At 38.4% G+C, this 139,893-nt stretch overlaps 6 protein-coding genes across 10 annotated transcripts; 3 read left to right on the top strand and 3 right to left on the bottom strand.

Moving 5' to 3' along the window:
• The first annotated feature begins 834 nt into the window (after positions 1-834).
• rab3ab (RAB3A, member RAS oncogene family, b) lies at positions 835-23,350 on the top strand. The gene is made up of 5 exons (XM_079598472.1): positions 835-937; positions 9,170-9,397; positions 19,309-19,427; positions 19,522-19,646; positions 21,011-23,350. The coding sequence occupies exons 2-5, from the start codon at positions 9,170-9,172 to the stop codon at positions 21,199-21,201; spliced, it is 663 nt and encodes a 220-aa protein (XP_079454598.1). The 5' UTR covers positions 835-937; the 3' UTR covers positions 21,202-23,350.
• Positions 23,351-28,822: 5,472 nt separating this feature from the next.
• Positions 28,823-40,845, bottom strand: lsm4 (LSM4 homolog, U6 small nuclear RNA and mRNA degradation associated). Of its 3 annotated transcripts, XM_079596763.1 has the most exons (6): positions 40,529-40,845; positions 39,042-39,083; positions 38,272-38,370; positions 37,938-38,139; positions 29,331-29,411; positions 28,823-29,078 (listed from the first exon to the last, which is right to left on the bottom strand). In XM_079596763.1, exons 1-6 carry the CDS (start codon positions 40,529-40,531, stop codon positions 29,074-29,076), a joined length of 432 nt encoding a protein of 143 aa, XP_079452889.1. In that variant the 5' UTR covers positions 40,532-40,845; the 3' UTR covers positions 28,823-29,073. The 3 variants fall into 3 exon arrangements, with proteins under 3 accessions (XP_079452889.1, XP_079452887.1, XP_079452888.1); XM_079596761.1 differs by lacking the exon at positions 28,823-29,078 and having other exon boundaries at positions 29,302-29,411; positions 40,529-40,685; XM_079596762.1 differs by lacking the exons at positions 28,823-29,078; positions 29,331-29,411 and adding an exon at positions 31,534-31,568 and having other exon boundaries at positions 37,866-38,139; positions 40,529-40,668.
• A 445-nt stretch (positions 40,846-41,290) lies between these two features.
• Positions 41,291-49,894, bottom strand: ddx49 (DEAD (Asp-Glu-Ala-Asp) box polypeptide 49). The gene is made up of 13 exons (XM_079596769.1): positions 49,595-49,894; positions 48,708-48,831; positions 48,250-48,335; positions 47,280-47,401; positions 46,988-47,175; positions 45,137-45,277; positions 44,507-44,582; positions 44,346-44,422; positions 44,137-44,234; positions 42,157-42,231; positions 41,907-41,995; positions 41,756-41,827; positions 41,291-41,542 (listed from the first exon to the last, which is right to left on the bottom strand). Exons 1-13 carry the CDS (start codon positions 49,707-49,709, stop codon positions 41,396-41,398), a joined length of 1,410 nt encoding a protein of 469 aa, XP_079452895.1. The 5' UTR covers positions 49,710-49,894; the 3' UTR covers positions 41,291-41,395.
• A 2-nt stretch (positions 49,895-49,896) lies between these two features.
• On the top strand, positions 49,897-66,230 carry klhl26 (kelch-like family member 26). 3 transcript variants are annotated; one of them, XM_079596765.1, is made up of 4 exons: positions 49,897-50,129; positions 50,308-50,427; positions 54,543-54,728; positions 61,399-66,230. In XM_079596765.1, exons 2-4 carry the CDS (start codon positions 50,378-50,380, stop codon positions 62,978-62,980), a joined length of 1,818 nt encoding a protein of 605 aa, XP_079452891.1. In that variant the 5' UTR covers positions 49,897-50,129; positions 50,308-50,377; the 3' UTR covers positions 62,981-66,230. The 3 variants fall into 3 exon arrangements, with proteins under 3 accessions (XP_079452891.1, XP_079452892.1, XP_079452893.1); XM_079596766.1 differs by lacking the exon at positions 49,897-50,129 and having other exon boundaries at positions 50,142-50,427; XM_079596767.1 differs by lacking the exons at positions 49,897-50,129; positions 50,308-50,427 and adding an exon at positions 61,249-61,293 and having other exon boundaries at positions 54,637-54,728.
• A 408-nt stretch (positions 66,231-66,638) lies between these two features.
• On the top strand, positions 66,639-97,229 carry crtc1b (CREB regulated transcription coactivator 1b). Its single transcript, XM_079596768.1, has 12 exons — positions 66,639-66,856; positions 68,468-68,584; positions 80,514-80,639; positions 80,731-80,792; positions 80,880-80,983; positions 81,670-81,775; positions 82,327-82,663; positions 91,419-91,631; positions 91,734-91,820; positions 92,108-92,194; positions 94,109-94,283; positions 97,016-97,229. Exons 1-12 carry the CDS (start codon positions 66,731-66,733, stop codon positions 97,225-97,227), a joined length of 1,752 nt encoding a protein of 583 aa, XP_079452894.1. The 5' UTR covers positions 66,639-66,730; the 3' UTR covers positions 97,228-97,229.
• Positions 97,230-97,273: 44 nt separating this feature from the next.
• comp (cartilage oligomeric matrix protein) lies at positions 97,274-112,772 on the bottom strand. Its single transcript, XM_079596764.1, has 19 exons — positions 112,661-112,772; positions 111,214-111,287; positions 110,126-110,177; positions 109,886-110,034; positions 108,212-108,349; positions 108,057-108,131; positions 106,152-106,304; positions 105,956-106,060; positions 105,723-105,830; positions 104,576-104,735; positions 104,380-104,498; positions 104,033-104,085; positions 103,754-103,947; positions 103,211-103,389; positions 103,073-103,121; positions 102,791-102,987; positions 102,533-102,705; positions 102,289-102,428; positions 97,274-101,731 (listed from the first exon to the last, which is right to left on the bottom strand). Exons 1-19 carry the CDS (start codon positions 112,734-112,736, stop codon positions 101,676-101,678), a joined length of 2,250 nt encoding a protein of 749 aa, XP_079452890.1. The 5' UTR covers positions 112,737-112,772; the 3' UTR covers positions 97,274-101,675.
• Positions 112,773-139,893: the final 27,121 nt, after the last annotated feature.

A 139,893-nucleotide genomic window follows, 5' to 3' on the forward strand; every position in this document is an offset into this window, starting at 1 on the left:
ACCATTATAATCCTCTGGTGGTAAGCAGTATTAGAAAGACAGATTCTCATTCTAGAAAGCATTTGATTGGCCAAAATATTGCATGTGCCCTTGAATGCATAATGAGGCAAGGTGAGTTTTTGCTCTGTTTTTGTGGGAAATTAAGAATCCAGGTACAATTTCACATTTTAAAATATTAATAAAACGCATATATGAATACTTCATATGAACTTCAGCAATACACTCGCATATAGATGACCTCAAAGCGAACGGGCATGCCACACATCTCATTTTAATTTTATGGGGTTCTGTAATGCTCCATAAAGACTTCTCATAATTTGAGTAAACATGAATTTGAACACTGGATGGCGCTAAAATAACATAAATGATTGAATAAATACAACACAATAATAGAATAATATTAATATAGTTATATTATGTTGTTATTATAATAATATAATATGCCCTACATATATAATAGCTAGCCTACTATTATCAGGAGGAAATAATATTATTATAATGCTTTTGTCAAGAAAATCACCATGCTAACCACTGTTATGGTCAAAATAGAATAGTTACCACAGTTATTGTTACTACAACATGAGAGTCAAACATTGGTTACATATTAGTTTAATGAAAAGGACACTGACCTGCACCGCTAATGTAAACAAATCCCTGTGTCAGCTGCTCGTTTTCTACGACCATTTTAATTGATTAATTATGGAAAGGCCAAAGCCAAGTTCCTAAATAATGAATGATGCAGGTTTTAAAGAGTCTTGAATATTTTACGTCCTGTGGGTGGGATTGCATTGTTATTATTAGCTCTCGGCGCCGTCAATCAAAAGCTCTGACCCCGCCCCCTCCTGGCGTCACACGTCTTTCAAGTGACGTCAAATTGTCTGCAGGTGTTGGAAAAGGCGCAGTATTGGCGTAAGTGACGCTTGAAACGGCTTTTACGGTAAGAGAACGGCAGTAATGTGCGTTTTAAATATTTGACGCTAAATATACCGTAATATTTGTTTATGTGTGTGTTTGTCACTGGGAAACTGCGAAAAATGTGCTGGTTGCAAGGATAATAACCTTCATTTGACATGAACATCGCGCATCCTATGCTTCTATTTATACTCCCCATGAAAGACAGATCTACCACATAGCATTTGAAGCGTTGGCATTACATTGCACGGATTCGATTGATTGTTTGCCTTTTCGTTTTTTATATCTAAACGACAATAATGAATGATCGTTGTGTTCTTTAGCATCATCCCAGAAGATGGTGAAAAGATCCTCCGCAGCAGTGTTGCATGTGCTGTTTCCTATTATGTAAGGATGCTCAGATTTTTTTTGTTAGTTATAATTTCCTTTTATAATATAGGGCTATACTTTATAATAGGTTATACTGTATTATGTAATATTCTATAACATTGGGCTACTGATAAAATTATGGCATATCTCATAGAACCATTCAAGAAAATACTCATGTGTTTGTGGCTCTAGTCTAGGATATTTACCTCCATAATTCAGCAAAACCAAAGTTATTAGTGGTTCTGTCCTTGTTCTGGACAAATGGCTCACATTTGGCAGTCTATGTATGTTAGGTTGCTTCGTTTAGGCCTATTCTTTGCTAAAAAAAAAAAAAAAGAAGAAAAAAAAAGGTTTTAAACCAGCCGAAACTGGCTGATGGTCTCCCAAGCTGGTCTTTTGGCTGGTTCAGAGGTGTTTTTGTGCACTTCCCAGCTGGTCACCAGCTAGACCTGCTTAACCATTTTAGGCTGGTTTAAGATCTTCTTCTTCTTCTTCTTCTTCAGCAGTGTTATCTGACTAGTATCTTGAATGATGATTTTTAAGAAGCAGATCAGTTTGATGGTTCTTGGACAGAGCAGTTCTAACCACACAGTGTCCACTAGTGCTGTCAGTCTCAATTTCTTTTGCATTATTGAGGATTTGAGTCTAAAGAAAGAGAAAAGTAGTCTCTAGAACATTTCCTAGAACATTTCCTGTAGTGTAATTGCTGTTGAAAACATTTTTTTCCCCAACAATATATAGCCATAAAAATTAGCTGGCGGTCTGCTTTTGTTGGGCTGAAAGAGCATCTGAGATCTAAAAGTTAGCCTCTATTTTTAGTCTGCTCGAGCCCTCTGTTATCAGGAGAGATGCTGATAGGATGCTTTGGTGTTCTGCGAATCTTCCCGACACACCAGACGTGGAGTGCTGAATCACAGATCAGCTTCCTGGTTCTCTGCATGGAGGAGAAGCCTTTTTGTTGAGTTTGTGCTGTGTCTGGTGGAAATCATTTTGATTGTGATGAACATCCAAATATCCGGGTCACACATGTATATGAAATAAATGAAACTTGTATTAGAGTTTCCTGTGGTGTTTTTGACAGGTCAGAAATAGAATAGGAACATTGTTTTCTCTTTAACCACCCTTGAGTTCTCTATCTAAAGATCATGTTGCCCTGAAGTGGAATACGATGCCAATCCCAATGAGCTTCTTGCCACAGAATTCCAAATGTCTCTGTTCGGAGTGAATTACTGGTTACTAAGTACTGCACAGAATATATATATATATATATATATATATATATATATATATATATATATATATATATATATATAGGCCTATATATATAAAGATACTTTATACCTAATATGTGCCATTTAGTACCATCCTATTAATGCAGTGGAATCCAGTGCAAATCGTAAATAAAAAGGCTTTTTAAAAATGTTGTGTAATAGTAAATAATAATTTACTCATCCTCATGTTGTTCCATACTTGGTAACTTTTTCCATGGAGCATTCCTGTTTCATTGCAATTGCATATAAATGAGCAACCTGCAGTCTTTAAAACTTTTCCTTTTGGGTTCCACAGACGATGACATGAAGGTGAGGAAAGGAAAAAATAACTCTTATTTTTGGGTAAACTCTAACTTTAACTCTCTAAGTGGCTTATTGAAATAATGACTGAGGACTTGTTGAATTCTGTTTCACTGTGGAAATAATATATAAGGTCAAGTGCTTTGCATTGTGGGATATACAGTAATGGACATTGGCTGTGTTTGAAATCGCCCCCTATACCATCATTCACGTTTCCCTACATTAGTCCACTATAATAGTTCACTTGAAGGAGTGAGTGAATTCCGACAGAGTTCGCTGGAAGGACTGCCGCTTTTGCATAGTTTTAATAATCATTTGAAACTTAGCAAACTGGCAGCTCCAGTAGTAATGATTTATCTTGAAATCTGTCATGGAAACTACCATGTAAACCTTAATTAAAAAAAATAATAATCAATTAAAAAGGAATTTATACCTGCTGTATGATATTATGCTGTAGCTACATTGAACCAGCGGTTTGGAAAAAGGATGGGTGGTCAAACACGGGAATTCATTCGGTGCGACCGTCACAGTGCATTATGGGTATACTCTAGCCATTGAACGTATATCGGTTGTACACTCGTTATTGCAATGTATTGTGGGAATAAGTAAGTGCACTCAATAACGTCCACTATGGTTTCAGACACCAAATGACTGTCCCCTCAACTAGTGCCCCATTTTGGACACAGCCATAGTCTGCTCTGTTGTATAGGCCTACTGTACACAGTATGCATGCATACTATACTGTAGTAGAAATAGTAAGCGTATAGTAGTATGAAGTTAGCCTCTGTCTGTGATGGAAGCCTTTAACCATGTGATGAACAAATTTATTCAAGGGTTTATTTAATGGAATGTTTTAAGGTGAAATGTCAGCCCTGAATCTCTTTTTCTTTTTCAGTGTGTTTGAATAAGAGAGAGGCTATATTGTGAATGCCTACTAGCTATGTACTGTCTACTATCTGTTTATATCTGGACTCATCAGAATACACATTATCCAATGGTAAACGTTGCAGAATACAGACAAATGTATGCTATTTGTTGTCACATGACCTCGTAACAATGCATATGAGTGGTGTCCAGGTGTCGTCTTGGAATAAAACATCAAATTCAGCAAGGAAGGACACATTAAATTGTCACAGTAAAGTCATATACTGTTACAAAAGATGATTATTTCTAATACATTATTTTGAACTTTCTATTCATAATAGAATCCTGAAAAACAAATGATCGCAGTTTCCAAAAAAATATTAAGCAGCACAACTGTTTAACATGATAATAAGAAAGGTTATTTGAGCAGCAAATCACCATATTAGAATGATATATGAAGGATCATGTGACACTGAAAACTGGAGGAATGATGCTGAAAAGTTATTTTCAAGTTGCAATAATATTTCACAATATTACTGTTTTTCCTGTATTTTTGATCAAATTAATATTGTATATATTATAATATATGGTGAGCATAACACAAAATCTTACCAACCCTTAACTTTTGAAAGGTAGTGTGGCTACAGATCTTTACTAAACTATAGAACGGAAAAAGGAAAACAATAAAAAATAAAACGATTAATATCCCACTTTTCCTCTATTCTGCATATATTAAGTCAAACAGCCCATTTGAAATGGCGCTTACCGGTGTGTTTCTAATCTACTAAAGCACAATTTATTGTATTCATAAACACTGAAAAAAATAACGAAGTAGGCATTACTTTTTTTTTTTTTTTTAAACATGAGAAGGAGAAGGAGACACCAAGTTGGAAAAACATGAAAAAGTAGCTAATTTAAAGTTTATATTTTGAAGGTCTCTGTTGATGTACAACATTCAGCTGCCCATCCAAAGCCAAGACTGCAACATTGCTAATATTGTACATACAGTACAAACTCTCTTTCGCATTCAACGCAATACATAAACCTGTACACCTGAATGGTTGCAGACAGGTTTGTTGAATAGATAGAATAGAAATCATGTATACAGCTGTAGCTTGCATAAAATCCAATGCTTTTACTACAACAGCACATCTGCGATTTGGGCATGTGATCTGTACCGTAGGGTGTTTTCAAGAACGAAGGAGAGAGGATCCATATGCAGTGAGTTTATTGACAGATTAAACAAATCTAACATGTAGACCAGAGAACCAGGAAACAGAATCATTTAAATACACAAGGGGTAATTGGCAAATAAGACACACCTGGGAACACACATTAGTCCACACAAGATCAGTCGAAAACAAGACAGGAATCATGACACAATCCTTTTCAACCATCTACTATTCTTAAAGGCTTGTAAAGATGATAAAATAATGTATCAGGGTTGAAGACAAATACATGTGTCTAGCATTATCTGTGGTTAATCGCAATGAAAATGGAAAGTCACTTGCATTGTTTTATTTGATACAGTTAAGTACACTACACAGTGTGTTTCATTGTGAACCGCAATTGTTTGTAAATACATTCTGCAGAAATAGTAGTGATATGCTGTTCCGAATATATTCCAGCATCTGTATGTGTGTATGGCACGACTGATTTGAAACGAACATTAGTCTAACTTGACGTTTTTCAGAACTAGTTTAATTTAATGATATAAAACATTGAACGGCTGATTAGTCCTTATTTAAAATAAACCCTTCCTGAGACAGCTTGATGAGAAGGAATAAAACATCTGTCCTTGTCAATGTGAAAGGCTTACACAGTGTTTCAGCATTTTCTTTCTTTTATGTGTCTGTCAGACATCCATACGATCTGATTATTGTTTTCACTTGATCCCAATCTGATCTTCCAAACATTGTTGAGTCATTGCGATAGGTACGGTGTGTAAGCCCATGTGACATTTGCCCTCTTTCATTTTCTTCTCTGCTCACCTTCAATATCCATCCTGGTACTTGTTTTACAGAAAAGAGTAATCAGTTAATAATTCAAAGTTAACATGTTAACATTAATTAAACGTGTTTAATGCCATTACAGTTTATTTTAAGGTGACGTTACAGTGAAATTAAACAAAAAAGTACTGAGTGATTTATTAATTAACTACATAGTACTTACTATAGGGTTAAAATTCAACTTGATTTCTAATTTTCTTATTCAGATTTTTTAGTTTTCTCATTAAGATATTATAATGATTTAATATAGTTAAGCCATTTACAGCCGTAAGCAGCTCATGTAAACTTCAGATGGACAGTAGATCGAGTCGCCTTTGTCACATTCTGATGGAGGTGTATTCAGAAGGTCCTGTGCCAAATATTGATGACACCAAAAGAAAATGTCAGATTAATGCCAAGGCATGGCAGCCGCTCAGACATTTCTTTTTGTCCCGGGACTCTTGCCTGACTGATTTTCAGTAGCTGGTGACTCTACCGCTGCTGTTTGGACACAGGTCTCAAGGGATGAGTGTCAGACAGTACATAGTGAATCCAAATAAAGCCATTTTGAAGTTGAGCTTTTGCTTGTTCGGCTGTCTTCAGCAAGGTCCTAAATGTACTAAATCACAATGGCTCGGTTGCAAAACTGTTAGCTGCCTTTCTGTCAGCTCACTACATAGGGAGCAACTGTAAATGTTGCATACACATCATGCATCATACAAATAGTGCTCCTTATGTAATATATCTTTTTTTGCAACAGTTTGCATGTTGCTAAGCTAACAGCATAATACCAAAAGCCATATTAGGGGTGGGTGATATGCCGATGGACCAGTGGCATAGCCAGAATTGTATTTTTTTGATAAAATACCAAAATGTGTTTTGTTCAGTTTTACATGCACAAACATGAGGATTCATAAATCATATAAATAACAATAACAAATATATATATATATATATACACAAAATATATTTCACAAATTTAAAAAAAACTATGCGACAAGTAGTAGCAGGGCTGGACGATTTTTCTTTTTTCTTGTGATTAATTCGAATTTAATGTCTTGCCACAATTTTATTATTTTTAAATCAATAAATCAAGGTTTTGAATAAAAATGTTAGTAAACGTTACACATAGACATGTTGACAATAAAGCAATGATAAGAATTAAGAGAAGAAAATAGCGCGCCCGCTTAACATGTGACGGGCTCTTTGACCGTAGAACACATCGCTAGTCTTAGCTAGCCTGGACCTACCAGACTCTCGTACATTTCATTTGTACAGAGAGTCTGGTCACTCTCCATTGACAAGCGTTAACTTCCTTGAAATTGGCGGGTACTCTGTTGAACTTTAAAACTATTGGATCTCCATCACTAACGTTTGGTCGTGACGAAACAACAACTCTACAAACTACAACACAGAAAGTGGCATTCTGTTTGTTTTCTTTATTTTACAAAAGCACAATGTTTTGTGTTTACTTGGAGTGTACTAGGGCTGATCTGTGCTGCAACTCTCGTTTGGCTTGAATTGAGCTGACGTGTTCAGTTTTGAATTGTAGTGTCTGTTCTATAACTGAACTAAATTGATTTTATTACTATAAAATTTCAAAGCGAAGGTGCCGCAGTGGGCAAGTGAACACCTCATAAGAAAATGACAGCGTAGTACGCACAACACGTTAATCAAACCCAGTTTGAAAACAGTTGTTGCATTTTACCGCGCACCATTGGTCAATCTATCAATTAGCTTTAGTAACAAAATGAACAATTCCTTAATTTTTTCTTTTATTTAAAGCAATCAGGAATCTGGGGGGCTTTACTCATATTGTAATATTACATTTTGGTCATATTGCCCACCCCAAAAACTGTGTGTACCAAGATGGTTCACTCCTATTACAATGAATGGGAGTAGTCACAGTATGGCAGTAAATACTACCTTCTAAATAAATAAGCCAGTCGCCAGTTGGTAAAGTCATTGCATCACTGCAATGAAACAGTTACTTATTTGAGTGTAAGAACCGGTTTATGAGACTTTATTGCTAATTTGAAATATTTTATTGAAGTGTGAGTTTAACAGTTTTTGGTATTTCCCCATTCAAGCAGATACAAGTTGCTATTTCCTGCCCAAAATATCTGTCCTGTAGTCGTTGCCAATATGACTGCGTAGTGATTTGGTTATAGTCAAATAAACTCAACACTTTCCGTGCCAGTGTTTTTTTCAAAAGTTGCTCTCCGGCGTTTTTGATCATTTTTACAAAACTTTCATGGCCCGCACAATATTTTGTTGTATAAATGATTGAACAGAGGACAGAGCCTCTGCTTTAAAAAAAGTTTTTTTTTTATTAACACTTGAATGTGTTTAAGTTTAAAACAAAAACACGGAAAGACGAAAAATTCCTTTAATGGCAGAGAAGCGTTGTCTCATAAATGACAGAAAATTCTGTTAATGGTGTTGAAAGAGTTAGAGGTAGTACACAAATATTGCATGAACAATTGATTTTAATTAGATTAAACAATTTTTATTATTAAGTTTCAGTATTGAATGATTTAAGTATGATCATTTATATTGGTTCATAAATGTTTTGCACTGATCTCATTGCATTCTGGGATTGCCATTTCTGCAAAGCATACAAGCAAGGGCCTAAAATGAACACTTACCAATCGCCAAATGCTTGTAAAAACTGCAGTTGGTGAGCATATTAAATTGTGTCACTCACCAGTTGGTTGGTAACTTTTATGAATTCTAATTGAATTATCAAATCGCAAAGGCAGCGATTAGGTTATAGAATATTTAGTCTGATGCTCTGTGTGTTTCAGAGTGAAAGGGTGTGTTATTTTACAACTGAGCAACTCATGATCTTTGGGTTTTCAGCTTCTCAGAATGGCTCGGTACGCAGTCAATTCTCCTCACACAAGTGCTGAGAGTTTGGGTCGCTTATACGTGCATTTGAAAATGTATTAAATACTAAATTTGTTAACAATTCTTTTTACATTACAATAGTATTACTACTATGGTAACTGGTTAAACTGGTTAAACTGTGCTGACCCAGACCCACTCACAAGCACAATTTTAACTAGACAAATCACATCTAGATTTGTTTCCCCAAATCATTCAGCCAGTAGTAGTAGTAATAGCAACTGCTTGTTTTTTAATGAAATAAAGTTTCGAGGGGCAGGACATTTTCTCAAGGCACTGGCCATTGGCAGGTGTGGCAAAAATAGTTCTGGATACAAGCTTTGCTGCTTTATGATTAAATAGAATCCAGAGGAAGGAATCATAGAAGGCAGCATAACGTTAGTGATTTACAATGTTACAATGCCCAAGGAGTACATGCTAACTATTTGCATTTTTCTTTCAGTATTCATTCAATGTGTTTTGGAGCTTAACATAATGGTTATACACTGATGCCGCTATAGCCTGAATGCTGTTACGCAAATGTATAAATATCTTATTTTTCTTTTCTACATCCTATAGATGGCTTCAGCTACAGATAATCGTTATGGACAAAAGGAGTCTTCCGACCAGAACTTTGATTACATGTTCAAAATCCTGATCATCGGGAACAGCAGCGTTGGGAAGACAAGCTTTCTGTTTCGTTATGCTGATGACTCCTTCACCCCAGCATTTGTAAGCACGGTGGGCATAGACTTCAAGGTGAAGACCATCTACAGGAACGACAAGAGGATAAAGCTCCAGATCTGGGTGAGATATTGTTTCCCATCAGCACTGAGAGCTTTGATTATGTCCTGATGTAGATAAATGGAACATATCTGTACCAGTTTAAGGGCTTGTTGTGGTAGAAAAGAGATTGATGTTTTATTTATGTATTAAAAAATGAATAATGAATCAATAAATATCATAGCAGATTTTTGCATTCTAGATATTTTCTTACTGGAAAGAATAAATATCAGAGCAGATTTTTGCATTCTAGATATTTTCTTACTGGAAAGAATAAATATCAGAGCAGCTTTTTGCATTCTAGATATTTTCTTACTGGAAAGTCCATAGTAGGTGATCCATTATTATACTGGGGTTAAAGTCACTGTTTATTGATTGGTTGAGTGTTTTATTTCAGACCCATTATTTTATTTAAATCTCTGGAACAGAGCTGTGGTTAGCTAGAGTAAAACAAAACAAAACAAAAAAACATGCATTTAACAGGACGCATAATAAAAAAAATGAAATACAGTTGTGATAGTAATGTCATAAACCTAAATATGTAAAATCAACCAATGGAATCAATTAAGCCATTGTGGTTTAAAGAAATGTTGTGTTCTGCAGAAAAACACACAGAGAGAGAGCGAGAGAGATGGTCAGTAGCTAGTATAGTTGGGGAGGTTTGCTGATGCGCTAGATGGGTAACCAATCAGAATCTCTTGTTATGTATCAGGACCCCTCCCCCAATGCCTCAAATTTCCCTCTGGTGAAGACGACCCTCCCCCACCTCACAGACCGCAGCAAAGACCTGAGCAGCTTCACACACGCTAGAGAAAAGCTTGCTCTCGCCATCTTACCATGGATAAAATATAGTGTTGTGTGGCATACAGTATATGGTCTAAAAAGACATGGAAATTTGGCTATATTCCGAATTGAATACTTGTTTGCTATTTATTGAATACTGCACAAAATGTACTGTATATGCTCAACCTTCTTCTTCATTTATTCAAAGTATTATGCAACGATAAACATGTCAGACAGTACTATGCTACATTGTTGTCACATGACCTCAAGCATGATTCATAGAGTGGTGCCCAGTTGTCACCTTGGAAATTTAGGGGGTTATTTTTCATTTAAATCCTTGTTTTGTGTAAGAATATCTGAACGTTATGTCCCAAGACATGTTAGGTATTGCAGTTGTTAATGCTTCCAGTTCATTCGTCACACTAGAAATGGAAAGTCTATTCAAGCGCATTATACACCATGCTGTGTGCTCTTTTGTAGTCTGCATACTATTTGGTTTTTGCTTAGCATGGATGGATGCAGAATTTAATTGGCACATTACAGTGCTTGTTTGCCCTGATGCTCTGTACTCTTTGAAAATGGTTCGGGGTCAGTTATAATAGAAAACAAACACTTGCTGGATTGCAGCATATTGTTGAAAAGATGCTGATGTATTACTGAGGTATCAGAGTCAAGAGCCAAAAATAGGCTTTCGGTCTCACAGATATTTTGGTATATTAATAGGTCCATCAGTGCTGCTCAGTAGACTCCATTTTGACCTCGTGATGTCTCTATAGGAATGAGAGGTTACATTGTCGGTGAGGATTTATTCTATTGATTTGATACACTAGGCTGATGTCCCCATAGTTCTTTCATCTTAATGTTTCTCTTAGAAAGTCTTTGATAGTTGAATCAACTGTAGTTTATCTTCATCTTCGAAACACAACATAATCAGATTCCAGAAATTAAGTGCCTGTAATTAGATTACGTTTAAAAAATACTAGTAAGTAGTGCGTATATATATATATATATGGACAAAACATATCCTACATACAAAAGCCCTATTTATGTAAAAGATAGAAAGTTACATCTAAAGGAAATCTGAATACTCAAGACATTCATTTATTTTATTTTTTTAAATACAATGTTATAAATACTTGCTCTACTTGGAAAATACTTGTAATTGAACCTGTCCGGATGAGGTCACAATGTATAACTGCCAAACAAAAGCCCCTTTCACACAGAGATTCCGGAAAATACACGGATAATGTGACACAGGATTTGTCCCGGGATCGTTTGATTTTGGTTCATTCACACTGCCAGTGATTTTCCGGGATCTGTGAGTGCGTTCAAACACATCCCGTAAAGATCCCGTAAAGACAGGTGACGTCAGGATGAGACATGTAACGTACGCGCCGAAAACATGTCTAACTTCAGCGCGGATAGTAAGGAGCTCCTGGTCTCTGCTTCGTTCCAATTTTGCAGCCATTTTTTCGTTCTTTCTTTGTTGATGACGAACACAAACTTTCTAGAGTCGCGCGATGGCACAGTTGGATGCTATTAGTCTATCCAACGTCAAGACTGGAGTTCGGAACTCAACCATCACACACTGAACACGGCGGATCAAAAGCAGCTCGACTGAACTGATGGGCATCAATGAAGAAAAAAAAGCATTTATAGAGATAATGAATGTAAATCATTGTGACTTTGTTTGCAGAATTGTAAATATTTTAGCTCTGCTTTTTTATAGTTCACTACGACACACCCCTTACGGCATTGATCATGGCTTTTGTTCACACAGGGCGCGTTCCGGGACTGATCCCGGCAATGTTACTAGGTCCCCAACCCGGGATCGATGCCGGCATCAATCCCGGGACGTGTTTGCGTTCACACAGAAGGCACTCAGGGAAGGCATTTCGCGGGAATTTCACGGGATCAATGCGCTGTGTGAAAGGGGCTAAAGTGTTTAAAAATGCAACAAATTAAAAAATATACATTTTTGAAAAGCAGAGATCTTTAATATATCAAACAATACAAAAAAGTAAATATTGATTTATATTTTCTTAAAAAAAATGCTTATCAAAGTTGTGTCCTTCCTTTGTCAACTCCGTCAGGATTTTTTTTATAATTCTGAATAAATCAGGCAATGTCATGGTCATCTTTAACTCTAAGGACCCCTTTCCTATTTCCTGCTCATTGTGGATCTCACAGTAGGATACATAGTCCTGAAAGTGTTTAATATTTTTTTTTTATGTTTTATACAAACAATGTTGAAGTCCCTGCAGTCATAGCTTAACCTATAACATGTCAACTCTGTCATCCCTTTGTAATAGTTTTTGTAAATAGTTGTGGGATAAATCTTGGCATTTTTGATATGTTTATTAAGGCAGCTACAACTGAGGCAAAAAAAATTGTTCCACTCTACAACAATATTCAGTTTTTTCAACACCGTCAGACGTAAACTCCAGCAGGTTTTATGTCTGACAGAGTTGACTTGTAAGCTAATGGAGTTGACAAGTGCTCACAAAACTCTTTATATCTTACAGTAGCAGAGAGAGCTCAATGCGCTTTTTACAACACATGTGTGCTCCAAATACTCACAACACAACCAAATACAGAAACGTGCTGCAAAAGTTCACAACACAACCAAATACAGTCAGAGATGCGACGCACAAGTTCACAACACAACCAAATACAGAAACGTGCTGCAAATAGAACACAACGGAAATGTTTCCAGAGGACCCCAATAAGTGACGAACCCGACTGGGACGTGCTTACTACTTACTGATCATCCCTTTAACGAGAGCTGTCTCTGTACTATGGTACGGTCTAAATCCAGACTAGAAATCCTCGCAGATATAATTTCTTTCTAGAAAGGAACACAGTTGTGAGGATACTGCTTTTTCTTATATCTTTGACAGAAATGGGAGATTAGAGATCGGCCTGTAATTGACTAATTCTGTAGGATCAAGTTGCGTTTTTTTAACAAGTGGTTTAATCATAGCCAGCTTAAAGGTTTTTGGTACGTATCCTAGAGACAAAGATGAATTAATGATATTAAGAAGAGGATCTATGACATCTGGAAGCATCTCTTTCAGCAGCTTAGCCGGCAGGGTCTAACATACATGTTGTCGATTTAGATGAATTAACGAGTTTGCAAAATTCTTCCTCTCCTATAGCAATAAATTAATCCAATTTTTCCTCAGAGAGACTACAATGCTCTCGCTGATGCGATACTGTAGTAGACGGTTGCATAGTTATAATTTTGTCCCTGATATTATCAATCTTATGAGTGAAGAAGTTCATAAAGTCATTACTGCTGTGTTGCTTGGAAACTTCTGGGCTTGAAGCTTTCTTTTTCGTTAGTTTAGCCACTGTTTCAAATAAATATCTAGGATTGAGTTTATTTTCTTCTAATAGGGTTGAAAAATAAGCAGATCTAGCAGCTTTTAAAGCCTCTCTGTAAGCAATCGAGCTCTCCTTCCATGAAATCCGAAATACCTCTAGTTTTGTTTTCTTCCAGTTGCGCTCCATTTTTCTGGCTGCTCTCTTAAGGGCCTGAGTGTGCTCGTTGTACCACGGCATTGGACTATTTTCTTTAATCTTCTTTAAGCGCAACGGAGAAACTGTGTCTAAAGTGCTGGAAAAGAGAGAGTTAAAAGTTTCTGTTGCAATATCAAGTTCTTCTAAGTTATCTGGGATGCTGAGATGATGAAACTGATTAGGAAGATTATTGATAAAGCAATCTTTAGTGGCAGAAGTTATAGGTCTAACATATTTATAACACGGAGTCGGCTTTGCAGCCTTGGCTAAATGTAATTTACACGAGACTAGATAGTGATCTGAGATGTCATCGCTCTGCTGCAGTATTTCAACAGCATCAACATCTATTCCATGTGATAGTATTAGATCTAGAGTATGATTACGGCAATGAGTAGGTCCTGACACGTGTTGTCTAACTCCAATTGAGTTTATAATTTCTTTAAATACCAATCCCAATGCATCTTTTTCATTATCTATGTGTATATTAAAATCACCAACAATTAGTACTTTATCTGCAGCCAATATTAATTCTGATAGAAAGTCTGCAAAATCTTTGCTAAAATCTTTATGGTGCCCTGGTGGCCTGTATACAGTAGCCAGCAGAATTATCAAACGTGATTTATCGTTTACACTATATATTTTTACATTAAGCACCAACACTTCAAAAGAAGTATATTTAAAACTAGATTTCTTAGTGGTTTTGAAAATATTACTATAAATTACATCATTACACTCAGCCTAACCCAACATAAGTTCATTGTATTCTGTGAGCTACTGGAGACCCAGAATAAGACGTACTGTACCCCTAAATGGAGAAAAAACAAACTAATTGCAGGATTGTTGTATTAAATATTAGCTTAAGTTACTTGTCAGATGGTTTCTGTTCATTTTGAAATAAATTGAATTAAATTATATTAATAATATTAATACTGAAACATCATCTACATGATGATATGTCTGATTTGCCTAACATTTGTTATATATGTATAATATTATAAGGAGGGTAGAGAGTTAAGGAATTTAGGAACTGGATTGTCTGATAAGAACAATTACCCTAACCCAGGATTTTTTTAATTTTTTGAGAATGTATTTTTCACTTAGCTCCTTTACTGCACACTATCATCACATAATTAAACACTGTTGTTAGATTCATCCATTTAAAATAGCATGCTTTTACATGTGTCTGACGGAGTTGACACAAATTAAGTTATGAAGTGAAAAATAATTAAATTTTTAGAAAAACAATTCCAAAAAAACCCTGTTCCCTTATGGTTCATTAGCTGAGACCTTTGTCTACAGATATATCAGTTTATAAGAATGTATTATGGCGAGACACTACAGGTGAATAGGGTAACATTTTTAAATAATAGATATCACCATGAAACTTCCTCAGTTGATTACTTACACAAGTATATATATAAAAAAAATGTATTACAAGTTTTAGAAATGTGTATGTTTAATTATGCAAATTAGTCATTTATCTCATTAAATATGCACAATTTTGCATATATTTGTAGATAGATCTGAACATATGATAAAGCCAGGTGCAAAATTATTTTTTCATTTTGTTTACACACAAGATGAAAAAAGAATTTCAGAGGGATTTCAGGATATATACCTAGGAAATCAAAATATACTGTCCATAGCCTTAAAAAAGAAATTTGCGCCATTTTTTCTCTCTATTAAAATGTCACATAAATCAGGCCAGGAATGATTTATTAACAAATCCCTCTGAAAATATCTTCAGAATACTGCTAAGTGTATAACTGGAAAGTTTGGTGCGTCATAGGCTGAGATGTTTGTACTGGAGAATGACAAAAAACTAATTTTGAGAAAACGGCATTTAAAGATTTGTAATGTAAAAATGTATATTTTTTTTTTAGTGGAAACAACTATTTACAGACACAATATCTTATCAAATCATTAGCAACAACAATACAAACCACCTAAATCACATCAAAACTTATAACACAGCATTTATGGCCTTCAACTGAACAGAAAACCAGAGCACAATCTAAATTGTCAGAGCACATCACGTGATGCATCTGAACGAATCACGTTGTCAGAAATTGACATCAGCCAATGAGATTTCGCTCTTAGAGTTAAATGCCCATTGTACTTTCACGATTTGTTGCTGATAAAAAGGAAATGACATATTTGGATCTGACACCAATGTACAGGAGAGAGAGAGAGAGCTTTCCAACGGTATATGTATGACAGGGTGCAGACAGAGATCGCGGAGCAGCGCGTTGATTTAGAACGCCAACTTTTGTTGAATTTAGGAGAAATCTACAGACACAAATAGACAAAGTGTAAAGTGACCTAAATGTGTATTTCTGGCTTTTTTTCACCACAAGTCTGAAAGAAGACATCTTATTGAAGACAAATAGCCCAAAATATCAAAATTGACCAGTAAAAACAACAACAATGTTTTTGCCTGCCGTGTCTCGCCTTAAATAATACAAACTAACTTTTAAAACAAGTTTGTCCCTCATCTCAAGAATCAGTGATACGTATGTATATATATATATATACGTTTTTTTTTTAATGGACAAACTGAAATTATTTGTGGTAATCAACAGCATGTTGTCGATTTTACAAGTTGTACTTAATCTCTGAATATTCCTTCAATGAGCCTTTGTACTTTTTTTTCCCACATAGACCAGAAATACAGAATTTAGCCATGGTTTTGGTTTTTACATGTAGCTCCTCCTATCAAGAAATATGAGATCAAGTATAACAAAAAGCATCCACCATGCCTAAGGAGCTGATCTCTGCATCACTGCACCTGAGAAATGAGCCTGTTAATTATAAACTCACTCAGTTCAGTCAATAGAGGCTTGACTTATGCAGGAGGCCAAACAAAAGCTTGTCTCGGGAATAACAACTACATCTTTTCAAGAAAATTCTATAATTTTCCTCCTCCACCTCGGCCCACCCAACATTCTCTGTAATACAGAAATGGACATTGTTTTTGCGGTTAAAAAAAGAAATAAACGAAAAAAAGTGCAAGGTCTTGAGATGCGTTTTTGAAAAGTTGAACTTCTTTTAACTTGAGCACCACGTTTTTAGAATGCCGTGTCATGAGGGAGAAGCTGCAAAAGACATGAGAAAATATGAGAGCGCAACAGTTAAAAAAGTCAGTCTAGCGCGTTTCTCAACCCTGTCCTGAAGGACCCCCAACACTGCACGTTTTCTTTGTATCCCTAATCAAACACGCCTGATTCAACTCATCAGCTCATTAACCCATGTGACAATGAGCTGAGGAGTTGAATCAGGTGTGTTTGATTAGGGAGACAAAGAAAACGTGCAGTGTTGGGGGTCCTTCAGGACAGGGTTGAGAAACACTGGTCTAGCGTGTATTTACATTAAAAAACTATGGAAAAGTAGCGCAGTGGAATGGAAAAATGTGGTCTGTGTAAAAGACCCCTAAGGTTTGAGGCAGACTTTAATCAGCGCAGATGTCCATTTATCTTGTAGAATGAACAAAGCGCAGTTATAAGACCTTGTCTCCTTGCAATCAGCAATTCCTTCTCTAAAATCCACTCCACCCTCCAAGGCATCTAACAAAGCAAGCAATAACCGTAGGGCCCTGAATTCACATTCCCAAAAAAACACAGTCTCCTCCCTTGCTAGACCGGGCCTTCTTCGTGTGTCGGGCTGTGGCAGTAGGCCCTCAGCAAGTCTGGGCCGTACCCCAGATTCCGCCGCTGCCAGACCCCACTCTCCTCTTCCCTCCGCCCAGCTACACACTGCGGCTTTCCCCTGCGTTGCACCTCATTTCGCAGTACCTTGTGGTACGCCACACTGAACTTGTGATTGATAAGACATCTCTTCATTTACTGCTACAAACTGATAACGGTCAGATAAGTATGATTTAAACCATGCTAGTGCAATTCCACTAATGCCAACATAAATTTTGAGTCTATTTAAAAGGATGTTGTGGTCAATAGTGTCAAATGCAGCACTAAGATCAAGTCCTCCTTTGCCTTTCAGATGAGGTTCATGTTTATAACCGTAATCTTGGGGGGGTGGACTCATTTAAAGTAATGCAATTGTTTGGTTTTAGCCAGGTTTCTGTCAAACACCGCACATCTAGGTTATAATCTGTAATCATATCATTAACAATAAGTGCTTTTGATGTGAGAGATCAAATATTCAGCAACCCGAGTTTTATCATTTGGTCATTTGTATTATATCTGTTTTTTATTTGTTGAATATCAATTAAATCTTTACCCTTAGATGGGTTTGGAAATGTTTTGTATTTCCTAATTCGAGGAACAGACACAGTCTCTATATGATGATACCTAGGTGAAAGAGTCTCTATGTGATGGGATTTATCTGACCTGGGTGACGTTAGACAGCTAGCAGACGGTCGGTTAAGCCAGTCTGTCTGCTTCCTGACCTGAGCCCCAGATTGTCAATATTCAATATTATTGTTGAATATTAAATTAAATGTTAAATTTAATGTCCCCAACTAAGCAAGCCAATGGCAAATTCAGGCTCTGGGGGCCAGTTCTCCTCTGGCCAACGAAGGAACAGTGTATGATTATGATTCAAGCAGCATTATAGGTCAGAAGTCATATTGGATTGGAACAATCAGAATATCATCCAGTTCCATCTGGTTGAAGATCAGAGTCATCACGCCGGTTTGGGGACGGGTTTGTTGAGGATCAGTGCCGATGGCTGTCGTGTCGATGAGGCCTAAACAGTCTAGTTGACACAACCTCTGCTGACACATGTGTTGTGGTCGTGTCTAGGCGCAGGTCCTCCATCTGATCTGGATACGGCCCGTGAAGAACTATAATGCGTTAAGAGCTCGCTCAAGTACTGGGGAGCTAAACCATTAAGTTCGTTGTAAATAATCAGCATTATTTTAGAATTTATACAATGTTTAATAGGGAGCCAATTCAGTCTTGACAGAACCGGGATAATATGGTCATACTTCCTGGTTCTGGTAAGAACTCGAGCTGCTGTGTTTTGAACAAGCTTTGTTTATTATGCGTGCAGGACAACCTCCCAGTAGAGCATTACAATAATCTAGCCTTGAGGTCATGAACACATGACCTAACTGTTCTGCATTTTTCATTGAAAGCATGTGTCGTAATTTAGATATATTTTTAAGATTGAAGAATACAGATGCTAGAAACGTGGCTTTAAAATGAAAGATTGGTATTAAAGAGCACATCCAGGTTCCTAACCGACGACTTGAAGACTTGACAGAGCAGCCATCAATTGTTAGATGGTAAATTTGGAATCATAGGTCGCTGGCTATATGTTAATTGCCCAAATGTCAAAATATTGATAATTGATAGTAAGTGGCAAAAAAAAGCAAACAAAGTTGTCCATGGGTCATTTTTTATTTTCTCATAAATATAAATGTCTATAACTCTAAAACAAAATTGGGTATGGGTGTGCTGATGTCAACAAATGCATAGTCTGTATATTTTAAATGAATGAATGAGGCATTTATACAGCGCTTTCATATGTACTACTGTACACCCAAAGCCCTTTACAATCATATCAGGGATTCTCTCCTCTACCACCACCAGTGGTATGTAAAAATGTAAAAATTAGGTTTTGCATTTGTTCCTATTATATATTGTGAATTACTGACTATTCCTTTACAGGACACAGCAGGACAGGAACGCTACAGAACCATCACCACTGCCTACTACCGCGGAGCCATGGGCTTCATCCTCATGTACGACATAACCAACGAGGAGTCTTTCTCCGCAGTGCAAGACTGGTGAATTAACTAAACATGCGAAACATTCTGCCTCAAATATAACAGATGTGTTTAACAAGCTAAGATTTAATCATGTGTAACTGGTCTCCCGCAGGTCCACACAGATTAAGACATACTCATGGGATAACGCTCAGGTGCTTCTAGTGGGCAACAAGTGTGACATGGAGGATGAGAGGGTGGTGGCCGCTGATAGGGGCCGACAGCTATCCGAGCATCTCGGTAAGTCATGTTTGGTGGTTGACACAGCTGTGTTATTTCAAATATTCTTTCAGGGAGAAATGTATTTGCTGAAATATATCATATTTTCCGGAACATACGTTCATCTTTATATCAAGTTTATTTTTATAACGCATTTCCCACATGCCGGTAGTTTTTATTTCGCATTAGTTAAATTGATTTAGACTTAATGTAAAAATAAAATGTGACTTTTATACACCGATATGAATTATTGGTGTTTTTTATTTTCTCTAATCAATGCAATTTTGACCCGATGTGACTAGTCAGGTGCGACTTATTTTCTGGAAATTACGGTATCCATTTTTTCATGGCTTGATATTTGTATTAGCTATATTGGGTTGGGTTCCAAAACCTAGTAAGCTGTCTTGCTGTCTACTGGTCAAGTTTTTCAGGTTCGAAAACGCGAGGTGCACAGCACTGCTAAAAAAATACCCGATCACACCTGAAATAGCAGTTCGCTGCGGTTTTTATGTTGCTAAGCAACCACCGAGTCAGCTTGTCAGTCTAATAGCGAGCGTGCTCAAAAAAAAAAAAAACTTTGGTTTGTTGTCAAGTAAACTGTCACATTGTAAACTTAACAAAAAAAAATGGACAAGCAGAGGGCGCCTGCCCTGGCTTTAATCGAGGTTGAGAGGTGTATAAACACTCAGGAGACAGGGAAAAAGAGATACAGTCTGTGGACGTTGAAGCAACTGTAAACTTCCGTCACGACCACAACGGAAGGCCCGCCTCTCCATTAATTCGATTGGACAGTGGAAAAAAAACGCGATGACGTCGGGCGCTTTTTTGACCTCGGAGTTGATTTTTTTTCAACTTAAAAAACGCGAGGCGCAGCAGGCGCATAAACAGCGCGCAGAACGCTCACTGCCATAGAAAAATAATAGAAAAAAGGCGCCCCTCACTGCAAAAAACGCGTTAGGTGTGATCCGGGCCTAAAGCAGCATACTAACTACAAAAAAACCCTCTGTGCGTCATACAAATCACAATTGATTTCAGTTAGAGTTTGCCTTCATGTAGCTAAGCTAAGGACAATACTCTAAAAAGCACATATAGTCCATTTTTTTTTTTTTTCTGGAAGTTTCCTTCACCAGAAGGAATTACAGTAGACATGGCTTTTGTTTCCAAAACCGGCTCTACTAAGATACTATTTTACTACCTCATCTCAATGTTGTAAAACTTGTCAAAGGCAACTGTAGCAAAATAAAAACTATGGTAAAAATGATAAATTCTCAACTTACAACTGCCGAATATGGCGCTTAAATTGAAATGGTGCTTTTGTCAGTGGCAGCTCACTGGGTTTTAGAACAGGGCCTTATTGTTGACTTGGTTTCTTCTTTTATCCTCAGGTTTTGAGTATTTTGAGGCCAGTGCCAAGGACAACATTAATGTTAAACAAACCTTCGAGCGGCTGGTAGACATAATCTGTGAGAAGATGTCAGAGAGCCTGGATGCTGCTGATCCTGCAGTGACGGGAGCCAAACAGGGGCCGCAGCTCACAGAGCAACCCGCTGCCCCGCACCAGGACTGCGCCTGCTGAAAACCCCACGGCTCTTTCTGCACTGCCTTGCACCAACACACACACACACACACACACACACACAAACAAACAAGTTTAGGTATTTAAAAAGATCAAGAAACATAAAACCTTCAGTTCCCCATACTGCCTCCTCTGGCCACACCCTCTCCTCTCTGATGTCTCACTTTAACACCTCAAGCTTTGACATGGTTTTATTCAACCTGCAATCTATTACATTTTAAAAGGAAAGCCATAGCACCCTTTACAAATCCGAGTAGGCTTGATTAAGCCTGTGTTATGTTTTAAAGACTTAATGAAGTTAAAATGTTAGGGGTGTGTTATTAGGACCAAGTTTGGTGTAGCACACAGAATCAGTAATCTTTTAAGTTTTCGATGCCTTCATTTCACTTCATATTCTTTTCTTGTACTCTCCCATAACCTTATTTATGAACAAATATAAAAAAAGAGGAATGGGGAGAGATTTCTGTATATTTATTCCAAAAGTGTACATAATGAATACAGTTCAGTATTTAAATTATAAAGTTAGAGATACATATCTAAAATGTTTTCTTTATTTTTTATTATTATTATTCTTTTTTTGAAAATGACCAATTCAGTCAAATATAAAGAAAGTTATAGAAGTCAATAAATGCTGTTTTCATGGTAATTCTTTGCAGTGCGAGTCACCAACCTTGCTTATTTGTATCTGTGACATTGTATCTTGTTTACTGCCTTGCCTCATGTAATTTCAGTCCCGGGACTGAAAGCCAGATATCATACACAAACATTCCTTGATGTAAATTTGCATGGAAGGAAATAAAGCCATTTAGGCAAATAGTGGTAGGATTCCATTCTAAATGCTTCATTAGGTCTGGTCAAGTATATTTCTAGTCAAAAACAGAGTCTGATTTGCAGCCATGTTGTAATTTAATTATAGCAGCAGAGCCGTAAGCTCAACCTACTTGCTATCAATAACACTCTTATACGCTCACGAAGTTTAGCAAATGTCTGAGATTTGACTGGAATTTCCCTTAAAGACTTTCTAGACTGGCGTCTCCTGTGAAATATTGTATGTGGCTCTGTATAATATCAAACCTGCAACTATAATGAAAAATCCGTTTGCAAAAAAAGAAAAAAAAGTCCATGACAAGTATTAACGTTTACATGTGTACATCCCTCCCTGATTATTCCTGCATCTTTCCTTTGCTATTCTGTCTTCCTTTAGTGAAAACTTATTGTACATACATTTGAGTCTTTGGTTTTATGTGTGAACTGTGTTGTATCAATTCTAGGCTTTAAAAAAAATCTAGGTGATATTAAGAAGAAAAAATACTAAAAAGAGGATATAAAGGGTGTTCTTTACCTGCTGTTGTGTATGCCTGCTTGTGAATGAATGTCACTTTATTACAGAGCAATATTGAAGAAAATACCTGTTCATGTCTTGGAGATTATTTATCATTCTGTTAACATAAACAGACCATTATTTGTAGGATGTGATGGAAATGTGATAAGTGGTTTAAATCCTAGTTGAAACGTACTGTTGTAAACCAAAGCAGGCGGATAGACTGACTGTCACGTCTACCGTGGAGCTGGTTTGCTGAAATTTGACAGCTCGACTGTATTTGTGGCAAATGCTGTTGATTCTTTAAAACCTCAAATCATGTTGGAAAAAATGTAGATATCTGCCAGAGGCACTGCTAAAATCCATGGGACCCAGGACAAAATGTTTGTAGGTGGGTCCCTCTCCTCCAGGACTAATGAGAAGACGATACAATAGATGGAGGATCTTAGTGAGCCCCTTCCATGGCTCTGGAAATCAGAAGTGAGAAGATATGACTGAATCTTTATTAACATCACAGCTCACCATATACAGTAGTCACTCCACGTTCAGATCAGTTTATCATCATGAGTTTGTTCTCCATTTCCTACATTATTATCTAGAATTGTTTTTATTCATGCTTTCCATTGTGCTTTTTCTTTTCTTTTTTCTGATAATTGGAGTGTAATGTACAAGGAAAAAAACACTAATATGCAGTAGTAAATGTACTGTTCTTACAATAAGGGGTTTGGTGTTAAAGTGTCCAGTGGTGAAATTTACCAAATCAACTGTCTATGTTGTGAAAATGACTGAACTTATAAAAATAAAGGTTTGTGCTGTTTACTTGAGACTATGTTGTATCTTTGCATGTTTTTATTTACATGTTGGGTCGGGCCTATCGCCTAAATCAGGGGTGTCACTCAGTTCCTGGAGGGTAACAGTCCAGCAGAGTTTAGGACCAACCCTTATTAAACGCAGCTGAACCAGAAACCTCCAGACAGGTGTTTTGGAGCTACACTGCTGGACAGTGGCCCTCTAGGAGTGGAGTTTGACATGCGGCCTAAATTAAATGACTTCCAATGTGGTTTCATTTAAAAACAATCGCTAGATGGAACTAAAGATTCAACTATTGATGTTGACCTAAAAATAGCAGCACTCCGCTGACTCAGCTGTTGTCATAGGGAGCTTCTCAAATGAAAGGATGTGTCCTAAGGCCAGATATCTCAGCTGCCACGTCATCAAACGGCTCTGAAGACCCTCAATTTAAAGGGGTGTCCTTTTCACAAGATGTAAAATATGTCTTTGATGTCCCCCGAGGGTGTATGTGAAGTTTTAGCTCAAAATACCCCACATATATTTTTATATAGCATTTTAAAATTGTCAAAAACACACCTTTTTGTGTCTGTCCCTTTAAATGCAAATGAGCTGCTGCTCCCGCACAGAGGGCGGAGCTTCAACAGCTTGTGTCCTTTTACCTCACACAGACATGCACTGGAAATTTCAAAAACTTTTAGCCTTTTATGTTCAAACCGGAGTCAGATGATGTCAATGGAGTCAATGATGGAGAGACCCAAGAAGAAGTGACAACAGGACATTTCTGAATGGTTAGTTTATGTAGCTTATGTGTAGTTATCTTCTAGGCATTGATTAGCATATTCTGTCTTGATGATCTATAAATCGTGTTCAGGGGGCGGGGTTTATATAAAATCTAGGGTTGGTGATCACTGATGTCACTAACCCGGGAGGAATGTCGTGTAGTTCCTACCAGCTTCTGGTCCTTAAACAGAAATTTATTTAAAAGCAAATATCACCCTTTGCTTTGAACTTTGAGCATCATAACTTTGCAGATGTTGTTTATGCTTAAACAGCAACATTACACACTAACTAAAGACAGAAAAGTAAAATCATAATCAACCACCCCTTTAAAGGATCCTTGAAAGCAGCCTTACTTTTGCATCCCTACTCAGCTCGTTTTGCAGGATGCATCAAGTGTATCCTTCGTTTCAAGACTGTATACAACAATATAGACTGTATAGACTGCCTCTACAGCAGCTCTAGAATAAAGTTATTGTCCAGCTAAAGTTAGTTTTGATTGATTCACTTCTGTCGCAGCGATCATTAGTTATTAACTTAGGGGCCGCTAACACGACAGCGTTCTAACAGAAAACCTTTAATGCGATCCGGCCGCTCATTTGCATAAAACAGTGCCTGGTGGCTCGAGAACGCAAACCATGAAATAGATTCCAAGGTACAAGCCTTGAAAAATGTATAATACAGAATTATCCCGGCAACGTTTTATCTGTACAGAGGGAAGGGAAGGGAAGGGAAGGGAAGGGAAGGGAAGGGAAGGGAAGGGAAGGGAAGGGAAGGGAAGCCTTCACAGGGGAGAGACTAGTTGACACTCCAGGACTGCGTTGTCGTCGTGTCCAGGCGCAGGTCTTTCATCAGATCCGGATACGGCATGGATCAGGCGGACTGCGGTAAACCTCAGGATAAACAGATATACTAATATTAGCGTAGACGCCATTCTTCTTATGATGTACCAAGTACATCAGGATTTATGGGAAGTGTTCCCGGTTCCGGCTGACCTAATCTATGCAGCCTAGCATTGAGTTATAGAAGTCTATAATGTTTTATGTGTATGCTAGGCCAAAGAGATGTGTCTTTAGTCTAGATTAGTATAAGTGTCCTTAAATCACCCACAATCCTTTGCACACATTTCACGAAAAAGAACAGACGGAAAATGAATTGGCTGTGGGCTTGTCTGAATTCATTATATGTTAGACAAAAATAATGTTTTTGGAGTTCAAGGCATACATGTTATCCTTTGTTTTAGTTTAAATTAATCACTTAACACTAAACTGCAAGTAATGTAAGCCACTGAGACCACAGACGATTGTCACTCACTGTATTGCATTAATATAACGCCAATTAGGCTAATATGAAGATATTTAAGTATTTTCCCAAAATTTAGTTTTAGTTGTATTTTTGTGCTGTGACTGTGGGGGCGGGAACATGTGTGACAGCCATAAGCACTTAGACTGTCTCATTCTAACATTTAATGCTGAGGAGGACATACTATATGCAGCCTTTTGTTTGAGAAGCACTCATTGTGCCTTAGAGCCGCGTCAAACCAAGCTGACGGTTGTGCATCTGTTAGGCTAGCTTTTGTATTGTGTTCCACATGTTGTCATGTGGAATCGGCTTTAGGCCCATTGGTGAGAGAGATTTGCTGTTCAGCTCTGATTGGGTGATTGGCTGTTCAGCTTAGAAGGAGTCAATGCATTTGTTCCAGGTGTAAGACTCCAGAAGTGTCTGATCAGCTGTGTGTCCTGAATCGACTGTCTCTCCATCATCCGCTTTAGCCTCTTGCATCTTGGCTTGAAGCAGCAACATTAGCATCTGACGCTATTGCTTTCAGAAGGATGTGAAAATAAATAATTGTACTTTTGTAAATAATTTGAGAGTTGATTAGTTCCTCAGAACAGCTGATAAAAATAAAATAGAAAAAATCATCAGACATGATGTTACCATACTGTGCCTTCAACTATATATATATATATATATATATAATTTTATTTTTTAACTAAACAGCTTTATAATATGTATTAAAGCAAGGGATCCATGGCATGGAGCAGATACAATAGAAACAGAAGCTCAAATGTGCTAGCTTGACGTGCGGAACCAATGCATTTTTTCAAGTCATGCAAGCACTTTTGATCTTCTGTTTACCATATTTTGTGTGCTCTGTTTCCCTTTACAGTTTTTTACTATAGGCTCTATGCACGAACGCTGCTGATGTATTTCCGGTAGAATCTCGGCCAGCACCTTTACTTCCACATAGCGCGTTCTATAGCGAAGTGTAGCTACTAGTGGCAAAACTTTAATAAAATTCATTTTCTCAGAAACGGAGACAATGATTTTATAAACTGATTCGCTAGCCGGATTTTGCATGATATGAGAGAATACTCATATAAATAATTTCCATAAAAGTTGTCAATGTAGCTCAAAATATATAATTTAAAGCCCCTCTCTTTCTTACTCTTTGGTGTGACAGCTAACTGCCTCATAATGTTGTTAACATCATTCACGTTAACCGCTGGAAGTTTTTGTAAACAGCGAGTGCCATTTGCCATTATCTCCACCTAATGCAAAAACGGCTTCTGACGCAGCACTGTGACCGGATGTAACTGGGCGGGCTGAGACAAAACGCGGAAGCGATCGTGACGTGCATAGAGCCTATTATGAAAGAAGTGTTTGCCATTTGAAACAAATGCTTCATTCTGACATGTGTTTATGGCATTTTGAATGCAGTGTTACATTTTGAAGGAGATGTGAGGCATTTTGTGTGTGCAATTTTGGGAATTGTGTGTAGTTTTGATAAAAGGTGACATAGTTTTGAAAATGCGTGTAAGCAGTTGGAAAAAACTGTAATACTAATAATACACAAACCAGTGAGGTTTATTCTTGCACTTCAAGCAAGTATGAGTTGCCATTGACCAATGTGCATTGATCAAAGTTTAATATGAATAAAAGCATAAATTAAACCCGTTTATCATATAAACTGATCATTTGCACTGATTACTTTTACAATGGAAGTTCTGATGGAATGAACTTTCAGAGATTTTTACAGAAATCTCTCAGGTTTCATTAAAAATATATGTTTTTGTGTTTAGAAGATGTAAACAGGTTAGTTCACCCAAAAATGAAAACCCATAGGAGATATTGGGGGAAATGCCTCCCTAGATTCTCCGTGACCCCCCACCACAGTGACATGATAGCATACAATGTTTGTTTTTTAAATTATAAAAAGCTCACATTCATCTGCCTCCACTTTTTGATATCCGCCCATATCTCAAAACCAAATCAACAACCGATTCATAGAATGCAAGAAGTCCCTACATTTTTGTTTTCCGATAAACCATTTCACTCAAATTAACATCAAAATACGGAAAATATCTGTCACTGCTTTTGTTTTCATCCTGACGAAGGATTATATGCATTTCTGCATAATTTTTGCCTCCATTGAGATCAGATCTGAATCCAAGTCTAACAATAAAACAAAGAGATACTAATAAAATGTTACACACAGCTTGTATATTTTCACTAATTTAAGCCTTATTTTTATTTTGCCTTGATTGAATAGGACAGTATAGGCTACTGCTACAACTAACAATTATTTTGACTAACCATTAATCTGTTGATTGTTTCAATTAATTGAAAGAAAAACTAGGAAAAAAATATAATACAAATAATTGAATTCAGTTATTTAAAAAGGGTGGCATGTTGGCTCAGTGGGAAGCACTGCACAGATCGAATCCCGTCTGAGCCAGGAGGCCTTTTTGTGTGGAGTTTGCATGTTCTCTGTGTTACCATGGGTTTCATCTGAGATCTCCAGTTTTCTCCATAATCCAGACTTACGTGAATTATAGACTAAATTGTCTATAGGTGTGAATGTGTGAGCCCTGTGATGGAATGCCGTCTGTCCAAGTTCATTGTTCCGCCTGTGGCTTGAGAAGCTTGGATAGGCTTCAGCAACTCCAGTGACCATACAGAAGATAAACGGTTTGGAGACTGGATGGATGGATTATAATAATGCTTAAGAGTCATGTGCTTCTTTCAACAATGATATTAGGTGTGTTCAACTTGAAGCAGCACTTTTCATTTAAATGGGATTCCTATGGAGCACAACCATTCTGTGCATTCAAACATTTGCGTACTGACAAACCGGAGCAAGGACTGCCATTATAATAATGTCATAATCGCAAGGAGCGGTATCATTTTTATGCTTTAGTCTAAAATATTGCTTGTTTAAAGTCAATCTTGTGAGTCATGGCAATGTCATATCAGTGAGCCATATAGTATCTGACTCAGATTTGTAAATGTATTCAGTTAAAAATTAAGTGATTCACAAATCGGTCTGAATAGTTCAATATCAAATGTGAAAATCATCTTTAACAATCCTTATCTTTTAAATCACAAGTGAATGGAAATGTCATAGGGATTCATTATTCAAAGTGTTGTAACTGGTACCCCTAAAAAAAATAAAAATCCATTCTACTTATCTCAGTTTAATCTCAAAGAGACAACTCTTGGCAAGACAATTTCATGTTGGCTTCCCAAAAATAATGTGTCTTTACCAATCTAGAGATCTCCCAAACTAAGGCAGAGAAACATTAAAGACTATTTTTGGAAAGCCAACATGAAAATGGCTTGCCAAGAGTTTTTCAGCAGTTACCCAAGATTTAACTGTTTAATACATGCAACTTGTTTCCATTTGTTTAGATGTAATGGAGTGCTGACACACAAATTAACAGCAATTGCAATATTTAACAAAAATTGTTTATTCACAAGTGCACAAGTCAAGTTACACCATGGTTGTATTTAAAAAAAACTAAAAAAACAAACAAACTTAAGAGCAAATGTGAAAACATGCACCAAAATGTGAGTGAACAGAAAATAAAAACAATTTGAAGAAAATGGAAAAGCATCTTTACATCAGCTTGCCCAAATTAAAATCTTCGGAGATCCAGGACGTCCATTTCAAAATAAACTCACTTCTTTTCGGTTGAAGATCAAGCTGAGAAAGTAGATGACAAAAAGTATCAGATATTGGGTAAAAAGTCACATGACATTAAAGGCTTTTACATTAAACTTGCTGTTGCTGAACAGTTTGATGCATGAACTACTGAGGCTTGTAAATGAGCCTCTAAATAATATTATAATGTTAATGTATGAACATCAAGACACCTGAAGAGGACCTGTTGTGACTAAAAGGAATAAAACTCATACCAGCACACATCTGTAATAAAATTAGTTTAGTTTTTGACACCTTGTGGTTTACCAGGCTTTTTGTCTTGTTGCTGTCCACGGCCAGTTCCCGGCATGCCTCTGCCACGGCCACCAAAAATACCTAAAAAGACAACAACAAAAAGTCTGTCAATTGTGTATTAGAGATGCACAGTTGACGTCCCCCGAATCCACCGTTAAAAATAGATCATCCACCCGCCACCCAACTTAACCTATGAATTTCTCAGATATCTGCACCAGATCGTCACATTACAAATATTCTAATTCTCAGTGTTAAGCGCAGTTTTGTGTGTAACGCGTTACTAACTAACGCGTTACAGAAACGCAACTACTATTTTCAGGTAAAAAGTAGTGTAATGCGCTACTACTGAAAATTTGGTAACGAAACGTAGTTCCTTTTTCAATTCGCTGCAATGTTACTTTTCCAGGGACAGATTTGCCTTCTCAGCTGCACACTTGCACAATAGTCACAAGCTCCACACGGTACATGACAGTGGCTGGTAGCAGAGCAATCATGGCAAGCGAGAAGCAGCCAACGCTAACTTTTGAGGGATGGAGGTATTCCCACTACCAGCTCAGTTCAGTACTCGTGCGCTGTACCCTATAGCTGTCCATGTACACGGCTGCGCGCTTCGGGTGTGTGCGCACAGAAAACCCTACTACCGCGTCGTCACTCTTATTCAGATCTATCCATATGTCTGCTCTTCTCTTTCTCCCAGACGTTTACATTTTTGATACAGTTTTATAAAACATTGATCAAGTGCATGCCAACTCTAGTCACGCCGGGTAGAGCAGCGCGTCACGACTCAAATATCACGTAATTCACCCACTATATTGCTAAATCTACCCGTTTTGTCATATCAACAGGAAAATATACCAGGATAACCTGGCTTCTCTTGAGACTCCCCTAACATAGTTAAAGATATGCTAAAGCCCGTCGGACTTTAATGGGATCGGTTACAATGGTATTTGTGACGTCAGAAACACCAGCCGTTTCAAACCGCATTTTTGAGTCTTCTCTGGTTCACTGCAGTTTTTGAATGGTCACTGCAGTTTTAAGGAGAAAATACTCCTTTAACCGTGTATTAGTTCATCTAAAAAAGTACTAATCTAATACTTAGATTAAGTGTGAAATGATTACATTATAAAATATATTAAAAACAAGCTATCTTGTGCAATTACCGGTACAACAAAATTATCCCAATATAAAAACACAAATACACTGAGCAAATATTTAGGTGAGATGAGCAATGTTTATAAATGAATACAAGCCTTAATTAAATATGTCATCATATAAGTGATCTCTTCAGAAGAAGTTAACGGTAGACGTTAAAATTGGAGTTTCATCAAAAAATTTGATCATTTAAAGGGGTGGTATAATGTCCTTTTCACAAGATGTAAAATAAGTATTTGATGTCTCCAGAGTGTGTATGTGAAGTTTTAGCTCAAAATACCCCACAGATATTTTTATATAGCATGTTAAAATTGTCACTTTTTGAGGGTGAGCAAAAACTCAGGTGTTTCTTTAAATCCAAATGAGCTGCTGCTCCCGCACAGAGGGGTGGAGCTTTAACAGCTTGCACTCACACAGACATGCACTGAAAATGTCCAAAAAAAAAAGCACCTTTTATGTTCAAACCGGAGTCAGACAATGATGGAGAGACTCGAAGAAGTGACAACATGTAGAATGCAACAGGACATTTCTGAATGGTTAGTTGATGAATTTATGTAGCTTGTGTAGCTTCTAGTCATTGATTAGCATATTCTGTCTTGATAATCTATAAATCGTGTTCAGGGATTTATGTCAATTGTAGGGTTGGTGATGTCACTATCTGGGGAGGAATGTCGTGTGGTCCCTACCAGCCGTTTGTTGTAGCAAATATCTCCCTTTGCTTTGAACTTTGCAAATTTGCAAAAAACAACAACATTACACACTAACTAAAGTGAGAAAAGTTTCATAACAACACGAGTGTAGGGTGCCACAAAATTTGGCTGAAAAAAGGGCTGGGAAACACTGCTCTAGGCATATGTTGGATTGGTTTTGACTGAAGGAATATACATTATTGTTGAAAAAGAAAGTAAAACAGGGACACACGTTTGCTGCATTTTACAGTGAAATGAGATTTTGACTATTACAATGAACGCATTATGATTTCTCTCATCCACCCGCAATAAATAGTAATGTTATTTTTTATTACTTGGCCCACCGACCCACGGATTATCAGCAGCGTCTGCAGATATTATCGTGATCCGTGCATCACTAGTGTACATTCTACATCCTGCTCAGCTACTGTTCGGACGCTTTTGCTTACTGCTCCGCGCTTTGCTCTATCGCTTTTATATTTTTATATTTTATCTTCTTTTATCAACTAATTTCAACTCCAGCAAATCAGCACAGTGCTCAAACGCTTGGATTACAACAAAAAAGCTGAATTATTTTATTCGACCAGCCTCCCACTGAAAGTTTACATTCCGGGGAAGAGAAAACACAACTGCATAAGGATAAGAGAAAATGCCTCTTCTGGAATCTACTTGCTGCAGCAATTGCCACAGACTTTTACAAAGGATTGCAGTTCTTGAAACAAAGTTATTTGCGGGACCACCAAACCAGACGGAACACACAACAGAGCTCCGTCATGGACGCCCTCAGCATACAGCCGGTGAGTTTCATGAATCTACTGCTCCTCCACAGGCCATACTGAGTGTAGAGAAACAAGCCGATCGACTTACAAATCGATGGCACTATCAGGGAGCGAGACCCAAAGGCACTCGAGACATCAGATTGTCACGAGTATCACATATTGCCGCAATAGCATCCTCTACCCCAGACACGGCTCTGACAAGGATTGCAAACACTGGTCTCCTACCACCGCCTATACATCTTGAGAATAGATTTGAAGTATTAATGAATGTAAATGAGGAATCTCCAAACGTGATGAATGTGATCGAACACAGACTGGATAAGCCAGTAGCTAACACTGATGCTAACTGGCGCTCAAGGTCGAGCAGACAGCGGCACAGAGCTCAGAGCGCAGCCGAGCACACGACTCTGATAGTGGGTGACTCCATTATCCGACACACTAGTAGCAGGGATACAACTACGTGCTGCCTTCCACAAGCAACAATTTCTGATGTAAACAGGGAACTTGAGAACATTCTGATGAAACATAAGACTGCAAATCGACTCATCATTCATGTGGGGAAAAATGATATTCATAAAGAGCAGTCAGAACTCCTTAAGAAGGATTTCAATGAACTGTTTGAAACACTGAAAAGACTGAAAGTACAAACATTCATAAGTGGACCACTCCCAGCAAGAGGAACAAACAGGTTTTCACGGTTGCTTGGGCTTAATACATGGCTCCAAAAAACCTGCAATATAAAAGGAGTGAACTTCATTGACAACTTCAATCTTTTCTGGAGTCAGAGGCAACTGTTCCAACAGGACGGCCTCCACCCAAACAAACTTGGTTCAAGAGTGCTAAAGGACAATATCTACTTCTCCCTCAATCATCCTTCTGCAGTGTGTGCCAATCCACTCAACCTGAATGGCACACACACACCTGGATACAGTATGAATGACCACAGGACTTCACTCCAGCACCTGAATGGACATGCGGTTGACACGTCACACAAGGACAATGATAACACCACTCAGCCACAACAACTTCTGCTCACGGACACAATCTCAGCTGAGCCCTGCCCACAGACAGACTGTGACATACTAGAACTGCTCCAAGATTCAACACCCAAGGACGACTTCCTGGAAAACAGCCAGGGAAACCAGGACAGCATATTACAGCCTCCGATAACACCAGAACAACAGCCCCTCTCACCAGACACGCTATCTCTATCTCCACCATCTCCACTTCTGGGCTTCTCAGAGAAAATGGAAAAACTGGTCTATGCTGGAACCAAACTATCCCACTCTTTTGCAAGCCCCCAGATATCAACCAAAAAACAGCAGGCCCTAAAACCACCAAAGCCTGCAGGCCCCGCTCGCCCTCCCCCTCCTCCTGCAAGAGTTCTTCGGGCTCTGCCACAACGACAGGGCTCACACCCTCCTCCTTCTGCTCGAGGTGAACTAAAAACAACTGATACCAGCTCTCATTGATATGTGCCGGGTCCCCGCTATGATAACAGTAACTTTCTCAAATGTTTACAGAACAAGCGGGAACCCTGTGTGCCTGTATCTTTCTCTATTGCTGTTCGATTACATGATAGAAAGTCTAAGGCCTTCAAAAGCCGTACAGCAAACCCATCTAATCTGGTGCCTATTACACGCCAAACTAAGACTGCTGTGTGTACAAAAAGTAAGACTGTCAAGTTAGCACTTTTAAACATCTGCTCACTTAAAAATAAATCACTTCTAGTCAATGACTTAATAACCACATACAACCTGGATTTTATGTTTCTAAATGAAACTTGGCTAGAAGACAACTGCAGTGCAACTGTCCTCAATGAAACATCCCCTCCTAACTTTACTTTTATGAGTGTCTGCAGAGCGGGTAGGAGAGGTGGGGGAGTAGCTGCTCTTTTTAAAGATGTCTATCAATGTAAGCAAATATCATTTGGTAATTACCCGTCTTTTGAATATCTGGGTATTGTGTTAAAAGGTGCTCCACGCATTTTACTTATAATTGTTTACAGGCCTCCAAAATACTCTTCAGCCTTTTCTGAGGACTTTACAGAACTGTTATCAACCATTTCCTCAGAGTTTGACTGTTTTGCTATTTCTGGAGATTTCAACATCCACATAGACAATGCAGAAAACAATATGGCAAAAGAAATCAAAACTGTTTTAAAAACTTTTGATCTGACTCAGCATGTACATGGACCGACACACAATCGTGGACACACTCTAGATTTACTTATCAGTAAGGGTCTAAACATTTCATCGATTGTTATTAAGGATGTAGCACTGTCTGATCATTTCTGTATTTTCTTTGATATATTGATCTCTCCTGCCATTGAAGCTAGATCTGTGTCTGTCAAGAAGAGATGCTTAAATGAGAACACTAGTGTACTATTTATGAAGGCTATATCTTTAACACCAAGCATATCTGCTGACTCTGTTGATTTTCTCCTTGATTCTTTTAACTCAAAAGTTAAAAGTGTAATTGATGATATTGCTCCTGTGAAAGTCAGGAAGAGTGGTAGACAAAAAGCACCTTGGAGAAACTCAACAGCAGTGCAAAATATGAAAAGACAATGCAGAAAAGCAGAGCGCATGTGGCGGAAGACAAAACTTGTAGTCCACTATAACATCTACAAAGACACCATCCATGCTTTCAATATGGAATTAGGTAAAGCTAGACAGACTTTCTTCTCAAATATTATTAACAGCAACTTAAACAACACACGCACTCTTTTTGCTACTGTAGAGAGACTGACAAACCCCCCGAGCCAGATTCCCAGTGAAATGCTCTCAGACAGCAAGTGCAGTGAGTTTGCTTCTTTCTTCTCTGAGAAAATCAATAATATTAGAAAGGTGATCAGCACATCCTTGAGTTGCACTGGGGTCAGACAGATTAGACCACAACCTGAGAAAGTTACTATGTCTGATTTCAAAGAAATTGATGGCAAAATTTTAGAAGAAACCGTACAGCACCTTAAAACATCAACCTGCGCCCTCGACGCTCTTCCCACATCTTTCTTCAAAAGTGTGTTAAACAGCTTAGAAGCAGATCTGCTAGAAGTGGTAAATGCCTCACTTCTCTCTGGAAGTTTTCCAAACTCCCTGAAAACTGCAGTTGTCAAACCCCTCCTGAAAAAGAGTAATATGGATAAGACTATATTAAGCAATTATAGACCGATCTCAAATCTTCCTTTCATTGGCAAGATCATTGAAAAAGTTGTTTTCAATCAGCTGAACAAATTCTTAAGCTCGAATGGATACTTTGACAATTTTCAATCTGGTTTCCGATCGCATCACAGCACAGAGACAGCGCTCATAAAGATAATTAACGATATTCGCTTAAATACTGATACAGGCAAATTATCAGTGTTGGTGCTACTCGACCTCAGTGCTGCATTTGACACTGTTGATCACAACATACTTCTTGACAGGCTGGAAAACTGGGTGGGTCTTTCTGGGATAGTCCTAAAATGGTTCAGGTCATACTTAGAAGAGAGAGGTTACTATGTGAGTATAGGAGACCATAAGTCTGAGTGGACATCCATGACATGCGGAGTTCCTCAAGGCTCAATTCTTGCGCCACTCCTATTCAACCTGTACATGCTTCCAATGAGCCAAATAATGAGAAAGAACCAAATCTCTTACCACAGCTATGCAGACGACACACAGATCTACTTAGCCCTATCGCCTAACGATTACAGCCCCATTGACTCCCTATTCCAATGCATTGATGAAGTAAACAGCTGGATGTGCCAAAACTTTCTTCAGTTAAACAAAGACAAAACTGAAGTCATTGCGTTTGGAAACAAAGATGAAGTTCTCAAGGTGAACGCATACCTCCACTCTAGAGGTCAAACAACTAAAAATCAAGTCAGGAATCTTGGTGTGGCTCTAGAGTCAGACCTTAGCTTCAGTAGTCATGTCAAAGCAATAACTAAATCAGCATACTATCATCTGAAAAATATTGCAAGAATTAGATGCTTTGTTTCCAGTCAGGACTTAGAAAAACTTGTGCATGCTTTCATCACCAGCAGGGTGGATTATTGTAATGGACTCCTTACTGGCCTTCCCAAAAAGACCATAAGACAGTTGCAGCTCGTACAGAACGCTGCCGCCAGGATCCTGAGCAGAACCAGAAAATATGAACATATCACACCAGTCCTCAGGTCTTTACACTGGCTTCCAGTCACATTTAGGATCGATTTTAAAGTATTATTACTGGTATATAAATCATTTAATGGCCTAGGTCCTAAATACATTGCAGATATGCTCACTGAATATAAACCCAACAGATCACTCAGATCATTAGGATCACATCAACTAGAAATACCAAGGGTTCACTCAAAGCAAGGAGAGTCCGCTTTTAGCTATTATGCCAGCCGCAGCTGGAACCAGCTTCCAGAAGAGATCAGGTGTGCTCCTACAGTAGCCACATTCAAATCCAGACTCAAAACACATCTGTTTAGCTTTGCATTTACTGAATGAGCATTGTGCCACTGTTCGATATTAAAGTTTTAGTCTGAGAAAGAGCTAAGAATGTGAATGCTGGGCTAAGGAAAGTGAAAAGAATGTGCAAGTAAATGAAAGAGAAAAGAAAGTTGATACAGGGAAGTCGTAAGAAGATTGAAAGAGAATAGAAAGTTGATAGAATTAAAGAATTAAAGAATTAAAGAAGATTGAAAGAGAATAGAAAGTTGATACAGGGAAGTCGTAAGAAGATTGAAAGAGAAAAGGAAGTTGATAGATGGCAAGTCGTAAGAAGATTGAAAGAGAAAAGGAAGTTGATAGATGGCAAGTCGTAAGAAGATTGAAAGAGAATAGAAAGTTGATAGATGGCAAGAAGATTGAAAGAGAATAGAAAGTTGATAGATGGTAAGAAGATTGAAAGAGAAAAGAAAGTTGATACATGGCAAGTCGTAAGAAGATTGAAAGAGAATAGAAAGTTGATAGATGGTAAGAAGATTGAAAGAGAAAAGAAAGTTGATGCATGTAAGTCGTAAGAAGATCCTTTTAAAAGAAAGATCTATAATAGCTACCGGTCGATATAAAATACGTCTGACTGTTTGCACTGTATTTTATTTTTATTTTTTTATTTTCCAAACTGTGATTCAGGAAGATTTTATTAATTTTTAGGGCTGTCTGATTGGAAGAGATTTTGAAGGGGAACGGGAGAGCTTCACTCCGACGAGGCGAGTGAAGATTATCTATACTATGGAGAGTATAGAGGTTCGCTGTTTGTTTAAAACAGCAAAAGTGAAACGTGCTCTGTGGGGGCCCAGTGGGGCAATACTGGTGTGGTACACCACCCCAGCAGAGGACGTCCCTGGATTAGGTCCAGTGGCACCGCAAACCTGCTCAATCACTTCCATCTCAGATAGGGGTGATTATTAATTATCAGGGCTGTCTGATTGGAAGAGATTTTGAAGGGGAACGGGAGAGCTTCACTCCGATGAGGCGAGTGAAGATTATCTATACTACGGAGAGTATAGAGGTTCGCTGTTTGTTTAAAACAGCAAAAGTGAAACGTGCTCTGTGGGGGCCCAGTGGGGCAATACTGGTGTGGTACACCACCCCAGCAGAGGACGTCCCTGGATTGTAGGTCCAGTGGCACCGCAAACCTGCTCAATCACTTCCATCTCAGACACGGTTTTAATTATTCTTATTTCTTTTGATTATTTTAATTTCTTCTATGTAAAGCACTTTGAATTACCACTGTTTAGCTTTGCATTTACTGAATGAGCACTGTGCCACTGTTCGTCCGACTGTTTGCACTGTATTTTATTTTCTAAACTGTTTTAATTATTCTTATTTCTTTTATTATCTATGTAATTATTTTTATTTTTATTTCTTCTATGTAAAGCACTTTGAATTACCACTGTGTATGAAATGTGCTATATAAATAAACTTGCCTTGCCTTGCCTAGTGTATGCATTTCAAAAATATTTTCCTTTAACACTATTCCTTTAACAAGGGCTCTGAAATGAGTCTTACCTCTGCCGGTTCCACCACCTCTGCCAGGTCCACCTCCTCTGCCTTTTCCCTGTGGCTTGTTCTGCTGCATGCCTCCCCGGCCACGTCCCTTTGACTGTACTTCCTCTTTCACCATATCTATGATCTCATCAGGGATTCGTAAGTATTTAATGGTGCTTCCTCTGATGTAGCACTCCGGCATCCTCCAAAATTTATCTCCATCCTGCAAATCAAAATCAGCAGGCAGAAATAACCTTTAGATTTCAGCACACACACACACCATAATCGCTCAATCATGTTAATGCAATCAACAATATTCAAAGAACCGCTCATCGAGGAATGAAGATTTAATTACCCTTGAGGTGCAAATAACTTCTCTCAAGTTGATGTTCATCCAGTTGTCACAGCTGACCAGATGACCATTGTACGTCTCACCATTCTTTAACTCCACCAGCTGAAAACAAAAGCAGAAACAGGTCAACTTTTTAGTTGCCATTTCTTTTTATCGGTTATGTTAGTTGGATTTAATTCCCCTTATAAAACAGCACACAACTGAATGCCTCCTTTTCAGGGGTTCTTTTTCTCATTTTCACCATATAGGCATTTAAAAAAGATTAAATTAATTGTTTTAAGCCTTTAACTAAACCAACCAGAATCACCAGAAAACTTTGCAAACTTAGATTTGAAGGTGCTTTAAAGCTCAATGCTTTATGGGGCCAATGCAGTGCTAGAATTTCCATTCCCATGGTAACAGTGACTTTTCTGATTGATTGGTGGCTGCTGGCTTTTCATGATTTTGGGTAGTATAGTTTTTCACAGCAATAACTTTTCTTTTTATCTTGTTGAAATCACATTTATAGTTTATGACTTTATACTGAAGTTAAATACTTATAAGTACAAAATCTTGAAAGTTGTCTGGAATGTACTATGAAATATTGATAATAAAATTAATACATTTCTCTATGAAGAAAAGTAATGAGATATTTACTTGTGGACTACCTCAATACTGAATGATCACTATATACATGTATTGCTACTGTACTATATTCCAAAAACAGCAAAGACCACGGCATGTAGTATTACTCAAGGACATGGCGCACATAATGCGAGTTGCCTCATACTCACCATCGGGTGGTTCTGTGCGGTCTTCAGTAAAGATAACGGGAGCTAGGAGAGAAGATATCAAAATTGATGAAAGATGAAAAATTAACCAAAAAAAAAAAAAAAAAAGGTTATTAAACCATGGTAACTGGGTCAATGATATGACGTGCATATTTTTGTGTCCAAATGCATTTAAAATAATTTTTAAATTCATGACATAGATCACTTTATTCTATAATGCCTAGGCCTATATAGTTTAAAATAATTTTTAGTATATTCAAATAATATTATTTAATGTTTTGTTATCTTAAACCCCAAAAATGTCAGCTGGTGCAACTGTCTGAACAAATGAACAGACTAAGAATACGATTTAAAATGGTGTCTTAATAACCCATTTGAAACTATATACAGTACTATGACATAATTTCAGGTTTGAAACCTTTCATATTAACCTGAAACCTGACATTTTATAAATATCAGTAGTATTAAAACTGTTGAGATAGCCTAATTGAAAAACTTTTGTCCAGAAATTTTTATATTCTCAAATGATGTCAAATACAACTGCTGCAAACATGGCTCTTTTGTTATAAACATGATGATGCATCATCCAGAGGAGCCCGACTGATCCTTGAGGCAGAGTGAAAAGGTTTGTAGATCTCTTTCTATTACTGCTAATATCAAGTATGGGTAGGTTGGTACACTTTCCATGTCAGGTGGTACAACTACAGTATACACAAATATTTAGTTGAACCGCCTGACAAAAACAGTCAAACATTTTATTCAAAACACTTTGAAATGTTATTTAACAACTGAAACATGTTTAAACACATTGTTCATGACACACAAACATGCATTGCATCAGTTTTGAAAAACATATATATATATATATATATATATATATATATATATATATATATATATATATATATATATATATTAAAGCTTTTTGTAAATGGCCCAACCACAAATTAACCATGGCTTTGCTACACTAATTATAGTTGAACCATGGTATTTGCAGTGAAACTGTGGTTAAACAAATAGTAATCAATCCACCAAAAAAAACATGGTTAATTTTTTCGTAAGGGAGTGAACATCATTCATGCCACCATTCATCTTTTTAAATATTTCTTAATGTTCGTAATGAGAGTAAGTTACATAGTGTCAAATAAAAGTGTCATACTGCTTCTCTTTAGCTGACATTGAATTGTATTTAGCCGGCATTGGCCATTGAAATCGCATATTCTGTTGACTACTAAAGGGCATCGCATGTGTCGGTAGCACTGATCTATAATATATTTTAATTTATATTTTTTAAAGCAATAAGTAAATTATTCATTAAAACACGGTTCTACATCTACCGCAAAGCTAGAAGGTGTTTGTCTATACGACACTAAATAGGGCGCGCTCGAGAATGCCGACCAGTAACGTTACGCTACAACTTCTCTACTAAACACAGGAACTAAGCTTCAGTTTGACTAAGTTAATCTGTAAATGTATAGATGTTCGCTTACCATGTCAGCTGAACGACTGATCAGCCCTTATAATCTCTAGTAAAGTTTAATCAGCTGAGGTCTTAAATCACGAATGTTTGTTGTGAATCTCCTTTGCAGCACAAGGTGGTCTGCGAAATGCGAACCATTTACTTTTGTACTTCCAGGTGAAAGCGGAAAATGTCAAAATAAAAGTCCACTAATTTATTCTAACTGCAGTTTCAGCGTGGTGATATTTACTGCAATAATAATATACATTTACGGTACACGTGGCCGGTTTCACAGACAAGGTTTAAACCTAATCCCAGACTAAAATGCCTGTTAGAGCAACTGAAAACAACTTACACAGATAACGTTACATTTTAAAATATGCCAGTGCCATTTTGTCTCAAGATGCACACTAAATGTTATGAGGTGTTATTTGTAATCAGTAGTAGCATTTATTATTATTGTTTGATGTAGTGATTGATTTAAACTATTTGTGTTTGACAAAATCAAACTTTTTGTAAAGAATATTCTTGTTTTCCCTATTCCACCTATATAGAAAACCTTGGCGTTTTAGTACCCTCATAGCAACAAAAAACTAAATCTGCTTCAGGGGTGGGTGGGATATTATGATGGCTATATTATCAGGGACCCCCAAGCTCCCAGAAAAACTGGGTGAAATATTTCCCCCCCAAAAAATAAAAATTAATGCGGTAAAATGTAAACTAAGGCTTAATTTAAACCCCACCTGTGAAACCCGGCTACAAATGTGTTTATTAATTTAAGAACACACTCAACATAGTTCATAAAATGCAGTTTATTTTGAAATATTGATCACAGATATTTTATACATTTGTTTATAATATATACACACCTATGTAATTGTACAATATCAAGAACACTTCAAGAGTCTACTTCTGTCGGTTTTGCATTGGTTTTATTCTTTTCCTTTTTGTTCTGGAGGCTTTCTTGATTTTTTCCTCTCAGTTTCTTCTTGTTTCTGCTGATCTTATCCAATTCATTTTTTCTTTTTTCTTCCAAATCTGGATCCTGTGATTGATACAAAAGAAAATTGGGACAAAAAAATAAATAAAAATTACATGGTTAATTCGTATGCATTATATTTATTTAATATCTGAAGTAAAAAAAAAAAAAAAAACCTGAACCACAAGCACTATATATAACACTTCTATATATTTAATCTATCATCTTTTCTGATAGTGTAATATGTTTGAAGCATGCATTTAGAATAAAACAGCTCACTTTTCCCTCCAGAATCATCTGTTTCCTTTTGTTTATCTTCTTTTTCTCATCAAAATCAGTTGACTCCAGTCTCTATAACAGAATTAACAATTGTAAGATTATGGTTGCATGTTATATAAAATGTATATTGAAAAAAAAAAAATCTTCTCACAATTTCACACTGTCGTCTTGTTACGTTGACTTGGGTGAGTATCTTCAACACCTCTTTCTCTTCAACAGGAAACTCCTTCAGTTTCACCTCTAAACACACACAATGGTAATCATAAACGTACTCTTACAGCAAGTAATTTCATAGAAAGTCCATTACTATTACTCGCATTTACAGTGCTTCTATCACAATACAATATTTAGATTGTAAAGTTCTCTCTAAATGAGAAAATCTGTTTTAGGTGTGAACTTACGGGTCTGTTCCTCGATAGCACTGATGAGGTGGATGTCATACTGTGTGACTAGAGTGATTGACACACCATTTCGGCCTGGACAACAGGAAGAGGATGTTATAAAAAATATGGTACAATTCTGAATTTTTATTTGTTACAAGCAATCCAATTAGATGTACTCCTGCCTTTTCAAAACATGCCGTTTACATTGTTGTTTTTGCAATGGTTCAGCATTGTATCCAATCACATACATTTTTTTAATAACCAGGAAGCCCTAAAGTGAAACAAGTGTACAGTGACCACAGCAGATGTTATGTCACGTCAGGGATTATACATTTTAGCACAGAGTTTTTTCAACTGGTGGGTCACACTCACAAACCAAAAATGGGCCGCAGGTCGAACAAATTAATCTGTCACTTGGTATGGCTAACACCAATACAACATCTGTTTGTATCTGTCGACCCAGTGTTTGTAAAATCCCAGTTTTCCATGCATATATAAAATTTTCGCTTTTTGTCATGTTAATAAATTGAGTTTAATGCTTGGAAGTTCACAGTAAATGTTAGAACACAGGGTTGGATAATGAAACAGAAATACCTGGTTTCAGACCACAATGATATTTTATTATGGTGGGGCCATACTGTGGTATTGATGCTGTAGGCAATACAGCATCAATGTGTCTTGGGAATGACAGACAAGTCCTTCACAGTGGCCAGAGTGATATTGAGCCATTCTTCCAGAACAGTGGCAAGGTCTCTAATATGATGCTGACTTGCTCCTCCAAAATACCCCAAAGTAGCTCAAAAATATTTAGGTCTGGCTTCAACTTCACTAGATTAAAGTTAGATTAGATTAGACTGGGAAGGGTCATAGCACTTGCATATTGTTAGTTTAACTGCTTCTATTGTTCTCATTTGTAAGTCGCTTTGGATAAAAGCTAAATGAGTACATGTAAATGTAAGTCTTGCTGTGTGTATTGGTGCATTATAATGCTGATACACAGAACCCCCTTCAGGGTACAATGTTTGAACCATTAGGTTGCACATGGTCCTCCAGAATGGTTCGGTAGTCCTGGGCAGTGACGCACGTCAAGCACAGTATGGGATCGGGATGCCATGATATTGCAGCCCAAACCATCAGTGATCCAACCCCGTGCTTCAATATGGACTCATCAGAGAACAATACATGCTTCACATGGTCCACAGCCCAAGATTTGCACTGTTGGCACCAATGAAACTGACATTTGGCACTGGCACGAGTGATCAAACGATCAAAAACGCCCGACGAAAAGTTCTGGTAGAAACAGTTGAGCTGTGCATTTAATTCTGCACGAGTTGGGCAGCTTTTATGTTTTTTTTTTGTTGGATAAAATCCAGGTAGGTACTTGAACATCCCTTTCAGACAGCTTTCTCGTGCATCGACAGTTACCGGTACTCCTGTTGGATGCGGTTCATCCTGTGTGGTGGCATGCCGACATTATCCTGAATACTATAGCTATCGATACACCACAAACACTTGCTGTCCTGGTCACAGATGAGCCAACAATTTGTCCCGTTTTGTACTGCGATATGTCTCCCATTATGTTGTGTGTATTGCAATATTTTATGTACAGCTGCGCTATTGCTCTGCTAATTCAACCGTCACACTCTACTCTTACAGCATATAGGCGCGAAACCTCCAATAATATATTGGTCATTGTTTCAGTTCAATTGTCCAAACCCTGTATTTCATGTGTAATTTTAAAGGTCATTTTGACTACTTCGTATGATTCTTTTATAGAATTTGTTTAATTATATTTTAAATGACTGATTTGAGTCTTTAATATTTTATAGGTTTAATACATATTACAGCAACATAGTATAGAATTGTAATATTAGACCTAACATTAAAATAATCTGCTTATTGGTATAAGCCAGAGAAGAATAACAATGTCTAATTTTCAAGATAACAAAACTTTAACAGTGGGTTGACATTGTTATGTTAATAGAGCTCTAAACTCACCAGCTCGAGCGGTTCGTCCCACTCTGTGGATGTAGATTTTTGGCAAACCTGGTGTGTTGTGATTAATAACAACTTGCACTGTAGGAATATCTAAACCCCTTCAGATAAGAAAAGAAAAGAACAAACGCATAAAAACACGAGAAAGTGGAACAAATTAGAAAATGGCAAAGAGCAATGGTGAGGTGTGTTGAGAAAGGTTTGCTCTGTACCTGGCAGCAACATCTGTGGCTATGAGAATTTTAAAGACGTTGGACTTGAACTTTGCAAGGTTGGCAAAACGCTGTCTCTGAAAGGGGAAGAAAACAAAAGCCATTAGTAGACATTAGGCACTAAGTGAGAATCAATTTTAACTACATAACGTGTCACTTACCTGCTTCATCATTGAGTGCAGTGAGATGGTTGGGAAATTTAATTCACGCAGCATCATTGTGAGTATTTGACAGTTCCTGGAATATTTACACCACAATATCACAATTATTGGTATCAAATAATAGATTTTTACATTTTATTTTGAAAATGTGAGTGGTGCTTGCCTGTGCAAACTTAGCAAACATGCTATGGCAATCTGGGCAATTTCTAGGAGGTTATTTGGGTGTTCAGTTGGTTTACCAGTTCAAAAGAGCCCCTTAGATAGGACTCCCGTTTCCCCATTTAATGCAAGTCTATGGGATTTGTCCACCAGGTTAGAAAAGCTCCATAGATATCCATTTTGAGGTAGCATCCATGCCCACTGTACACAAAAAATGCTGGGTTGTTTTAACCCAATTTTGGGTCAAATAATGGACAAACCCAGCCGTTGGGTCACATTTTTAAATTGCATTTTTGATCCAAAGTTTGGGTGTGTCCATATTTGACCCAAAATTGGGTTAAAACATCCCAGCATTTTTTAGAGTGTGCATGCAGTCTGGTTATGATGTAGGGTGGATACTTATATTAGGGATTTGCCTTACCAAGCACCACTGATAAACCCTGTAATGATTTATGGCAACTGGAAACTTACTTGCATGTGTTAGTGAATATTATGATAGACCAATCATCATGTTCATCCTGGAACTTTTGGATGAGATGGACCAAGTACGCATCTTTGACTTTCTCAGGAGTGAGGATGAATCTCTGATCCAGTTCTTCTACAGTCCGCACACTGTGAGAGAGAGAGCCATACCACATAACAATTATATTAGGCCTTTGTCAGAACAGTTTTAATGCCTATGAAAACCCTCTTCCACCAAAATTGTGTTTGTGGACATCTCTGAATTAGTGCATGACTTCAGAACCAAATGAAGACGTAACTGCCTAAATTACAACTCCTATTTGAGAAAATACTTTAAAGGGTTAGTTCACCCAAAAATAATTAATGACTCACCCTCATGTCGTTCTAAGCCCGTAAGACCTCCATTCATATTCGGAACACAGTTTAAGATATTTTAGATTTAGTCCGAGAGCTTTCTGTCACGCAGATTGACAACAGACCCGGAAGAGAATACAATGGTGAATAAAGTCGTAGTGTTTGTTATTTTTGGACAAAAATTTATTTTCGATGCTTCAAAAAATTCTAACTAACCCACTGATGTCACATGGACTACTTTGAGATGTCTTTATTACCTTTATGGACATGGACAGTATACCGTACAAACATTTTCAATGGAGGGACAGAAAGCTCTCGGACTAAATCTAAAATATCTTAAACTGTGTTCCGAATATGAACGGAGGTCTTACGGGCTTGGAACGACATGAGGGTGAGTCATTAATGACAATTTTAATTTTTGGGTGAACTAACCCTTTAACATCCTAAGTAATTTAATCTAGTGTCTTTCCATGAGTTAGAAACTCATGGAATAATTATATATATTAAAACATATTAATATTTCAAATAAACACTTTTCTATTCATCAAATAATCCTGAAAAGAAAATGTATGACAGTTCCCTTCATTTTAAGCAGCACAACTGTGTTGTGTTCATGAGTGAATTGTGTTGTGGACTCCTAGGCCCTGTTTACACCTGGTATTAAGATGCATTTGGTCGATCGGATCATAAGCAGATGATGCTAAATACAGGTGTGAATAAGGTTTTGAGCTTGTCCAATTTCGACCGCTTCAAGAGGTGGTCAAAAACGTATTTGACCGGATTGCTTTCGTAGTGTAGACGCTCATGTGATCGAATGTGTTTAAACAGCCACAAAAGACCGTCTTACTCTCCGCCTACTGACCTAATGCGTAAACATTATGTGAAGCGCACTAGACATGCTGGATTTCAACTTTGTCTGCTGGAGAACCAAAGCTTGGTTTGAAGACGAAAAACGTCCCAAGCACGATGTTCTCTCACCAATCCTGATTTCTAACACACACTCACTGCGTTGGCTGTCAGAACAGAAACGAAAGCTGCTGCTCTCCGTATGTTTTTCTGCCGTCTGCTGGGATGTTCATATGTAAATTGGGCAAGAATGGGCATCCATTAGATTACCCGCCCATAGTAGGAAAAAAAAATACTATGGAAGTCAATGGGACCTGGTAACTGTTTTGTTACTGACATTTTTCAAAATATCTTCCTTTGTGTTCAGCAGAAGAAAGAAATTCATACAGGTTTGAAACAACTTGAGGGTGAGTATATGATGACAGAATTTTAATTTTAAAGTGAACTATCCCTTTAATAGGCGTGTTCAACTTGAAGCGGCGCTGCACAGACCGGTATCAAAGTACCGCAAGAGCAATTCGAAAACATAGAGAGCCGTCTGCTCTCTAATCGCTCTCAAGGTACTTTGATGATCGGTCTGTGCAGCTTCAAATTGAACACACCTATTTTCTCCTTTACATCTCGAAACATTCTCCTGACACACTTTTGAGCAGGACTTACTCTGATTTGTGCTCCCAGAAGAAGGGCCTGTTCATGGCGATGCTCTGCAGCTGCTGTAGCGTGTCCGTGAGTGTGGCGCTGAACAGCAGCGTCTGGCGTTTCGCAGGCACCACACTGAGAATGACCTCTAGATCTTTAGTGAAATCTGTGCAGCCCTGCTCTAAAAGACGGTCAGCTTCATCCAGAATCTGCAGAGAAACACACAACGATTCAATGAAAACTGCTTTAAAACAAACTAGCTTAAGAATTTAGGTAGATAAAACAACCATTAGAAAACACATAAAACTCTTACTAGAAATTGGATCCTGTTCAGGTTAACTGTGTCAGAGCTTCGGATGTGATCAGCAAGTCGTCCCGGAGTGGCAACAACAACATGCGGCTTTTTCGACAACTCCAAACCTTGCGTGACCATGTCTAATTGAAGAAAAATAAATAAAGTGTCTCTTAAAGTGCTGCTAATATACTTCTTTGGATATTACCTTTCATGCAGTGTGTAATATAGTGGTTTGTGAATGTAAAAGGTCTGCAAAGTTTCAAAGACCAATGTGCACAATAAATGAATTAAGAGTTATTGTCTCCCAAAAGAAAGAACCGATTTTGAACTGCCTGAAACCAGTCGTCATTAATTCGAACCTATGTAGGTTTATAACAAATTTGCATAATGCCAGCCTATGGCCTTCGAACATCTACTTTGACCCACCCTCAAACTCTGTAGCTATGGCCAGGAAGAGTTTGGTTCGTGTAGTCGACATGTTGAAAATACGTTATAATCTGTGCTGTGAAAGCAAATCCACTGCACGCACTTCCAACGGATGAGGACTGTTCATATCACCGTGCATCAAGTGCTGAGGACGCCTCTGGAGATGCAATTCCGATACGGTGATGGGTGTTTCGCTTCCAGCATGAGTTGTAAAAAGTAGACAGATCAAAACAGACTGGGTCATCTGACCAATCAGGGCAGAGTAGGCTCTCAGAAAGGACAGGTTTAGAGGGACTGAATCCTTCATCAAACAGTTTCTGTCACAAAGAGGTGATACTGCAATGAATATTATTATTAAAATTTATTTTAAGGTTGTTGTTTTTTTTTACCCTGGATGCATGTAAACCTATTCTAGGAGACCTTTAAAATAGCATAATAGGGGGACTTTCATAAATATGCATTCTATAAATGACAGTTTTCCATAAACATAAAGCACTGTTTTTGCTTTGTGAATAAATGAGCCCTAAAGGATGACCAAGTGGAGCTCTGAATATTGTCTTACCCATTCCTCCCACAATGATACAGTCCTTTAAGCCTAGGGGTTTTCCTAATGCTCTGAACTGTTCTGCGATCTGGTAAGCAAGCTCTCTGGACAGAAAACAGACAAAAATAATACATGTTTACTAATCAATTTGCATACAATTTAAAGTTGTTTCTCTTTAGTTAACATGAATGATCAAGGTATAATTTATATTTTTTTATATTTAAAAAGTACAGAATATTCTCATGGTTCAGTACTGTTTTTAAATTTTTGTAATAAAGTTCAGCACTATTTTATGTGCTATGCTTGTTTTAATTCAGTATCCATGTTAAAATCGGTTGATAAATCGGTTATCGGCCAACCTAGTTATCATTATTGGAAAAATTCCCTATCGATCAACCTCTATTTGAAATATCTTTATGTAAATAAAGATTTGAATGTTCTGGCAATAAAAAGCATAACAAAGTATACAAGTAAACCTGGTGGGTGTTAACACCAAGCAGAAAACACCATAAGGGTCCTCAGATAACTTCTGCACCACTGGAAGAACAAATGCTGCCGTTTTTCCACTCCCAGTTTTTGCACAGCCCATGCAATCCCGACCTGTGTGAAAGACAGAATTCGGATTAAAAAAATAATAAAAAATAAAGAACTCTGTTTTGTTCAATATCACCCCCAATGACAGGAAAAATCACAAATTACACTTTATTATTAATACACTTAATTCCACCAGTGACATTAGTTTTGAGTTTAAAGAGTGTAAACTATAAATGAAAGGCCAGATTGTCTCGATTCCTTGAAATATATATATATATATATATATATATTAATGTGTAGCTGTCCATAAAAGCAAGAACGCAAATCCCGTCATGATACAGATGCAACATATATATCAGGAACATATAATATTTGTGCTTATTATTATATATTATTCATTAATGAGATTACTCATAAACATGATCACGTCATTCTGTTCACCAATGTTAACAGTCAAATAACTCAAAACAACAACAAACAGCTTAGTATAAATGTAATAATAGAAATATAAAGGCATACATAATAACAAAACATTATTTTTATTTTAGTCTAATAATCATACATTTATTATTGTGCCAAAGGCAAACATATAAATTTTCCCCTCCAAAATACTTTCTAGTAAAAATATTAAGACATATATTAATAATATTAAACCAAGAATAAATGGTCTTTTTTAAAAGTTTTTTGTTGTTGTTTTAGAAAAGACACCGTTTGATTGTGCCATCCATGAATACATGTGCTCGCGAATTAATACTTCTAATGATCTATGAACATTAATGAACATGATCTATCCATTTACAGTTTTTATAAAGCACATATAGACATTTACCCTCCAATATGGCAGGAATGCAATTCTCCTGTACAGGGGTCGGTCGGCTGATGCCCATCTGCTTACACTGCTGAATCAACCACTCACACAGTCCGAGAGACTCAAACGTGGCCATTTTACACAGGGTTATTTAAAAACGAAATGTCCAAACCATAAACTAATCTGTATTAATGTTGCTTTGAGCGCCTTTACAAGTTGACAACAAGCTTCCTCGTGTGAATCTGTGACGGACGCGTGAATTGGACGTCATATGATGACGCGTTGAAAAAGGAAACGACCACGCCCCTTACGTCGAGAACTGCGCTTTTTGACAGCGGAAATAGCGAGAGAGATATTTATGATAAAAACATTGCAACAAACTCGCCAGGCTAGGTATGAATGCCTCATTCCCCTCATATTTCACGAATACACGTGCTTTATTCTGATTAGCTGTGTCATTTGGGGGACTTGTAATGCGAAGAAGCTCGTGAGTGGTGTGCTCGTGAGCGCGCAGCTGAAATCGCGGGGTCGAGCAGAGGGTGAGAGGCGCGTGCAGGTGAGCTGAACAACTCTGTACTAGTGTTCAGGCCCTACCATATTAATGCAGTATTAATCATTACTTTCCTTTCTAATGTTCTCATTGTCTCGTTGCAGCCTATGCACTTGAAACTGTAAGTATGATATGAGTTGTTGTTGGTTTGTCACTGACGTGTTGTATTTCTAATTTTATTAAGATTGAGAATGGATAGCGGTTATTTGGGTTTCTGCACATGATGACCTTCCTCATCCTCATCCTCGCTGAGCATGGCGGAGTCAGATGGTGTGGAGTTCTCTGTGAATCGAGCTCAATGCAGGTAGGCATGGGTGTAACGTTAGCATGAAATGAATGTGGGGCGGATGCGATGCGTTTGATGCATGCATATAGAGAGGTTGCTCCAAAATTCAACAGGTTAAGTGCTAATATTAGTAAAGAAAACTACATGTATTGGTTTTATCATTCAGTCTTTATTTAGACTTAAAAAAAATGAGGTGCACTCAGTAATGTTTTGTTAAAGTTTTATACGTAAAGAAATGAAAAGCACTTTTGAAAAAATAATTATACAGTGATATTTACCCTAACATATGTAATGAAGAAGGCTTCAGACATAATTTTTCTAGAAAAAAGAAGAAGAAGTTTTTTTCTGCATGGAGTGGGTCGCCCATGCAGCCATGTTGACATCACATGACCAGCTGTAAAGAATACAATTTTATCTGTCCTGCATTGGTAATTGAGCGATATCAAGAGGTGTTTTACATTTTATTGATATCAGTTGGATGTAAATTGGAAGTTATCATTGTGCATGCTCTTCTGCCCAATGTTGTTCTCCAAACAATGTGAAATATGAAGGCTATGAAAACAAATATAGGGAATGTATATGTAGGCTATACATTGTTTGTTCAAAAAAGGGTTAATATATTAACATTACATTCTAAACCAAAAAAATCAACTGGTTATTTACCATTTTAAAGTAGAAGTTAAAATTACCAAATCAAAAAGTTTAATAAACAAAAGCAAAAGCACAAAATGTTAACTTGTTCAAGGTATGAGGAACACACACATTTACTCTACTGAACATAGTAAACTAATGATTTTACATTTATAGGCTACTCCAGCAATAGTCCCTTTACTGTTAAAGGACAAGTTCGGTATTTTACACTTAAAGCCCTGTTTTCAGATAGTTTCTGATGAGATAGAACGGTTAAGATTACATTTTGCACACATGCTGCTGTCCCGAGAATTTTCGGTTTCTTTCGCTACCCCGGCACCCGTTTTCAGGCCTACCCACTCTAACATATCTCCAACGCTGGAAAACGTTTCCAATATTAACCGATGATCACATTTTCACTTAATGTGATAATAGTTCATTTCACTTTCTTCAGCCTTTCAACAAATGTCCCACCTGCTCACTCACCCACTATTCAGCACACACAGAACAGACATCTAACATATTCACAAAATTGTTTGTTTGAGTGGTGATTTCAATTATCAACAGCAATTCTCAGAAATCGTTTAAATGGGTGGTATAATGTCCTTTTCACAAGATGTAAAATAAGTTTTTGATGTCCCCAGAGTGTGTATGTGAAGTTTTAGCTCAAAATACCCCACAGATATTTTTATATAGGCTAGTCACTTTTTGAGGGTGAGCAAAAACGCACGGTTTTGTGTCTGTTTCTTTAAATGCAAATGAGCTGCTGCTCCCGCACAGAGGGTGGAGCTTAAAGAGCTTGCACTCACACAGACATGCACTGAAAATTTCACAAACTTTTAGCCTTTTATGTTCAAACCGGACTCAAACAATGATGGAGAGACTCAAGAAGAAGTGACAACATGTAGAATGCAACAGGACATTTCTGAATGGTTAGTTGATGAATTTATGTAGCCTATGTGTAGCTATCTTTTAGTTATTGATTAGCATATTCTGTCTTTGATAATCTATAAATCGTGTTCAGGGGGCGGGGTTTATGTCAATTCTAGGGTTGGTGATGTCACTAACGCGGGAGGAATGTCGTGTGGTCCCTACCAGCCGTTTGTTGTAGTCCTTATAAAGCAATTACTTTAAAAGCAAATATCTTCCTTTGCTTTAAACTTTGAGCATTTTAACTTTGCTGATGTTGTTTATTAGCCTGGTTTTACCAGACTCTCGTACATTTCATTTGTACAGAGAGTCTGGCCTCTCTCCATTGACAAGCGTTAACTTCCTCGAAGGCGGGTACTCTGTTGAAGTGTAAAACTACTGGATTTGCCCAGAGTCACTCTGGATCTGCCATAACCAATCACTAACGTTTGGTCGTGACGTATGACGACTCAAACTAGCGCACAACCTCAACCTCATCGCTCTCAGCCACTCCCTCTGTTCGCTGATTGGACCAGTGAAAAATTGACTGGAGAAAACCCAAGAATACACCACAATCCCAGACGTAGTTCTGAAGGAAAATAAAAATTGAGCGGAAGCACGTAGGAGGGCGGAGCCAGGCTAGTTGTTTATGCTCAAACAGCAACATTACACACTAACTAAAGTTAAAAAAGTGAAATCATACTCAACCACCCCTTTAATATAAAGCATTCTCATGTTTTGGTTAGGGTCATGCACCTCTCCCGTAACAGTTCTGTGTCCCGTAACTGTGTCCTCCACTATTTTTTTTCCATATGCGTTTTGTCCAAATAAATGTGTTATTTCACTACACACAGACACGGCTAATCAATAATCAATTTAATTGTTGATTTTCATTTATAATCGATTTTATTGAGAGATGATTTTATAGAAGATGATTGATTTTCATTTGAATGTTTAATTCTTAATTAATTTTGACTAATATAAAGGATTAATATGTTGTTTTCGGCCATAATATGATGACATATAGTCTTCGGGGACGGGCAAGCTCGATCACTGTCATGCAGATTTCAGCTCCAACCCTAATCAAACACACCTGAACCAGCTAATCAATGTCTTCAGGATTACTAGAAAACTACAGGCAGGTGAGTTTTATCAGGGTCGGAGCTAAACTCTGCAGGACAGGTAGGTATCATTTGAACTTTAGCGATTCAGATTCTGCTTATTGATTCCCAATTTCGATTCCAATATGGTAAAAAAAAAAAAACTCAAACATTTAGATATCAAATATATTTATTCTGTGTTTTTTTGCAGTCTTTGGCTGCATTTACACGGCAAGTCTTAATGCACAGATCCGATCTTTTGAACACATCTGATTTTTTGGCCTGCATGTTTACACTCACTTTAGACAGTACTAGTATCCGATATCTGTGTTTACATGAATTCCTGTCGGGTGGTCATGATTATTTGCCAGCATGGACAATATAACAGCTGTCATGACTCATGAATAAAAGCGCAAAATCTTACGGAACAGATATATAGTCCGGAAATAATTTATCTACCAATCAGATCTAGAATTCTGAAGTGAAATAAAGTAGCCCTGTAATATATATATTTTTTTATTAATTCGTATGATTTCACCTCATTGCTGAGAAATATAATGTAGCTTTTAGTAGTGATTGTGAAGCTGTTTTATTTATAAAAGTCACGAAAAACCAGCTCCTGAATGTTTCTGTGTTTGCGCAATACAAGGATATTATAAATGTAAAGTTCCCACCTCTAAAAAGCTGTGAGTGAGCGCATACAGGCACGTCTGCCTTATAATACAACATTAAAAAGCTATCTTTGTGAATAAACGCGTCGTCCTCGCCTTGTGGTAGGTCGGATGTCCAGATATCGGATATGTTTCTGATTTAAAAACCACATTTGGAAGTGGCTCAGATCGGACGCGAAAAAATCGGATCTCGTGCGGATTTTTGTGTTTACACGTGTGCAATAAATTCCGATCTGTGTCAGATGCAAGTAAAAGATTGGATTTTTTTGTGCCAGTGTAAACGCAGCCTGTGTGTCCCTGTTGATGTTGAATACCAAGAATAAAAACAACTAGACTAAGTAATACACATTTCAAACATTGTTAAAGAAAACAGTCAGTATTAAAATAAGAACAAATAAACTAATTAGCAATGGCCAAAATAAATACAACTGAACAAATTTCAGGAACAGAAATTGTAATCAAAGTTAATCTAACTGTATCTTTTTCTTTTTTTATAAATGCTATAGATTAATCCTAAAGTGATTCCATCAAAATCAGTCCGTAAAATTCCAACGAGTGCTTGTCGCTTGGTTTTTGTGGAGCTCATGGGTTCTGTATCCAAATAGGTTCTTTATCCATTCTTTTGAATAATTTAAAAGTAAGTGCCATTACAGGGATCATGTTGATGCATCAGTTTAGAAACTGAGACCAATTGGTGAAGCGTCAGGAAACAGCAAACTCATCAAGCTCCTTCTGAAGTTATATGGGCTGTGTAGCCAGAGACAATGATCAGGGAGTGGTGAGAGATACAATTCCTCGTAAACTGATTCTCTTTTTTTTCCAGCATGGCTAACAACAAGAATAGCACGCTCCGTTGTACTTTCTCGGCCCCCAGCCACAGCAACACTCTCCTGAGGGGGTTGTCCGCGTTGCGTGATCAAGGTCAGTTGCTGGATGTGGTTCTGGCCATTGACAACGAGCGCTTCGAGGTTCACAAAGCGGTTTTGGCCTCCTGCAGTGACTACTTCAGGTGAGATATACACAGTTTGTTAACACCAGCCAACTGAGCTGTAAATCGAGAAATAAGTTACAAGGTTAATCCTTGTTCTTATTGATGACCCAATTAAACGACTTGACTACTGCATATATAGACTTAGATATAGATTTTGTCAGTGTTAAAGAGGTCATAACATGGATTTTACATGGAAGATTTGTTTAATTATTCAATATGTTCCTTTAGGCTTTTTGTCTTTTTTTTTTTTTTCGTGTTTTGCACACACACACACAAAAAAAAGTTGGATATTCACAAAGATGATTATTTTCCACTCTCATTCTGGCCCTTCTGTTGTGATTGGCTAACGCAATTGCATGGGGAAAAAATATTAACAGACCCCTGCTATTGCATGTAAGTGTAAGTAAAGCATTATCAATATAAAACCACCATTTACAGGCCAAAGCATCATTAGTTTAATTACAGTTGCAATTTAGCTTCTGTCAGATTCAATACAGTTGACCGTTTGTCGCACTATGCCTTGTTTACAAAACAATCTGCATTGGAGGTTGTTTTAAGCTATAGATATTTGCTATAGAGGTTCAGTGTTTCCTCTAGGATTTTTTCCAGCTGTGGTGGCAGGCCCATTTCCCCAGGGGGAGGGGGCGCCGCCCATGAGTGATATTCCCATGGGCCAAGCCCCCTTGCCCCAGGTGTTTAAACCTCTCCTAAGTATTATAATTAGGGATGGGTATCGATTCAGATGTTCCGATTCGATTTCAATTCGCAAGCTCTCAATTCGATTCAATTTCGATTCTCGATTCGACTCAATGAATATAGATTTAACACAAAACCTATATTTATAAAAAAGAACAGTGAACATACGTTTACGAGTGGTTAATTAATAAAAAGAAATTAAGAGCCAGTATATTAAACTCTTATTATTTTAGGTACACTTGGGTACATTAAAACAGAACCCAACCATATATATCAAATGCATACAATAAATAGACAGGATTTTGATGCAAGATGAAAAATCGATTATTGAAAAAGTCAGAACAGTCTCATGCCTTGATCAAACAGGATCGGGTTATTTTATGTTTAAGATAAAACAAACATAACATCTCACAGCATTAGAGTAACATGGAGGCTGCAAGCCTATGAAGTTTAGGAAAACTAATACTGGCTTTTGGGTGATATATAAATAAATATGGGGGGAAAAAATCGATTCATAGCCTTTGAGAATCTATATTGAATTAACCACATTTTAAAAAACGATTAATCGAAAAAAAAGTTTTTCTAGTTATAATATGAAAGGTTCCAATTTACAGCGGCAAAGCAATTATGCGCATCCCGTGCGCCGAATGATGCACTTGAAGCAACTCGAAGTCACAGCGTGCAGCGCTTCGCATTGAAAAGTTAAAAGCAAAAAGCGAAGAGATATTTGATGCTTACTGTATTATATCTATGCAACAGATAATTAAGCCTTTATCTTTTAACAGGTTTACATTTCAGTTACAGTGCGCATGAAGAACAATTCATAGTGCTCTCTACTCCAGTGCTGTAATCTAACAGAACTAACGCAATAAACTCCAGTAAGATAAAGTAATTTTATGCAAACCATAAACCTTTATCTACAAATAAAGTATAATAATGTGAACATTGATCTTGGAGAGTGTCATCGTGTTACTCGTAACCGAACGCGACGCGCTGTTTGAGTTCTGAATGGAGAATGACTGAGGAGAGATGAGTTTTCATTCACTTTAACTTAACGACTTCAATATTAATTTTTACCTCACATTATGCTATCGAATGACTTTAGAAGTCTTGGAATATAGTGCACGAAAACTTTATGGTGCTTTACAATGTTTTTTATGCCTTTAGTGGGGCTTAACAATAACACAATAGTATGCACAATATCGGACCTCACTGTGAAGCTGCAGCCGTGGCGGGAGGATTTTTGGTGTGGCGGCCCACCACGGCAGAATGAATGTAGCGGAAACACTGAGGTTGGATATTTTAATGGTACAAAAACCTCTTATATGCCAAAAATCAAGGACATTTTGATTTCTCATGTCATGCCCTTTTAAGGAACACACTAACATATAGATGGTTTCAAAACTATTAGACATACATTAAAGATGCAAACCTATTAAATACACAAACCTAATATAATCTCATGAGGTGTTTAATTAAAAGTTATACATCTTGCTCTTTTTTTCAGTTATGAAAATGTGCTGCTGACTAATAAGTTATAAGCTGCGGGTCAAATGAGACACTACAGAGACACAAACCAGAACATTTGGTGGCATTAAAGCACTGAAAGCAGAATGAAATGCCAAGAAGGACCCAGAATAGATGAGTAGCTGCTGTGTGTACACCACAAATTTGAGTTCAAGCCCACAAATGACTGATGCTTGACGTTCATTAGCCCTTTGAACTACAGCCTTAACCACTATTGAGTTGTTTGCATTAAATGTTTAGGATGTTAAATGTTAAACCTCATGTTTAGGACTGCATGATATTGGAAAAAACTGTCAATGCGATATTTTGTTTTTCTGATATATATATTGAGATATGAAAACTATTTCACCAGATGACTGCAAAAGCTCTATTGGGAAATAATGAATCATTCTAAAATGATTGGGGTGATTTTTAGAGTGAAACAAATTACAGCTAAAATAAAACAAAGATACAAATGAAACAAACGGGTAAGTCTAACAGTATTCAGTCTAACAGTATTCATTTGAATAATCAAATGTAAAATAACTCTGCATAGTCTTCATTGTATACATTTAAATTACTGTTTGTTAAAACAACAAAAGTGATTTTCTCTTCGTATTTTGTGTAATTAATTAACATCTATGACAGACAGCAGCAGGAAAATTAGGCTGCTCTCACTTTAAAAGACAAGGTCGGTATTTTACACTTAAAGCCCTGTTTTCAGATCGTTTCTGATGAAATAGAACGGTTAAGATTAAAATTTGGACACATGCTGCTGTCCCGAGAATTTTCGTTTTCTTTCGCTTTCCCTCCCACCTCCACAATGGCTGCATAGGTGCACAGGAATAATCCTTCCTAAAACGCATTAAACTTTCGTTTACAAAGACGTGAAACTCACCGTCCAATCCAATTGTCAGGGGTGTTCACTGATATGCTCACACAAAAATCGCTGCAAAAGATGCTTTCCAACAGGTGTTTTACCATTCGTTGTAAAACTGTGGACCTATTTTTCCAAACGCCTCACACCCGTACATTCTTCTGTTGAGAGCTTGAATAATAGACACTCCAGCCCAGTTGGTGGCGGCAGAGTAATACCGTACCTCACAGCACATCTAATACAAGTCAATGGAGTTGGACAAAAACTATGATGATAACCTGTTGGGAAAGCATCTTTTGCAGCGATTTTTGTGTGAGCATATCAGACGCTGTGCATCTGCATTTTGGGGATTTTCTGCCATTCTTCTCTGCAGATGCTTTCAAGCTCTGTCAGGTTTGGATGGGGACAGTTGGTGAACACAGCCATTATTAGGTTTCTCCAGAGATGTTTGATTGGGTTCAAGTTCAGGCTTTGTCTGGGCCACTCAGGAACATTCACAGAGTTGTTAATAAGCAGCTCTTGTATTGTCTTGGCTGTGTGCTTATGGTCATTGTCCTGTTAAAAGGTGAATAATCTGCCCAGTCCAAGGTTCTGAGTGCTCTGGACCAGATATCTTTGTAATTTACTGCATTGAGCTTTCCTTTTATTCTGATGAGTCCCTGGGTTCCTGCTGCTGAAAAACACCCCAACAGCATGATGATGCTGCCACCACTGTTCTATACCTTGTGGATGGTGTTGTGCTGGTAATGAGCGGTGCTTGGGTTCCTACGGACATGACATTTGGAGCTAAGGTTCATCAGACCTCTGATCAGAGACCAGAGAGTCCTTTAGGTGCTTTTTACCACATTCCAAGTGGGTTTTCTTGCCTTCACTGAAAATCCACTTTACTTTTGTTGACAGGTGTGTGCCTTTCCGATCATGTCCATTCAATTTCATTTGCCAAAGGTAAACTCAAATGGAAGTGTAGAAACATCCCAAAGATGATCCAGCAAAATTGAAATGTTCCTGAGCTAAATTTCAAGGGAACCAGAGAAGTGTATGAATACTTATGCAATGTAATTACTTCAGTTTTTATTTTTATTAAATTGGGACATTTATCACAAATCTTTTGTTATTTTGTTATTGCTTTGTCATTATGTTGTATGGATTGTAGATTGGGAAAAAAAGTAATTTAAAGCAGTTTAGCATAAGGCTGCAAATCTGAAATAGGGGAACGAGGGGAAGTTGACATTTATGTCAACGTTGACTAGTCTCTGAAGACGTTATTAATGAACAAGTAAGCCTGAACCTCGAGCTGAGTATATATAATAATAAAAATCTCAATAATCGAGTCTCAAGTCATTTCATGCCTGGAAAAAAAAATAAAAATTCATACTCAAAAATCCAATTGTGCTCCATAGACACGAGTGGCTAGTCGACATCAAGCTTAAAGCGTCATGGCAGCGCATTAAAGTTGACTAGTCTGTGCAACACCTAGGCTGCAACCAAAAAAAATTATAGAAAAAATTAAGGGGTACGAATAATTCCTCAAGCACTGTATATAATACATTAAATGGACAAAAATATTGGGACACCTGACAATTACACCAACATCGCATTCTAAAGATATAGACATTTATATGTAGTCGGTCCCTCCTTTGCAGCTATAACAGTTTCCACTCTTGGGAATGTTCCCACTCCATGTGTGGGAAGGCTTTCCACAAGATTTTCACAAGTGTTTCTGTGGGAATATTTGCCCATTCATTCAGTAGAGCATTTGTGAGGTCAGACACTGATGTTGGATGAGAAAGCATGACTAGCAATCTCCGTTCCAGCTCATCCCAAAGGTGTTTGATGGGGTTGAGTTCAGGGCCCTGTTCAGGCCAAGTTCTTCCACACCAAACCCAAACAACCGTGTCTTTATTGATCTTGCTTTGTGCACTAGGGCACAGTCATGCTGGAAGAGAAAAAGGCCTTCCCAAACTGTCCCCACAAAGTTGAAAGCACATCATTGACTAAAATGTATTGGAATGCCGAAGCATTCCGATTTCCGTTCACTGGAAGTAAGGGGCTTAGCCCAACCCATGAAAAACAGTCCCCATACTACTACCCCTCCTCCACCAAATTTTACAGTTGGCACAATGCAGTCAGACCAGTAATGTTCTCCTGCAATCTGCTAACCCCAGACCTGGCCATCAGACTGCCAAACAGAAAAGCATGATTCATCACTCCATGTTTCCACTGCTCCAGAGTCCAGTGGTGATGTGCTTAACACCATTCCATCTGATGCTTGCCATTGTACTTGGTGATGTAAGCTTGCATGCAGCTGCTCGGTCTTGGAAACCCATTCCATGAAGCTCCAGCTGCACAGTTTTTGTGCTGATATTAATGCCAGTGGAAGTTTGGAACACTTCATCTATGAAATCTGCGACTTTAAGCTCCAACGCTCCTCAGCACTCGGTCACCCACTCTGTGATTTAATGTGGTCTTTCACTCCTTGGCTGAGTTACTGCAACGCTTCCACTTTCCAATATTACCACTTACAGTTGAACGTGGATTCTCACGTGGGCTGAAATTTCACAAACTGACTTATTGCAAAGGTGGCATCTTATCACAATGCCACACTTGAATTCACTGATCTCTTCAGAATATCTCATGTACTCCTGTGGTAAAGGGTCTGATTGAAACATCTGAATTCAAGAATTACGAGGTGTGTCCCAATTATTTTGTCCATATATTGAATATATGATATATGAAATGCATCAGTGAATGTTTGCACTTTATGTAATATATATGTATGAGTCCCTCAGTTGTCCTTCTCTGTGAAAGATGACATTGCAGTTCTCTTCTTTTTAAAGAATGGCCAACTATGCGCTTGAACCATTCCCTTGGCCATTTTGTCAACTTCAAACAGCGTGAAAAACAATGAAAGCTTGCTCTAACCTGTGCAGCTCGTTACAGTATTAAGTTCTGATTGGTTGATCACTGGTATTTATAGTATGAGGATGATAAGGGGGAATGGTGGTTTTACAAAGGGGATGCATTTGTCAAAGCAGTATGTCATCACAACCCCCAGCCTTAACACAGTGTGTTGTTACCGGGATGATCAAAGACTGTTTTTAAGTTTTGTGAGTTCCTTTTTTGTTCTGAGCAGTTAAACTGCCAACTGTAGTATGTGAGAACATCACATCCTTTCACGTATGAATCCAAAAAAAATCTCAAAATGAACCAGTCTTTTCCTGCAATTAATATTAACACACTAACATTGACATTCTATGATGTTCAAAACAAAGGTATCTGTTAACATTTCAGAAAATGTGTCACCCTTTAAAGCACTGAAACAGCCAGAGACATCTTGAACATACAAATTGAAGAACGCATCTTGTGTGAACATATCCATCAAGTTTAAAATGTTTTTGTTCAAGGCGTAGAACTTTTATTAATATTCTTTATTTTTTTATTTTTTTTATGCCTACTTAGAAAATGACTGGGAAAAATATTTCCGGAACCAAGGTTGCTAAAAATGTGAGCAGTCACTTTTGTACTTTAGGGTTAGCTTTTAAAAATTTGCAGATTCTTTCTTCACAATTTGAACAGAGTTGTAAAATATTTTCTTCTTGATCCATACAGAGCCATGTTTACTGGAGGAATGAAGGAGTCAAACCAGAACACCATAGAGCTAAAAGGTCTTTCAGCAAGAGGACTGAAGCACATTATTGATTTTGCCTACAGTTCTGAGGTCACTTTGGACTTGGACTGCATTCAGGATGTTCTTGGTGCTGCTGTCTTCCTGCAGATGGTGCCTGTGGTGGAGCTTTGTGAGGAGTTCCTGAAATCAGCCATGAGTGTTGAGACTTGTCTAAATATCGGCCAGATGGCCACCACTTTTAGCCTCTCGTCCCTTAAACAGTCGGTTGATGCTTACACGTTCCGTTACTTCCTGCAGATAGCACAGGAGGATGATTTCCTTCACATTCCAATGGAACGACTGGTTTTCTTCCTTCAGAGCAACAAGTTGAAAAACTGTAGTGAGATCGACTTGTTCCATGCAGCGACCCGTTGGCTGCAGCATGACGCATCCAGACGAGCTGCAGCCAGCGAAGTGCTCTGCCACGTGCGCTTCCCCCTAATGCGATCGTCTGAGCTTGTAGACAGTGTCCAAACGGTCGACATCATGGTGGAGGATGTGCAGTGTCGATACTTTCTCCTAGAGGCCTTCAATTATCAGATCCTTCCATTCCGACAGCACGAAATGCAATCACCTCGAACTTCCATTCGCTCAGACGTTACGTCACTTATTACTTTTGGTGGAACACCCTACACCGACAATGATCGCACTGTAAGCAGCAAAGTTTACTATCTGCCCGACATCACAGTGCGACAGTTCAAAGAGTTGACCGAAATGGAGATGGGATGCAGCCATGCATGCGTGTCAGTTCTCGACAATTTTGTGTACGTCGTGGGTGGGCAGCATTTGCAATATCGCAGTGGAGAGGGCGCAGTTGATATTTGCTTTCGCTATGACCCCCATCTGAACCAGTGGCTTCGAATCCAACCCATGCAGGAGAGCCGCATTCAGTTTCAGCTTAACATACTGCATGGACAACTTTATGCTACAGGGGGACGCAACAGATCTGGCAGCTTGTCCTCTGTAGAGTGCTATTGTCCAAGGAAAAATGAGTGGACTTATGTGGATTCCCTGAAGAGGAGAATCTGGGGTCACGCCGGAGCTACATGTGGAGAGAAACTCTACGTCTCTGGAGGTTATGGGGTGTCTGTGGAGGATAAGAAGACTCTTCATTGCTATGATCCAGCCTTGGATCAGTGGGATTTCAAGTGTCCCATGAACGAACCGAGAGTCCTGCATGCTATGATCAGTGTAAACAACCGTATTTATGCTCTCGGTGGCAGAATGGACCATGTTGACCGCTGCTTTGATGTCCTAGCTGTAGAGCATTACATTCCAGAGACCGATCAATGGACAACAGTCAGTCCAATGCGTGCTGGTCAGTCGGAGGCTGGCTGCTGCTTGCTGGATAAAAAGATCTATATAGTTGGAGGATACAACTGGCACCTAAATAACGTCACAAGTATTGTGCAAGTTTATAATACAGAGACGGATGAGTGGGAAAGAGATCTTCATTTTCCAGAATCTTTTGCAGGAACAGCTTGTACACCTATTATACTTCCCCAAACAACCACTCAGCACTAGGCACATATACTTACATTTGCTGTTTTACGCTTACAGTTTTGTGTCCTCAGGGACAGCAGTAAAAGTAATGGTATAATTGGTTTGCCCTTCACTTTTTAGAAACATGAATGATTTAAGGCCTGTTCATGTATGACATGAAAGCACAAACTTTCCTGATGACCCTTTTGAGAATGTGAAGCATCTTTCTACACATATCTACTCACCAGTTGGTTTTGGCCCTTCTTGTAGATTGCCCCATTTTAAACCAATGAGAGTTTCTGACAAGTGCCTGTGGGATTTGCATTGACGACAGTCTTGAATGGACCAATATATATATGTATATTATTATTATTCTTTTTTTTTTACTGGTTAATAATGTTTTTAACCTACCTACAGTTTTGTTTTCTCTCACAAACTAAGCAAGCACATTTCATTAGGCACTTTAATGTTCAATCAGTGATTTAATGACTTAAAACGGTGCATTCTCATGTTTTTACAAGGTATATACAGTATGTCAAGGGACTGGATCATGTACATGGAACTATAGCACAATGTTTTTGTCATGATATTGTGTCAGCATGTAATTTGAATGTGTAAAAAAAACCTGCATTCTAAAAACGACCTATGTTGTTTTTTGTGCATTTATAGTATGATGATGTGTTTGATTTACCTTTGTGTTAATGTTGTTTCCCCTAAATCCCTTTAATGGGGTGGTTCAGCCAAAAGTGAAAATTCTGTCAATAATTACTCACCCTCATGTCGTTCCATACCTGCAAGACTTCGGAACACATGAAGATCTTTCTGATGAAATCTGAGAAAAGATTGTAAAACTAATCCAAATTGTTTTTTGTTGTTGTTTTTTTTCTATGAAGAGACACAATCAAAGATTGAATTTAGGCCTCTATTCACGTATAAACATTCATCAACACATCAGTTGTGGTAAACGGAAGCTCAAGCATGTTCGCTTGACTTACGAGAACCAATGAGGTTCATTCTCGTATTACGCTGCACGTTTGAGCTTCAGCCAGCCCGGTGTCACCCCAAAACGTCATATACTGACGGGTCTTGACCATACGTCAAAAGACGACGAAAAGGGTACCCCTATAAGGTCAATATGAGACGCAGACATAAGCGCACCAGCAGCGCCTCCTAGCGGTACCCTAATGCATACCTAAACCCAACCATACCCGAATCGTCACACATGGATGTTATAGGGGTACCCTTTTCGTTGTATGTTGCCGTATGGTCAAGACCCGTCAGTATGTGACGTTTTGGGGTGAGACTGTGTTACTTCAGCAAGAACCGTGCGTCAAGCAGGTTCAGTTGAGCTTGTGTTTTATGTTCACTGTCTGATCAATGTTTATATGTGGCTAAAAGCCTAAATTAAATCTGTTCATCAAGCGATCGAGTCTCTTTAGAAAATTTGGATTTCAATTTCAATTGGTATGGATTAGTTTTACGATCACTACGAGCTTTTTGAGCGTCGAAGTGGTAGTTGCGTATCTGCCAATGGAGGGACAGAAAGCCCTCAGATTTCATAATTTTTTTTTCATTTGTGTTCTGAAGATAAGCAAAAGTCTTATGGGTTTGGAACAACATGAGGGTGAGTAATTAATAACAGAATTTTCATTTTTGGGAGAACTAACCCTTAAGGTGTCAGAAACAGTGGGTCTCATTCACTAATAATTGCGTGGATTTTTTCGTATTGGTTTGCACTTTTCATGAGAAATTTCCTCCTAATTCACAACATGTGCGTAGTGCACACAAACCGTAGATTTGTTCTTTAATCTCCTTCTAATGTTAGTGAATTTGGAGTATTCTAAATGAGCCGCTATGTGAACAAGGTTAGTCATTTGTATAAAATATGCCTAAACCATCTCCATATAAGGCTTTCAGCAAAACCTTTCCTTTAGCTTTTCATCACTCAAGTCAAACGTACTGTATGCCACTCTCTGCAGCCGCACTCGCCAGATCCTCAAGCAATGCCAAGTGTGTCATTCTCAAAACCAGTTCAAACACATTAAACACCTTTTATACAGATGTGGATCTGTGCCGATGCCTGTCGTGTCGATGAGGTCTTCGCAGGGGATTTTTCTGGTATCTGCTGACATACAGCTCTGCGATGAGGTTGTGACTAGGTGCAGGTCTACCATCTGATCTGGATACGACCCGGATCTGGCTGGCTACGGTAACCTCGGGAGAAGGATGAGATAGACTAATAAATGCCATTCTTCTTACGATGTAACAAGTTCATCTGGTGTTCTGGAAAGTGTTTCTGTTTGACCTTATTTATGCAGCCTAACAATACTAACAGATTTGAATTATAGAAATGTGTTATGTGTTTGCCAGGTTAAAGAGATGTGTTTTAGTCTAGATTTAAACTAACCGAGTGTGTCTGCTTCCGGACAAGGCTAGGAAGGACTTTTAGAGTTTGGGTGCTAAATATTTTTGAGATAAAATATAACTTCTTAATTTGATTATAAGGCCGCACAGTAAACAATTGCTTTATATGTGGTTTCAGTTGTTCCAAATTTTTTCGTAACTTAGAAAACATATTAGTACGAAAGTTTTTGGGGAATCATGATTTGTTTGCACAAATTTGTGCGTACGCAGCAGGCTTGGTGAATGAGACCCATTGTTCTTTCCAACAACACAAATTCTGTGTATGTATACAGATAGTTAATTTACCAGCAGTAAATGACTTGTCAACCTTATAGCTCAGGACTCATTTACCTGCAAGATGTAAAGCTAAATATGGACAGCATCTGGCGATACTTTTGAGTAAGTTAGCTGGGTCTTTACACATGAACAAATGGCCTTTTATCTTGTACTGGACTTATGCCACAGATCAGCCTTAATTTACCTGTTAGAAGCATTAAAGTTCTGATTATGTAAACAACAATTTCCTGGAGTTTTCACCCAAGCAGCTTTAAATCTAAAAAAAAAAAAAAACAGTATTTCAATAATTTTTGTGTGACAAATTCTGTTTTTTTATGTAAATGTACTTGTTACATTTTTAAATGTGTGGTTTAAAAACAAACAAAAAAACACTGAATGTATTACAGGTATATTGGTAGCACTTTTGCCGTTATCCTTTTACACAGTTTGTCTTCCATGTGTAAAATTGTGTTTTTGTTTTTATCAATTTGCTGTGTTGTGACCATTACAGTGTGGTCTAAATGAAAATACACACACATGTGTTCTCAATTTCAGTGATGCTACTATTACAAAAATAACGTTTCTGCAAGTATATAAAGTGTTTTACTTATTATGTAGGCCTACTGTTGTTATTGCTGTGTGCAAAACATACCTTTATAGGCTCTTATTTTCTATTGCAATAATGTTAAACAAACTAAATGTATAGTCAGATTTAGGGTAAAAGCTTTATTTTGCGATATTTACCAAATAACATTAACATAAAAAAAATTATAATGAAACGTGAGCAAAATTAAATTAAAAATTATATATATTTTAATAGCCTAAATCTCAATATAAATTATTTAATATAAAAATAATTTTTATTGTTTAAGTTTCCCCTAGCCGCATCCCTATTGTGAAACAACCATTTTATATGTGTTTTACATGAAGATCCTGGTGGGCTTGTTTGTTTGTTTGTTTGTTTGTTTGTTTGTTTGTTTTATCAATCAGGAGCTCCTCCAGTGGACTGTCTCTGGACTCCAATGCCCACAACTCTTCCCGTGATGATGACGCCGCCGCAGCAGCGCACAACGCGTCTCACGCAACGCTCTGTATTTTGGAGAAGAACGGAAGATGGCGACCTCAAACAATCCGCGAAAATTTAGCGAGAAAATCGCCCTTCACAACCAGAAACAAGCGGAGGAGACCGCGGCGTTTGAGGAGGTTATGAAAGACCTGAGCATCACGCGAGCTGCACGGGTACGTGTGTCAGAAACGGATACGTGTGTCGCGGCCAAACGCGCGCGTAGCACAGCTGCTATGTATAGAATATATCCTGTATATGACTTGAGAACACTTTTGTCGCCCGAGAGCCGTGTCAAATCGGTGAAGGACGATAATGATGCAGGGTTTGAGCGTAACGAGGTCGATCGGATGCATGAGCTCAGAGATGCTGAGGATGCGGCCGGACAGATGTCGTGCACATCTGTTTTGGCCGCTAATGGATTGTGATTGCGTTTCGGTCTTTTATTTCTAGGCTAAATTATGAAATGTCATATAGAGTAGACCGTGGACAGTTGTCATATGGGCAAGTTTTCACAAAATACGTATATCAGTTACTATAGGGTTTGAGTTAAAAGTCTACACGTGTGCATTGTAGCAGTTTTGTATATTTGATTAAATCCAACTAAATATTATCATGTTTTTGTAAAGGCTGGTAAAGTAAGTAAATGTAGTAGGCTAAAACCATCCTGGGATGCATAATGAATTCAGGGTTACTATTAAATACTAAATACAACCAATACAATAACAATTTAAACATTTTCATTACTCAATATTTCAATAAACATGAAATCAAATTAAATAAAAAAAATGTTGACTAATTTTATTTTAGCTTGTTACCAATGCAACATTTCTATTTGATTTTTTTGTTGTTGTTTAACTTGAAGTAGCCCAATAAAAAACTAAAACAAATAAATAAGAATGAATAAAAACTATAGACATACAAATTGAAAAATAATAATACAAATGACAAAACTACACAACACTATTACTAAAACTTTAAAATAAAAACATCTAATTCAAAATATTAAAATCTTTAATATTATAACAATAATACTAAATTATAACTGGATAGATTATAACATAGCCTATTGGGTATTTTTCATAAATGTCAGGTCAGGGAACGCTGTCACGTGTTTTTATGTTCTTATTTTAAATAATCAGTTCATTATAATTTGACCAAAACAATGGTTTGGTATGTTTTTGTATGGCACTTTTCCATTTTTATTACTCTTCCATTATGATTAATGTTGTTTTATTTAAATGACTGATTACCTAACTTATACATCAGTTGTTGAATGTGCCTTTTTACTTTCTTCGAAAAAAAGTTCTTCTTCTCAAATCATTGTCAATAAACGGTATGTTTTCATTGTGACAACTTGCCCTGCAAACTAAAAAAAGGTCAACATAAGTTAAATGAACTGTTGTTGTTGTTGTTTTTTCTGTGAAAGGTTCTAAACTTATTTTAGTCATGACTTCAAGTTGATCTTTTGAAAATAAAGAAATATTCACTGGAGGAAAATGTCCGGCATTTAGCCCTGGCCTCTTGAAATACAGTATATTACCCTATACCCTATACTATATACCCTATATTAGTATGTCCCTTGGTATTTAACTTATTACATATATCAGTGTGTGTCACACAAGTTGGAACCCATGTTCTGCTACTTTTTGTTAACTCTCACTGGTCTGCTTTTTTCATTCTTAACTTGATAAAGTGTTTTTACTCCACAGTATCTGGTTTACGTTTCATTCATGCTTTCATTTCGTCATTCACTGCTGCTTTTCACGCACTGTTATTTTGCACAGCTGCAGTTACAGAAGACCCAGTATTTGCAACTAGGCCAGAATCGAGCTCAGTGCTATGGAGGGTCACTGCCCAATGTCAATCAGATTGGAAATAGCAACACTGACCTCCCTTTTCAGGTGAGACCTTAGAAACTTCATAAGTTTGAAAATTCTGTCGTACACACATGCTGTCACTTTATGATTGAATTTCCCTTCAGCTGATCTAATCACAAATTTCATACACATCCTAACTGGATGAAACTCATAGTGCAAGATGGGTCATTCGTCTTATGCAGTAGCTTTTCAACTAACTTAAAAAAAATGCTTGTGATGTACTCTAGATAAGCTTAGATGCTTTGAGACACTTTAGGTTTTTTTGGTAAAAAATCTTTTCTTTTAAATCTTTTGGTAAAAAAGATTAGCCATTTGAAATAACACGATGGACATAAGAACTAAAGTTGAGATATTGAGCATCATTAGCCTACATGAGAGTGTCTTTTTCTGTATATTGTACTGTCAATCGATCAGGGGGTTATTTGTAAGACAGCAGACAAGGATATTGTGAGGGAGAGAAGGTGAACAGTCCATAGGCAGGGATGAGGCACAAAGACAGGCAGGCTGAGAGAGCGACCGCTGAATCCAACCCAGGATGACAGTAGGCGGGAGGGTAGACACAGAATGGCAGCAAGAGACTGGAGTCGAGTAAGTGCCAGGCAGGATCACACAGTACAAGAGGATCGACTTTCAGTGCAGTCTTGCAGCTTGGCTCATGGTGTAAGTGGCCAGGGAAGCTCAGCTTGGAGGACAAACTAGAGAAAACAAAAGACACAGCAAGAACAAACACGACGAGACTAGACTAGGTGAGACTAAATTAAGCTCTGACCAGGAACTAGACTGTCAAACAAACAATGTAGCACACAAAGTTTATGGCACACAGAAAGTATAGGCTATAACAAACTGGCCAAAACCTGAGGGCAAGAGAACACATATAAAGGGAGCTGAGAACAAGAGGAACCGGCGACAAAACTCAGACAAAGGAGGATTGGACTAGACAAGAGGGCGTGTTACTGGGAAACAAGGAGGCAGGAACAGAGGAGCACATGGTCAACACAAACAAGGCCAGAGCCATATCAGAGCCCGTCTATGGAGAGCCTGGGCACTCCCTATTAAGTCCTATTGTACCGAATTTTGGTTGCAGTTCCACCAGAGTTCCACTGGGGGCGATCGACCAAATACAAAATGATTGGGAGTCTATGGAGCTAGACGGCTAAATTTGTCTCTTTCACCCGATTGCCGTTGAGAAATCTCAGATTTTATTGTAGGTTTTGCAAGTTCAACATGGATTAGGTCGAAAGTTGAATGAACGAGTACTTATGTCCTTTCGATTTCTTACAGGTTGAGTTGTTGTTGCCCATAACACGCCAGCATTCTGCTAATGAACGCTGATTGGTCAGTGAAGGACTGGTTACGACCAGAGATACCGCTTGATGGCATCGTGGCATCCGAAGCGGGACCAGAATGTCTTCTAGCAAAAACTCTTCTAGCCCGTGTATTTACCTGTGTCAGCTGTGTTGTCGATGCTTTGAGAGAAAAGAAAGTGCAGAGCGCGAAAGCACCAAAGTGACTGAAGGATTGCCGTAAAAGCAGTATCTCTGGTCGTACGATGTGTATGACGTCATTGACATTTTAAAAGACTTTTTAAAGCAAATAAGTGACTCTAAAAAATCTAACACCCAGCAATGTGTAATTTCTTTGCATCTCCTTTCGAATACAACATTCAAATTACTAGACAAAAAAATGTATCCTGAGAAAAGTGGATTTTGAGGGGTATAGCTCCATAGACCTCCATTATTTCTGCACTCGCCTTCGAGCGCCCCCGCATGGACAGAGACCTGTTACTGCAGCCAGTCCAGAAACCGGAAGTAACCAGAGAGTGCCAATTCTCTTCCTATTAGACATTCTCTGGCCATATGTTCAAGCACAACACAGACATAGAGACATGAAACAAAGACAACACAGACAAAGCTGCCAGGGCAGAACCCTGACATTTATTATCTTTAGCTTACCTCAGCACTATTTTAGTGCATTTGAGTGCAAACTAGGTGCATTTGCAAAATTAGTTGTTCCAATTTAGTACTTTAAGTACATCAGTTTACTACACCAAAAGTACAATTGCAGGGTATTTATAGTATTTTGTATTTGTTGTATACTTAGCATAAAATAAGTATATTTCTTATTTTATTCGGGTGTTAGTTCACAGAGAGACACTTCAAAGACAGCGCACCAGTACAGATTTGAGTTATTTTTTGCGTATTATCACGCTTGAATGATTTAATAGGACTTGAATGAATGATAGTGTGATCATATACTGTAGCGCAGCCAAAGGATGAAAGATATAAAATGGATGCTGCGTTATAGTTTAACGCGTTAAACTAAAAAAATCGATACCAAAATGAACGTGTGCATTTTGACATCCCTAGTATATTGTTATACCGATTTCTGTAATTTTATCAAACAGGATGAAATAGAGTGAGACACATCCTTTGCTCCTTTGTGCTGTTGTTTTGCACCAAAATTCTGTCAAATTCCTAGGATGAGGTCATTAAGACCTTTCGTTTAGTTAAAGGGATGTAACAAAAATACTGACACAAAAACAGGATGGAAAAAAAAAGTGATATGGAGGGCACAGAAAATATCAAATGCAAAATGGCAATATTATCAAATCAAAGGAATTTTTTTTCAGAACCATTTGTATTTGAGAAAGAAAAACGTTTCCAGTTACTGTCGTAACCTCGGTTCCTTGAGAGGCGGAAACAAGACATTGCGTAGCTACGCTGCGGGAACTCCTCCTTTCTCCACTTTTGTGTAAATCTTATGGGCTAACGCCAGCTTGGAACAGCTGGCCAATTGACTCAAAGTAAGCAAATACTGACAGGCTCGCGTGCAGCATAAAATGCATGGGTGTGACAATTCCGTCAGAATCATGACTGAACGCTGCACAGCTGATCAAACAGTGAACACGCCGGCTAACGCAATGTCTTGTTCCCGCCTCTCAGGGAACCGAGGTTACAATAGTAATCGGAGACGCCCTTTCGAGAGCAGTAACTCTACATTGCGTAGCTACGCTGCAGGAACTATAAAATCCCGCCGTGAGAGTAGTGAAGATAAGTCCGGGGAAAAACCGGGCCAAGCTACATCAGCCACGAAAGAGACAGACAGTCAGCCAATAGCTGCGCCGCTAGGAGTGCTCATAGCCCCATCTCGGCCGGAGAGTAACCCTGCAGTCGCCGTGTCTGAAAACGCCGTGTCTGAGCTCGAAAGGCGGTAGAGAATGAGCCCTCAAAACTAGAGCTAGATCCCACGGCGGCACTGAAGGCGGCAGTGAAGGACATAATCTCTTCGCTACCCTTCAAATCTGACCACCAGAGCATGCCTTTCGATCGATTGCCCATAACCGGGGAACGAAACGAAGCAGTAGCGGCAACGTATTCCTTCAGTGTGGGTGCACTCACATTATTTTGCAGTCTGTGCTACAGAAAGCACCAAACATCCGACAAGGGGGGGGGGAACCACCAGGTCAACGTCAGTATCCTGGCACTATTTACACCAATCACAGATTAGAACAACAGCCAATAGTTGTGCTCCTCTAGGAGTGCTTACAGCTGATAGGCAGGGCCAGACCAATGAGCTACTCAGCTCAAGTACATCAGAATTTGCATATCAGCCTAGAATATTCGGCTGTACTGAATAATATGGCGCTTTTCCATTACCAGTACCAGCTCGACTCGACTCGCCTCGCCTCGGCTCGGCTCGCGTTTCGCTCCGTTTTCCATTGCAGATAGTACCTCCACAATAGTACCTGGTCGTCATAGCGACGCGACACACACCCGCTACCCACACACACAGGACAATGGAGGAAATCGAGTGTATGCTGTTTTACATAATATTAGCAATGGGTATATCACGCAATCTCTGGCAAAACTACTTAAAAATGTCGTGGTTATTCAGGATACTCCGTCTGGCGCGTGCAATGATGGCGCAGTGAATAGTGACGATTCTCTCTGACCAATCAGCAGTCTGCCGTGTGTCACGTCACATTTTAGTATCGCCTCAGCTCGCTTAGAACCTCGCTGAAGGTGATACGAAAAAAAGTACCTGGAAGCAGTTATCGGTACAACTTTTACACAGTGGAAAACCAAACAAAGGCGAGGCGAGGCGAGGCGAGCCAAGGCGAGCTGGTACTGTGCAGTGGAAAAGCGCCAATACAGAGCAGCATAACAACACAACAGCATACAGTAATCACATATCATTATGTACATAATCACAGCGTCAGCAGCCGTAGCAGGGACAACTGTGGATATACCCAGTTAGATCAGAATAGCCAGTTGCACTGAAGGATACAGGGCAACATAACGGCATAAATACATATCAGAATGTACATAAGCACAGCGTCAGCGGCCGTAGTGACAACAACTGTGAATATACGTAGTTAGATGAGAAAGGCCAGTTGCACTGAAGGATACAGTCAAGTCAAGTCATTTATATAGCGCTTTTAACAATATAGATTGTTTCAAAGCAGCTTTACAGTGATAATAGGAAATTAAAGTATTGGATTGGCTTCACAGCAGCTCCGGAATAAAGTTGTTGTCCAGCTAAAGTTAGTTTTGATTGATTAACTTCCGTCTCAACGATCATTAGTTATTAACTTAGGGGCCGCTAACATGACACCGTTCTAACAGAAAACCCCTAATGCGATCCGGCCGCTCATATGCAAAATACAGTGCCTGGTGGCTCGAGAACGCAAACCATGAAATAGATTCCAAGGTACAAGCCTTGAAAATGTTATAATACAGAATTTTTTATCGCTTCCGCATAGCCACGTGAACCGGCAACGTAATTATTACTACCGAATTATCCCGACAACGTTTGATCTGCACAGAGGTGAAGGGAGGGAGGACTTCACAGGGGAGAGACTGGTTGACACTTCAGGACTGCGTTGTCGTCGTGTCCAGACGCAGGTCCTTCATCAGATCCGGATACGGCCTGGATCTGGCGGACTGCGGTAAACCTCGGGATAAACAGATAAACTAATATTAGCGTCTCCATCAGAAGGACTCCATCCTTCCTATGATATTCCAAGTACATCTGGATTTATGGGAAGTGTTCCCGGTTCCGGCTGATCTAAACTATACAGCCTAACATTGAATTATAGAAGTCTATAATGTGTTATGTGTATGCTAGGCCAAAGAGATGTGTTTTTAGTCTAGGTTTGAACTGACAGAGTGTGTCTGCTTCCCGGACAATGTTAGGAAGATTGTTCCAAAGTTTTGGTGCTATAGAGGAAAAGGATCTACCGCCAGCAGTCGATTTTGATATTTTCGGTATTATCAACTGGGCGAAATTTTGAGATCTCAATAGACGTGAAGGACTATAATGCGTTAAGAGTTTCGCTCAAGTACTGGGGAGCTAAACCATTTAGTGCTTTGTAAGTAATCAGCAAAATTTAAAAACGTATACTATATTTAATAGGGAGCCAATGCAGAGTTGACAGAACCGGGCTAATATGGTCATACTTCCTGGTTCTGGTAAGAACTCGAGCTGCTGCATTTTGGACCAGCTGTAGTTTGTTTATTAAGCGTGCAGGGCAACCACCCATAATAGCATTACAAAAATCTAGCCTTGATGTCATGAACGCATTAACTAATTGTTCTGCATTTTTCATTGAGAATATATATATATATTTAAGATGAAAAAATGCGGTTTTACAGATACTAGACGCATGACTTTCAAATGAAAGATTGGTATCAAAGAGCACACCCAGGTTCCTAACCGACAACGAGGACTTAACAGAGCAGCCGTCAAGTGTTAGACAGTATTCTAGGTTATTACGTGAGGAAGTTTTTTGTCCAATAATTATAATCTTTGTTTTTTCAGAATTAAGTAATAGTAAATTAATAGTCATCGAGTTTTTTTATATTAGCTATGCATTCCGTTAATTTTGTGAAATGGAAAGTTTCGTCAGGGCATGAATAAATATAGAGCTGAGTATCATCAGCATAACAGTGAAAACTAATGACATGCTTCCTAATGATATCTCCTAAGGGTAGCATGTACAGAGTGAACATCAACGATCCTAGTACTGAGCCTTGTGGTACACCATACTGAACTTTTGATCGATAAGACATCTCTTCATTTACTGCTACAAACTGATAACGGTCAGATAAGTATGATTTAAACCATGCTAATGCAATTCCATTAATGCCAATTTTCGAGTCTATTTAAAAGAATGTTATGTTATATAAGAATGTTATCGATGGTATTAAATGCAGCACTAAGATCCAGTAACACTAATAGAGAGATACGATCGGATGATAAGAGCAAATTACTTGTAACTCTAATGAGAGCTGTCTCAGTACTATGGTACGGTCTAAATCCTGATTGAAAATTCTTGAAGATATAATTTCTTCCCAAAAAGAAACATAGTTGTGAAGATACTGCCTTTTCTAGTGTCTTTGACAGAAAAGATAGATTCGAGATCGGCCTGTAATTGACAAATTCTGTAGGATCAAGCTGCATTTTTTTAACAAGCAGTTTAATCATAGCCAGCTTTGAAGTTTTTGGAACGTATCCTAATGACAAAGATTAATTAATGATATTAAGAAGAGGATCTATGACCTCTGGATGCATCAGTAGCTTAGTCGGTATAGGGTCTAACATACATGTTGTCGATTTAGATGATTTAACGAGTTTAGAAAATTATTCCTCTCCTATAGCAATGATTTAATAAAAATTTTGTCAGGTAGACTACAATGCACTGCCTGATGCAATAGTCAAGTCAAGTCATCTTCATTTATATAGTGCTTTTAACAATGTAGATTGTTTCAAAGCAGCTTTACAGAGATAACCGTATCATTTAAGGTAACATATTGTTTTGGCTCTATAGCGGTTCTTGAATAAAGATATTTTCCAGCTAAAGTTAGTTTTGATTGATTCCCTTCCGTCAAAGTGATCATTTGTTATTAAATTAGGGGCCGCTAAGACGACACCGTTTTTCTCTAAACAGACTTTAAACTCAAACCTGTGATAAACGCTGATGGCGCTCACGTGTGCATCAATAATTAATTATATAGTTTGAATATATATGCGCAGGTTTGTAATTCCCTGCAAACCATGCCTAAACAAACTACTTGTCTTAAATTTTGATACAGAATTTAATTTTATCACTTCGGGGTAGGTACGCGAGCCGAAATTACCCACAACGCTTTATCTGTAGAGTGGTAAAGGGATCCTCTATAGGGATAGACTAGTTGACACTTCAACACTACGTTGGCAATACTGTAGTAGACGGTTGCATAGTTGTAATTTTCTCCCTAATATTATCAATCTTGTAAGTAAAGAAGTTCATAAAGTCATTACTGCTGTGCTGCTTGGAAACGTCTGGGCTTGAAGCTTTATTTTTCGTTAGTTTAGCCACTATTTCAAAGAAATACCCAGGCTTTTGTTTATTTTCTTCTAATAGGGTTGAAAAATAAGTAGATCTAGCAGCTTTTAAGGCCTCTCTGTATGCAATCATGCTCTCTTTCCATGAAATGCGAAATACCTCTAGTTTTGTTTTCTTCCAGTTGAGCTCCATTTTTATGGCTGCTCTCTTAAAGGCCTGAGTGTGCTCATTGCACCAAGAGTTAAACGTTTCTGTCGCAATATCGAGTTCTATGCTATCTGGGATGCTGAGATGATGAAACTGATCAGGAAGATTGTTAATAAAGCAATCTAGTGGCAGAAGTTATAGGTCTAACATATTTGTAACACGGAGCTTTAGAAATAATTTTCCTCAAAACTCACTTTCATGTTTGATTGACTTCAGTCTGTGATCCGATGTGGATTCTGATCACCGTATAAGGTATAAATACCTTGGGTTTTAAATATTCAAGTAAACAACAAAAATGGCAGCACACGGTTGCTTTTATCATGTTTCTTTTGCGATCACGCTGAAGAATACAGGGCAACATAACAGCATAAACACATCAGTATGTATATGAGCACAGTGGCAGCAGCCGAAGCGGCAACGACTGCGCAAACTCGTAGTCAAGACTCAAGACTAGAAGATTATTGAGGATAATCACTCACCAAAAGCACTGTTCTGTGAAGATCAGCCGGTTGCAAAACAGTGTTAATTTTGGCAGCCAGTTTTTATTTAGTCTTAGTCTCCATCTTCAGATGAAAATACTTATTGGTCTTAGTCACATTTTAGTCATTTTGTCTTTCATAGTTTTAGTTGACGAAAAGTAATTACATTTTTTGTCACGTTTTAGTCATTACTTGTAATCAAACTGCAGTCACCGACATTAATTTTGGTAGCTATTTTATATGTAGTCTTTTAAAAATGTCATTATAATTTCTCTCTCTTGGCCAATTCAATTAAGTTTGTGAGAAATCTGGATCAAGGTAACAGGCTGTATTGACTTTGCACTCTTTAGCAGTAGCGCTTGTGCAATTCTACATATCCCTTTTCCTTAGTTCAGTGGTTCTCCAATTTTTTAGAGTGGCGTACCAGTCTTCCACTTAGACTGCACTCACACCTTTTCCATTAAGGGACAATATTTGCCCACTTTAATCGATTTTTCCAGTTAATTTTTTTACTTTATGTTAATACATTGTAAACACCCTTGTAAAATAAATAATGCTTTATATAAAACAATGTTCAATATGTAATGATGATAGAAACTTTGTGATTACTTAAACTTAAAGTGATACTTTAAAATATTAAATGAAAATCGCCGGTAGGTGGCAGTAAGTCACTGTCTTTGTGAGTGAGTCATCGAGTCATTCATTTATTCAGTAACAAAGTAAGTGGCTGTAATTCGGATCATTGAATTTCATGATTCGTTCAAAGCCACAGATTCGTTCACGAATCAACGCTGTGTAGGCATACTGCAGTTCTGCTGTGGCTTTCGTTGCAAAACAGAGCAATAAGCCTACTGACAATACTTTTTTAAATGTAGTACATCACTTAATGTTAGCATTTTGTTTGTTGAACTGTTGTAAAATCAATGTCACATTTGAAATCGTGTGGATAATCGGGAAACATTGCATTCTTGTTCGTATAATATACGAACATTAAAAAGACTGCTGGATATCAGCCTGCATTTTGATTGCAGATTTAGTCTCACAAACAACGGACATGACAACTGAATGACACTGAATAAGTAGAACATTTCAAATGAAGATTGTTGAACTGTTTTCAGATCATCCACGCTTCTTCCTCAGTGTAGAGGGAGCGTGTGCGCATGGTTGCCAGATCCTATTGAAAAGACCGGGTTGAAAACGTGTTCTTTTAACAGAAAAGTTCTGACTGGGAATTTGAATGATTGAAATCTGGCAACCGTAAGCATGAACGCTCGTAAAAACAGTCTGTAATGTGTTGTCCCCTCCTTTATTCGACAAAAACGTGGTTTTGGTCAAGTTTAAAAAAATATTTTTTTCATACACATTTCAATCTCGTCTCTTTTCATCAACGATATTGCATGTGTTGATATAGTCACAATTATCGTTTAATGACGTGTGTCGTCTCTCATCGTCTTGTCTTAGTCAGGGAAAAAAAGGTCGTCAACGAACATTTTTCATCATAGTTTTCGTTAACGAAATTAACACTGTTGCAAAACATACAAGCCTAAAGACGCGCTTACGCCCATGAAGAGGCGATAGACCTTGACGAGTGAGCTCACATGTTAAGGGGGGTCTTTCCTCCTGAACGTGCACTAGTGAAGTGCTCAGTTGATGGGTCTCGGGTCCAGTATCAGACGGAGTCCTCTATCCCTCTTGGGCACCACGAAATAGCGGCTGTCAGTGACGGACCCACGTCTGACGCGGGGTGGTCTGCGTCTGGACTGAAGAGAATACCTGTGTTGAATTATCCCTAGTAGCCAAGGTGAAACGCCTGGAATACCCAGCTGCTCTGGGGCAGGGTGAGTGACACAGTGTTGAGTGTATGAGGAGGAAAAGGCCCTTTGTGTGAAGGGATATATGCTCTTATTGTGGAGCTCACACAGACAGCACACAAACATTACAAATGTCGCCTACAGGAACAGAATGGACATGATGCAGAACATGGTACTTGGGGGCAGGGCCTCCAACTCTCTCTCTCCTCCTTTTGGATGGTCCGTAGGACGAAGGCTTGGCAGCCGAGATCGGCGCTCTCTGTAATCCGTGACGTTACATTCCCGGTCCCGACCACTGCCTACGGTGAACATCCGGCTCAGGGCGGAGAGCCCCAGCGGGCTGCTCAGCCGATCTTAGGTGGAGCGAGGTGTAGACGAAGAGAGAGACCTCGACGAGGGCTGAAACGAGCGACGGGGTAATATTCGTGACTCGTAGCGTTCGTGCTTCTGCGCCTCAGAGAAATGCTCAGTAACTGACTCCACTGCGTCACCAAGGAGGCCGGAGGGAGTGATTGGAGCCTTTCATTTTTCAGCCAGATGAGCCGTGAACTTGCACGGCTTGGACTGCAAGCTGAGATCCTTCAGATGAGACAAGGTCCTGACTTCCTGTGTTCATTAAAAATCTCAGGATGTCCTGCCCTTGACCTCTGTCCATCATGGCCTCCTAATCATCCCCATATACTGATTGGCTTCATCACTGTCTCCTCTCCACCAATACGCTGGTGTGTGATGGGCGTTCTGGTGCAATATGGCTGCCGTCGCATTATCCAGATAGATGCTGCACTTGGTGGTGGTTGAGGAGATTCCCCCTTCCATGTAAAGTGCTTTGGGTACCCTGAAAAGCGCTATATAAATTTAACGAATTATTATTATTAATTAATTATAATTATTATTATTTACCACGTGCTCTTGGATGTCGTGGAAGAACGGAGTCCTCCTCCTCGAAGCAGCCTGGAAGCGGCTTGACTGGACATGCCTGACTTACTTCCTTTATACCGGAGCATTTCGCATCCAACGCTTCCGCGAAAAGGACTGGTGACCCCAGGCCTCGTCGTCACCGTTCTGGGTGAGTGAGGGCCCACCAGCGTCTCGCTGGCGGCAGTGGGCCTCGACCCCGTAATAGCAAAACCCCTCTTGAGTGCGCACCGGCAGGTCGGCGCAGTGCCTGCACGTGGAGTCCAAGAAGTCCGTCTTGGCGTGGGCCAGGCCCAGGCAGGCGGCACAGTACTCATAGGTGTGGGGCGGGTCGATGGGGCCCGCACAAATCCTGCAAAGGTTAGCCATCAGATGCGGGGAAGAAAAGGTAACTAGTCCTCAGGTGCAACTTCAACGATGACAGCGTGAAGAAAGAGATTATGACGCAATTGTCGTTGCATTTTATACTGCCCGCGAGCCTGTCAGTATTTGCATACTTCGCGACAATTGGCCAGCTGTTCCAAGCTGGCATTAGCACATAATATTTCAACAAAAGTGGAGAAGGGAGGAGTTCCTGCAGCGTAGCTACGCAATGTAGAGTTACCACTCTCGAAAGAAATATCTGGAATGTTTCTTAATAAGTTTAGTGTTCATAAGCACTTCGGGACATTAATTGTTATATTATGATAAAAGAAAAACATATTTTTGTGAAAGGTTTTATTTGAAAAGTGTGTTTATTCTATACTTTTTGCCACTTGCTTTGACATTCTGATATATAGTCCAAAGACATTCAGACAACTTAGTGTGGATTACATGTCCAAATACTTTTTGGGGACACTACTGTATTGTAGGAATAGCCCAGAACACCCACACCGAAAGCAAATTACTAACCAAAGATTCATATTATATTATTGGTTGTCCTAAGAAATGTATATTTAATGAATTAGTTAAATGTAACAAAGCTGATGGAAACATGCATTTGCACAGGTGTCATTTCTAGTATCATTGTATCATTGCTATTCATTTATGATGCATTAGCATCAGAATGTACAAGATGGTTCTCATTGCTCTAAGCTTTCATACTGCTAGTCCATCTTCTGTGTGGAGCCTGTTTAATGCTTTTATTTGCCCCACACTGCAGCAAAAGTTCCCATACCTTTTCTAAAGAAAATGCATCTTAGAAGATCACTTAAACAAATCAGATTCTTTTACAGTCGACAGTTCTAGACACCAGTCGGACGTCCCGACATCATGGCCTGGTGGACCGCGTGTATCGTGACAGGAATCGCATCGCTTCTCCACATCGTAGACCTCTCTCTGTGGACAAGCATGGACGTCAGATATCCTTTTACCATACACAGCTATTTTACCCGACTGTGGTGTATTTTATGTGCGTGTACATGTGTGAGACATTGTCCTTAGCCCAATTACATTGACAGCTGCCCCTACGGCTCGGTATATCTTTCACCACCTCCCGACACAAGTTGGAGGAGGTAAAGCAGTTTTCCTCACAAACTATGAAACAAAACATGTCTAAAGGTCATAAATCATTGTTTCTTCTGTTCCCACCTCTACTACAGGACCAACTCTGACTCAGCTCTACACCAGAGCGCTGTGAATCCAGCTCAACAGGACACTTTTGTTGGTGGATCTCAAGAATTGCAGTCAAAAGGAGTGAAAACATGTAAGAATTTGGGAGTTTTTATTTATTTGTGAAGATACATGTAAAGTGGAATTAGAATGAATTTTGATGTTTGTAGTGCGTAAATTAAAAAATATTGTAAAGGGTGATACAACTGTCCTGATATTAAAATAAAGAAAAATCTAATTTAAAGAATAACTACTCTCATTAAAATAAAAAAGTATTCAGAAGAAGTTAGTAAGTTTGCCATATGTTTTTATTATTTTATTTAATTATTTTAAAATTCCTTATATGTAATCCCTGCTTTATTTAAAGTGCCCCAATTATGCTATTATAAAGGTAATATCTGACAAAGTCTGTTTTTGTACATAATGATTAAGATTATTTACACTCACATGGACATTAAATATTTGATTACTTTTTATTTTTACTAATTCAATTTAAACATTTCTTGAAAATTGTATAAAGGTTAAACACACGCACGCACGTACACACACACACACACACACACACACACACACACACACACACACACACACACACACACACACACACGTAAAGATGAACATGAACATTTCTAAGAACTTATGTTTTTAAAAATATATATATATTTTCCTTTTCTTTATCATGGACACTCTATTTGTTGTGTAAGATTGTAAGATATTGTTTTCCTCATTTACAATGACTAGTTTGAGTTTATCCTCCTCTCCATCTCCCTCTTTCTTTAGTGCTGTTGCTCACCCCTCCAGATACAGAGGACACTGAGTCAGAGATGGAGAAAGATGAGCCCAAAGGATCTCTGCATACAGAGTCATGTGATGTTCCTGGGATTAAGTGAGTTTATCATGATGACATGTTACTTTTATGTAGGCTATTTATTTATTAATTATCATTATTTTACCTGTGTGCTGGACAAACATGTAACACTTGAATAATCTTTGATTTAGCGTCAGTAGAGAAAAGGGGGTGTGGCAGCAACTTTAGATGCAAGATCCAAAATGAATACTCACCATTTGTCAAAATGGGGTAAAACATTTTTAATGAAAAATTAAATAATAAAATATAGTTTGCAGTGGCCATTTGTCGAGTAACTTCATTATTAGGAACTGAATTTCTTCAGTTCAAAACGTGTTTATTACACGTTACGCCCAAACCACACCTATGAATAATGAAGCTACTTCAGACCAACCCATTTTAGATTTGCGTCGGGCGCAAGAGTAATTTATCCCGCCGGTAAAATAGCAACAACGCCCGAGATCCGCCCACAACGTTACTTGCGTTTCGTGTTTGATACTTGCGTTTCAGATCGTTAAAATAGGGCCCATATTGTTTCATGATTTGCCATATGGAGGGAATTCACAGCATATTCTGTTTCATTTTTCCAGCATATTTCCATCTCCTGATCAAGAAATGAATAGCTCTTTGATGCCAGCTGCTCACAGCACAGGCGGCTCCTTACCTGATCTGACAAACATTCAGTTCCCTCCTCCTCTCCCCACCCCGCTGGATCTAGATGACCCAATTACCTTTCCTACGTCAAGCTCCAGTAGTACCAGCAACCTGACCACCAACCTGACACACTTGGGCATCAGTGCTGCCAGTCACGTCCCTCCCTCCCCACCTGCCCAGCACACTGGCCCTGTCCCATCACCCAATATCAGCCTACAGCAGCCAGCTCCCACGCTACCACCTGTGGTCTCACCTCAGATACCCATCGCACAGGTAAGGCAGCCTCCCTAAACAGAGCAGTCTGTGTTTTAATTTGTAATATGTAATTAAAGGATTTTATTTTTTTTATTTCTAAAATAGGGGGTCTCATGAAAATCGGATTCTGATCTTTTAGTATATATATTGTTTTCAACAATAAAAAAAATCAAGCAGTTGAGATTTGCAATACAGTATTTACTATAGCAAATCTCAACTGCTTGATTGTTTAATTGTTGAAAAATGTAAACGATATATTACCTGATGATATATTAAAAGTTGGATGTATAGTACATCCTACTTTACCTGCATCCACTCTACAGACCACGAACCTGTGAGAAACGCTGATGGCGCTCACGTGCGCATTAATAATTAATTCTATAGTTATGCGCATTTCAATATATGTGCGCAGGTTTGTAATTCCCTACAAACCAAGCCTATACTACTTGTCTGGCCTTAAAATTTTGACACTGAATTTTATCACTTCTGGGTAGATACGCGAAACCGAAATTATCCAAACAACGCTTTATCTGTAGAGTGGTAAAGGGATCCGTCACAGGGGAGAGACCAGTTGGCACTTCAGCACTGCGTTGACATCGGGTCCAGGCGAAAGTCCTTCGTCAGATCTGGATATGGCCTGGATCCGGCAGGCTGTGGGAAAACCTTGGGATAAACAAAGACTAAAATTAGCGTAGATGCCATTCTAGCGAAGACTGTTCCAAAGTTGGTGCTAATAGGAAAAGGATCTACTGCCAGCAATCGATTTTGATATTCTGTATTATTAACTGGCCGGAATTTTGAGATCGCAATAGACGTGAAGGACTATAATGCGTTAAGAGCTCACTCAAGTACTGCGGAGCTAAACCATTTAGTGCTTTGTAAGTAATCAGCAATATTAAAAAAATTATACGATGTTTAATAGGGAGCCAATGCAGTGTACTCAGCCAATATAGCTGATAACGGGGCTAATATGGTCATAATTACTGGTTCTGGTAAGAACTCGAGCTGCTGCATTTTGAACTAGCTGTAGTTTGTTTGTTAAGCGTGCAGGGCAACCACCCAGTAGAGCATTAGAATAATCTGGCCTTGAGGTCATGAACGCATGAACTAATTGGTCCGCATTTGTCAATGAGAGCATATGGCATAATTATTTGTAACTCTAACGAGAGCTGTCTCGGTACTATGGTACAGTCTAAATCCGGACTGAAAATCCTCGCAGATATCATTTCTTTCTAGAAAGGAACACAGTTGTGAGGATACTGCTTTTTCTTATATCTTTGACAGAAAAGATAGATTCGAGATCGGCCTGTAATTGAGTAATTCTGTAGCATCAAGTTGCGTTTTTTTAACAAGCAGTTTAATCATAGCTAGCTTAAAGGTTTTTGGTATGTATCCTAGAGACAAAGACGAATTAATGATATTAAGAAGAGGATCTATGACCTCTTGAAGCATCTATTTCAGCAGCTTAGTCAGTATAGGGTCTAACATACATGTTGTTGATTTAGATTAATTAACGAGTTTGCAAAATTCTTCCTCTCCTATAGCAATAAATGAATCGAATTGTTCCTCAGTGAGACTAATGCACTCCCTGATGCGATACTGTAGTAGACGGTTGCATAGTTATAATTTTGTCTCTGATATTATCAATCTTATAAGTGAAAAAGTTCATAAAGTCATTACTGCTGTGTTGTTTGGAAACTTCTGGGTTTGAAGCTTTCTTTTTCTTTAGTTTAGCCACTTTTTAAAATAAATACCTAGGATTATGTTTATTTTCTTCTAATAGGGTTGAAAAATAAGCAGATCTAGCTGCTTTTAAAGCCTCTCTGTAAGCAATCGAGTTCTCCTTCCATGAAATCCGAAATACCTCTAGTTTTGTTTTCTTCCAGTTGCGCTCCATTTTTCTGGCTGCTCTCTTAAAGGCCTGAGTGTGCTCGTTGTGCCACGGCATTAGACTATCTTCTTTAAGCGCAACGGAGAAACTGTGTCTAAAGTGCTGGAAAAGAGAGAGTTAAAAGTTTCTGTTGCAATATCAAGTTCTTCTAAGCTATCTGGGATGCTGAGATGATGAAACTGATTAGGAAGATTATTGATAAAGCAATCTTTAGTGGCAGAAGTGATAGGTCTAACATATTTATAACACGGAGTCGGCTTTGCAGCCTTGGCTAAATGTAATTTACACGAGACTAGATAATGATCTGAGATGTCATCGCTCTGCTGCAGTATTTCAACGGCATCAACATCTATTCCATGTGATAGTATTAGATCTAGAGTATGATTATGACAATGAGTAGGTCCTGACACGTGTTGTATAACTCCAATTGAGTTTACAATGTCTTTAAATGCCAATCCCAATGCATCTTTTTCATTATCTATGTGTATATTATAATCACCAACAATTAGTACTTTATCTGCAGCCAATATTAATTCTGATAGAAGTTCTTTGATAAATTCTGTATGGTGCCCTGGTGACCTGTATACAGTAGCCAGCACAACTCTCAAACTGGATTTATCATTTACACTAGATATTGTTATATTAAGCACCAACACTTCAAAATAATTATATTTTAAAATGGCTTTCTTAGTAATTCTGAAAATATTAGAATATGGGGGGTGGACTCGTTTAAAGTAATGTAATTGTGTGGTTTTAGCCAGGTTTCTGTCAAACACAGGACATCTAGGTTATTGTCTGTAATCATATCATTAACAATAAGTGCTTTTGATGTGAGAGATCGAATATTCAGCAACCCAAGCTTTATCATTTGTTCATTTGTATTATATGTGTTTTTTATTTGTTGAACATCTATTAAATTTTTACCCTTAGATGGGTTTGGAATTTTTTTGTATTTCCTAATTCGATGAACAGACACAGTCTCTATATGATGATATCTAGGTGAAAGAGTCTCTATGTGATGGGATTTATCTGACCTGGGTGACGTTAGACAGCTAGAAGACGGTCGGTTAAGCCAGTCTGTCTGCTTCCTGACCTGAGCCCCAGATTGTTATGGTTGAGCTCTAAGACATTATGCCATTTTACTAGAGAGAATAGCAGCACCATCCCAGGAGGGAATGAATACCATCTCTTTTCAACAGGTCAGGTCTGTCCCAAAAACTTTTCCAATATTCTATGAATACTATATTATTTTGCGGACACCAATTAGACAGCCAGCCATTGAGTGATGACAATCTGCTAACTATCTCATCACTCCTGCGAACAGGAAAGGCGCCAGAGCAAATTACAGTGCCTGACATCGTACTTGCGAGTTCACCCAGCTCTTTAACGTTAATTTTGGTGATCTCCGACTGGCGAAGTCGAACATCATTTGTGCCGACATGAATAGTAATCTTAGAGAACTTACGTTTAGAATTAGCCAGCACTTTTAAATTTGCTTTGATGTCAGGCGCTCTGGCTCCCGGCAAACATGTGACTATGGTGGCTGGTGTTTGTATTTTCACGTTCCGTGTAATAGAATCGGCAATATCTTGAGCACATTCAACATGATTCTCAGTGTGTGTTTCACTGAGTGGGGAGAACCTGTTTAATGTTGTAATCGGAACGGAAGAGCGGTGTTTTGTCCCACGACTATAGCGTCGTACTGTCACCCAATTGCCCTGCTGCACGGGCTCTAGGTTAGGTTAGGTGAACTTTATTGTCCCACAAGGGGAAATTCATGTGGTCATTCATTACGCGCCCTTGTCACAACATATTTTCTAAAAACATAAACACAACACATAAAACACAACAGTCAAACCAATAAAATAAATAAATAAATAAAAAACTGCAGAAATGACAATCACAATCCAACATTTAACGTTAAAAATGTATAATATTATCAGGTAACTAAAACTATGATAGCTTGCGATGTACTTGATCATTATACAATCTGATCGCTGTAGGTACAAATGATTTATTGTACCTTTCTGTTCTAATTCTCTGTTGTAAAATTCTACCAGTTGACCTATTACTTCTCATAAATTTATGATGTAGAGGGTGAGTAGGGTCATTAAGGATTTGGTCAGTCTTTTTTAAAATAAGCTCATTGTACAGCTGAGCTGCCGACACCTGGTCAAGTCCGATGATCCTGCTGGCCATCTTGATCATGCGCTGCAGTTTCTTTTGGTCCTTAACATGCATGTTGCCAAACACACAGATAAGGCCAAAGGACAGAACACTCTGGAGGAAACTTTTATAAAACATTACAAGAATGTGTCTTTCTAATCTAAAATTATATAGTTTTCTAAGGAAGTACATCCGCTGGTGCATTTTCTTAGTTTTGTTCAGTGCACATTCATTAAAAGTTAACTTAGAATCAATTTCAACTCCCAAGTATTTATACGTTGAGACCCTCTCCACTAATTCACCATTGATCTTAGAGGGGGGAACTATTATTCTGTTTTTGCTAAAGTTTATGACCATCTCTTTTGTTTTCTTCACATTGATTTCAAGAAAATTCTCAGAACACCACTGAGTGAAACCCTGCAATTCCCTCTGAAATTCACTCACAGAAGAAATGTCCGATTTTAAAAAACCAACCAATGCTGTGTCGTCAGCATATTTAAAGTAAGTGTGGGCTGAAGAGGAAGCTTGACAGTTATTGGTGTATAAGGTGTATAGGATAGGTGATAGAACGCACCCTTGTGGTGCCCCTGTATTTATCATTTTTGAGGGAGATATACATGAATTAAATCTGACTTGCTGACTACGATCCGTCAAGAAGTCATAGATCCATAAAATCAATTGGGGATTTACTCCTAAGTGCACTAATTTTCTCACAAGCAGGTGGGGTTGGATCGTATTAAAAGCACTACTGAAGTCAATGAACACAATCTTGACCAGGCTCTGAGCATGCTCAAGGTGCTCATGAGTGCTGTTAATCAAAGATAGCAGTGCATCCTCAACACCTCTCTCTGCACGATAGGCAAATTGATTTGGGTCTAAAAGAGGTAAAACCTCATGAAGAAGATGTTTTAAAATGATTTTTTCAAAACATTTAAAAACTGCAGAGGTAAGGGCAACAGGGCGCAGATCATTGAGTTCCTTAGGTCTATTGTTTTTAGGCACAGGCACTATTAGGGATTGTTTCCATAGACTGGGAATGACACCTGTATCTAGTGACAGCTGGAACAATCTATGGAAGGGCTGTGCCAACTGATCAGCACACACCTTTAGTGTCCTGCAGCTGATACCATCAGGTCCACAAGCTTTACGGGGATTCACACGTCTAAAATAAGATTTGACCTCATCCAAAGGGATATCAATATCCGTACCCTTCATGTCTCTTACTGCTGTAATGGCCTCATTCTGTTCAACTTTAAAATCATGTGTGTCAAATCTACAATAAAAATTATTTAATTGATTTGCCATATTAAAATTGTTCTCTGCTACCATCGGGTGGTTCTTGGGCTTGTATCCTGTGATAGATTGGACTCCCTGCCAGGCTCTCCTAGCATCATCCTTAAAGAAATTTTCTAACTTATGTTTATATGCTACTTTACAGTCATTGATCTTGCTTTTAATCTTTTTCTGCACTGTCTTTTTCTCTTCTCTACTTCCTCCTGATTTAAACACACGCTTTTTTTCATTAAGGAGTTGCTTTAACTCTGGGGTGACCCAGGGCTTATTATTAGGGAACATCTTAATAGTCTTTCGGGGGATGATTGTGTCCTCACAAAATTGTACATACCCTGAGATAGCAAACGCGGCGTCATTGACGTTGTCAGTCCCATCGGTCACTACATTCCAGTCTGTGCACTCCAGGCAATCCTGAAGTGCCTCAGTCGCAGCAGCAGTCCAGCATTTAACCTCCACCTTTTTTGTTTTCTCACGCCGTAGGCGGGACACATATGTAGGCATCAGTTTAATCATATTATGGTCAGAGTTCCCTAGACCGGGCAGGGCCTTAGAATAAAACGCGTCCTGGATGTTTCCATAACAATGGTCGAGGCAAGCTTTATTGCGCGTGGAACAGGTGACATATTGTTGGTACGTAGGTAAAAGTTCCTTTAAACTGCATGAATTAAAATCACCCAACACAAAATTAGCTGCGTCGGGGGCCTCTTCCTCCGCTTTAGTTACAAGTTCATGAATCGTAGTGGCAGCGGCCAATGTGTCGGCGGAGGGCGCAATATACACAACAAACAGTCTGATTTGGTGTATTTCCCTAGGTAAGTGGTAAGGCCTTAGGGAAAGCGCTAATAGTTCAATGTCCTTCGTACAAATCTGATCCTTAATCGTAATATGACCAGGGTTACAATATGTATTGTTAATAAACACGCACACACCTCCACCTTTCCTTTTTCCGGAGTTCTGGTTACGGTCCATCCTCACCAGCGTGTAGCCCTCTAAGTCGACCGACGAGTCAGGGTCCGCCTCAGTGAGCCAGCTTTCTGTCAGGCAGATAAGGCAGGATTGCCTGTACTCGGTGAGATACTGAGTGCAGGCCCGCAACTCATCTGCCTTATTCCTTAGGCTTTGGACATTGCCGAACATAACAGATGGAAGAGGTTGTCTGTAGGGCTGTCTTTTCACTCGTTCCCGGATTCCTCCTTTCCTGCCACGTTTCCTTGCTTTGGCGCTGTTACCCCTTACACATTCCGGTGGTAACAGCGATGTGTCGTAGGGATGAAGTCGCGTTGCAGGGGTTTTAAAATTTAGCAGAAAGTCTCGTGTGTAGGTGATTCGGGCTTCCGGGCCACTATACATGTAGTGATTGTAGCCGGCGGCATAAGTGATCAGAATCACCAGCAAAATAACAGGGTTCGGCTTCATTCTGAGGCCTTAATGTTCATCTATCTAAAAAAAACTTACTTTAAACGTCAATTTTGATGGATTGTAAAACAATTACTAAAACAAACAAACACAGCTGACAGACGCGCAAAGAGACCGTGTCGCCGCTCGCGCATGCGCCACACACAGGGAAGATGGGTGACTCCGGCTCTACTTCAGCCGGAACCGAACAATGTACAGTGTTTCGCCAATTTCGCCATAGCATCAGATTTAATCTCCTTCAGTGACCTACACGTCTCTGTCTACTCTATGAAACTGTCGCCGTCAACTAATATATCAAGCCAAATTAGTTAGAACGAGCCTTACCTGCAGCGGACCAGCGCCTTCTTCACTTCAAGAAGACGCTTCTCTTCTGTCACCGTTCTTCTGTGGCGATATCCTTTCTCTGCTGCTCTGTGTTTGCCGTCGCGACACACAGTTTCTAAAAGAGCAATTTTCTGGGAACACGAGCATTGATGCAAATGCCTCGTTCTCTCTGCACCTCGTGCTGTTTACTTCTGCACAAGGCGGATGGGCACACGGAGTGCGCCACGTGCCTGGGTCCCTCCTATGCGGAAGCTGCACTCTCTCCCAGAGGCTGCCCTCAGTGCGAGAGCCGGCCCATCCCCAGTTGTCACTCTATCTCAGTCCGGTCGAGCCGAGGCCAGGCAAGCCAGCCTCGTACTGAGTATGTGCACAAAACTCGGGTAACAGGTCCCCCTATGCTAGGCAGCCCATCCCCAATTTTCATTCAACCACTATCTACACGGGCCCATGGGTACAAACTATAGCAAATATCAACTGCCTATTTTTTTTTATTTTGTTGCAAAATGTAACTATATTATTCAGATCTCTAATTGAGATCTGAATCAACTGAGAAATCAATCAATTAATTTAGCAATCAAGTATGTCTCTATGAGTCTACAATTTGTCAACCAAAAAAAATCATTGATAAAAAACAATTTCAAAATAGCAACAGATGATATACAAATTTAAAAAAGTGCTTAATTGCCTTTTCTTAGATTTTTCTATTGACTTTGTACACATCTTAAGAAAATTTCAAAAACCATACAAAGTAATCTAAACTGTTTCAAACTAATTAGACAATATATTCCAAACCAGGCCGCCCTCCTGTACATGCATGCTATGATATTCTCTCATATATCATACTGCATGACAGCATGGGCACAGGCCACGCCTGCAGCAACTAAACATATCAGGTCATTATATAATCAAACTATAAAGACTATGGATAAGAAGCCATTTCGCTACCATCACTGCAATATTCTCCAGAAGTATAAATTGCTAAGCTTTGAAAGCTTTAGTGATTTATGTTTTCTCAAACTAACTTTCAAATGTCTCAATAATATAGCACCTGAGCCACTCAGTTCATTTATGCAGAGACAAAGCATCAATAGAGTCACCAGAGGCTCTATCAATAACAACTGTACAGTTTCGTACCGCAAGACTTCATTTGGTCAGTCTGCTTTTTCATATAAAAGTGCAAAGTTGTGGAAATCATTACCCACTGAATTTAAAACCATGACTGAGCTTAAAATGTTTACTTCTCGAGTTAAGTCTTGGATGAAATCGAAACAGGAATGTACCCATTTGTAGTTAGCTGGTTTGTGTATGTAAGTGATTTATATGGTGTGTCTGTAGATATGTTTTTAAGATGAAATAGTAAATGTTGTAGTGTAAAGGCCCAACCATGGACTGGAGTTGAAAATTAGCAGTAGCTATAAACTCTTTTTGCATAGCATCAGTCACAGACTTGTTTTGTACTATGTTTAATTGCAATGTCCATGTCAAATAAATGAATAAATAAATAAAAAATAAAATATATATATATATAAAAAACACGTATTTGTCACACTGTGCGATCATTGACAATGACCTAGTAATAAATGTGTGGGTTTATGACATTTTTTTGAAGACCATTTTTTTGTGCAAAATGTCCTTGTTCATAACACTAGCATCTGATTTGTTGACTGTATGTTGTTATCACAGCCAATCACGATGGACAGTCTATCACTGGAGCAGCAGCTGTCTCAGTACTCACTGCTGAGTTTACTGAATGACCTGCAGAAACAGCCGCATACCCTTCCTCAGAACATTCGTCTCATACGGCTCCCTCCTCTCACCGTAAGCTCCACCCCCAGCACCATCCAGACCTCTCTTTCCAGCCAATCACAGACAGCCACAAGTGGAACTGCCAACTCAGTAAGTTTTTCTTCTAGTGTACGCACTTTGCTTTAGGTTGATATTTCAGTTATCTCAAATTCAACACATCAAATGATTCTAAAGCCCTTTTACTCCCAAAAGTATCGCAGTCAGACCGGCTCTTCAACCAATCAGTCACCAACATCTCCCTTGTCCAATCAGGGCTTCTCACCTGGCAGTTCACCGCAAGTAAGCATAACACCTCTACGGTTTCATTCTTCATTTGATGATTTTTTTAAATGTTGTGTTTATTGGCATCTCAGAGTGTTCTTCTCTTTATTGCCACCATTTTCAGTACACGCACAGTTACAGTACATCTGTTTGTTGTGTTACTAGGCTAATTTCCTTTATGTTAATCCCTGCGTGAGTTCCTGTGTTTCTCCTCAATATTTTGGAATATAATAAAGAATGTCTACTTCATCTTAGTGCATGCTTACCACAGCGTTACATTGTTCTTAATGGATCTTTTTTCATAGCATATTCAGGTGGTTGGGAGCATCTTTGGAGATTCATTCTATGATCAGCAACTTCCGTCCAGACAGACCAATGCCCTATCCAACCAGGTACATACATGTGCAGCATTGAAAATCACTCTTTATATTAAGATTTAAAAAAAAAAAAAAAAACTCTGAAACCCTATTACCAATTGAAAATCAAGGCTGACTTCAGCTTAAGAGTGAGTCATAGCTGATTCAGAGAAGAAGTGAATTGCCTGATTAATTTAGTTCATGATTTAGACCGATAATTCAGTTCAGATCCAGACAAGCAAAACAACTAGATTAGGGCTGTTCTTTGTGATGAACCAATCAACTGATTTGTTCACAAGTTGGTCATTACATTATGGTGCGGTGCATGTTAGTTTTTGTTCAGTCAGAGCACACAAAAGATAGATAGATATTTTTTGCATTATATATAAATATATATTATATATTGGGGTTGCACAATATTAGAATTAATGGAGACGATATATATTGCACCTTGAAAAGACAGTGTTATCAGTCAAATTCATTTTTAGTTGGTTTATTTTGTGTTTTGCTTACATTTTTTAGCCAATAAATCACACCACTGAATGCAACAATTAAGACTGGGTTTCTTTGGCTTCTTTGACTGCCTAAGAAATAACCAGGACAGAGAAAATACTGTCAAGTTCAAAACAGTGTTAGAAATAAGCTTTAACAACACAACTAATACCTTAACCTGTTTGACCCTTTAATCAGTCAAAACGTCTCCATCTGAATTGAAGCTAAAGCAATAGCTGGATGAAATGTGGATGTCCAAATGTGGAAATAGGGATGTCCTGGAACGTCAAAAGTTCAATACTTCTATGGGTCTCACTTTGTGGACTTTCTGCACTCAGCTGTTGAGTATGAATTAAATAAATTAGAGTTTAGCGTGCCATAACGCTACGATCGCCCTATTTTAAATTAAAAAAATATTCCTCTCTAAAGATATTTGAAGTAAACATTCAATAATCTACAGTTTTTTATCCGAATGGTGCTGGATGGCAGAGGCAGGCTACATACACATAAATAAATACACAATACATAATTATTAATACAAATATTTTTTTTTATTATAATAAATTACGTTATTCTGATATGGCTGTCAAGCTGTTGTTCAATTTACATGTATATTTAGTTTTTTTGCCGGAGCACCACCTGAGTCTTCACCTCCCATCTCTACTAGTGTTGCTTGATTCAACTTCCCGCGTCTATTACCAGCGCAGATATCAACTGCGCAACTGGGTTGTAAGTTGCCCGGTTGAGGTCACAAATGAGTTGAAATTTGTAGATTGTGTGAGTAGGGTGCGTTTTATACAAGATTTTATATATATATATATATATATATATATATATATATATATATATACATATATATATATTAATATAACAAGGTTTGGGCCATAGAAATTAAGGGAGAAATAACAAACCGGGAGGGTGTGAAATATGGGAGACTCCCAGGAAAAACGGGAGTTTTGGCAGGTATCCGTGCAGTGTCTTCTGCTTTATGACATATGACAGCGTTAAGGTGCAATACCGCCACCTATTGTACTTTGGGATGTCAACTAGGTACTATATTATTGTACTATTAATGTTAAATATTATGGTTATCGCCAATACTGGTATATTGTGTCACCCTAATTAACACGATATCGATATTTCATGTTTTGAATATCACGGTTATCGTCAATACATTGCGTATATTGCGACACGCCTGTAGAGAGAGAGATAGAGAGAGAGACAGTGCCTAAGTAAGTGCAGTAAACTAATTTCAGGATGGGCAAAATTCAATTCATTTTAATTCTATAGCACTTTCACAGTATATAATGCTGAATCGTCTATGACGCACTCACTGGACTGGACTACTGTTTGATTGAGTGTGATGGTGCAGGAATAAAATTTGCTGCTGTATTACAAATGTTATTATTTTATGTATTGTTCAAATGAGATAAAAACTTTCTAATGCTGATCATGTAGCTGGAACAGTTCAACATGAACATGATGGAGAATCTGGTTGACTCCAGTCACTGTTCAACCCTGAACTACACACAGGCAGCCATGATGGGTTTAACTGGGAGCCACAACAGTCAGCAGGAGGCACAGCAGCTGAGCTACAGTAGCCATGGCAACATTCCCAACATCATTCTCACAGGTATTGTGTCTTTCAATTCAACAAGAATGTCTTTATGCAAATGTCTTTCGATGAGATGTCACAGAGGTACAATAAATGCATTGACACTCTTTACCTATACAGTACAAGCACAAGGTTTGGGAAGGACAGAATGCTTGCATAACGTTATCATTAAAAGTCTGTTTACAACTTTATTTTGTTAATTTTTGAGTAAAACAGGATATTAAACAAGAAAATAAATGTAGGACGGAACTTGATTTCAATAATGTAAATATTCTAATTTCAAGATTATTTTAAAGTGTAACAACCAGTGTCATGCAAAATCAGTTTCTCTGATTTTCAACTTGTCTATGACAGCACAACTATCGCCACAGCGCAGACTGAATATTCAGCGCAAGACGAAAACCTACCGCTGCGGCACTATAGTCCCGCTCAGAAAGTTTCAGAGAATGCTGGGTCTCATGGCCTAAGCATCTTCAGTACTCCAGTTGGGTCTGCTTCGCATGCACCCACTGCAGTTATGGCTAAAAGCGTGAGTACCGTGTCGAGCGTGGACCTCCGGTCTTGTTCGCCTCAGGTCGATCAGAAATGCGTCTCATCTCTGAAATCCTGGAGAGCGACCGATAGGTACCGGTCAGGTGTAAGCCTCTGGACTTCGAGTGTGAGGGTGGTGTCTACGGACGCCTCCACCTCGGGATGGGGAACGCTGCTCGAGGGCAGACCGTTCTTCGGCCAGTGGTCAGAACGGGAAAAGCTTCTACACATAAACTGCCTGGAAATGATGGCAGTCGACAACGTGCTGAGGCGCTTTTGTCCCCAGATAAAAGGACACCACATCTTGGTCCGTTTAGACAACATGTCGGTGGTGGCCTATATAAATCGCCAAGTAGGTATCAGGTCCCGAAACCTTTACAGGCTGACGGAGCGCCTCCTGGTCTGGGCTCAGCACAATCTGCACTCGTTGAGAGCGGCACACGTGCCAGGCCACCTGAATGTGGGACCAGACAGACTGTCCAGAAACAATGTTCCAGCAGGAGAATGGTCTCTACACCCGCAGACAGTCCAACTGCTGTGGAAGACATTCGGCAGGGCGAAGGTAGACCTGTTTGCGTCTCAAGAAAACACTCACTGTCCGAGTTTTTCTCCAAGAGCAGGGATGCGCTGGCCCACGTCTGGCCCCGCTTCCCGCTCTATGCTTTTCCCCCTGTCACGCTCCTACCTCAGGTATTAGAGCGAATCAGGGAAAAAGGATGCTCAGTGCTTCGTGTGGCTCCGTTATGGAAGAACCAAGCTTGGTTCCCAGTTCTGATGCAGCTGACAAGCACTGCCCCGTGGCCGATACCAGTGAGGAGGGACCTCCTCTCTCAGGCCAAGGGCTCGATCTGGCATCCTCACCCAGAGCTTTGGTCCCTACATGCGTGGTCCCAAAAAATGCATAAAAAAAGGCTTTTATGAAAACTGAATAAAAATTGCTTACAAACACACAAATCATTCACAAATGCTAAATTAGGCTAAAATAGAAGGCTCTGAGTGATACTAAATGAAGAGCCGAGCCAAAAGAGCCGAATCTTTGCAAAGAGTTTCCATCACTAGGAGAAGCACATACGCTTTTCAAACAAAGGTCCCTCAGCATGCTGGTAATCACACACACACCTGGTTCTATGTGACATGTGCAGTTTCAATGTCCAATCAGCTTCCTTATTTCTTCCAGGTTGCACTATGTGCTCACAAGCAATAGGCTGCATTCATTTTGACAAAATCTATTTTTTTTCTTTCTTTCTTTAACAATTATGAAAATAGTTTATTTTTTTTATTTTTTTGTGTGACAATTTCAAGTTTAGCTTAAAAGTTATTCCCTGTTGACAATCCTGTATGGTACTGTTTCCCTGATGGTAAACCCATGTCTTCTGCTCCGCCACCAGTCACTGTGTTGTAGAGCTCCTCCCTTTGCTGGATGTGGTCTCCGTAGTTTTCTTTTTTCTGCATTTCAGTATACCTTCTGATGTACATTCATGTCTATTTAATGCTATAACTAGTAAAGAGGAAGAGATGGTCGGTTCACGTGCACTCTGCACTGCAGCTTGAACCGAGGGAGATACAGCAATCTGTCACACCACATTAAAGCACATCAAAATCACAGTTATTGTTTGAATTTCGTAATAAAATTGACGATTGTTTGAATTTCGTAAAAAAAAATTAAGGAATATAAGAAACTAACAAATCACAAGCTTATTGTAATTTTTAGATGGTAGGCATGCTACAAGTAATGTTTAATGAAGTTTTGTTCACTCATCAACTGAAAACAGAATAGATTAAAAGATCGATTAAAAATTAGAAATCGATATTGTCAACCCAGATCTAGCATCCACACAGCTGACATGTTTACCTGTTGTAAACTTATCAATGTTGTGTGCATAAAAAAGTCACTGACACAGTCAAAATGTGCCATTGGAGAAACACTAATTAATGATACATATTTCATTTAAAGATTTCAATCCTCCAAAACTGTTTCAGCTGAAACTTTCAATACATTTTTGGCCAAATATTTTCATTTACCAAAATTTCAGTGCATCACTAAACTGACCTTGATAAAATGTAAACTTACACCAAACACAAGTCACTGATGTCTTGGAAAATCTCCCAACTTACTCCAAATAAAACAATAATGACTTCTGATCACTTTTTTTGTCACTGTATGTGTGAACACTCGTTTATTAGTTGCTAACTGGAATTTTTGATTTGTCGCACACTAGTAACAGGGGAATCTCCACCCAGTCTCTCCAAAGACCTCACCAGCTCATTGGCCAGCGTTGGTGACGTCAGCTTTGATGCAGACTCTCAGTTCCCATTGGACGAGTTGAAGATCGACCCCTTGACACTAGACGGACTGCACATGCTCAACGACCCGGACATGGTTCTCGCCGACCCGGCCACTGAGGACACATTCCGCATGGATCGACTGTGAACCTGTGAATGCAATTTTAAGCGAGACATTCCGCTGCATGGCCTCTCTGTTCACCATCTGGTGAGTGGCTGACCTCGTCCTCCCAACCACCCACACAACAGCATGCTGCCAAACCGCTCATGGCCAGGAGCTGGTGATGGCAGCGAGGGTTTGGGGATTGTGGAGGTGGAAGTCCTGTATCCACACTGGATAGTTTCCAATGCGCAATACCGTCCACCATCCACTCTCTTCATGTATTCATGTTTTGTTTTTGTTTGTTTGCATTTCGTTATCTTTGTTGGTCGCCAACATGCATTTTCTGTTTGTCTTGATGTATTTTGTGTTTTGTTAATCCTTTTGATTCCATTGGCATATGGATCTTTTATGGTTCACACCATTTTTGTGTAATGTTTATTAATTCATATTTACTTTATTAATTATTTTGTCACATTAAGTGAATTGCCAACTTTCATCTATTTTAAAATGTTTACATAATTATGCCATATGTCCATGAATAATTATCTGTCGTTATGTGTGTGAAATCGACATATTTATTTATAATATTTATTTTAATTATTTTTTAAATAATAGATATATATATTATTTAATTATATTTCTGTAAGGAGCACTACTCCCCCAGATTGTGTATTAAGGGTTTAAGGGAGCGTTGCTCATTGTACCCTGGAAGGCATAACGTTTGCTTTTACAAAATGGCTTCCATGGAATTTCAATTTGCTAGCATTTTGTAACATCCAAACATCTCAAGATGTCACGATTGGTGTTATTATTCTTGTTTTTTTCTAGCAAAAGTACAGCAGTCTCTTGATAGAAATATAACCCATTTTTTGGTGTTTTTGTGGACTGTCACGTGACTTTCTGTATGTTTTGCATATGTTATTCAAATTGAAGATTTGATTACTGTTATCGCTGTAATGTACGCTTCAACAGTGGTCAGTAAACGGGATCCAAGAGCTGCTGCAGAAACCTGCTGAACACTACACTGTGAGAGGACCTGATTTTGCCTTATATGAACAAAATGCTGTTTTTAACTGTCGATGTGATTTTCTAATCTCCAAAGTGTTTTCCTCTCGATATTCTTGTTTTACCAATGCCATTTTGTTTAGTATTGAGTGCTGTATAGTTTGTACTTGTACTGCCAAACATAACTCAAGTTTCTGTGTGAAGATGATGTCCTTCATCTGGCATGGGGAGAGTAATGCTCCTTATTCTGTGCTGTTTACCAGAGTTTGTGTTTTTCATTCCCACATGTATGTTCGAGCCCTGTCGCACTTTGATCAAGTGACGTTTTTTGCCCTGTGTGCTATAGCAAAGGTCTTTAACCCTGCTCTTGGGGACCCACTGTCCTGCAGAGTTGATTTCCAACCCTAATCAAACACACCTGCATCAGCCAATCAGCTCTTCAGGACCGCTTGAAAGCACACAATCAGGTGTGCTAAAAAAGGTTTGGAAATAAAATTTGCATGACAGTGGGTCCCCAGAAGCAAGGTTAAAGACCTCTGTGCTTTTAGAAGGAATTAAGGAATCACTCATTTACAGTTCAGTGACACAGTTATGATCTCTATATGCAGTGGGGTCTAAAAAACATAACTTTTTGTTCATTCAAACCTGGAAAGTTGTAGGATATAAAATAAAATACAATTAAAAAAAAGAAATAGTTGTATCTGAGCTAACATAAACTAAATAATGTCCAGTTGTATTTTTATGGAGTAGTGTTAACTTTATTTACAAGATTAATAAAGACTATAACAATTGTATTGCTCATTGTTAGTTAATGCTGGTAATGCATTAACCAATGTTAACTAATGGAACCTTATTGTAAAATGTTACTGAAATACTAAGATATTTGGCAACAATTTACGATAAGGTCTCATTAGTTAATGTTAGTTAATGCATTACGTAACATTAACTAACAATGAGTAATACATTTGTTACAGTATTAAAACTATATAAAATATATATTATTTTAATAATGCATTAGTAAATGTTGAAATTAACATAACAACGAAAATTAATAAATGCTGTAGAATAATTTTGAATTGTTAGTTTATGTTAAATGTTAACAAATGGAACCATGTTGTAAAGTGTTACCACAAAATCTAAGAGATTTTCTTTAGTCATGCGGATAATATAGTTTATATAGATGTTTTACATAAATTATACATTTGGGCCCCACTGTATCTAATTTGCCAGTCCAAAAACATGAAGTGTATGCTACTTTGGATAAATAACCTGGTAAAGTTTATCCCTTTTTGGCCAGATACATTTTGGACATTTGGATCCTTCAAGGAAATAACTCTTAAAATGGTGCAAATCCCATTTGTGATTCCTATGCAAACTGAAAGCATTAATCAACTAACAATCTGGAATATTTCTGTTTGAATATGAATTGTGTACTAAGGGCTGAGAAGTAGGGATTGGCTCAGATGGTGGATATTTATTAGACAACAAAACTGCAATACTCACATTTTATTCTTCAAACTGTGCCATTCAGAATATTTCTTCTATTGTTTTCACGTTTTCCATGAACGTGTTTGTCTCAGACACTTTTTTCCCTGAAAACAGTGTACATAAAGCTTATCACAGGAATATGACGACAGCATGTCAAAACGAGAAAATACCTTTAGAGAACGAGGTCTTCATTAGCTTGGCTGATTCCAGTAAAAAGATTCACTGAACATAAAACAATATAGATTCCGGAGACACAGTGCATGTTTTAATTAATGCTAGTGGTATCATTTTACTGGTTTATTACTAATAACTACGTCTATGATCATGTTTAGAAACGGAATGTATTTATGGGGCTCCGTGTTATTATAGTGCATTACACCAAATGACCTGCTTGGCAATGCTTGACCAAAGCACTTTTGTTTCTTTGTTGTTGTTTTTTATTATCTGTTATGTTGGCTTTTTTTGGGGTCACAGTAGCATCTTTCTGTTCATCACAGTTGTAGCATGTTTGTTAACTTCAGTTGGGTCAATCCCCCTCCCTAGCGATTTGTTCAGCCCTTGCATCTTGAGTTTCCATTTGAAATCCTGTCAGAAATCTGGAAGATATGGCTTTCATACTGACGTATGTGCATTACTTCAAAATCTTCTGGCTGTTACTCCTAGGGGCTTCAGCTATGGCTTTGCTCATGAAACTTGGACTGTTTTACTTTCTGAGAATGGCGACTGTTCAACCCTACATGCACCCCCCCCCCCCCAGTTTATTGTGAAGGTGTTCTTTGTGAACTGTTCTCTGTATTGCACTGATAATTCAGAGGGAGAACAATTCTGGAAGCGTATATGTGACTTCCCAATGCAAACCGAAAAAAGGGCTCAGTCTGTTTGTTGCTTTACCATGTTAAACAGGAGATGTGGGCAGACTGCATGTGTTTATTGGTCAAATAATCTGTTGTTGATGAACATGCAGCATGCAGCCAAGCTGCCTGTTTGGGGCATTTTATTGGAGCGGTTTTAGCTAACAGCACTTACATGTATGTTGGACTTGTTCATTTGTGTCCTGGTTATTTCTGTCAGAGCAAACCCCCTTTAGCGTAAATTCCCCTTTAAGCCTTAATAGAACTGCTAAGCAGTTAGTTACCATGATTACCATGTCCGTACCATTAAGACTAATAAGAACGTAGTTGACTAGATGGGATGTACTTCTTGATAAACATAATGATAGTGACCCATAGGATAGCGCTGATCAGTATAACAACCCTTCCCCTCAACTCATAGCATTAGCATAAACTAAGTGCCATCTACATTGATTTCTTTCTGTAAAGATGATATATTTTTTATTTCGTCAACTGTCATCTCACTTAAGGCAGGTTAATAAGTATTAAAAGACATTGTAAACAAACCGCTCATGAGAGTGTTAGATTACAGAATGTGCATCAAATCTTTGTGATCTTTCATTTTGTGAGCATGAACAGTGCTCGCTCTTTATTGGAATTAACGGTATATTAGGACATATCATTTGTGGTTGTCTAGAGCTTTCATTGGGTTGGATCTATCCAGAGGCCCAGTTCTATAGTCGCTGTGCTGGTGTGGTCAATTTTGTCTCCTATTTGTGGTAATTGATTGTAGAAGGAACTGATTTTGTCTTTGTCGTATTGCTGGTCCTTTTCCTTTCTCAGAAAAAAAAAGCTAAATATGGATGTGCATGATGTCTCAGCTGCATATATCAGAGCCTTCTTGTTATATCATTTATATTTTGTAACCTGTATTTCTGTACGTGTTTTTAAAATACATATATATATTTAAATTCTGGTGTTTGTGACCTCAGTGCTAATGCAGTGTCATCAGTGTATCTGTCAGTCATTTGGGGTTTTGAGGAAGGCTTGTCCACTGTTGTTCTTAAAGTATAAAAAATGGAGTATGAAATATGACACACGTGACAGAAATATAACTCAAAACTAAAAACATTAACCTTGTAAAAAATAACTCTGATGTTGAGTTTGGGTTTAAAAAAGCTGGATTTGCTGGGTTCTGAATGTCTCAAAGTCCTCTGGGATTGTATCTGCAAAAACAAAGAGGAAATACAATAGAATTTAATAATTTTCTCCTCAGAGACTGTGAATTTTGTATACCCATATTACACATTTTACCTTAATAATACAAAAACTGTATGATTCTGCACTTTTTTCAAGGGAAAATTTGCTGGATTCTGCAGAATGTATAAAGTCTTCCAAATGAAAGGATATTCATTGAAAGTCCAATGGGAACTGGATCATGAAAAACGGTCACCCAAAGAGGAATTATTGTAATATTATATATTGCTTTTTGTCATAAATTTGAAAAATAACATGATTCAATGAATCATGCAAAAAAAAAAAAGACTTGAAATATGTATTTACCTTTATTTTGTATAAATAAAAATCGATCGATTTTTTATCATAATAACTATAAAAAAAGTAAAATATATTAAACATTTGGGAGTACTATACTCCTATTGGTATCTTTAAATATTTTCAAATGAGCCAAACTAATAAATGATCAGGCAAGTGGCCAAGGATGTGTAGAACGGTTTACTTATTTTCTAATATATGCAAAATATATTTTATCAAAATAACTGACCGTTGCATCTGTAGCGCAGGTTGGCCCAGATGATGTTCTCCTGAGAGAAGCAGAAAACTCCCAGTCTGCCTCCTCTCATGGTCGTGTCAATAATAATTCCTGTGTCTGCTACCATCTTCTGACCTTCATAGAACCGAACCCTGTATGCAAGATATGCAGAGTATTTACCTAAACATGCATAAAACAATATTGCAAATAAAAAACAGGAGTATTTGCAGATGATACATTTTCCATCTGATTATACCTAATATAGCCTTCTTGGGGTCTGTGCTGCAGGAACCAGCGGTAAGAAGTCTTGTCTTTCCAGCCAACATTTCTGGAGTCTTTCCACAAGAGTTTTACCTGGTCAGTGGAGTCACCTGTGTGCCAGAGTGAATTCCGCAAGTTTTCTCCAGGTCCCGTGTCTGATTTCACTGCCTACCAACAAAATAACAAACACTTATATATATTTGATCCGAGCAATAAAAGTTGTTACTCTGCACTTAAAGAAATCAGATCACACCTTTAGTTGGATACCAGGCTCAGCTACGGCTCGGAAAGGATTGGCTTGCCAGTAAATCTGCTCCACTTGCTTCCACATTACCACGTAGAAGCTTGAGCTGTCCTGATAGCCAAAGATAAAGCCTGCATAGTCGTCATCCGTCTCAGTATTCACATGAAACGTCCCTTCGAAGTCCACACCATTGAATGCTGTGTAGCCTGTTGGAGTAACCAGAGGGGTTAAGCTTGGAATCAACTTTACAGCACATCCACTACGCTGTTTTTCCTTGTCATAGTCTCTTACCTACAGCCAGTCCAGGGTCACTGTTCATGGTCTGAACAATCTCTCTCCCCTGTTAAAAAGGATGAGCATTCCTTAGTAAGTTCACACTGTGAGAACTTTGACTACCACCATCTATGACGCAGAAAGAGGCAGACAGACCTGATTGAGCACCACCCAGTTTGGATCGATCTGCGCATCACCCTCTGGATCTAGAACTACAGTCTGATAGGTTCTGAAGTCGGTGAGAGTGACCTCAGCATTCTCAGGACAAACGTCAATGCTGTCGCTAAATGTGTCATTGTCAAAGTCATTCTCACAAACGTTGCCAATGCCATCACCTGCAAATCAACAGTCAAGAAAATTATGCAGATGATTATGACCTGACACATACATGACAAACCAGCAAGATCAGAAAATGGCTGAAAACAATCCACAAGAAGGGTTGTAACCCTGCTGGAAAAAAAAAAACCTTTCCACTCTAATCTAGGTTTGTTGGTTTGGTGTTGGTCAATATGGTTCATAAAGTCTTTTCAGTTAAACTAGTTAAGAAGGCTGGTTGAAACACCAGCATTCCATATTGAGGACCATCATCCAAAACACAACATATGTTGTTTTTTTGAACAGGAGATTATTTCAATCATAATAATGTTATTAGTATAACAGTTTGACGTAAAGTAAGGTTTCCAAGCTTCAAAACCTGACCATCAACGTCCTCCTGCAGTGGATTTGGAATCAGACGACAGTTGTCTGGACCAGGTGGAAGGAGATCGGGAATGCCATCGTTGTCATCATCATCATCACATTCATCTCCAATGCCATCCTTGTCTGTGTCTAGCTGGGAGCTGTTAATAACTGCAGGACAGTTGTCTCGTGAGTCCTGATGCCCATCTCCATCACTGAGGATAGAGACCAAAGCATTGGATTAAACGTTCTGATTATGGGTGTTACCAATGGGAACCAACATGTGGAGTTTTGTAATACCTGTCTTTGTTGGTGTCACAAGGATCACCAATTAAATCATTATCCACATCCGTCTGTAGCAGAAAGAAGGAGAATCATGAGTTATGTAGGCTTTTTTAATACCTCAATTTCTTGGATTCAGAGTTTTATTCCACCTCTATCACTCTGCAGTCTCTTTTTTACATTGTACTTTTGAGTCTGAACAACCAGATCTTTGGGTACCAAAATTTGCAAGACCACACCCAGACCACTTTTTTTTAAGCGGGCTCGGGTGTGTACTCTAAAAACGAATTCTGACATCAAACCATTTTGGGTAAAGAGAGAAGAGAGAAGTTACAAGTGAGAAATGAATTAAGAGTTAATCAGACCTGATCAGGGTTGCGGACGTAGGGACAGCTGTCACAAGCATCACCAACATTATCACCATCTCGATCTTTCTGGTCACGGTTTGGAACCTTTTTGCAGTTATCCTTAGCATTTTTTATTCCTAGAAAGCAAACCTTCTCAGTTGGACCAATGCATCTGTTCAAAGTAACCCAATGAAGGAAATATCTAAAGTCTTACCATCCCCGTCAATGTCATCATCACACTCATCACCCTGACCATCACCATCTGTATCCTTCTGATCATTGTTTTTCATCAGACGGCAGTTATCACAAGCGTCTCCATAATCATCCTGATCAATATTCTTCTGATTGATATTGGGGACGAGCACACAGTTGTCCTATCAGAGAAGCAAGCAGTAAAATGGTCATGGTAACTGGTAGTTTAGGATTAGAGCTCCCCAAATGCCTATATAGACAACATTGGGCATAATCCCTAAATTTGACTAAATTCTAAGGCAGCATCACAAATATCTTTATGAAGAAGGCAATTCAGGACATTTCCGTTAATGAGCTTTGTCTGTGATATGTATTTTAATGTAATGTTTTAAGTGTAATATTAGCTGAACAACATGCTAACTTCAAACTATATTAGAATCAATAGTGAGTCAAGATTCCTCTCCATTTACATGCAGCATTATGTATATTGTGTGAAACTGTTGCTATGTAGAATGTTCAGTCCAGTTCTGGTTGCAGCCGTTGATAGCTTACTTTTTCTGCCCGTAGTGTAACCACTGTTACTTTAACTTTGAACTTCCGAACCATAATTCCAACGCTGTCTCTAGGAACATTTAGTGCATTCGCGATCTTTCTGTATCCTGTTCTTTGTTTGTGAAGGGTGATGATATCTTCTCTTTAACTTGTTGGACCATTCTTTTGACTTAACCAAATTTCTAACATGCAGTTAAATGTGACACTTAAACAAACCTAGCCAGTTCAGATATTTCACATGTTCTAGCTCAAGCAAACATAGTGCAACTAATAAAGCCCTTGATAAGTTGCATCAGGTGTGCTTGAGACAACACCTGTTTTGCAGATTTATTCTGTTGTGAGGGATTCTATTCGGAGGGGTTGAATAATTTTGAGACTGCAAAAGTCATTAAAAGTTGAATTTTCAGTTGAATTTGGGGAAACCACTTGAAACATTTGTTGTGTTGAGCTATTTCAATTAATTTTGTTTGATTTGTTCATTGCAAAAAACTGAAAGTTTTTTTAAATTTTGCCAATAAACCGGATTTGCAATGGGGGTTAAATCATTTTGATCACAACTGTATGTCTGGTGATATTATAACACTGCATTTAACCAAGATGGTGTGGTGACCTCTGACCTCTGTGTTTAGGATCCCATCTCCATCTGCATCCTCATCACACGCATCACCGATGTTGTCTTTGTCTGCATCTTCTTGGCCGGAGTTTGGAACAGTGAGGCAATTGTCCTAGAAAAGCATTTAACTGAGACCTCAACACTTTTTAACAAGTTCTTCACTTTTTACTTTGTTTTTACTTAATGCTTAATGCAATACATCTTTATTCTTGGTTTATTATTATTATTTATTTTTACCTTTGCACAGTTTCTTTCCACACATTCCAACTTTTCATCAGGAAAGCCATCAATATCAGTGTCTGTTCCGCACAAGTATCCATTCCCAGCCCAACCAATTCCACACTAAAACAGATTATATCAGTTAGGCCAGTCACATCTGTATAGGAGTTTGCATACAGTATGTGAAATATGTCAAATTTGATCATTGACTTACTACACATTCAATCTGTCCATCACGATGAACAATGCATTCTGCGCTGCCATGGCAAGGATTGGGCTGACCATTACCACAAGACCGCTCAGGTTTGCAGCCTTTCGCCTGATCCCCAACAAAACCAGTCTTACAGCGGCCACAACGAAAAGAGCCCTGACATAAACATACAATGATTCATATAAACAAGGTGAATGTACAGATCCCACTGATTGATATGAATCAATTTCTCCAAATTTGTAGACTCGTGGTTATCATCTGGTTTGGTTAGTTTTTACGTTGCACTGTGGTGACCCAACACAATAGCTGTGATCCAATTCAGGGTTCACAACTTATGTAAATATGTTCAACTCAATCGAATTATCTATAAAATTGTATCTTGGTAAAATATGTAAATATCTTGTGTTTTTTGAAGCTCTTTGCCCATTTTCTGTTATCCGGGAGGGATGCATCCAAGTCAGCTTTCAAAGGATGCAGTCTCTGAATTGGGATGCAGCTAATATCAAAAACGAGGGAAATAATTAATACAATTTGGCCATGATTTGCCGAAAATGTGGGAGCAAGTTAATAAAAGGTGACGAGTTTTACCTAAAATGAGGGAACATATTAATAAGACGTGGCCATAAATGAATTGGGCTCAAATCATGGGAATGAATTCTTAATTTATGTCCATGATATTACTTTTTTGTGCATGTCATGTCTGTGACCCTTCAACTGAAAACATTTTTAACCTAAAAAAAAAATGGGCACCTAATTACATGGGCAGTGGGCACATGTAAATTAACCGATTCAAGTCAAACTGCCCTATTTTAACGATCTGAAACGCAAGTGTCAAAGCGCAAGTAACTTTGTGGGCTGATCCCGGCGCTGTTGCTATTTTCCCGGCGGGATAAATGCCTCTTGCGCCCGACGCAAATCTAAAAGGGGTTGGTCTGAAGTAGCTTCATTATTCATAGGTGTGGTTTGGGCGTAACGTGAAATAAACCAACCAGAGCGTCCTCTCACATTCCCTTTAAGAGCAGGCGCGCTTGTTCCATGGCGGATCGCTATTATAACGGCGGATTTCCCAGCGCACGCCAGAAGCGGTTCACAGCCGAGGACACCGACGTTCTCATCAGGGCCGTAAAACACAGAGAAGTGACATTGGGGAGGATGGGAGAAACCCACCCAAATTAGCTTCGGTTAAACAGGCGTATAATTTGGGTAAATGTGTAGCCTAATCTAGATTATTTTTAAAAAAAAATCTAGATAGATCTTTTCCACATCTTCAGGGACACAACAATGATTTCCCTCGTGTGTTAATATTTTTCCTTGTAATAATGTATGATTTGCAAAAATGAAAAGTGCTGCGTCTGTTTATATTAGAGAATCAAGGTGTATGCGCGTTAACACGCTACATTATGGCCAAGCACGCGCCTTTAAATTACCATATCACTAACGCGCAACGCGCCACTGTCTTTAGACTGGGTTTTTCCTGGTCAGTGGCGCAATTGCTTTCTAAAACTGGAAAATAGCACCAGGGAAGTTTTGCGTCGGAACACGCCTCCTCTTTGCGCTGAACCGCCCCCGTGAGCGTAAGTTCATTCCCTAATTTACCGACGTGCGTCTGTGGAGGGAAAAGTCCGCTGTAAGGGGGTGCAAAATAGGAATGATACATGCGTCGGTGTACAAAGTCAATTGCGCTGGGTGCAAGATAGGGCCCAAACTGTTCCTTAATGGTTCCTTGCCACCACATTAGTTGATAAAAGATATTTTTAGTGTCAGATCAGGTAAAAGTAACTACTGAAGTCTCTTTTTACAGTGTATAAATAGCAGAACCAATTCTTGGGCTGCAAACCACCAGATAAGAACCACTGCTTTAAACGTAGCTCTGCTGCTGTGACCAACAGACCATAAAGGATAACTCACTGGTGTGTTGATGCAGTTGGAGTTCTCCACACAGCCTCCATTTGAGTTATCACACTCATTAATGTCTGCGCAGACCTGCATATAATAGTTTCCATTTAATTTCAAACATTTTATCCATTGATTGCCTCATGATTCTTCTCATATAAAAATGATACCTGTTTATTGGCAGATGCATAGGCGAGTCCAACCCCCTGCACCTGGGGTCCCATGTACCCAGCAGGACAGGGCCCACAGCGAAAACCAGGTGATGTGTTAATGCATCTCACCCCCATGTGACATGGCATTGCAGCACACTGTACAACAAAGAAATAGTAGAGAACAAAAATCTTACTCTGCAGTGAAGTACAAATTATTTCAAAACTACTACTAAAGTACTTTTAGAGACAATATTCCACACAGCACAACAAATCCTTAAGAGAAAAAGACTAAGGGATCATTCAAAGCGAAATGTTAGCACCCTGGAAAGACACCTCAGGAAGCGGATGCCATTTGTAGTGGCATTCCAAATGAAAGTGAACCCCTTCATAAAGGGCCCTTCCACAAGTCCGTTAGTGAAGGGAACATGCAATTGAGGAAATCATTTTTACCGTTTATGGTTATGTGAGCCATTTTAAAGCTAGATGGTGGGAGAGTTTGAGTTAACATATAAATAAAATAATTCAAGTTGTTCAGCGAATTCCAAATGTTTTTTTTGCCCTTGAAAGGCACTTTGGTAAGGGAACATTATTTGTAAGGCCGTTCCAAACAAAAGGGAACAACTGAATACCTTCACGAAGGGCCCTTCCACAAGGCTGTTAGCGAAGAGTGCATGCAATGGTCACTTTGAGGAAGTCATTTTATCAATTTTATCGTCCTTGCGATTCATTTTAAAACTACCGTAGATGGCAAGAGAGTGAATGAATAAATAAATAGAATAATATAAGTTGTATCCGTTTTTTTTGTTTTTTTGTGACATGAAATTATTATTTAATTTAATTAATTTAATTTAATTTTAGTTTTAGGTCAAGTATTAATTTTTCTATGGTTTTGTCCTTTACTTTAAAAAATTTTTATATAGTTTTTAGTTATGAATAGTTATTTTTATTTTTTTAGGTATTAATAGAGTTATTCATTTTTATTTCAGTTTTAGTTATTTTAGTACATCAAGATTAACCAAATGAAAATTACAAATGCTTTGACATCTAGCTGAAAAGAAATTAGTTAAAATTGTTATATTTTATTTTATTTCAGTTAGCATTTATTTTATTTTGAGTAACCGTTTTTATGGTTTAGTTTTAAACAACTAAAATAACCCTGTTACCACATATTTGTCATGCAATTTAAATTAGGGTTTATTTTGGTAAGAAATGTGCTTAATAGTACATCCAGTGTAAAAATGACTACCTGCATGATCCTAATAAGAGACAGCAAGTTTTATAAAGAGAGCAGAGAGGGAGGAACACACACACACGCATGCACGCACGCACGCACGCACGCACACACACACACACACACACACACACACACACAAAAGCATATTTTGAAACTTAATTATAAATGTATATTTATTTGCAACAACTATATTAAAGGGAGTAATAAGAAATGAGTTGTAAGAACAGCTAATGGAGTAATGGATGCTATACTGTATTGTCATGATAACGTTCCAGGTAAAGATAATAAGTTACAGTGTCAGTGCTCCCTTAGCCAAGCGTGTTCCAGACTGCTACCCTATAAGACACAATTTCCCTGCTCCCTCCAGAGTCCCCACTTCAAGAGCCCCCTTTGGAGTGAGTATGGATGCTCACTTCTGATTGGAATTCACCCTATGTCAGCGCAGGGAGCCCACTCACCTCATCAACATCAGTACAGTGAGTTCCATTTCCCATCATGCCCTCTGGGCACAGGCCACACTTGATGCCACTGGGTGTCATAATGCATTCCACACCAGGGTGACAGGGGTTGGGAACACATGAAGGCTGTGGATCTACTGCTCTCATGCCTACAAGGACAAGAGAGAACGAATATCCAATATTTAGCAGTTACAATCTCGATTATGAATCTGATGCAATGATAAGCTTAGAATTCCTCACCACAGGCTTCACACTCCATAACCGTGTTCTTCAGGAAAACGATTTCCTGTATCTATAAAACAAATTGTTCATTTGTCAGTGTTATGTAAGAATGTGAACTAAAATGTGATTGAACTTTTTAATATGTTATTTAAAAATATTATATTATCAACAAGTAAAATCATAACATAATGACAGCTTTACAAATCATTAGCTAATGATTAATTAAAGCAGAATTCTGGAACTTGAAATGCATGGCTTCGTCCCATTGTGGTATTTAACACATTAATTTACACTATTAGTTAATACTACTGTATATTATATTAATTAATACATCATGACACATTAATTTAATAGCAATTCATACAGTATATTAGTTAATCTATTAATCTTAGTTCTTCACGAGTCATACATTAACACGTGATTATCTGTGCATGAGTTAAGCATGAATTAATGCATATTAGTGCCATTGTATTGTGAAGTATTACCAAATAGTATGTATCGGTTCTAACACATTTTTATATCTATGTTCAAAATATTGCATTAATTTTCTGTTGTACCATTTGTTTCTCCAGGAATACATTGCTCATTTATACAATAAGTAAGTCTTAATTGATGACAGGCTGTTGAAATGTATATATATATATAATGTTGAAATATTATATATATATATATATATATATATATATATATATATATATATATATATATATATATATATACACTCAAAAAAATGGTGGGTTGTTTCAACCCAATTTTGGGTAAAATATGGACAAACCCAAATGTTGGGTTGAAAATGTAATGTAAAAATTTAACCCAACAGCTGGGTTTGTACATATTTTACCCAAAATTGGGTTGAAACAACCCAGCATTTTCGGCAGATGGCACTAATCTGCCTTCAAAAAAATTTCTTTTAAATGCCTAGTCTCTATTTTAACCTGAAATACTGTATTAATTGTGTTAACTCCCAAATGAGGAGCACCAGAGGGTTAAATAAAGATTGTTAGTGGATGCCAGAGGTTTCATACGAAGTCATTTACCCTGAGAATTTACCATGACATACTTAAGGAAATGATCGGAGAGCCCCTTTGGTTTGGTTTCTGAATTACCTGTTGCTTCAGTAGTTCTTTGATTTCAGCAAGCTCCTGGTTTGTGCCTTTAATCTGTTTGATAATCTCCCCATCTGTAGTAAACAATGTAGAATTAGAAAGATGATTTTGCAACATACTGATTTATCGAAAGGAGAATTCTTGGTTTGGAACCGTCATATTTGCAAACCAAAACATTGTGTATTAAGTTTCTTTCTGTTCACACACAGCTATAGTATCGAACGGCTTACAATAAAGCATGAAACACTGTACTTTTATTATTATGATATTTTTTGAGCTCATTAAATATTATGCTAAATGTCTTTCTTCTGCAGTATGAAGACAGTCATACAGGTTTAGAATTACCTGAGGGTGTGTAAAAGTTCATATTCATTTTTGAGTGAAATATCCCTTTGAAACCTGTTTCAACAGTCAACTAAGAACAGTTTCACGATTAATGCCTGTAAGGCCCCGCTCAAAATATAATGGCTTTTCCTGCAGGCCCTGTGGATGAATTTTCAGCATCTGACATTTTAGCAGTCAGTAATTTGCCAAGGACTACAGTACATCTGTGTCTCACACACATTTTGAGTGTTTATGCTGTGTGTTTGTGAATAGCAAATGCCAATCTAAGTTTGTTGAATAATGGTGGATCCTACTTTCTGTGTTTCAGCCTGACCATAACATCATGTTGATTAATCTCATGGGTGAACATGTTGTTATGACAAGAGATAAACTGTTGCAGTTTTGATTTATGAGGCTGGATTTATGATTCACATGAGCAGCACCACTAGCCTGATCAAATCAACCTGAGACCATTTCTTTCTCAGCTCTAGATGTGGGGTTAGGTTTAGCTTTTCTCCATTGATGATTCTGGTAAATTTAAAACCATGTTAAATAAAAAGAAATAAGTAAATACAAATCTAAGATACAAACTTAGTAGGAGGGCCTTCTGTCAGAGGTTCCCCTCCCCAGAGAGAAGTCCAGACAAACAGAAGGGAAGTGTGCTCTTTCCATTAGCGGCATCAGTGTTTTCCATATGCATTCCAGTATTCCATAAGCTCAACTTATCAGTTATTCATCTTGACTGGTGGGCCACTTAAAATGTTGATCTTTATTTTGCAACTTGCAGAATGGAAATGTTTTATTCAGCTGAATATATGCTAGTAAAGCATACCAAAACCTGCCGACATGATAAGTTATCTTACTTGGCAAACAGTATAAAGATTCTTAGCATAAACCCTTCTAGGAGTTTTGCAAAAAAAAAAAAAAAATAATAATAATAATAATGTTTACATTGTTATATATAACTCAAACATATGGTTATTATGAATATACTCTCTGAAATAATCTTGCAGTGTACTTTAGATATTCCTCTCAGATTTCGGAATATATAAGATACAAAAAATATATACATTTTATGAAGAAATAAAAAAATAAATATATAAGATGCAAAAAGTCCACTCACCTCTGGATATTCCTTGAGCCGAAACCAGATCAGTGTGCAGATAAAAGCTGCAGCTGAACAAGAGAGTCCACAGCATGTTCAGTGCCTGTGTCTGAGGAGGGCAGCAGATCTCAGGTTCTGAGTGTGTCTGTCTCCTCCGCTTTTATACCACGTCCCTGACGTCATCTGCAGTCTGGTTCTTCACAAATCACACCTTTCATTCCGTTCCAAGGTTCACGTGTAAAGCCGGGGGAAAAAAATACTTGGATTTGAGTCTCTCTCTCTCTCTCCCCCACACACACACACACACACACACACACACACACACACACACATACACACACACACACACACACACACACACACACACACACACACACACACACACACACACACACGTGTGTGTGTATTCTTGTTTTTGTGTAATCAAAATGTTGGGCACTCTCATCTTTAGTGTGCTTTGCCATAATACTAAAATAGTTAAAATTATAAAGTCTTCAGATTGTTCACATGCACAGAAGTATTTGCAGATACACACACATGCTGTTGAAACATTTCTATTGTTTATTTTTCACCAAACAAGTCAGTGCAACATATGCACAGCAGATATATACATTGGACTGAATAAAAATATGCTCACAAAAAAACAGTAAACTGAAAAAGAAAATGGGTCTCTTCATAGTGCTTACATCCTGATTGAAGTGTTAACAATTAAGCATTGAGGTGTTTGGCCAGGTGGCACATGTATTGGCCAATTAGCTCATGTAGTGTCATTTTGAATGGCAGTGTTTTGAAATGGCAAACATGTCACTTTATGCCAGATTGTTGTGTCTTATGCAGAGAACCGTGTTCAGTATATTTAAAAAGTGCCATTTTGAATTGCAAAATGTGTGTAAAGCAGAATAGACTTTTGTAGACTTGAGAAGAGGTTTTGCTCTCTGTGTGTGTGCATGCCATTTTAGTGTGTTAGCAATTGGAACAACTGTAATACTTTGTTACCATGGCAACATATAAATGACAAAAACAATGTACTCAAATAACACAATCATTTTAACGGAGGAATAAATGTAAGTGATTTAAAAAAATTATATATTCAAAAGAAGGAATAATGTACATCATCTGCAAAACGGATTTCGCCCACACATTTGGCTTTAGTTTAATTATTATTAGTTTAATTACGGTAAGTTATTGTAATTAGTATTATTTTTTCTAACTTTGAACAGTCTTAATGGTCTCAAAAATTATTTTGCTTTGTAGGCAAATATATATTTGTCTCACCTTTATTTCTATTTTTATTCAGTCCAAGACTTACACCACAGATGTTCTCTGCACATAGGTTTACGCGTTTCATTAAACGCCTTCATTATGCCTTGTTTGCTGATAATTGCATTCACAGACGTGGGTTGAATTCCAGCTTGTAGACCCCAGAGCCACATGTGGTGCAACTTGAGGTCTTGTACATTCTTCTAAACTCACCTCTCTCACCATGAGCTCTTCTGGGAAAACAAACAGTTTTATTGCCAAGTGGTTTTCAGCATTTTGGGGGATGACACAGGAAAAAAAGAAGAAAAAAACTAAACAACTAAACATTTTCATCTGTCTTTTGTTTTTAAGTCATTCTCTTTATGTATTGATACTTGATGCATTGAGAATTCAAAAGAATCTCTGGGTTTCACAGAGATTTTTTTTATGCAAAGGGTGTCCATTTAAAACGTATATTTTTTATCTAAAAACCTCATGTACAGGAATAAATTGGTCATTGTTCCTGGTTAATGAGCTCTTCTGGTGTGGGGCAGAGGTGAAAGGTCAGCAAAGGCTCAAAGGAGGTTTTCAAGGCAAGTAAACAAATGTGTCCTCACAAATCATCAGTCTTTATTTAGTACATGGATTACTAATTACTTTAAAAGATGTTTCTCACGTGAAATCTAATTGGCTTGAAAATGGCATTAACAGAAATATACCGCAAGAACACATCAAACACTTCACCTAGTTTAAACCTATAATACAGTAAATGTCCTCCAAATTAAAATTATAGTATCATCTTATTGCAATAGCTGTTGGTTAAACGATTGAACAGAATAAAATTACACTGGAATGACATTTGAAATGGGAACAGGAATATTGGATCTCTTCACCAGACCTCACCAGGAGATAGTCTGGAGATTTAGTCTGGTATCCAAAACGTGTCTGGTGGCCAAAACCAGTATTTACTTCTAGTACCCAAAACTGTATTAAAAGTTTTCTATCGGCCTTAGAGGTTTACTGAGAAAGCCAGGTAACAGCAGAAAACAGGAGATAAAGTGATGATTATAAAAATGTGAAGGGCTTATTAAATAATCTTAGTTGCATATGTTTAAAAGCCTTTGTCTGAGCATCCTCCCAACTTCTTCAAACTGGACTTTGTCCTGTACTTCATCTGACCAGAACAAATCAAGTGTTATTTTCCAAAGCAAAATCAATGGACAATGACTGCTTCACAATCCGCCCTGTGATTTTAAGAACCTTAAAGTGAAAATATTCTCTTATTTCTAAATCGTGAAGACTAATATCCCTTGAAATCATACAATTATTCAATAATCAATAGCAAGCAAGAGCAAGGAAAATAAACAAAACAATAAGCAGAGGTGGACAAAGTACACAACTTCCTTACTTGAGTAAAAGTACAGATACTACTGGTCAAATATTACTCCGTTACAAGTAAAAGTTTTAAAGACAGATTTTTACAGAAGTAAAAGTACAGAAGTACTCATTTTTAAAAGTACTTAAAGGATAATTCCGGTATTTAACACCTTGAGTCTATATTGTAGTTTGTTTTGGATGAACAAGAGTGGTGGACAACATTTTTTTGACAATGGTTCCTCTCTCGAGTTTTTGACTATAATAGAATTGGCCATGGACCCATTTAACATTGGAGTCAATGGGCATGTCCGAAAATGTCATTAAAACAGCCAATAATGTTCGTTTACAAAACTGTTAAACTCACCGAGTGGTTAGTGGTGTTCATTGATGATTATAAACAATATATCGTCGCAATATATGATTCCAATCCGTTTATTTTGCTATAGTGGAACTATTTTTTCAGACACTTCACAACCGTGTAACTTCCGCTCAATATTTGACTCTGAAGCGTTAGCACACTCCCGACCACTTGATGGCGATAACCGATGTTTATGTCTCGCGGGACACTATCCACTTTTCATAATCCATGTTACAAGTAACAATTAATGAAGGTTTTGTTTGTTTATTTCGCTTACTCTCCCGGAGCACTGTTGCTCTGCTCGCTAGCCTTATGAGAAACGGAAGCGAGCAAAAAGACTACATCGACCAAATGTAAACAGCCCCCTTTCCGTTTCCGGTAGCGCATTTATATTAACGAGCACTCAGTCCTTCAACAGAATTCAATGGGATTTTACAAAATGACGAATAAAACATGACAGAAACTGTATTTCGCAACACTTTTTGTTTCTGGAACATCAACTGACATCACTAATCACTCGGTGAGTTGCACAGTTTTGAAAACTAATGTTAAAGTTTGTTTTAATGACATTTTCGGACATGCCCATTGACTCCAATGTTAAATGGGTCCATGGCCAATTCTTTTAGTCAAAAACTCGAGAGAGAGGAACCATTGTCAAAAAAATGTTGTCCACCACTCTTGTTCATCCAAAACAAACTACAATATAGACTCAAGGTGTTAAATACCGGAATTATCCTTTAAGTATAAAAGTAAATGTCAATGCATTGTTTTATTTTTGTTGCATTGTTGCATAGCATACTTACAGTATCTTATGCCTCTGAATCTCTGCCTGTCTACCCTCATATCAATATCATATATCTGTAGTGGGATTGAATAAGTGTACTCAATAACGTCCACAATGGTTTTGGACACCCAAATGGCTGTTCACAGTTTTTTGGCTTTTAGTATGAATATATTAGCCTTGTTATCTATAAGCTAGTGTGCTCCAAAACAATGACAAAATTCGCATTAAGAAGACCAAACCCAACGTTGTAAATTAAAATCATGTTGATGTCAGAATCCAACGGCAGATTGACGTTAATCTCCAACGTTGGACAGACGTTGTATTGTGTTTAAAAATCGGTTGACGTCAGAAACCAACATCAGTCGAGTTCTGACGTCAACCAGACTTTCATTTCCAACCAAAATGCAACCCCTGCAACCCAAATCATCCCTGACGTTACTACTTTCTACTCAAGGACCTTGACAGAAATGTAGTGGAGTAAAAAGTACGATATTTGTCTTTCAAATGTAGTGAAGTTAAAGTAAATGTTTCCAGAAAAAATAATACTCAAGTAAAGTACAGATACTCAAAAAGTGTACTTAAGTACAGTACTCAAGTAAATGTACTTTGTTACTGTCCACCTCTGACAATAAGTAATGTGATAAAGGTATATTAAATTGAATAATTAAATGAGAAATTACAATAATTAAATGGAAAAAGAAAACAACAGATGAATGGTTGCTTTCCTGAAGCAACACCATATGTTCCCTCCACTGTCCCTCCTTATTCAACCCACGGGAAGTTTAAATATCATGTGATATTGAACAGGTGACCTCACTTACACAACTGGTGCACATCGCCATGGTTGAACAATCATTACATTTGGCTCCTACAAACATATAAACATTAAGGCAAGAGTCAACATTACTGTACATTGATTTTAACTGAAAGCCAGAACTGTTTCTGCAGGTCAAGGGTATTTTTCATAAATGTCAGACTTTTAAATGTTGAATGTTTGAACGTTGTAATTATGTGCAATTGCTTTGTTTCATTTCATTTCCTGTTGATCATTAATAATGATTTGATATGCTAGTTACCAGCCAATTTTTTTTAAATATCTCATGTGCATTTTTGTATTTGGTGAAGGTTAGATTTTAAAGGGCAAGAATCATTGTTCAAACTGATAATGAACAAAAAACGAAATTATTCAATTCAAATATTTGATGTAAACTGGTGAGATGTGCTAATAAAACATTTGATAAAACACGCTGTTATAATTTTTTTTATAAAAATGTCCATGGAAATCAATTCTAGGGGGCAAAAAAATCTAAAAGAACTGTAATAAAAAGCTCCATCAGTCTTGTACCATGACCAACATTTTAGCTGGCAGTGTTATCTAATTTAATATATTCATATTACCTATATACAAACAACCAAACAAAGAATGAATGAACAAAACATTTATAAAAGTATAAATTGTAAATGTATAAAAAAAATTTTTTAAATTCTATAAATAAGAAGAAATTCCGTGAAAAAAATACTGCCCAATGTACAGTGTTAATGTGAAGAAATGTTCTATATTGATTTTCAAAGGTGTTTAACCTGTATTTTGACTCACGCATTGCGTTGTGTTTTAGGGTTTGTGTTTTAGCCAGGAGATTCTCTGGATTTCCTACAGATTTTTTTTCTGAAAGTATTCAGTTCATTGAACTCTCCTTTAAACTACTCTTAAAGAAAAGGTACATACTTTTTATGTAATGGTCACCAGCTGGAGTGCCCTTGAGAGCCACCAGAGGGCACTCCACATCAGACTATTGTCTTTCTGTCACAAACTGCTCTGAGACAAGAAGGTTGAGATCCAAATGCAGCTTTTAATAATGGGGCAATCCAGACACGTAATCCAATGTACAGGCAACAGGTCAAAACACAGGTAGGCAGTATAAACAAACAAAACACACAAGGTTGGGAACCAGGCAAACGGGTAATCCAACGGTAGGCAGAGAGTCCAAAAAACGAAATGCATCCATGGAACCAAAGAAATGCTCAGAAATACAGCGCAACAACATACAAGACTTTACCAGGAATTAATGAGTGTACATAGTTTAAATAGGCTGAGACTAACAAGGTAATGAGACATGCAATGGATGCAATCAGGGATGATGAGTCCTGTGAGTTATGGGAAATGTAGTTTGCGAGGGAATGACAATAGTCTGATGTGGAGTGCCCTCTGGTGGCTCTCAAGGGCACTCCAGCTAGTGTCCGTTACAGAGACAGTGGCAAGAACCCAAATTCCATCAGGTGACAGAATGGAGAAGAAAAAAAACAGGCTCAGTTGGGGGGCAAGTTCTCCTCTGGGAAAACAACGAAAATGGTGTGGTTAGGAATCCAGGCTGCTTCACAAGTCAGATTGTGGATTGATATTGTCATGATATTGAGCTGACAACTTGATTATGAACTGACTCAGAGTCTCTTTTATTTAACATAATGCATTTGTCGAACAAACTCCCAGTCTTCTCTCTATAACCCCGCCCCTGTTGCCCAGCAACCCTGGACCCTGCAGCTAACAGTCAATCACAAACTTGTACACATATCACCACATGTCCCCTCTTTATAGTTCTACTGCCTCATTATTATTATTTCCTGGTACAAAAAAGAGGCAGATTATTTATAAAATAATTATGTAAGATATATAGAACAATAGCAACTGTTTACCCCAGCCAATCTCTTTGACATAACCTGTCAATAAACAGAACATGTTATAGCATTCATTAATTTGCATTTTCCTCTTGTACTACTCTTACAGTATGCTATAAGAATTAGCATACAAGGAAACTCTTTACATCAGCATGGTAGTTATCACCTAGCCCAACACATAATCCTGAAACTTTGCAGGCTGTTTTACTTCTCTACCAGCAAGGGTTCTTTTGCATGTGGGTGTACGTGTGTGTGGTGTGATGGGAGGTGAGGTGAGGTACTAGACCCATTCATAGAGTTTGTGGTTTAATCAGTCTCATGAGAGGGTCCATCAGTTAATTCACTGTATCCATGTACAATATGCCTGTCGGGTGTTTCAGGTGTTTCTGGCATCTCAGGAACACTCTGGATGTGTATCCTGTTCCGACGAGAGATTGTACCTTCCTTTGTTTGTACAATGTATGACCTGGGTTCAGGAGCTTTTCCGACGACCGTTTCCATAATTTTGCTCCATCCAACTTGACTTTCACACTTTGTCCTGGATGTAAGTCGGGTAAACTACGTGCTGAGTAGCGTCGGTTTTAGAAGTACCGGTAAGCCTGCTTGGTTTGTTTATCCTTCCATCTGACGTGTTCGTAGTCAATTGTGCTTGGTAGCAGGTTCTTTGGCAGCATCGTAACTGTTGTTCTGATCTGGCGTCCGATCATAAGTTGAGCCGGGCTCAGTCCAGTAGCACTGATAGTTGTAGAACGATAGCTCATAAGAGCTAGCTGTGGATCTGGCTGTCTGAGTATCCACTTTGCAATAGCAACACTTCTTTCGGTGGCACCATTAGCCTGCGGATAATGAGGGCTGGAAGTAGTGTGAGTTTTAAACTCTGCAAACTCAGTGGCCGTGAACTGAGTAGCATTGTCATACATATATATATACACATACGTATACATGTATATATACATATGCACACATACATATATATATGGGTATATTATACACATATTAGTATATCTGTTCAATTTGGTGTCTTTTACTCACGACTAGTCCATCAGCCGTGTGCAGATTAAGTTGAGCATTTCCTTGATCTCTCTCAGACTGGTGCTGTGGGTGTCGTTTGGGCCTTTTAGGGCTGCAGCGTAGCTCAGCTGCTCCTGCTCGGGTCTGTGGACGTCTGGCTGTGGGGCTGATGACTTCTGCGCTGTCGAGGTATTGTTTCCCGGGGCTTCTCTGGGTCCTGGCTGTTTCTTCCGCTGGTATGGTGTCAGGTCTTAGCGTTGCTGATGCTGTCACAATAATGTTGGTGTATGGGATGTGGGTGTGGAGGCCAGAAGCGTGGGCGTAGGAGTTCAGGGTGTGGGTACAGCGGCGCAGGGCGATGGAGTCTCCAGGGCTCAGATGGATGCGGCGGAAAGACCCTGTGTGCTGATACTGGGATGAAGCGTCTCATAGGTTGAGGATTGTTGGATTCTCTCTGAAGGGTTCGGCCAAGGGCAACATCTTTAAGATGTTTAGCAAACACATTCACACTGTCTCTACGCAGGTGGACGTGGTCATGGAGATTGTGAATGTCCAGTGTAGGGTGATGTGCCTGATGAACATTTGGTATTCCAGCACATCCACGTGAGATGTCTGTGTTGACTCTCTGTATAGTGCGGGGGTGGAAATCGGTTCTGGGTAGGATGGTGGAGATGATTATTTTTGATGTTGGGAAAGTCTGTGTTGCTTTAATTGCCACTTGTGTGATTGACTGTGCCACTCGTTCCTGTTGTGAACAGCCGCATATTTTCTGAGCAGTTTTTACCACTCTTTGTATTGCTCTGCGGCTGTTTGTAGTGCAGTTTCCATACCAGGAGGTGATGGCCCCTGTGAGGACACTCTCAATTGTCCCCCGATAGAAGGCACAGAGAACATTGGGGCCCATGCCAAATTTCCTCAGACGCCTAAGGTGGGAACAGGCGTTGCTGGGTCTTCCCCACTATTCCCGTAGTGTGTAGGTCCCAGGTGAGGTTATTGGTGATGTTGATCCCAAGGAACTGCTCACCCTTTCCACAGCATTCCCCTGAATCATCAAGGGAGACAGTTCAGCTCTTTTTCTCTTCCTGAAGTCCACCACCAGCTCTTTCGTTTTTGCCACATTTAGTGACAAATTTTTATCCTGACACCATTGTACCAGATTCTCCACTTCCTCCCTGTACAACAACTCGTTGTCACCTCTAATCAGGCCCACCACCGTGGTGTCATCAGCAAACTTGATAATGAGGTTTGACGAGTGTAATGGTGTGCAGTCATATGTGTACAGTGAGTAAAGAAAGAGGACTAAGCACACAGCCTTGGGGCGCTCCGGTACTCACAGTTAGAGGAGCGGAGGGGATGGACCCCATCCTAACCACCTGACGGCGGTTACTTAGGAAGTCCAGGATGAGATTGCAGAGGTCAGGTGGAAAATCAAGGCTGCTGAGTTTTTTTACCAGTCTAGAGGGAATTATTGTATTGAATGCCGAGCTATAATCAATGAAAAGTATTCTGACATAAGAGTTTTCATTTTCCGTGAGTGTGTTATGGAGTACTGTGGATATAGCATCCTCTGTGCATCTATTTTCTCGATAGGCAAACTGATGGTGATCCAGAGTTTTTGGGACAAGAGTGCTGATGTAATCTCTTATAAGCCGTTCAAAGCATTTGCTCACTATCGGCGTGAGGGCAACAGGCCGCCGATCATTTAGACACATAATTTTGCTCTTCTTGGGAATTGGCACTATTTCAGAGGATTTAAAGCAAGAGGGAAATACAGAGAGAGACAGACAACGGTTGAAAATGTCCACAAACACGCAAGTTGTGATGCGCAAGTTCTAATCACCCAACCAGGATTCCCATCTGGCCCAGCAGCTTTTCGGAAACACACGTCGCACATCTCCCTCTGTGATGTGGAATGTCCTTGGTGTGTTATTGGGAGTGTTTGCACTGCTGGCGGGACTACTCTGGGGGGTCATGTTGGTGGTTTCAAACCGGGCATAAAAAAGATTCAGCTCATCTGGCAGTGTAGGCAAGACATTAGTTGTACAACTAGGTCTTGCCTTAAGGTCCGATATGGAATGTATACCCTGCCATACCCTGCGTGAATCTTTTCACTCAGCTGTTTCTCAATTTTTTCTTTATATTGCCTCTTTGCCAGCTTAATTGCCCTGCGGAGGTTATATTGAGCTATTTTCTTCTCCTCCGAGTTCCCAGAAGAAAAGGCTTTGTCTCTTGCAGTGAGGGCTAGTCTTACCCAGAGTGATCAAGCCATGCTTTTTGATTGGGAAAAACATGGACTGATTGCATAGGGACAATGTCTTCAAAACACTTCAGTATAAAACACATCACTACGTCGGCATATTCGTGAATATCAGCAGTTGCCTCCCAAAACACCTCCCAATCCACAGTCTCAAAACAATCCTGGAGCTCAGCATCCAATTGGTCGGACCAACGGGGGATTTACCTCATGGTGGGCGCTGTCTGCTTTAACTTATGCTTATAGGCTGGCAGCAGCAAAATAGAGGCGTGGTCTGACTTCCTGAATGGTGGCCGGAGGAGGGGTTTGTAAGCATTGCGGAAGGGAGAATAACAGTGATCTAAAGTTTTACTGTCGCGAGTTTTGAAATGAATATGCTGCAAATATTTCGGCAGTACCTTACTCAAAGAAGCTTGGTTGAAATCTCCAAGCAGTATGGAAGCTGCCTCCGGATATTTATCTTCAACGTTAGCGACTTAATTATATAGTTCTCTCAGTGCGCTCTCCGTGTTTGCTTGTGGTGGAATATAGACTGCTGTTAAAACGACGGCCGAAAACTCCCTCGGCAGCCAGAATTGTCTACACAGCAGCATTAAGTATTCCACGTCAGGTGAGCAAAATTGCTTTATACTGTCCGGATTACACCACGCATTGTTGGTAAGGAAACAGACTCCACCACCTTTCTTCTTCCCCGAGAGGTCAGCTGATCTGTCCGCCCGAAACACGGAGAAGCCATGGGGGGCAACTGCTTGATCGGGCACGCTCGGTGATAGCCAGGTTTCTGTTAGGCAAATAACATTACAGTCTCTTGTCTCACCAGGGCCGTTTGAAGGAATTTGGGGGCCCCAAGCAAAATGGACATGGAGACACAGAATGCCACACAGAATAAAGTAACTGTTCAAGGTCCATTGGTAACTTATAAAAATAATGTCATATTTGCGTAAACTGTTACTACCGTATATCACACGACACTAAGCTATGAAAAAATCATGTTCCTCTGCGTCTTTCTGGTTAAATACTGTTTATAGATGGGTAAAAAGACTGTTTTCTAACTGTTAAATGACAATTAACTAAAGATTAAATAACTAACAATTTACCATCTATTAAGGATAGTTATTATAAAGTGTTACCGAAAAGATATGTTAGCATTTCCATATTTTGATATTAGAAGGGAAGGGACGCAGCTGCTTTCACAACAAGCCTACCAATGCTTAAAATCATCCCAAGCTAATGTTTGATGCACATAATTTATTGTGTGGTTTTCCTAACCCCCATAAATAGATTATCACGGTGGAATAATTAGTAGGCTATAGCATGCTATGCCACTTTCATCAAAACCTATTACAAGCTATAGCAATGTCATGTCATTAAATACGATAAACAGTGACTCTGGAACAAATCTGCGTCTTCCTTATCCCGTTAAAAAAACATATTACAGCAAAAGAAAAGTTGCACTAACTGTTCGTTACCAGCAGCATTTGCCGTCAGGCAGGTAACGTTAGCTAACATAAACATATTTTTGCTAGCCTACCTGCTGCAAAATTACACAATTTGTACAAGACAAGTAGAGCTATTTTATCCAGTGTAATTTATCACTTACCACTATCTTGTTTTTCTTTTTCTTTTCTGCCTTCCTGAAGCATAATTCCGCTTCATTATGACTACCGAGGAGGTTTTGTATTTTGCCGGCCGCAGAGATCGCGTGGTTGGCTGGCTGCTGTCAGCGAGAGGGGCCCTCTTGAGGGGTATCCCGATAACAGTGTCATTGCACTTTACTGCATTGACTATCAAAGGGGTGCTCACGCAGTTTGTCGTTGCATTTTATTCTTAACCAGTCGTTGTCTTGGGGCCCCAGGCCAGCTCGGGGCCCCAAGCAATTGCTTGGTTTGCTTGCCTTGTCGCGACGGGCCTGTGTCTCACGTTGAAGGGATGTTCTAGCCCAGAGTTCACTCAGCTTATTATCCAGAGACTGAACGTTTGCCAGCAATATACTGGGGAGTGGAGGTCGGGTAGCTCGCCGCCTGAGTCTCACAAGAGTCCTGGCTCTGCGTCCTCTTTTCCAGCGTTTGCTGCGTCTTTGCCTTGGTCTCGCCACTGAGTTGATATATGGATATTCCTCTGTAATGAATATACTCCGGAATGGGGCGGTTGATCGTAGAGTCTCGAATTTCTAATAAAGTGTCTCTGTCATAAGCTAGCAGGCTAACAACTTAACATACATATGTTAAGCAAAAATATAATAAAATAACTAAAAAGCTGCGTGGTCGTGGAGGCGCGAGAGACACGGCAGCCATACTCGGCACCATCTCCCTACAAAAAAATTGTCACAGACACGCATAGTAGCCTTTGTCTTCGGTTGCGCACCTAAACGGCCAAATAAACACAGAAATATTTTAAAATGCCAATCAAGTATTCACGTAAACACAGTAGATGTAAGTACTGTGTACATTCACTCTCTCTCACACACACGCACACGAAGAGGATTTATGCTCATCAGTTAGTAACTCAACCTCACAGTGAAAACCCTGCACAATTAATTCCATATTGCAACTTATTTATTGTTTGCTGAATATGTGTTAATTTTTAGTTGTCTATGGACCTAATAATTACTACGGTTGAAATTTTATTGAAAAAAAGCACGTCTTTAATAATAATATTATATCATTTTTTTACTGTGCTAAAAAAAGAGTTTTGGAAAAATGCATTAACCAAAAATGAAAAAATGCCTTTTTGGTCAAGGGTTCCCGACCCCTCTATTAGAAGCGAGCGTTATTCTGTTTGAGCAGGCTTTATAGTTTCCTGGTTGGTGAAAACACCAGCCTCTGACGTCTCGTCACACAATTAGACTGATTTCACTCGTGCTTTAAGACGCAATCACGCAGAGCGTTCCCCGCAGCGTCAATCGACACAGCGTCTCGTTCCCTCTTCAGGGAACCGAGTTTACAGTCGTAACCGAACCATTTTTTCATACTGTAAATGGATCAAATTATGATTATACAGTGAGAGCAAAAATATAAAAACAAAAAGTTGGTTAGACTTATTGCAACTTTTACTACTGAAAAGAAAAATAGCTACATATTTATTTGCATTTATATTCCAGATAGGTTTGTGAAGGACCACATCACTCTATGGCCATGTTTACACATGGTATTAACATGCATTTTGGTAGGTTGGATCTTTGTCTTCTTCGGCTACGCGGGAACCACCGGAACTTCCTGTAAATGATCTGAAAGTCTGAACCTTACAGAAAATGCTTTCACTCTAGAAACGAACCAAACCTTTGTTCAGTTTGATCCGGACCGAGACGCGAGACTACCTCTTTTCATCGGACCAAATTCCGTCTGTTTGGTCCGGACCATTGTCCGGGGGAGGTTTCACACCTGTAATTTTGGTTCGGATCAAACTGAAAAGTCAGAAAATCCGGACCAAACTTGGTAGGTGTGAAAGGGCACTAAATCCCATCTGACTAGCGCACTTCCAATAATGTTTACGCATGTCAGTAGGCGGAGAATAGGCAGACTTTTGTGGCAGTTCGAACACATTTGATCACATGAGCATTTACACTGCGAAAACAGTATGGTAGAATGCATTTTGAATATCTGGAAGTGGTGGAAAGTGGACAAGCTCAAAACTTTTTATATCCCGTTTACACCTGTATTTAACGTCGTCCACTTGTGATCCCAAAACGCATCTTCATACCAGGTGTAAACAGGCCTGTCTACTGACTTAATGCGTATATGACATATGACTCCACTCTGTGTTATCATGTCTCTGGACCGGAGCAGACTGTGTGTGCACTGCGGCGGTTCGCATGACACTAACATGAAACTAGACTTCATTCGCCCCACTGGAAAACATATAAATCGTTCCCTATCCCCTCTGATTTTAGCTGCAGCAGCTTCTATTTATAATGTAGGTGGTGGGATGATTCAGATTCTAGAGAGCATTTGATTGGTCAAAAAATCTGATGAGAAGCTGAAGTGCAGCGTGCAGCTTCAAAATCATTGATCCATACTGGCATAAGTGAGAGACGGTAAGTTTTGAATGCTTATATCTTATAGAATTTTGTCATTGTTTTGAAGCACACTAGCTTATAGATATAAGTAAGACTAACATATTCATACTACAAGCCAACAAACTTAAATTTTGATTTCAAGGAGACTTTAAGTTTCAAGCATAAAGGATTTACCACAGAAAATGATTTAACCACAGAGTGTTGCTCCACTTCTACTCAGTATCATAATGGTTTCTGCCATTAGAAACCACTTCCCCCGTTGGGTAAGTGTTGGTGTTTATTTTCCCTAGACATTTTCCAAATCGTTTTACTTGAAAGTTTTTTTCCCTAATAGATTCAGTAGTGACTGCACATTTCCTGATTTCTCATCAGCAATAAAATGCATGGGTTAAACTACCTCTATTATAAAATTTATGTTTACTTTTTACTACTGAAAGTATCTGCAAAATCAGAGAGCCTTTGCAGGCCTGTTGCAAACAAACAATTTGAAATCCCACTACCTCCACTGTCTCCAACGCTCTCTTACCCATGGTTTATGAGTTCTCATTTTACAATGTATTTTCTTTATATTCAAATTTGGTATAACTGTGGTACTCATGAGGGGTTTCTACCTGAATGGAAACACAGGTGTATGTCAGTTTGAATGTGCAAAATGACGATTACAACAATTATGCATCCAGAGGGCAACAATCTTGGGCCATTGCTCGAACTAGTCAAAGATGGAAAATCCCTATATAAAACAACAGAAGATGGTTTTAATACAAATGGAAAGGCTACTAATTTTCATAAATACACACGCTAAAATAAAATTATATTAAATGAGCCTATATGAAAATAATGTATATAATAATATGAAATAAATGTTTTAACAGGTTGTGACTATTGTTTGTGATGTTGTATTACTGTAATTGTGCATTAAACACTATTAATATGCTGTAATGGTCAGGTTGAGCAACAAGATCATAGATCTCTTACCATTGGAAAAAAGTGTAATGGCTAACTTTAATCAAGTGAGGCTCCTCAGCCTATCGTATAATGGCAGTTATGTCAGTGCCCGCAGTTCAAAGTTTTATGACAGTCATTTACAGCTTACGTTAATCAGTTTCTAGTGAATTATTAGCGTGTTGGTCTTGTGAATAAATGTTCTATATTGGTGTTATATCGCTAGTAAAGCTTTAAAGTAGTCACTGCATGGCGCAAAAAAAACACATTTATGTATTCTCGAATGAATGATATGTATCATATCATATTAACAAACGTATTGTTTAGCGTAAAACATGTTGAAGATTATTGGACAGGCAGTCGATTCATTAAATGATAAGCTATTTTCTCACAAAAGCGGTTTATTTAGTGTAGTGAAGATTCTTCTCCATTGACTTGCCTCATCACGATAACTCGCTTGCTTTAGTCCCTAAATGTAAATGACATCCATTAAAAAAAATTATGCCAAATAAGGTTGTGATTTGTTCAGATTCAATGGCATCACTTTCCAGCCCACAAACATTACAAACAGTTAGATATGACATCTTCATATAAATAATGAATACGTTGTATAGATTAAGACAAATTGGAATAATAGTTATAATTTACCTGGAATAATTTTGTTTAGGTACCAGCACATGTTGATATACCAGGATATTAAAAATTAAAAATCTGATAAAATGGCTCACTTAAACTGAACACTCCTACTATTATAGTTTCATTAAGTAGGATGGAAGAAAAACTTTTTTTTTTTATAAAGTAGCTTGCAATCTGAAATGGCAAGGAACTTGGAATGACTGTAAAACAGGGAGACATTTTTATACAAAACAGCATAAGATAAAGTAAAATAATACAATATAAGTATAGAATATCCAATAACTTTAACAAGATTAAGGATGAGCCATACTAAACTTAATTCTACAAAAAACACAGTACAGGATTATGTTAATGACAAATCAAGGAAACAGTTGATCATGTGCTGTTATTCTGGTAAGAACAGGAAAGGAATGAACTACAAAGAGAACTACAGAACAAAGGATGCAAAGAATTTACAATCAGCAACATATTAAACACAAAAGGATCTGGTAAAATTATAAAGATTTTTAAATTTATTAAGAATGTGTACTTAAGAATAGAATTTAGATCTCATCATCATGCACACTAAGGGTGTCCGAATCCACTTTTGCTAGTTTAATGCTGTTAAAAATGGTCGGCGCACCCGGCACATGGTCTAAAAGGGTTGTCCCATTCTCTTAATGAGTGGGTGTGTTTTGGGCATAACATGCAGTAAACCAATCTAAGTGTCATTTCCCATTTCCTTTTAAAGCCAGAAGATGTTGCTTATCAGTAGATGAGTTCTGTCAGAAAATGACCTGAAAGAAAAAAACAAAGATGCGTTAAACATCTTGATTAATGCAGATGCAACCACATACTGTATTAACAAGGCAAACACAGGCCATCAACAATCAGCAAGTAAAACCAAAGTTGAACATAAAACAATTTCAAAAGAGTCCCAAGTATTACAGAAAGGTTGAATACCCAGATATACAGTGATATAATAACATTACTATAACTGTCATTACTATAACTTTTTTAATGTTTTTTAAAGTCTCTTATGCTCACCAAGGCTACATTTATTTAATAAAAAATATAGTAAAAAATAGTAATATTGCTAAATATTATTACAAATTAAAACAACTGCTTTCTATTTGCATATATTTTAAGATGTAATTTATTCCTGTAATGGCATAGCTGAATTTCCTGCATCATTACTCCAGTCTTCAGTGTCACATGATCCTTCGGAAATCCTTCTAATACTGTATGCTGATGTGGTGCTCAGGTAACAATCCTTATTATTATTATTATCATCAATGTTGAAAAGAGTTGTGCTGCTTAACATTTTTGTGGAAATGGTGATACTTTTTTTAGCTGTTTTTACTCCATATTCTTGAAATTATTTCAACAGCCATTAGGCTGCTATTTTAATTCTCAAAATATTTGATAATGTACCAAAAGTTTGTATTGCATTTAAACTTAAATGTCATTCATACAATGACAAGGGAAAAAAACTGCACTAAAGAGAACTAATGCCTCCCACCCCACATTCATGCTTTAAATTATTTTGGTGGGTCTTGAGATTAATCTTTTCTAGGTGGATCCTGGAATGGAAATGTTTGGGAACCCCTGGTTTAGAGGACAAAACAGGAGCCTTGATGATGAGGATGTCTCTGGGAAAGTGGTGTAGCGGACGGGACGGGCATGCAGGTGGGGGCACACACCTACTTGATGGAGGGCCCGCGATAATCCCCGTGCAAGGTTGTGCCGATAGACGATGATCAAAAGATGATCAGCATCAGATATCGACCTTATCAAGAGGATTGGACATTTCCAATCAATGTATTAAATTATTATTACAACTACTTTTGTTATTAAATTAATATCACAATTAATTTGCCCCGCAAATTATTCGAATTGGGACAGCCTTCGTCGCGACGCTGTGATGCAATCGGCCTTCGAAGGATGCAGCCCCTGAATTGGGACACAACCCTAATTTGTGTTGATCAAGGCACTTGTTTAAAAAAAATAAAAAAAATAAATAAATTTGTAGCTAGGTGGCGCCCGCAGGATGTACATTCAGGTTTAGAGGGACTACTACTCAGCATTCTTTAAGAGTTCATCAAAATGGTTAGATGCATTAAAAAGCTGAGTTTCAAATTTTAAAATATCTATTTTGTGTTATTCAATTCAGTGGTTGCTTTATGGACTTTAAGGGGTTAATATTTTATTTTACTTATTAAAGTGTGTCTCATGATCATCCTCACCTTATTGCCGTTATTTCTCAATCTATTAATTATAAACTATATTTCAGTATTAAAACAAAAACAAAGCAAAACTAAAATAATGCCCGGTTTCTAATTTAAAGTGTATACCCAAAGTATGTAATAGTGTACGTTTTTTTTTCTCTGCAACAATAATTGAACCTCTAATGACTCAAGTCCAATTCACCTTTATTCCTCAAGGTGACAATGCCTAATACACAATGATTTTGCTCAGAATTACCACAGGCACAAAAAAGAATGCACAAGTATCCTCAGCAAATCATGAAATGGCCCAGTGATTTAGCCTACTGCAGAGCGAGTACTGGTGAAGAAGCTTTCAGCAATCGAAATATTGATTTTGAAGACCGTATATGGTAAAGAGTGCAAATATGAGCCAGATGCTGAATATAGGCATATTGGGCAAATATGCACTGACGATGACAATGGTCGAAAGCATCTGCTTAAAATATAACCCTTCCTATTTCCAAAAAGTAATGGTATTACCTTTTAATATTTTTTTGTTATTTAAAAAAAATCAGGTGAGTTGTATACCATTTCAGCAGTTAGATATCCTTTTGTGTTAGATATAGATCTACTAGATCTCTAGATAGATTCACACGAGATGACATGACTTTCAAGACTGAAGATGTTGTTCCTCAGTAGATAATGATGTTTATGAGCTGTTCATGGTTCTTTTATCATTTGAATTAACCCTAGAAAACATTACTGAAATGGAGAATGTTTTGTCAGATAAACAGAGAGAGAGAAAAAAGCTAACTGCATTAATCGTCATCAGTCTGTAATACCGATGTAACCACAGAGACTGTAAAGCATTCAGCCATCAGCAAACAAAACCATAATGCAATTATAGAATGAAAAAAGCTCACTTTAAAAAGGGGAAAGAAAACCTGCTTCTGACCAGGTTCACAGTGCAAGTTACATTGATAATTGACTCGGAGTATAAGTTACCTCTCTTTCAAACGGACTTACCCTGCTTTCTCTGGTTTGACATAGGCCTACCTCCCATTCTAAAATGGATAACCCAGAGTTTCCCTCATTACAGAATAACATCCTTTCTGAAATGGGCCTCTTTGCACCACCCGCTCTCAGGATCTGAAGTAGGACACTCACATAGGCTGCATCCGAAATCGCATACTTTCCTATTATATAGTAGTTGTCAGGATTTGGGTAGGTGGAAGTAGCGAGGACTCAAGTGCAGAGAAATCCAACGCAATCTCATCCTTGGGCGTCATATACTGACGCTTTTGACAAATAGTCTACATCCAACGCACATGGCACCCTTTAGCGTCAATATGAGACGCACAGAGCTTTGTTCGGTTATGGTTGGGTTTAGGTCTGGGGTAGGGTTAGGGTTAGACCACTAGGAGGCGCCTTCTGGCCCATATCTGTCTGCGTCTCATATTGACGCTAAAGGGTGCCATGTGCGTTGGATGTAGACGATTTGTCAAAAGCGTCAGTATATGACGCCTTGGGATGAGATCGGGCTGGAGAAATCAGAGGCTTTTATTAATAAAAAAATTAAAACAAAAACTACACCGAGGGGGAAACCAAGACAGACGTGACCTGGACTTGGCAGCAGGATCTAGGCAGGACACAAGGGGTACCGAAACAGCACAGGACTGTAAACACATGGAGAATAAATAGGGAGAACAAACAAAGGAGGTAACAAGGGAGGACAGGTGGGGCAAATGAATCAATCAGGTAACGAGGGAGGACAGGTGGGGCAAATAATCAATAATCAGTACAAAAGATGGGAGGGGCTAGACAATCAACAGGAGAGCACTTTTCACAAGGAAACATAGTCATGTGCTCACACCAAACATGACAAAAACACAAGCACATGGCCAGTAAAACAAATCACAAGCCATGTGCTCACACAAAACGAGACATGAACACGCAGCCAATGAGAACACTCATAAGCCACGTGTTCACACAAACCATCACAACAAGAAAGCACACAGCTGTGTGAAACACAAGCTGTGTGCTACACAGCACAAGACAAAACAAGAAAGCAAATGAAACAAGCCACACAGACAAGACAAAACAGGAGTGTCAGGGCTCTGTCACAAAACCAAGAAATAAACAGAAGATGACTGAACCCTGACAATAGTAAACGATATTGTAGCGCTATTGTACCCGTAAATATGGGTCCAACTTTTTTTGTGCAGCACTTCCGTTTCCTCGCTTCCCTGGGCTAACTAACGTTAGCTTAACTAAATTGGTGAACTATGTGCTTGGGAACATTTCCAAAAATCAATAACATGTTATTCAATAACAACATTGATGACTATTCATGAAGGCTGATGTCCAACCAAGCCAAAGCGAGTCTGACGGTCACTCGTCTCTGCATGGATCCTGACTAGGCTACATCATCCAGCACTATTGAAACGGCCAGGTGCTCCTGTGTCGCGGGTCAGGAGAAGTCCTGCAGTCACACAGCGGCGATCTTATGGAAGGTAGGCTACTGAATTGCCTGTTCAGCTGTCTGTTTTATATACAGTCTATGGTTCAGTGACATGACATACTAGCTGTTGCCTTGTTGTGATTAGATTGCGAGTCAGTTTATTTTACATAGATAGCAGTACTAAATGTTTTGGGATTGAACTAACGTTAGCATTTGATATCAGAACATTAACTGAACTGTTGCCTATCTCATATTGTTTAGGCTTGAAGTCTGACACATTGTACCAATCTAATGTGTACGCACAGAGCTCTTGATGCAAGTTTGTCACATTAAACTTTTAAGCTAGATTTACATTGAAGCTTCAAGTTTATTTCTATTTTATTTGTACTGTTTGGGTATCAGTGCTAAAGAGCTGATGAAAACATTGGCTTCTAAGGCATTTGTGAAATACAATTGAGTATATGACTAACGTTTTTATTTTTTAATCAACAGATTGTGCACCTTTTCCAGATAAGTAAAAGTCTAATCTCTTGTTCATTGATTCTGCTTGGGTTAAGGTAAGGTTATTCAAGTTTGGGTAAATGTAATATTCTGATGGCATCTCGAATGGCAATTTGGGTAAGTGCATCATCAAGGTAAGTTGAAAAATATGGACAGTTTATTGTTGTCACCATAAACTGTCCATATTTTCTATTGTGACACCAAGGACTGTAATACATTCAAATATGTAACTGTTCTGTTGGGTAAAGGTAAAGGTTGTAGGGCGCCTCGCATCCACATTCAGCTCTTGTACGCGTTCGATGATTAAATCACTCCTGCTCCAAGTAAATCTTTCTTTTGTTGCAGTTATTATGACAACCTCTAACTGCACAAACAATCCCGGTCCTCGAAGCCATAACGATGAGTTAGTTGTTAGTTAGTTAGAATAATGTTAGTTGTTAGTTAGTTAGTTGTTACGAAGACTTGTTTGATTAACTGCTACGGTGAAAGTGAGTTGGCTAGCCAGTGACCGGAAGTGCCGGACCGGAAGTCTCGCACAAAAAAACGTCAACTGGCTGTGTCCTTATTTCCGTTAAAAATAAGGTGAATAATATAGTATAGTATAGTATAGTATAGCATAGCATAGCATAGCATAGTATAGTATAGAATAGTATAGTATAGCATAGCATAGCATAGTATAGTATAGTATAGCATAGCATAGCATAGCATATAGCATATAGCATATAACATATAGTATAGTATAGTATAGTATAGTATAATATATGTGACAAAAGAAGAATGTCCGAATTCACAGTACTCATAAAAGAGTAGGCAATAAGTACACAGATAACCTACTTCTTCCTGCGAGATTTTAATGTGTGCATATTTGGACACTTTACTATCTCACTTGGCCACGGGAGAGGATTTATGAATGGCAGTGAAGCGACGTAACTCCAGATTTTATTCATACATACACATTCATACTATATAGAACATACTATTTTAACGGTTGTGAAATAATTACTTATTGAACATAAGTCCCCTACTCAAGAGAGTATGCGATTTTGGACACAGCCATAAACTTGGTTGTGAAAAAGGTCCAGCAGAGGTTGTACTTCCTTCACCAGCTGAGGAAGTTCAACCTGCCACAGAAGCTACTGACACAGTTGTACTCAGCCGTCATGGTTTGTCCTGTGTTCATCCATAACTGTCTGATTTGGTTTAGCCACCAAATCAGACATCAAGATATTACAACGGACAGTCTGGACTGCTAAGAGGATTATTGGTGACCCTCCTGCCCACCCTCCAGGACCTGTACTCTTCCAGAGTGATGAAAAGGGCAGGAAAAATCCTCACAGACTCCACTCAGTCAACAACCTCTTTGAACTGTTGCTGTCCGGACGACGCCTCAGATCACTAGGCACTAACATCTAGGCACAAGAATAGCTTCTTCCCACAAGCTATTTCCCTCCTGAACTGTTAGATCCCTCTCAAGTCATGCCTTGCAAGTGCAATAGGCCCTATGCACAGTTGCACTACTTCCTGAACTTAAACAGGCTCCTTTGTTTCCTGTCTGCCAGGATTGGCCAATCTGATTAATCCAGGTGTGCCTGACCAACAACAATAATCAGACACCTGGATTAATCAGTTTGGCCAATCCTGGCAGACAGGAAACAAAGGAGCCTGTTTAAGTTCAGGAAGTAGTGCAACTGTGCATAGGGCCTATACTCCCACTGTTTAGTGCAATATCTTTGTAAATTAATTCAGTACTTATTTATACTATATACATACTGTAAATATGTTCATAATATGTAAACAGTTTTATTCTGACTAAACTTATCTGTGTCTTTATACTTTTTTCTTAAATATTGTTATGTGTCTTGTTATATACGTGTGTACTGGAAGCTTCAATACCACGGGAATTCCTTGGCAATAAAACTCTTTCTGATTCGGAGATATGCTGATAATTTGCTCACTACTTTTTTTGTCAAGACAATGGACAGAACATTGTAAGTCTTGCATGTTTTGAATGAATTTTCTTCTTCTTTCATTTCTGGGGCAACCAGAAAAATAAAAAGTAAGATTAGTAAGAATCATTAAGTATGCAGAAATATAGCCTAGTATATGAATCATTGTGGTGATATATAAAGTAATATGAAAATGGAAGAAGAAGCTTAGTCAAGTTTAGTTATGTTTTGCAAAAATCAACATATGGAGCATGAAACTGCAACAGATGCATGTTTTGTTTTCAGTAGTAAAGGGTGCTACAACCCTATCTATATAACGTATAACCAGCTTTATTTTTCTGTCACTGCTTGTTGATGTATCACTGCAGTGTTATGAATCCCATCCGAAATCATTTCAGTTGGTTTTGCATCTTTGGAATACATTTTGGTTTTGTTTGCTGATTGTTGAAGGCCTCTTTCAGTCATGTTAATTGTGGTTTCATCTCCATTACTGACAGAACCACTCCATTTTAAGTGATGTTTCCACAGTTCATTCAGACTATAAAAGAACTGCGAACAGCTCATAAACAGCATCATGAGCATCATCTCTAGTTCTGTACACGGACCCACAGTCTGATTCCAGGTAAGATCATGTCATTCCATGTGTGAATTGGCTCTATTATTTACTGTCACTGTGGATATTTAGCTATAAAGGTTAACATGTAGTACTGCTATATGATAGTGTGCTTGTCTGAGGAGCAGAAATATCTTTTAAAGAAAGAAGTTGTAAAATTGACCTTAAAATAAAGTAACGCTAGTTTTTTGATGTCTGACAAAATAATCTCTATTTTAAGGGTTGTGTCCTTCATCCATATGATTGAAAAGGTCATAAACACTATCATCTACTGATTTTCTGTCCTGTAAGTGGAAGAATCAGAGGGCGCAATTACTGTAAGAGGAACAAACACTCAGATTCCAGGTAATCTTACAGGGGTCTTACTATTTCAGGATCTGGTGTCACTGTGATTGTCTTTTTTTGGGTAAATGTAAAATCATGAGAAATTGGAGTATGTTTTGTGATTTTTAAGTTATATCAAACCTTTTCTTTTCTTTTAATTTAAGATCAAATGTGCAGTGCCAGTGAGTAACTACATTTGCTTTTTTAGCACAGCACAGCACAGCACAGCAAAAAAATTAAATAAAATTAAGTTGTTTGTAAGTTACAATACTGTTTGATTAAAATACTGTTGTCTGATACTCCGCATGGATCTTTTTTATTTAAAATTTAAATGTTAAAATTCTCATTTATTTTATTTTATTTTTAAAGAAAAACCAGCAGAGCCACCGTATTATGCTCTTCAGGAAATCAAACGAAAAGTGTCTTGAATACATAAGAGAAAGTATGGGCCCTATTTTGACGATCTGAAACGCAAGTATCAAACGCGAAACGCAAGAAAATTTGTGGGCGGATCCCGGGCGCTGTTGCTATTATGATAATTTTATTTTACTATACATTTTAATTTATAATATAATTTTATTATAAATTACTCTTGCGCCCGACGCAAATCTAAAAGGGGTTGGTCTGAAGTAGCTTCATTATTCATAGGTGTGGTTTGGGCGTAACGTGAAATAAACCAATCAGAGGGTCCTCTCACATTCCCTTTAAGAACAGACGCGCTTGTTCCATGGCGGATTACTATTATAACGGCAGATTTGCCAGGCACATGCCAGGAGCGGTTCACAGCCGAGGAGACCGACGTTCTCGTCAGGGCCGTAAAAGACAGAGAAGTCACATTGGGGATGGGAGAAACCCACCCTCGGATAAACAGGCATATAATAATTTGGGTAAATGTGTGAGCTAGATTTATGCCTATTTTTTTCACATCTTTATAGACACAACAATGATTTCCCTCATGTGTTAATATTTTTCCTTGAATGAAAAATGAAAACTGCTGCGTCTGTTTAGATTAAAGAATCAAAGTGTATGCGCGTTGTTCACACGCTACATAATGGCCAAGCATGCGCCCTTAAAATAGCATATGACTAACGCGCCATTGTCTTTAGACTATGTTTTTCCTGGTCAGTACGTGGCGTAATTGTTTTCTAAAACTGCAAAATAGCACTAGGGAACGTTTGCGCCGGAACACGCCTCCTCTTTTCGGTGAACTGCACCGGGGAGCGCAAGTTCATTTCCTAATTTACCGACGTGCGTCTGTGGAGGGACACGTCCGCTGTGCGCGAGTGCAAAATAGGAATAATACATGCGTCGGTGTACAAAGTCAATTGCGCTGGGTGCAAGATAGGGCCCTATATGTTAATAAAGATAAATTAAACATCACTTTAATTAATCTAAAGTTGGATTCTGAAAGTATGCTTCAAAAACATGGTAAAACGTAAAACTAATGACTTGTTTGTTGTTATTTCAGTGCTGCTTGTCAAGATTTTGTGTAACATGACAGAACACAACAACAGCATCAGCCATCCATTTGAAAGTAAAAGGGCATTTAAAAAAAACCTCTTTGCTTTTCATGCTAAACAGTCCATTGCAGAATCGTTATATATCTGGATTATTTCTGTCATTGAGATTCCAATCATGCTCTTAACTCTGTTTGCATTGTGTGTTCTTATCAAATCTCACCGTGTTGCTTCAGTTTATGTGATTCATTTGATTTTTTCAGATTTCATACAGATCATTTGTATATTATTATCCACAACCGAACTCGACTCTGAAAATGAATTGATGGATACATATTATTATTCGTTGATTGCGGGTCTATATTTTATGGTATGCATTGCTTTTGAACGATATCTTTTAATTTCTCATCCTCACTGGTACAAATCTCACCATTCACTAAAACTGTCCTGTTTAATTTCTTTGATCATCTGGTTTGTTCCTCTGATCTATTATCTCCTGCCGCTATGTATAGTGATTTTAATTCCCTACCCAATAATCATTCTCTGTTTTGTTGGTACTTTTCGGGGTCTCTCTCACTCAATATCACTTACTTCCCTTAAGCGCAAATTGATTTTGGGCAGTTTGGTTTTGGTGCTGTTGACTTACACATTTCTCATTCTCCCCTATGTAATCATGGATTTTATTGATATTTTTACCACAATAGACGCAATGAATTTATCGTTTACAAAGGCTGAGCACTTTCTAACGTGTCTCCTGTATCTTAACCCACTTGCTGACTGTTTATTGTACTTGTTCATGAGGGCTGATGTTGCTGATATAATGAAGTTTGTTCACAGTTATTGTAAAAGTGACAGATATCAGAATTCAACACAACAGACAACCAGTACAAACACTCAACATAATATAGTGAGCATTAGACTAACAGGAGTTCAAAGTAATGAAGGTCTCTGATGTACTGTAGTTTGTGAAATGTTTGTTTGTTCAGATCAGTGATTTTTAATGTATACACTGTAAAATGTTTCCTATTTGTGGGTATATACACATATAAAAACAAATTTTGACAATGTCTAAAAACAGTGGCTGTGTTTGCAAACTGTAAATGATTAAAGAAGATCTGATGATTTGCATGATTGAAAAGGTGTATTAACTTTATATAAAATATATATTTTTATGTGTTTATTTAGTGTGGTTACAGTTTTTCTGAATTGTTTACGTAATAAATGCATACTTGTTACAGTATTTTGCCTCCCGAGTCTTTCTGGTAGATCTATTTTAAATATTCTATAAAATGTAGCTTTTTTGCATAGTAACTCTACACACAAACATAAAATGATTAGCCACATACACACCAAACTACACACACAGAAGTGAAAAATGTAAACACTACTATATTGTGTCTCTTGCTTGTTTAGTGTGCAGGGAAGTGTACAGGAGTTTGTCATAGCACTAACAAGTACATGTCACACTAAGAAGAAGGCAGACACGGTTAAGAGGAAATAACAAGTTTATTGAAGCGCAGGGAGATAATGCAGCTGCGATGACAAAGATATGGTGATGACTTTGCTGAACAGGATGTGTCTTTGCAGGAGAGAAGTGGACAAGATGAGCCTAGACGACGACGAACAGCGATGATGAGAAGATCGGGACTTCAGGTAAGTAGTTGGGAATGATGGTCACTCGGGTGAGCAGTCTGTAGCGCTTGTCAAAGACGAGACCAGACACTGAGGTGAAGGGATCAGTGGAAGATATAGTGTGTGTAATAATGAGGTGCATGTGATCAAAACTCAGGTGACTGATCGAGTGGGAGGAGTTCAGTGATCAGGTGCTGATTGCTGGGGTGATTGTTCTGTGGACTCCGTGACAGTACCCCCTCCTCCACAGCCGGCTCCTGACGGCCAGAAACTGCGACGACGGGGACGACCTTGACCTCTGTGGGCAGGACGAGGGGGATAATCTTGGTGAAACTGGGTTAAAAGGGAAGGGTTAAGTAAATCATCCTGAACTACCCAGGGGCGTTTCTCTGGACCGTAACCTTCCCAATCGACCAAGTACTCAAGTCGGTTGCCCCGTCGTCGCGAGTTGATGATGGATTGGACTCGGTAGATGAGCTATTCTTCGGTGACTTCTGGAGGAGGAGGTACGTCAGCATCACCAGATTCTGTGTGGGAAGAGAACAGAGGTTCAGTGTAAGGTTTGAAGGTTTGAAATTTTGTACTGTGCTGAAAGGTTAAGACGGTAGGTGACGTCGTTGAGCTGCATCTGGATGGTGAAGGGACCTATATAGCAGGGACTCCGCTTACGGCAGGGCAGGCGAAGACAGATATCACGGGTGGACAACCAAACCTTTTGTCCGGGCTGGTATTGAGGGGTCTCGGATCTTCGGGAGTCGGCTTGAGTCTTGTGTCTTCGCACTGCCTGCTGGAGATGTACATGGGCTGAGTCCCACACCCTCTCGCTCTGCTCGAACCAGTGA

The sequence above is a fragment of the Phoxinus phoxinus genome (assembly GCF_949152265.1).
Source record: "Phoxinus phoxinus genome assembly, chromosome: 22".
In the NCBI taxonomy this organism is placed as follows: domain Eukaryota; kingdom Metazoa; phylum Chordata; class Actinopteri; order Cypriniformes; family Leuciscidae; genus Phoxinus; species Phoxinus phoxinus.

Bases quoted from the DNA above. Each gene is read 5' to 3' on its own strand.
- lsm4 (XM_079596761.1), bottom strand. The intron at 38,371-39,041 runs GTGAGTATGAGG...TTTTGTTTTCAG, and splicing joins CCGCACAGAACCACCCGATG to CTGGTGGAGTTAAAGAATGG. The intron at 29,412-37,937 runs GTAAGACTCATT...TTGTCTTTTTAG, and splicing joins AGGTGGTGGAACCGGCAGAG to GTATTTTTGGTGGCCGTGGC.
- klhl26 (XM_079596765.1), top strand. From the start codon at position 50,378: ATGGCGGAGTCAGATGGTGTGGAGTTCTCTGTGAATCGAGCTCAATGC. The intron at 50,428-54,542 runs GTAGGCATGGGT...TTTTTTTTCCAG, and splicing joins GTGAATCGAGCTCAATGCAG to CATGGCTAACAACAAGAATA. The intron at 54,729-61,398 runs GTGAGATATACA...TGATCCATACAG, and splicing joins TCCTGCAGTGACTACTTCAG to AGCCATGTTTACTGGAGGAA.
- rab3ab (XM_079598472.1), top strand. From the start codon at position 9,170: ATGGCTTCAGCTACAGATAATCGTTATGGACAAAAGGAGTCTTCCGAC. The intron at 9,398-19,308 runs GTGAGATATTGT...ATTCCTTTACAG, and splicing joins GGATAAAGCTCCAGATCTGG to GACACAGCAGGACAGGAACG. The intron at 19,647-21,010 runs GTAAGTCATGTT...TTTTATCCTCAG, and splicing joins ACAGCTATCCGAGCATCTCG to GTTTTGAGTATTTTGAGGCC.
- ddx49 (XM_079596769.1), bottom strand. From the start codon at position 49,709: ATGGCCACGTTTGAGTCTCTCGGACTGTGTGAGTGGTTGATTCAGCAG. The intron at 45,278-46,987 runs GTAAGTCCTGCT...TCTCTCTCACAG, and splicing joins TTCTGGGAGCACAAATCAGA to TGTGCGGACTGTAGAAGAAC. The intron at 41,543-41,755 runs GTGAGCTGTTTT...TATCAATCACAG, and splicing joins AGATGATTCTGGAGGGAAAA to GATCCAGATTTGGAAGAAAA.
- comp (XM_079596764.1), bottom strand. From the start codon at position 112,736: ATGCTGTGGACTCTCTTGTTCAGCTGCAGCTTTTATCTGCACACTGAT. The intron at 110,178-111,213 runs GTAATTCAGAAA...TTTGTTTTATAG, and splicing joins AAGAACTACTGAAGCAACAG to ATACAGGAAATCGTTTTCCT. The intron at 108,350-109,885 runs GTGAGTGGGCTC...TTTGTTGTACAG, and splicing joins ACTGTACTGATGTTGATGAG to TGTGCTGCAATGCCATGTCA.
- crtc1b (XM_079596768.1), top strand. From the start codon at position 66,731: ATGGCGACCTCAAACAATCCGCGAAAATTTAGCGAGAAAATCGCCCTT. The intron at 82,664-91,418 runs GTAAGGCAGCCT...TTGTTATCACAG, and splicing joins CTCAGATACCCATCGCACAG to CCAATCACGATGGACAGTCT. The intron at 91,632-91,733 runs GTAAGTTTTTCT...TACTCCCAAAAG, and splicing joins CAAGTGGAACTGCCAACTCA to TATCGCAGTCAGACCGGCTC.